Source organism: Borostomias antarcticus (genome assembly GCF_949987555.1).
Source record: "Borostomias antarcticus genome assembly, chromosome: 4".
Taxonomy (NCBI): domain Eukaryota; kingdom Metazoa; phylum Chordata; class Actinopteri; order Stomiiformes; family Stomiidae; genus Borostomias; species Borostomias antarcticus.
Genome location: NC_140237.1, coordinates 23,329,422 through 23,472,797, shown reverse-complemented (window position 1 = coordinate 23,472,797; position 143,376 = coordinate 23,329,422). Strand labels below are relative to the sequence as shown.

The following is a 143,376-nucleotide window of genomic DNA, read 5'->3' as shown; positions in this document are numbered from 1 at the left end:
AAACACTACAAAGGAGGGCAAATTAGTGCAATTCCTTTTCTTGGATAAAATTGTAATAACAAAACAAAATTCTGAACAAGAACAGTGAGGTCATCACAGACGTCATATTATTGGCTACCTTTTCCTGTCATTCTTAGCCAGGAGAAGAGGTGAACTGCTCAGGAATCTGTTCCTTTGATGGTGCTGCCAGCATGCACGTCCTCGGCTAATCTGAAGACGTCGGGGTGACGACGCGGAACTCAGAACCGAACAGAGGGGATAGGAGGTAGACTCAGGAGGCACTGTGTGCACCGATGCAAGCCTGCTAAAGACATCCCACCCCGAATACTACTTTGTATTATAATAGCTGAGCAAATCTATTGACATCAATGCTGGATGCCCTCTGGCTTGAGTGGCACAGATCCTCTCTCAGGCTGTGATTTGGCCTCTGCTATGTGGCAACGTAAGGTGGAGGTAAAGGGCTGTGCTTAACGGACAGAACACTGCTGTACGTTGGAGGTTAGTGACAACGAAGAGTCTGTTTAACAAAAAAAAAAAAAAAAAAAATACAACTACAAAACAATACTCTATATTCAGTTACCCATGAGTGGGTATTGGTAAGCAATAGTACTAAACGGAGAGATCAGTGTACAATGACTGCATCAGCCAACTTCTTAATGTATATACATTACAAACCCGCCCTACCCCTTAGTAGGTACACTTGGGACACTGAAGACCAGAATACTTCAGAGAGTTTACTGCATAGCACATGCTAGTAGGACTACCTGAAATGTTTTCAGGTATATTGTGTAACTATTGCTTATAGCGTAAAAACTGGTAGCGTGCTCATGTAATTACTGTGAGGAGCTCTTTTATGGCAGAATGTCGTCTTCTTTACTGTGTGAAATCATTCTAGCTCATATATGAATGGCGTTTGACCACAATCTTAGATGTTTGATTGAGAATGACGGGTTGGTCTTAATGACAGGAACAGAGGGAATCAGTGGACGGTGTGTCCAGCTCTGAGTGGACGTTCCTCTCCTGGTTTTGTCTTCTGTTCACCGTCACACGGGGTCTGTATCCTCAGTGAACTGCGAGTCCCTAGGGGCTCAGAACAGAACTGTTCTGGAGTGCAGGAGGGCTTGGGGGAGAGGGGGGCTATGAACTAGATTTGACACAGCTGTCTATATATAGAGTGGAAGTGGGACTCCTGTCCATCAGAAGACAGTGGACGTCAACACAATCATTCAGATTCCCCACAATATCCAGACAAGGGACAGGCCAGCGAACCAGAGAACCACTAATGTACATGCATACAGACCAGCACACACCCACACAGTATCAGTGAATATTAATGCTAGGACTGGTGATTGAGCACATTTTATGACACAGGTGATATAAAAACAAATACAAATGGTAGATGAGGACTACCAGTTCAGAGGTGACATTAAAAACAAGACAGAAGTGAAGTTACACATCTTGGTGACAGATTAACAGTAAAAAAATGAAACGCATAACAAAAAGGAAACTGAAACTTTGAGATATGTTACATAAAGGGAATGTCTGCTTTATGGAATGCCATCATCATCATTGTCGTAATGTCTGAGTGATATCTCTACATGTGGTGTAATTGCACTTAATCTTACTGTCAACCTTTTGAAGTTTCTCAGTGACTACAATTATGTCAGAAAAAGGAAACTGCAGCATTTGTCTTGGCTAATTTGTAAACAGTGTCAACCATGCATGTCAGTTTGTCTTTCGCTCTCCAAAAATACCTTAAGAATACTTCAAAGCTTAATCACTACAAAAACATATTCCCTTCATAAAAACTATCTGTGATTCCCATTTCAAGGTCAGTGTGAATCAACTGGTGAAGTTCTATGTGCAATACAAGACAATCTTAAGATCAACTGGAAAAGAAATATTGCCATTAAAATAATAATTAAGAATCCTACACTATACATTGATTAGGACACAAACAAAGCAAAGGACAGAACAGAAAACAATTAAGATGCTTACCAGTAATATGGCATCAAGCCTCTCTTGGAGAAACACTTGAATAAAACCATACATGGAAGCCATATCAAAATACTAGAACATCAGTGATTAGAAGAACCCAGACCTACTAGTCCACCGGAAGAGAGATCCCTTCCGTCTGAAATGAAATACACATGTTTTTTGGGGAGAAAAAAAAAGGCAAAAAAAAGGCATGCTTTGATTGTGAATCTGTAATAACCATGAAATAACCGTAACCAAGTAACAAACATCGATACCAAAACTGTGCATCACCTTTGAAAAGCAGGGAAGTGTCAGGCCAGGGTATTGAGAGGAGCAGGTTGTTGGGCCTGTCTGACACATAAGCTGTGTGTATATTCATATAAAACAACCACCAGACGAGCGAGAACCCCTGGCTGGAACGCTGCGCGAGGAGCGGGGGACAGAAGCCAGCCTTGTGCTCTGACGGAAACTATTGCTTTGATTTGGTAACTGAACGAGGACTGACTGAGCTCTGGGGCGTGTACACCTCCGTCCCTCCGAAGCACACAGACACCCGCCCCCCCCCGCCCCCATCCCCCGGCTGCTGCGCTGAGTAAGGGGGCCTGGGGGGCAGAGGGGGGGCATTACGGATGGCTCTTTGGAGGGGGGGGTCCGTTCTGGGGTTCCGCCTGAATAGGCCAGTTGCCAGCAGCCAGCCCCTGCTCCAATGCGGTGGTATGGAGGTTGGCTCTGTTCCCACAGGTGGCTTTGGGTGGAGACCGGCCAGCGCTTCCAGGACATAGACGCAGTGAGGACAGTGAACGCATAACGGCCGGGCTGGGGAAGGGTGCTCTGAGGTATAGCAGGCAGGCAGGCAGGCAGGCAGGGGTTCGAGACGTTCAGGAAAGTCCCTCTCTGGTACCAGAAAGTGACCTGCGTGAGGTGGACAATCACTGCGACGCTGGAATGCAATCTCAGAAAACACACATAAAACTGGTGGCAAAGACACAAGGTGGTCAGGGTGTAAACCAAAATGGGAGGGCGGGGGGGGCGTGGTTTGCTGACTGTCTGATTGGGTTTGGCAGACTGATCGATTGATTGATCAGAGTGCTGATTGTAAGACCTGGGGCGTCTCCCACGCTAGGCCTGAGGGGGAGCCCCCGTTCTCTGCGGTCGGGGGGGGGGGGGGCGGGGGGCGTCGGAATCACTAGCGTCACGGGAGCGGCGGGAGGAGAGCGGGAGGAGGCGCCGGCGAGCGCAAGCGACCCGGCGAAGGAAGAGAAGAGCGTGTCGAGTTGTATGTTTTTGGGAGAGAGCGTTTGTCAAGGTGACTAGGAGGGGTAAAAGGCATACAATATAGGATGGCTATGATGTGTACCAGACCCTAGGCCTAACACACACACATAAGCGCGCACGCACACACACACACGCGCACACACGCACACACCCAACGCACACAGGCATTATCGAGCATGTTCTTTCTCAGTCCCCAGGTGACGGAGGAGATGGGTTTGGTCTAAGAGAAGTGAGGGAGTCCTCTGGCCCTGGCGCCGACCTCTGACCTCTGGTATGGGAGGGAGGGAGGAACAGTGAGGAAGATGCAGTTTTGTGAGGGCTTTGGTACAGTTAGATGATCAGATCCACCCGCTGGCCGCGCATTCTCCAGACGTCTGCGGCTGCTGCATCTTCTTCCCATCCATCACCTCTCGCCTGGCGGGGAGAACACAGCACCGCGCCCCCGACCGATCACCCTCCCGTAACTGGCTGACCGTCTTACAGAGGAGAGACCCGACCGGCCGCCAGTCCAGGGTCCATCCGGCGAAAGAACAAAGATTCTTGTTAGGTGTGCAAAATCTCAAAAACATTCTGAGGCTACATTCTTCACTACTTCTCTCCTTTTCTCTCTCCCGTCATCTCTCTCGTTCTCTCTTTCTCTCCCTCTCTCTCTCTCTCCCTCCCTCTCTCCCTCTCTCTCGATGCTTCTGCTCTGTGGCGTGTACTGTCTGCCGCGGTCCCCGTCGGTGCTACTTCCCAGCGTTAGAGCGCCCCTCGATGGACAGTTTGACCTCCTGCGGGATGAAGGAGGGCCGGGACGCGCCGGGGGGGGCGCCCCCCATCTGTGGGTGGGCCCCCTCCTCCCCCTTCACGGCGTATCTTTGGAGGCCGGGGGCCGACCAGCGCCTCTGGGACGCGCTCGCCGTCGAGGGCGCCCCCCCCGGGTGGGGCCCTGCGCGGGCGGCGCCCTCCGTGTGCAAATAGTAGCCGCTCTGGCTCCTGGTGTGCTCCGCCGCTGCAGTCCTGTTCGGTCTGGCGGGCGCCTCGCCACCGCCGCCACCGTGCCCGGCATTCCCCGCCGCCTGCGCCGCCTCCTCCTTGTCCGCCCCCCGCTCCCGTTCCCGCTCCCGGTGGAGCCTGAAGTGGGGCGGCGCCCGGGGCTGCTGGGGGGCGGGGGGCCCCATGGGCTGGGGGGCCGGCCCGGGCGTGGAGTTGGCTTTGGTGGAAGTCCTGACTGGGGCCTGCTGCTGCTGCTGCTGGTGGTGATGATGATGGTGGTGCGGCGTCTGCTTCTGGGGCTGCTGGGAGGTGGGCGGCGCCGGCGGCGGCGGCTGCAGGGTGATGGACACGCACACGTCGCCCACCTGCAGGTGGTGGCAGGCCAGGCCGTAGAGCTGGGCCGTGCGATCAGGGCTACAGGACGACCAGCCCTGGCCGAACACGAAGAAGGGGTGCTCGGGCGGAACGTCGATAGCCACCTTGTTCTGCTGCTCGCCCACCGTGAAGTGCAGGGCGACCAGGCCCGGCCGCTGCTGGCTGGCGCGCACGTCCACCACCATGCTGGAGTCGATCTTCAGCCCGCCGCTGGCCTCGGCGCTGCGCACGAAGTCCTGCGTCTGCAGGTCCTCCACGCGCTTCAGCTCGCCCGTCGCCAGCTGGATGATGGCGCCCTTCATGAAGTGGGAGGGGTTGGAGGAGGCCGGGGCGGGGGCCGGGGTCACTGTGGCGGGGGCTGGAGGCTGCTGTGAGGAGGGGGGGTGTGGGTGTTGCTGCTGCTGCTGAGGTGTGGGCAGCTCCACCGTGGGCCGGTCCGGGAGGCACACTCTGGCGGGGGGGTCCGGGGCTTTAGTGTAGGGGGTCGGGGAGGTCATGGCGGCGCTGGGGGGGGCGTCGTTGGCCGGGCCGGGGTAGTGCTGCTGCTGATGGTGGGCGTGGGGGTGGTACTCCAGAGGGACCAGGACCGGCTGACCGTTGGCCAGTATGATGCTGCCCATCGGCTGCCCGGCGTGATGCTGCAGGGACGTCACCCGGGGGTCGGGGTAGCCAGCAGGGGCTGGGGGGTGGTGGTGCGCGGCATACGCGGTCCGCACGGAACACGTCAGCACCTCACCGTGGGTCTCCCTGCCCCTCTGGGAGCCCTGGGACAGGTTCAAGGGGGCGAAGGACACCTCTTTGCGGCTTCCACATCCGCCTTGGACCGGCGAGGCGAGGCGACCGACCACCTGCTGGACCTGGGTGATAAGAAAGACAGCTCGGGTCACTCCGAATTAAACCCATCAACCTCTTTTATGAGCTGTGTCACCGAGCGTTCACAAAATATGTTGTTTCTGAGGAAATTAGTGTTCCGAAAAGTACGGTTTCAACAGATTTTTTTCCTCTTGCTCTCTGGTGTTCTCAACCACCACTAGAAACCCTCAGAAATGAAGTGGGCGAAAACCACAAATCAAACTGCCCGTCGTTTGTTCAAGAAGCAGTGGCGTGCCTGGATGGAACCGGTTGCCCAATGATCTCCATATTCCCACCCAGAGCAATACAGGAAGTCAGAACGGTACAGGGAAATGGTGCAATTGAATTCTATCTACTCTGTCACAACATGATAAAAGTCAAAAGGAAAGGAAGTCAACAATGAATTATTAGTAGAAAAAAAAGCCAACATCCTCATCCTGTGTACATGAGAACTGAGTAATGATTAATACCTCCAGGCCATGGTCAAGCCCTACACCCCCTCCCGACTACCTCGGGGCGAGTGGTAGCCCCGTCACTCCGAGGCCCCTGCGGTCGATTGATACGGTCATGGCTCTTCTCTGTCCAGGCCCCGCATTGGCAGAATGAACTGCCCACTGACGTCAGGAGTCAGGACATCTTTCACCGCAGGCTCAAATCTCACTTCTTCAAGAAGTTATATCAACCCTTGTAAGCACCTATTGTATTTATATTTTGCTACTCTTGCTCTTTGGCTTTAGATTATGCTTAGCCCCTTGTTAGAAAAGAGATGTACTTGTGAGTTCTGGTGAGTAGTAGTACACTGACTTCCTACGTTAAATGCAATTATTGTAAGTCGCTTTGGATAAAATCGTCTGCTAAATAATAGTGTAATGTAATGTAAATAATAAATGTTTAGATAAGATACAAGCTTGGGGATATATGAGTGAGCTTTAACTGCAATATAAATATGAGTTTGTATCTAACTAACGAGACCGTGCAATTCGACACATGGCCCTTTTTTTATTTTTATTTTTTTTCAACAAATATTACAGGGTCCTACTAGCTAGCTTGTCTCTCCAGAGCCGGAGGATCCTCGTACCTCCAGGTCGGTGTCCGGGGTGCTGCGCTGCCCGGGCGACGCCCTCTCCTCCAGCCTGCGGCTCTTCAGGCTCCGGTCCTGTCCGTGCTCCAGCGGCGCCGAGCCGGACAGCGCCTGCAGCAGCCGCACACTCCTGGCGGCGTAGACCGAGTCCTGGAGCATCTCCCTGGCCCCTTGCTCCCTCTCCCCGCCGTTCACCTCCCTCTCCTCCTCCTGTTGCTGCTGCCTGCCGTGGGGGTCCCGGGCGCCGGCGGGCGCCGACCTCGCCCCCTGGGTAGGGTGGTAGAAGACCGGCACCCCCCGGGGACTGAGGTCGGCGGCGGAGGCGGGCAGGATGCCCAGGTGCTGCTGGGCCACCTGCTCCGAGGACAGCATCAGGGGGACGCCGCCCGCCGCCGCCACTTTGGCGTAGGCGTGGGCGGACACCTGGGCTTGGGGCGGCGGAGGAGGGGGGGACACCATGCCCTCCTGGATGACGGAGGGGTAGGGGACCAGGTGGGAGACGGAGTGGGACTGGGGGATGGCGCCCGAGGGCGAGATCAGGGAGCCCGGCACGAAGCCCGGCGGGACCGCGTAGGGGACGGCGGCATAGGGGGAGCTGACGAACTGCAAGGAGGAGTGGGGGATCTGGGCGTAGCCCAGCGGGGGGTAGGGGATACCCGGATGCTGCAGGAGGGAGGAGGGTACAGTGTATGCTGGAGAGATATGGCTCAAAACTGGGTGAAGGCTGGTCTGGGAGTAGGTGACGGAGGGGAGGGCCACTTTGTAGAGCATGCCGTACTGGTCGACGGGCACCCCTGGCATGCCGTCGGCGCCCTCCACGCTGTAGTGCAGGCCGGTTGGGGCGCGTAGCCAGTCGCTGGCCGCGCCTCCTCCCTGAGCGTCACCGACGGCCCCTGAGCTCTGTGTGGGCGCTACGTCATCACCTCCTAGCCCTCCTCCCCCACCAGTCACACTATTACTACCGCTGCTGCTGCTGCTATTGTTGTTATTGACTGGGAGATCCCTCTTCTTAGGAGGCAGGCACTCCTGGTTGCGTTCGTGGCCCGGCTTCATGGCGGCGGGTGTGGTCTGGGCGCGTTGAGGCGCAGTCTGGGCGTGTCTTCTACTGTGCTGCAGGCCAGGCAGTCGGCACCACAGGAACCAGCTCTGAGAACCTCCAGCTGACCTCGTCCACAGCCTCACCTGGAAACACAGAGGGGAATCATGATGACCGTTGGCTAACATGGAGGGACGGTTTACCAGTATAGAACACAGTGACCCTTTTATACACGGACCCATGTCACAGACCATTTATATATTGCCACTCTTGCACTTTGCCTTTAGCACTACATTATGCTATTAGTCAGTCATTTAGAAAGGATATACATTTGTGAGTTCTGGCGAGTAGTAGTACACTGACTATGTATGTTAAATGCAATTATTTTAAGTCACTTTGGATAAAAGTGGTTGCTAAATGACTGTAATTTAATGTAATAGACCAGACTCCCAGTGCTAAGATACTGGACAGAGATAACAGTATAAGGAATCTGTGTCACTTTAGTACAGCTGTAGAAGTAGTACAGCTCGGGAGGTAGAGCGGCCGGCTGGGGGTCGCAAAGTCCCCGGTTCGATCCCAGCTCTCGGCATTGTGCTGCAGTGTTCTTGAGCAAGACACTGAACCTCAAAATCGCATACTTGTGGCACGGTGTTGCAGTATCTACTACTGTAGCCCCACAGCAAGAAGGTCACTGGGCCTTTCTGTGCGGAGTTAGCATATTCTCCCCGCATTCGCAAGGTTTTCCTCCTCAAACAATCCAATACAAAAGACATGCAGAAGAACAGATGCTCTTCAGTCCGGTCCCTGACCAGAACCTCGATTGAGCACTTGGACTTGGTCCCATGAATGATGGGTGCCCCTGGATGAGGACAGCTTGGATGGGAGAAATGCAGGGAACAATTTCCACCAGTGAGCCCCGAAAATCTCATGTGTGTGTGCCATATCGCCGCTCACTATGTGTGCAATGTGTGTCACTGTGTGGCCGTTTAAAGACCCCCACCCTCAGGCCTAAATTATAATTATAAGATGCAGCTAACACTATAAGAGCAAACACAACACACCTATCTGATCATGAACAGTCAAAGGTGTCTAATAGTCTTCCATGAAATGAAATGAGCCAAACAATGTGCCATAACGTTTTTTTATTTTATTTAACCTTTATTTAACCAGGGAAAGTTCAGGCACACAGTCTTCGACTGAAGCTATTTTTATAGCCTGTATCATATTGCCTTCTCACCATGGCAGCATCTCCTCACTTGCTTACCTGTATGACACAGTGAGTCAAGAGACCACTGATAAGAGGGAGTGAGATATAGAAACCCAGAGCGAGGAAGGGACAGAGACAGCCACACAGAGACCAAATCCCTACACCTCAGCTAAAACCATAACTGCTTTTTGATAGAAATGCAGGGTCCTTTCATTCTTCGCTAATTAGATTGTCTTGACCCATGGCGCTCCAGTTACTACTCCTAGGGTGAACCGGACCAGGAAGAAGCCAGGTGAGAGAAACGTGACTAGGAGATATTTGGGACTGATGGGTCGACACCCACTCAGTCTACGCCCACAAACAAACAGTTACAATGACAGCTCAAAATGCTTCATAAACCATCTCATTTGTACGCATGTTGCGGTCCACATTCATGTCACATGGCACCTTTTCCACGTGCGGAACGAGTCTGACAGACGCGGTGCTCACTGTCGGTCAGTACAAGTATTCCATACAATCTAACCCGATGATAAATACTTATCTAGCGATGTATTAGTGTAGCGATCTCCAGTGGCTAAACTGTCCGTAGAACTGCGACTGACAAAGTCAGACAGTTAATCACAGCTGACGTGATATAATGTGCATGACATTTATTGACGAGTACCCAACCATGTAGCTAACATAATGGACCGAAAATTTGGCTTCAACAACCAAGCAAACATATTTTCGCAAACTCCCAAAAGACAAATTGACAAAATGCGCAACTTCGTCATTACAAACTATAGTCTATACTATAGTCACATTGCATTACCCCCAGATCGGAGTTAAGAGTCAAAGTAACGTTAGCTATGCTAGTTAGCTAGCAAGGGAGGTTCCTGTTGTGTCACTCACAAAATTTCCAATAGCTGACTTTTAGACAAAATGTCGTCTACGTTAGAATCTTAGTAATTGTTGGAACAAACTCCTTTCGTGTGCTGAAATAATGATATACGATAAGGCCAGGAAGCGTCATGATTTCTGTCTGGACAGGACATCACCATCACTAGCGATTACTATGCTAATAGCTAACATTGCCTAGCTGGCTAGCTCAGATAAGATAGCCTGTCCTCGCCTTGTATTCGCAGTCAGATATAGCTACATTTACACTCTACAGACGCCTCTGCTCACTCTCGTCTCGTTTACTTACCACCAATTGTCATTGTGCATAAGCCCCGCGTTGCTTACGCCTTCTGAAGAGTTGATATGCTCGGGGTAATTAGGTGAAATCAGGGCTGATGAGTCGAGCCCATCTCGGAGGCCAGCAGAGCAGACGAACACCCAGTGGCGCTCTCAAATGACGTCACTTCGAATATTATTTGATTTCCTGGATACATTTTGCTCCACAGTCAGTAGTCCGATTATATTTGTCATAATAATCATTATTTTCTGACAAAAACGCACAAAGGTCAGAAAAATATCTAAGCATTGCCAGATAGCATTATATATTCTTAGGTACTTGAATGAGAGCTTGCAGAATTGAGGGAATCCCCTAGTGCCTTGCGGTTGTTGACGCCGCGATGAATGGACAGACAGTATGCAGTTTATTAAAGTCCACAGTGTACATCGGAGATAGTGCCTCTTTAAACTGTAATGCATTCACATTACAATATTTGAACGACCATTATGCCAGCTTATATAATGTACATCTTTTTGCAAGGCGTCAAGTGGACAGCAGGTGGAGCTAGAGGTGTGATGTGGGACCACTCGTGGGTGTCGAGAGAAGTGAGTTAAGTGGGTAAATTAAGTGAACTTCCATTCTCTGCTTATGGGTATTGAAGAACTGGGTCACACTCTACAATAAGGGTCACAAAAAACTAACTGTTAACTAATGCTTATTTATGGTTAGGTTACTAATGTTAATTAATACCTTAGTTAAGGTTAGGGAAGTTAACCTTAGTTAACATAAATAACATTAATGGTTAATAGACATTAGTTAACTGTTACGTAATGCTTAATAATGCATTAACTAATGCTTATTAATGTACCCTTATTGTAAAGTGTTACCAAGAACTGTGTATAAATGGTTACTTAAGAATAAATCAGTTATACCTATCCAAAATGTTATTGGTAGTCAGGCCGCATGGACATAGCTGTCCACATACTAGTACAGAATACTGTCTGCATTTGATAATTAAACACACATTTATTCAAGGTTAAAATTTATTTTTTATTTTCTCTAAAATATTCCATATAGACATTTGGCCTTACAGCTTTGCACCCCTGTGTCCAGACTGTTCGTATAGTGCTTCTGAGGGAAGGGGTGAAACAAGTCTTCATTACTCCTCAGACCTTCTCAGCTGTGTACAGTCGTACAACAGGTGCTCTGCAGTTCACAACTACACCTCCAAACCTTACTTGATCTAGAAAGAAGACCCAGCCTCGATCACAAAGGCACAATGTATAGATCTGAGCGATTTTACATTTCCAGTCATTCCATATTGTGGTGCATAGATATAGAGGGGACTATGGGTTGTTTACACAAAAATAATAACCTAGAGAGTGACAGTCCACAGGGCACAAAGGCCTAACATTCATCACACAATCTGGCCTTACTCCATATCACTCCAATATGGCTTCCAGTTAAGCTTAGGAAACAATGAATATAGTAGTCTGTCACTCCTGAGTGGATGTACTGTAACAAGCAAGCATCGTAAAGTGAAAGAAGGAACACAAGTTAACAACCCCTTTCTCCTCTTGAAAAGGCACAGAGGATTCCCAATATCCCTGTTTGAAACCATTTGCATAACCTAATAAATACATGTGCTGTTTATCGATATAGTTATCAACATGTGAAACCTCATACAGCATAGAGTGCACCATTGGTCTGAAATAGTGGTATACTTACCCAACACGCAGCATACATGGTTGCGTACAAACTAAATGAAAGGGCTAAAAAGTATTAAGTACCATATTTTTTAATAGTAAAATAAGTAAACCTATAAAATTCAAGCCAAAGAATTAACAAACTGTACAATGTTTGCCAAGATTATTTCCAATAAGTCTACAAGAGAACCACCTTCACCTAGTTGTGTCAAATGAACTTAAGTGAGAGTGAAAGTACACAAGAGGTCACGTCCTAAACATACCCACATCTAAAACGCTCTATAACACCTATTTTCGCCAATGGATCAGCTGTCAGAACCTCAGTTCAGCTGTCCGATGTCAGTTGTTAGCGATGGCTCGGGCTCTGTGCGTTTACATGAGTGATGGGACAGGTATCCAGCCTGTCCCTCTAGCGTCCACAGCCCCGATGCCCACCTGTCCATCCATCTGACACCTGACCTTTCAGTGTCAACGCCACCCAGGGTAAAACATGATTGATGAATGTCCACAACCTTCTTGGCTCTTGTGGTGAAAACATTATCCAGTGCCAATTTACTGGCATTTTTATAGGCATGTTGCATTGATTGATTACCATACTCTCATTGGATTTGGAGTACACTTTCTCTGTCAGTATTTGGTTATTCATTTGAAAAATATTTAATGCAGTACCTTGCCAGAAGGTCTTTCTAAAACAAAACTAACCAATATCACGTGATAAACATGTCTACCACAGATTTAACTCATCATAGCTCCTATTTTCTCCTAAAAGTGATAATAGCACTAAATCAATGTCACTCAAAAAAATTTACATTTCCCCATGTTTCTACAATGCACTAGACGTAAAAATAGAATTTCAAATCACCGTTTCTACCGATAGAGATATACCCCAGCAACACCGTACAGAAAATGTGCGATCTGAGCAAAGATTCATAATCTTGTGCAAACACAAAACAACCGCAGTCACATTCAATGAAGTCAGCCTCAGTCAGCATATTGCGCTGCAGAGCAGGACGTCTCCAGCTGTCTCTCACCATGTTTATTCAGAGGCTGGGGTAGGGGTGGGGGGGCCTCAGCAGTGAAGCCTCAAAGAGTCTCGCTGACCAGGGTCTCGGTGGAGAGCCAGATCTTTGCTCCGTTCAGGAACTTACTGAGAGGAGTGCCCAGGATGCTGCGGCGACACAGGTTCCCCACCGGGGAGAAGGGGAAGGAGGAGCCGAGGTATTCTGGGGCTGACGGGGAATCGCCGGGGGACATGGCCCTAAAGTACATCCTGCTTTTGGTCGACGGAGGCGGGGGGCCGTTGGGGGTGGTGGCCGGCGTGGGCCCCTTGTACTGGCGGAGCTGGCTCTGCAGCATCTCGATCTCGTCGGCCAGCTGGGAGAGCTTGTGGTAGGCCGTGACGGGGCCTCCCCTGGGGATGCGGGCCTCGGGCACCCAGCGGAGGAAGTAGAGCCTCCACAGGGCCAGGTGCGAGGGCAGGAGCTGGGGGATGAGCAGGCCCTGCAGGTCGGCGGGCCGCGAGAACCAGTCCCGGAGGAAGCGCTCGGAGGGGCTCACCACGGCCTCCCGGAGCTGGCCGAAGTCGGGCTTGAGCCGCAAGACCAGGGAGTTCCGCCGCGTCAGCGTGTCGCTGTGACCCTCCGCCAGGCCGTTCCTCAGGGCCGACGGCATCCCTCGCAGCGTGGAGCTGTAGTTCTTCTGGTGAGAGACAGGAACACACACACATTTTATTTTATGTATTTTTATTTATTCATATCCATATAGCATGTACATAATCCATCTTATACTGTATAGAAAGAGTATCTATTGTGTAATTAGTGTAAATTTGTAAACTTGTCATTTTCGTAATTTGAATATTTGGAATAGAGTATTAGACTTTATCTGTATCAAGCATAATCTTAGAGCTGGTAGCAACATTTCACTGTGACTGCAATCCATACATTACATGTGACAAATAAAGGAATCTTGATCTTGACACAGATGATAGTTAACATTGACAAACAATTTGATTATATTGCTCCCACTTCCTCTTGGAGACCGTTATAATTTTGTCTGGCACCTGCAATTTGCCATTCATGCAAAAGCTAATCTTCACTAGTCACCCCACTCACCCCACCCCAAAAAAAGTCCATGCTGCATTAGCAAAGGATATATCTCTCTTTCAGTTTCACATTCTTAAACAGAGAGCAAACTGACCTTGGTGCGTTTGAAGGATTTCACTGCTCCGTTCTGCACACAGGGGGCGCCCTTGCCAACGTACATGGGGTTGTTGAAGAGGGCCTGGTCTTTGAGGGAGAACTGCTGAGACCAGTCCCAGACGGGAGGCAGGCGCAGGGCCTTCTCGTCCCCCAGGGGGAGGCTCTTACCCTTAGCAAAGTCCTGTAGGGGAGACGCGTGGTCACATATGCTGGCACGACTGCATCAGAAGTGGATTGACATTTTAGAGTACAACCTATCCAAAAATATGTGTGTGTGTGTGTGTGTCTCTCACCATGCTGTGCTCTGTGCGCTTCTGGGCACTGTTGAAGAGGAAGGTGCTGAAGACGGGGATCCACATGCTGTCACTCAGCACAGTCAGATAGGCCTCGGTGAACTCAAAGGCTGCTGGGTACTGGTTCATGATCTGCCACACGCAGTCCAGGAAGAGTAGGAAGAGAGGACACTGCAGGAAGAGGCGGGGGGAAGGGGCGCGGTTAGCTAAATGAAATATCTCTTCGGGAAAAAAAAAAGGATGGAATTTCCAGGGCCTCTGGAGTAGCTCCCGTATCAAAGTCTTCACAAATCCGGCCTACCTCCTCCTTGTCGCTCCTCTTCAAGTGGTTGCACCTGTCCAGGAAGCGATGGCCGGCCATCACCCACTCCTTCTGGACCAGGCCCTGGAAGCCGGACAGGCTGCGGAAGTGAGGGTCCAGCATGAGCTGCACCAGGGAGGCCACCACGCAGCTCAGGTCCCTGTCCTCCTCCTCTGTCCGGGGGGGGAGAGAGAGAGAGACGGGCAGGGTCAGACCCGGTCAGCAGAAACGCGCGGCGACAAGGGACAAGCCCCTCGGGGACGTGGACAGACGAGCGCAAACGATCCAGGGGACAACGGCACGTCTTTTCTCACCTTGCAGAATGACGGACGCATGCTTCCCGTCGAGCAAGTAGACGATCTCGGCCGAGTGTTTCAGGAAGGCCCTGGAGCCAGGAATGTGAAAGGGGTACATTTTACTTGACTGTGTATGTAGAAATATTTAACATCTACTCATACCGCAGCTACAACTAAAACCATTCAAGATGTTCTGTCAATATCATTGCTAATTAGCAGAGTGTAAATAAAAGGGCCAATCAATCCACCAGATGGCAGGGAGTGGACCGGCCGGCTGGAGCGTTCCTCAATGCCAGAACTTTTCTAAATTAAACTTCATGGAGGACCGCAGCGCTGCCAGTGCAAACTGGAGGAGCAGCCAACCTGCTGAGCCCCTGGCGTCTAAATATTTGTACATACCTGACATACTCCAGCCATCGCGAGCTTTCCATGGATGACAGCCACTTCTCCTCCGACTCCTCAAAGGGCTCTGCACACAAACAAACAAGTCAAAACCCCAGAAGAGCTTTTATACACACGATAAGATGCGTTTCACACGAGATTCATCCTGAAAGCTTTGGGATGCAAATCAAACGGACAACTATAAAAGTCACTGTTCCAAAAGTGCTGAATAAGATTGATTGATTGATTGATTGATTGATTGATTGATTGAACAAACCCAGATTGTTGGCAGGTGTGGCGAGGCTCACCTATGACACAGATCTGCCTGACTTTGACGAAGGCAGCCTGGATGTCCTGCACGCTGGGGAGGGTCTTATCCAGGTCGGCCCTCAGAACGTCACCGCGTTGTGGGTGGCTCTTTGTGACGGCACTGTTGATCCTAGCACACAGAGGGAGAGAGACCACTGCTGTCACAGAATAAGAAAGATCTTGAATATCGCCACTTTTACCGGGAGGAAGGTGATTTGCTTCTCTTCGGTCCTGAGAGAACACTTGAGTCTGTGTAGAATAGTTCGACAACTTTGCTTATCGGTCATGCCGACGGAATAAATCAAAATGATAATCACATATTGGACTGTAAATTGAAAACATGTCAATGAAGAACACAAAATATTAACACAACGTCAGGGAGGTCTATTATATAGACCATCTTTTATCTACATTGGAAATTATAGCACCAATGATCCAGAGAGAGAACTTCACTACTGCGTTTATGTTGAAAAAGGAAGTCTTATAATTCAACATAACATTTATAAATATCTACAGTACACATGGAGATTTGGGAAGAGGAAGTGGGTTTGTTCTCTATTCTGATTATACCTCTGGTCTAGCTTCCTCTGCTGCGCTGGGTCGCTAATGCTGGCCATGCGCACCAGGGCACTCCCATTGGGGTGATTCCAGCACCACAACTAGGGAGAGAGACACACACATTGACAAGACGCACAAAGGCAACACAAAAACATTGGATTCAGCAGTCACACGCGAACAGTCACTCACACTCACCCATTCACTCACACATGCACACACGCACACACACACACAAACACACACACACACAAACACACACAATACACATACCGTCATCTAAAAGCACTTAACATGTTTCATCATTAATATTTGATAGATGAAGTACACCAAGGGAACACAAAACCAGAGAAAAGGCTTTTATCAACCAATGTGAGTAGAGCCACGAGCGCTCAAACTAAACAGCGCTGACAGAGATGAGGCACTCACAGGGATTCGCTGAGCAGTGAAAAAACATAAGTACTGCTTTAGGTCCTGATCCGCCAGGGACACTGGGACTACAAAGTACTCTGGAAGACTGGGAGAAACAGAGAGAGAGAGGGGAGAGAGACATAAGCATTACAGTTGGGTCAAACGGTCATGCCATGGTGTCAGCAGACCAAAACTGGGTCAAGATGTCAAGTCTGCTTGCTAGCCACAGCAGATTTCTCTGAGTAAACCACAATACCAAAGGGTCACACAATAGGAAGAGTCTGAAATGATCCAACCATGTTCCGACTCTTGTGGTTTGATGGTTTAGACATTTGCCCCTCAAGTAAACGCAACCAGCGCCAAACCTCAGAATGTCAGAACCAAGCTGGTGCAGCAGTCACGCTTCTACATCAGACATGACAGAACTCTAGCGTATTAAAACTCAGCATAAGCTATTACACTGAGTGTGTTGCGTAAAATGCATGCCTGAATAAGGATTATGTGGATTTATGTTAATCATAATCCAAATCTGCTAATAATCCAGGATGAAATTCAGAAAATTGCACCCCTCACGCCCCCCCCCCCCCCCCCTTAACAGAAAGTGAGGCCCACCTCGGGGAGACGGCGTAGCCCTCGTTGATGGAACACACCCTCCACTCTGCCGCACGCGTCCTCTTGATCTCCCTGTCCCATTCAGACGGGCGGTCGAACAGGGGCGTCTGAAACCCTCCACCGGGATCGACGCCATTCACCCTCTCACCTGAGGACACAGAGCAGCGAGCCCATGATGCAAAGTACACACGCACGCCCACACAAAACAAACACGCAACACAAACACAACAGCTTTACTTTTTTCAGGTAAAAAAACAAAACAAAACACTGACACAATTGTATAACATTTACCATTTCAGTCATGTTCATGTTTGTTCATTCATTCATGCGTAAGTATGTTTCCCTGGGGTAGCTAACATGTAATGACATGTTGTGGGACTGGTTTTGATACAGTAGCTACAGTAACGGTTTGGCTAGGCCCTTGGCAGGGAACGAGGACTCAGGGTGTGGCGTGTCGGAGTCGGCGTGTTTACCTGAAGATCCGTGGTATCGCTTCCCAACGTACTCGAACCCGAACAGCAGCTGGGGATCGGCGGGGTGGGAGTAGTGAGCGATGGCCAAACACACCTGAGACGACAGCAAGGGGGAACCACATGAGACCACGAAGGCAGGAGGGCCGGTAGAGACGAAACACAAAACAAACGTTCCGCACGACAGCCACTTCCACACACAAAACGCAGGGGCGGAGCCAGGAGCCACTCATTATCGTGGACGGACGCCATCTTTTGTGACTCTAGAGGAAAGGGCTGTCCGTGCTTAATGAGCGGTGTCTGACGATCCGCTCCAAAATCCCAGTCCTGTCAGTCTCTGCCGAGTGACCAGAGCCGGTCTGGTCTTTCTGTTCACCTGTTTTAATGATTGTTTTTCATTCATCCTGAGGCGTTTTTATTGGCGGAAGTCTCAGGGCTCCTTGGAAACCTTCAATAACACTTCAAGCTGTGGCTGTCTTGGCTTTGAGAGGCCACGACCCTTCACTACAGAAATATCACCGTTAAAAGAGCAGAATGTATTATTTAGGCGAGACATTCTTAGCAGCTGAGACACTAAATCATCTTTTCTGCACCTTGACAGGTAGATATACACTCGCAGGCGTACAGGGATGAGTAAAACATTGATTGTCAAACTTGAGTGCGTCCGCAAATAAAAAGACAAGTAATGTGACCATATGTGCTTGTATTTCATTTTTAGTGCTGAGTGTCAGACTAAGAAAAACATTCATTCATGTCTCTGTGTTCCAGATTTTTTTTTAAACTGAAAGTTAAAAAGCAACGTACAAATGTACCTTGGGAATGGATAACTAACTTGTTCCAATGCTTCAGACTTAACCGTGGCAGGTTTTCGCTTTAGTAAAAGCTAGAAAAGCAAACTTTAGAAGAAAGCCTATTGCTCTTGGGACACAGGGTTCTATCTGGCGTGAAGCGCTCTGACAGTGGCAGCGTTACAGAAACACACAATGCTGCCCATTCAGTGGTGGGACTGAGAATAACACAGACCACGAAAGGAACCTTCCTGTGCATGTGTGTGTGCGTATGTGTGTGTGCGTGTGTGTGCATTTTACAGAGAATGCTGCTCCCAACTCTGTAATTTCCTCCAGCATAATAAGCTATTACGGATTGGCTCTGTTCCATATGTCACATAGAAAAACAAGGAGGCAGCCCTGGTTTAGCTCCACACAGTAATTAGACTGGGTCCTCATATAGAGACACGGCGAGCGATGGAAGCCAGTTAAGTCCCACCCTTTACCATTCCTCTCCTCGCAGCAGAAACACCCTTTCTGGAAGGGCTTGGACCGGGCCTGCCCCGCGGAGTCACCAGACGACTTGAAAACAGCTTCTAACCGTCACAATCGACAAGCCACTGCAGCTGTAATTGCGCTGTGGGTTTCTCAGCGGAGATCCTAGCGTCAATGTTGATAAGGGGAGGCTTAGGGCAGCAGTGCAGCGCTGAAGCTTACGTCTTAGCTCAATATCTTACAGGTGTGTGTTGAGGAGCTATAAGTCCTACCCAGCCCCTCCACCCTCCCTCCCTCCTGACAGAAATTGTTCCCATGTGGCCTGCACTGGCTGGAGATCTGAGGACTGACAGCGTACATAGGAGCAAACTGTCAGGGAGATCTATGGCGTTCGGCGGCCCAGTCGCGGCCAGGCTGACGACCCACAGAGCACTAGAGCTAAGAGGTCCCGTACCACACCGCCTTGCACATTACCATTCCCCGTAGGCCCTGGGCTTTCGCGGAGCTTTGGAACGGAACCCCGGAGCGCGGCAGCATCTGTGCTTGCGGGGTGATCAGAAAGCCGAGGACTCAATGGACGTTTTGTTCCCCCTGCTGCGCTGGAGTTTTTTTTTCACGCGGGGCCTCGCGTGTTCCCAGGGGCTGCCGGGTTCTGTCTAGGGGGGTGATACCTCGCCCGTCTGTCCAGTCAGTGGCCCTCTGTCTCAAACCTTTTCCCTCCATAGCCAAATCACATTTTCCAGGTTGATCTCAACCAGGAAATCCAGGTGAAGACTCTTTTAAACCACCGGGGAATAGGCCTACTGCTTATTCGGTTGGCTTAGCTGTCACGACAAGGGAAGCCGTACTTTACTCACCTAAAACAAAAACAAGGCTGGATGAAAAGAAACAGCCAACCCACCTACAGTGGGCGTAGCCCGCGACTAAAAGACGTTCTCTATATACTGGGCCCCTTTGAGCTGCTCAGTGCCTCACTCTGAGGAATGACACATCTGTGACTTTCATCTAGAGCTGCTCGGAGACATGAGTCACAGTCACAACGCTGGAATGTTCGTCTTACATAAGGCTGCTAGGCAACGAGAACTGTGATGACTCAAGACTGAGTCATCCTAAGTCCGTATCACCGTGGGACTGACTCATCTCGCTGACTATATTGTTTTTACTGGAGAAATACCGTTCCAGCGAGGGAAACCATGCCTTAAAAGGTATTATGCTAGAGCATTCCTAGAGAACAATCTTCCTCGCTATCTTTAATATCACGCTGGCGGGGGACGGCTCGTTGACGGGTGATCTACGAGTGGTGAGTAACGAGTGAGGCAGAAGAGGAGGGGGAGAGAGACGTCTTCTCCTCGTCGGCCGGAGCTAATTCCAGCCCAGTCTAGGCTGTGGGCCAGGCAGATGGGAAGGGAGGATGAAAGCAATACCGTCCGGGCAGACGGGCTCTAATCCCCCCAACACAGCTCAGCAGCACGGAGGACAGGAGAGAGGAGGGGAGGAGAAGGGAGTGGCCTGTTGGGAAAGAGAGAGAGACAGAATGGGAGAAGGGAGGGGGGGGGTGGTTAAGGGAGAGGTTACAGGAGAAGGAAGGGGGCGAGGAGGAGATATGTAAACGGAGGTACTGTATGGAGAGTAGAGAGGAGGGGTGGATGGAGAGAACAGTGGAGAGAAAAAAGTGGAGATGGGGTAGGGAACTAAGGAGGACAGTGGAGAAGAGAGGGGAGGATGACAGAGGGAGGCAAGAGAGTGGACATGGCATAGCAGATGGCTACTTAAAGGCTTGGCTGGCTGGGACAAGAGATGACGTGGCACAACACCCCCATCATTCCCGTCTACCCCAAACAGGGATTGACCCGTCTTGTGTCCAGCATGTTTGCCCTCATATGGATATAATGGGACTTTAATAAAGGGACCAAGTTTAGAATCCCGTAGTAAGAGATGCACTAAAACATCTTTAATCCGACAGTCACTGATTTAAGGGTAGCGGCACTGACAGAGTGAATTAGTGAATCCTCTTAGAAACTAATGCGGCATTCTGGTGAGCTACAGTTTGGGGATTAGCAAGCTAGATGGCTGTAGTTTAGCCCTGGGGGAAGGGTTGTGTCAAATGTTAACACCACACCCGTGATAAAGTGTTTATACATCGAATAGTCTCTCGATTTGGTCTGGAAACATCCTCCGGTCATCATCACGCACCTTCTTGGCGCTCTCGGGCCCGGCCTCGTCGAAGCGGAACCTGATGATGCGGAAGTCCTTGCAGTACAGGATGAGCTCGGTGGGATTAAACTTCAGCTTCTGATTCGACCCCAGGACCTTCTGCTTCCCTTTGGCATCGTTCACTATGGGGGGGAAAAACACAACACGAAGGCCAGAGGACGGTCAGATACGAGAGAGAGACCGGGCAGGCGGTCTTACAGGGATCCGTGTCTAGCCTAGAGAGACAAACAGGGCGGCAATGTTGTTGAGGAAACCACTACAGACCAGTAATTTCACCGTGAAACATTCATTCAGTATCAAAACTGGAAAGACACGTCCGCTATCGTGAAAAGATCGGCCTTCAAATGTTCAGGTTCCACAAACATAGGCCCGACATCTGCTAGGTGTGCTAGGAACCAGAGAGGGACAGCATGTAAATGCTTAATATATGTGAATCCAGCCACGACCTGAGAGCTAGAGTCTAGTGCACAGCTTCCCCACCACACTGGGCTAGTTGCCGGATAAGACCCGGAGAGATATGGCTCTTCTCCAAAAAGCCGGTATCGCGTGGCGCAGAGATGGTGGAACGTGACCTGGCTGGCGGGTGTTTTTTTCGGGTCAGGGCCTCTCACAAAGGGCCTTTGTTGGGCGAGAGCGTGCCAGCGCAGACAGAGGAAAACACCGCTTCATGCTCTATCAGCTCAGCACAACAGAGGCACACTCTGAGCCGCGTCAGCAGGGAGAGAGGGCGCGAGCTAACGCAAACAAGGCTAATCCTGACCGGCCTGCCGAGCCACGGCCCTACCGCCGCCTGCGCCGTGACCTCATCTCTGGACACGCTCACAACAGATCAGGGACCAGGAACGCAGCACGGCAGGCCAGCTGGCTGAAACGGGTCCTAGCTGGACAATGGTGACGTCTAGTGTCATCCGCACAAAGTACGGTCGGTCGAATCAGACATAAATGGGGAGACGGAGGTCAGATGGAAGGAATGTGATTGGATCTAGAGTAAAGACGCCTAAGAGCACAGCCTGACCAGTGCTTCGCATTCAAACACTGCGACCGTGTCCAATAATAGCAGGCCTTAGATCAGTGTAGAAGGCCTTGTAGAAACAGAGGCGGTTGTGGGGAAACACGTTTCATACGCCGGTTGTTTTACACTAGCCTCATGAGAAATCAGTCTGGATAACTCTCCGTAGAGATCCGTTTGTGCCAGATCAGAAAACGATCTAGCCAGTCAGCATTCTATGAGGAAACAAATCAAAACAGCTACACTGGGCGGGTTTAGGTGCGAGGACAGCGAGGAGCGGTTGGAGTTTGCGCGCGATAGATGGTGATAGAAAGACGATTAATCCAATCACCTGCCAAGTATTTGTGAAAGTGCCTGCCCTTTTCCAAACTGTTTCATAACAGAGAGTTGCCCAGATGGTGATGCGAAGCAAATCATCTGGCACGTCAGGTTAGTTTTACACTAGCTGTCCAAAACACCTGCCACTTGCCCAGAATCCTCTACTGAGCTGGGTTTCTGGATGAAGGGGGAGCTGCCAAGAGTATCGGGCCTGTTTGGAGGAGAGATTGCTGTATGTGTTTTAAGTGTGTTTGCCATCCTACACTCCACCGTAAATGTGGCTGGGGGGAGGGGGCGTTCTTACCTGTCACCACTTGCTCCACGCACGCCAAGGGAACGTCATGCTCTCCGAGCAGCCGGTTGGCAACCTGGAACCTCTGGGGGGAGGAGAGAGAGCGCACGGATCAACCAGGTGAACCGCGGAGCTCCCAGGGGTGAAGAGGTAATGTACACAGAGAGGAGGGAAGACAAACTTTCCATTGGCAGTTAGGTGTGATCGTGACAGTGAGGTGTGATCATTGAGTTGGGTGAAATCTAGTCTAATCATTAACATGTCCTTGTTAAAAAGACAACCTGTCAGACGATGTTCAGAGATCATTGACAGCTTTTAAAGGCAGTTGGGTCACAAACAATAGCCTAAATAGCTACCCCTCAGCAGAAGTGAAAAGCTGATCCACAGTTTTCAAGTCCAAAACGATGCAGGAGGCTACCAGGCTACCTGGACTACGCATTTCATGATTCACAAGAACAAAAACATCGCCAAGTAAACGGTGCTGGAATGCCTCACCTAACTGATTTAAAAGGCAAATGCATCAGAACAAGCTTGACGCAAAACAGGTGTCCTGCTAAAAGAACATTAGAAAAGAGCTAAGCATAAAAGCGGACACACCTCCACAGACCTTTTTTCGTGTTTAGGGGTATTTTACAAGCCCCACATGATGTGACCCACACCATAGTGAATAAACACGCTGCAATAAACACCAATAAATCCTCCTGTAAACATAGAGTTGCATTGTGATGTGATGGGGGGGAAGTTGAGGACTAGAAGAGCAGAAGACAAACGTTAGCCGTTTGTCCAACGTAACAAATGTCAAGTAGGCCGAGTTATAAAAATGAGGAGGACAGGAATAAACAGGAGGGCTACGGCGTTCCAAAGGCAGGTGAAGCCAAGTAGTGGGAAGGTGCTCTTTGGATAACGGGGAATATGAAAATCCACAAAAAAAGGCGAATCCAAGGCATTCTTCATTAGATTAAAAAGCTTTAATAAGCAGCCACGTCATCATGGAACGATTAAAAGCAGCCGACATGTTTCGGCCATTCAAGGCCTTCATCAGGGTGTATTGAGCCCAGAGCTGCAGTTATTTATATGGATGGTAAGTGGTAAATGGTAATGGAACTGCACTTATGCACTGTAGCGCTTTTATCCAAAGCGCTTTACAAGCCTGCCTAAGGCCTGGAGCAATAGAGCAGTTTGGGGTTCCGTGTCTCGCCACAGGAGGAGCCGGGATTCCAACCGCCGACCCTGCGGTTATTGGACGACCCGCTCTACCTCCTGAGCCACAGCCGCCCCGTTTATATGGGCTAGAGACATCGTATTCCTGGAGCACACAGATGATACTCTACCTGCTTTGGAAGAGCATCGTGGGTGATGAAGGAGACCTTGAAGTTGGTGCAGATCAACTTCCCCCACAGGTCGTCGTGGCTGCTGTCGGCGCCGATGCACTTCCTCACAAAGTTCACCTCGTTCACCACTATCTCCCCTGGCAACCAGAAAGAGGAAGCAACATGAGCCTTGATACAAAACCACTGGCACTGTGTCAAAGAACAGAGCACAGGAAGTGGATGAGATGACAAAAAAGGAACATTCAGTGGAAGGAACAGTTTACTTTATAAGGATCAGTCATCATGCGAGTGCCATGCCAAAAGTCCCCCTCAGGAGTCGACACAAACTAGAGGACTCCAACACACTAGTAAGCACCCATTCTCATGTGACAGACTGCATGGAAGCAAAACATGAGGCTGAACAACGCGCCACGGATTTAAGTTCTGAACAAAACTAGAGTGAGTGAAATGAGGGGTGAACGAGCGGAGCGAGTGCACACAGCAAGATGGTTATCTGCCAAGCGCCGGAGCCTGGCGGTTATCCGTAAGGCCAGGTCTCCTTATTGTATCCGTGTATCCGGACTAAGGCATCCTGTTGCTGTGCTGGAGAGTGATCTGTGCATTCCTCCCCTCGGGCGGACAGGCTAACGATCATCCCCACATTCCAGACCCCTCGGCCTGGGGCTCTCTGGGCCTTGGAAACATCCGAGAGCGGAGTTTGGCCTCGTCATCGCTGGCGGAGGTGAACAGCGCTGACCGCATACCTGTCCTGACCCCCCCCACCCCACCCTTGTAGCAGCTTCTGCGGTTCTCGGGACCGAAGGATCTCTGACAGCAGCGCTTCCTGTTCCTGTGTGAACAGAGAGGAGGGTTCCCTCCGTTCATAGGGCTTCCCTCCCCTCCCGAAACACACGGCTTTAATTACCCACTGTGCCTACGGTTCTGAGCACTATTTCTTCTACGTACATAAACCCAATCTATGAGTCACACTGACATGGCTGTTTGTTTCTGCGCCAGGATCCCTCTCTCTCTCTCTCTTTCTCTGCTCTATCTGTTTCTCTGAGCCAGGCAGCGCGAGTTCACACTCCCAGCCCCTGGACTACTACAGGCTTGCCAGGGAAACCCCATGGGTCACGATCTGAGAATAGGAATCAGATGGGGGCGTCAACCTCCGGGGAAAATGATCTGCTATTAGGCTAAGAGAAATAACCTGTTGTGCGGAGTAGGCCCACGGAGAGTAAACCTTTAACTGAGCCCAGGCTTGAACAGACAGAGACATAGTAGACACTGTGAGAAAGTATGCACTGGAGGCCAAATCAGTCTGAATTTACTTGAACTTTATCCTCTGCCGTTTTACAGCCCCCCACATCAAAGACAGGTATAGCCAGTCTTAAACTCCTAAAAAGCCATAACTTTCGAGACTGAACTATTCATGTTGTTTTTATGGATGTTCCCATTTCCTGTGTGAGTAGACAGGGAGGCCTGACTGCAACCTGAGTAGACTGGGAGGCTTGACTGCAACGAGACCTGGACCTTGCTTCGAACATGGACAACTCGTACTGAAGGAGATCAAACTGACGGCCAATTTGATGGTGTCTCACCTGTCACTTGCATGCCCGGCTATATACAGTATTCCACACAGTACAACAGTCTCTGCTGTCTTCTAGGGATGTGCGCAGGTAGTCGTTTATACGACTATACAGCGCAGCTTGCGCTAGTCGTTCTGGAAATACTAGTCGGCTAAACTAAATATAGGCTACTGTCATTTGATTAAAAAGAAAAGATTTTGGGTTGCCCTGGTGGCTGTTTGGTTTAGGCGCGTACCACATGAAGGCAAGACCTTCTCGCAGCGGCCCGGGTTAGAATCCGGCCTGGTACCTGTGCTGCATGTCCTGTGCTGCATGTTCTCCCCTCTCTCTCTCACCTTTCCTGTTTACACTGTCCTATATAATAATAAAGCAGAAATGCCGCCCCCCGCCCCCAAAAAAATAAATAAATTTATAATTATAAAAAGATTTACATAATTAAAGTCACCTCACTCACAGTTCCATTACCCCTCAATTAGACAGATCACTTTATTGCAAACACACATCCATATAAAAATAAAACAATACAATACGAGTTAGACTAGTCATACAGTCGGTTACAAACCCATTGTCTAGTCGTCTGTGAAAATAGTCGCTGCGCACATCCCTACTGTCTTCCTTGTAGGTAAGACAAGCACCAGAGAATCTCATCAGGTAACAGCCTACATTCATGATATGAAAGTGATATTTAATATGAAAGTGACAGTATTCCCTGCCTCGGTCATAAATGAATGAATACAGCCAGGAGGTGCTTCCTTCCGGTTGTCTCTAGTGGTTGTAAGACTGGTTGTGAAGTGACAGCGCCGGAAGGGGAGAGCCACGGACCAGCCCGCCCACGACAGCTGGAGCTGCTTTGGCGAGGGTTACCGAAGGGAAGGTCGCAGCCGCAAAGAACCAGCCCAGAGCAGAGACGAGCTACAAACAAGATCCTCACGTGTCCCACTGACAGTTTCTGTATGAGTCAGCAAGAGTTTAACCCCTTTTTTTTTACTTGATTTTAGTAATTCAAGTAATTTACCTCTGTACTGTGTCTACCACACAGTGGTGAATCGGAACTAACAGTGAAGTCCATATGGCATAAAAGCCTACAGCATTGTTTACAAGGCACAATGTGACCCTTGTCTCATGATCACAAGACATTTGATGTACTGAATGTAGCAATAAAAGTATATAGCCTCCACGTTTTTTAGAAGCTGGAGGGTGGGAGTGATTTGAAGCTGGAGGGTGGGGGTGATTTGTGATAGGGTGAAGTCCTACTGTAAGACCTCACCTCAGACATGAACGGGAGAGACGGAGGAGAGAGACCGTGGAGAGAGAGACTGTGGAGGTAAACGCACGGTAGTGTCGGTTGAACGCGGGTTGTTCCTGCTTTGGGGAAGAATCCACGGTCGACCGACGCTACTGTGAGTTAACCTCCACAGTTGGCCATCGCCTCCACAGACAGAGGGGGTAATCCCCGACTTTATTGTGGAGGGAGGATGCTGACGAGAGCGACACAGGAGCGGGTCACATGTCAGCCTGGTCCTGCTAGGTACGCTACAGTAGCTCTCTGGTTTACTACAGCGACTCACACACGGACCCACATTCAGCATGTCATCAACCGCTCAAGTCACTATACACTCGCTATGTTTCAAGGCCTATATATTGATACTGCAACTAGCTCTACTCTTGGTGACTATTCCGAGACATGTCAGTATTCTGAGGAGGGTTGTTCAACGTGTGGCCAATAATAACGGGGATCTAATCTAGTCGGTCACACGGCATGTGTGATCAGCTGTCTATTCCTGGATGTAAACACCTTGGGGGTAAACACTCTGAGCACTTCCAAGTCCACAGACACAAACACAACCTTCAAGCGAAGCGAGGATAGTCCATAGCGGCTGCCACCTGACTAACCACAACCTGGCTTTGCTTCCTGTGCTTTTCTTTCCTTCAAAGAGGGGCACCTGTGCTTGCTCAGAGCCCCTACAATACCGTACAGCAGAGTCCCAAATCACAGTTTGGACAGCTGGGGTCCGTGGGCTCTGTTCCATATGGGGCAACTGATGATACAAACAGGAGTAGCTTGACCACAGGAAAGCTGTCCAGTTCCTAACTTCCTAGAGTAGGATGTAAGGCCAAAGCTGCAAAATAGCCAGTTGGCGAGCATGAGGCACAGTGCGAGGTAATACTACAGAGTGGAGACTTGCTAGTACAGCAACAACGGCAGGGATATGCAGGCCAAAGACGTGAGTGACTGCTGGGCCAGTCAGGTCAATGACAGTGTGTTTTGGAGCACAAGGGAGCAGCGCCCCGGCCCTAAAGAGCTCCGTCTCATGCAGACATCTCTGCCAGGCTCCTTTTTCCACAGCCTGGTGGAAGAGGCCTCTGCTCACATTCTCCCACTACGAAAACAACTGTGGAAAAATCTATTACAGCACCTGTCCAGCAATCATAACAGACGCCTCCAGCTCGTAGGAATGTGACAAATAAAGGTGGCAGTGTCAAGAGACTGAACACACACACGCCAGTGTTGCTCATGTCAACATGATGGCCGGCAATACGTTTTCCCAAAGAAGGAGAGACACGGAATTAGAGGAAAGGGGAGAAGGAGAGCTTAGAAGAGGAGAGACAGAAAAAACATTCAGAGACAGACGGGAGAAGGAAAGCAAAGACTGACAGTCCATAACATCCAGGCCTAATTAGAGGAAGACTGGGAGACATCCAGACAGAGTAGCAGGGAGCCTGAAGGCAGGAGCACAGAGAGACAAACCGCAGGAGAGACCAGATAGAGAGACTACATAAATGAGAGGAGGAGGACAGCTGAGCTGATTTGTTGAGACAAGTCAGTCCCAGTGTGGCCCTCTGTATGGTCAGTGAACTGTGAGCCTGAATGGGCCATTCAATCATGGACCACTCTGAATGGGACGCAGACGTGTACCATTCAAGTCACGTACCAGTACCACCACTGTGGAGAGACAGTGAGAGCCTCAACACAAAGACGAAGTCTCTCCATTCGGGGCTCCTTCCATCACGCACACTGGCACCGCACGGGGTACAGCACTGAGGAAGGAGACAGGGAAGTCTAACCTGACATTCAATGTTAGCTTGTTGTGTACGTCGAGATGGTGAAGAAGGAGAATAGTAACTACAGGTTGTAAGCTGGGCCTAAATCATTTTCCCAATGGTAACTACTCCTGTAGCATAATAATTGATGGACAGTACAATTAGGCCACAAATAACTAAGACTAAAATTGTCAAAATACAAAAAAAAACTGTGGTCAGTATTTCCATACTACCATTACAGCAGAGGGAAAGGCAAAGGTAGAAGGAAGGTTTTGTTTTAATTTCAGCCACATGGTCAAACACATGCCAGGCGCCTCTATTTTGGAGGGAGGGAGGAAGCTCCATCCTCTCCTCTGCTGCTGAATTAAGGAGACCAAATCAAAAAAAGCCAATGGTTCCACTAGGCCCAGAGTACGGTACAAACTCCCTCTCTGGGTTGAGCACGGATGTCATGGGAGGCTACTTTAAATAGTCTGGTGTGTCTGTCAGGATAAAATAGGCTTGAATCCCCACTCCTAACTACGACAAACCACAATATGTTTTATGTGACACAACTTACAAGCGTTTACAGAGGGAACACGAATTAGCAGGGAGGATCCTGGCCACTCCCTGTACACTTCAGCAAGTCGTAATTAAGACCCACCGGCCGGTAGGCTTAACACTAATGAGTGCATCAATGTAAAATGTCAGTCAGTACAAGTCACCACAGTCAGTAAAGCCATTCAGTCTGTCTTCAGATTTTTACTCAGTAGGCTACAGAACAACAAAACACAAAGATGTCTTAAAAAATCAGAATGTTCTGCAGTGTAGACTACAATAGAAGCTCAGCCAACAGAGAGGCTGTGAACTCTTTTTACGATGGCAAAAGTATAAATGAGGCAGGCTAGGCTTAACTAGGGCAGACCTGAGAAATGCATTTCAAGACCAGCCACACATTCACAATTCTAAATGGCACAAACACAGGAACTTCTATTGTTACGTATATCTCTTTGTCCTATCATGAAAGCCAAAAAGGCTATCGCTGTGCTATGAGCACAACATTTGAGTCAGGCTATTAAATCATGTAATTTGTTGCAATGGTGCAAAGGCACTGACCTGCCACGATGACTGGCAGAGTCTTGATAAAATATCCCACTTGGATGGTTGAGAAATTCTGTGATTAACTGATTCAAAACAGTGCGTGTTTTGCAAATGAATCTTAGAACTTACCTGGAAGTAACTTGGCTTCCAACTTCTTGATAGGTGGCTGAGGATTTTTCTTCACGTCAGTCTGCGTTGAGTGAATAGAAATGTGAACAGTTTTATAATGGTTCAATTAATCCACACGAACGTAAAGGTGAACAACACAATAAATACTCACCTGTAGGGGAGGAAGGTAGGATTTAAACGTTGGTTTCGGGGGCTTCACAGAAAACATTTTTGGCTACAAAACTTCCGAGCCGAAAAGCAACCACTGGCTGGCTGCTCCTCCGTTCATCAGAAAAAAATCTGTCAAAATTAGCCTATAACCTGGCTAAACAGTTGGCTCCGGAGAACAGGGCCCGATTAAAGAATTCCCCATTTGAACCAAGTTGAGATGGCTCGCCGGCAAGTGTCAATTATCAGAAAAAAGATTATTTGCGCTTGAAGCTGCAAGCCAGCGAGTTGTATCTGGTCAGCGAGACAAGCTAGCTAGCTATCCAGCTAGCAGCAACAGTAACGTTAGCTGGCAGCTAGCTAGGTGACTAGAAAGACGCCTGACATGTCTTTAGACTAGTTTAGCTAGCTAGCGGCGCAAGCTATCCATCCACTTAATTTTACAAATATCTGATTGTATTAATGGTCCATACTGTGAACGAAATATTATGCCCCTCAAGCGTTTATTGACTTCAAATGTCTAGTTACAGTTCTGTAATTCCAACCTCGCCACCTGTTATCAAATAGAAGTAGCTACGAGCTGACCAAGCAGTCGGTGGCTAGTGGGCTAGCCTAGCCTACACAACCATGTTTACTCTAGGAGGAGAGTCCATGAGACAGACAGGGAGGAGTTATGGCGAAGCGGCGTTGTAGGACAGACCTGGGACCAGTTGAGAGTCCAGTTGTACATTTTGTAGCTGCTAGTTGAATGTAATCAAGAAAAACTAAAATGATTCCAAATGTGACTAGGAGAAACAAGTTTAGAAAATATTTTTTGTAATGTGATTTGACGGAAGACGTTTTGTGACTGATTTTATTGCATTTAATTGGGACAAATAGGCCTAATGAAAGTTTAAAATGATTACCGTAAATTAAATTTAATGAGAGTTTGACATAATTTACCGGTAACAGGTAGATTACATGCAAAAAATAAGAAGCATAACTTGGCCCACAACGTGAACTATAGCACCATCCAGCGACCACTTGCACGAGCAAAACATACAGTGTTAAAACAACAACATTTCTCTCGTTCATTTAGGCTATTCAATTCTACTCTATTAACAGCTCTGTCCTGCGGTGGGGGTGCTGTCTGAGTGTGCATTGTAGATGCCTCATATAAAGTGTTGTCGACCATGACAGGGAGCTCAGCAGGCTGCTGTGCAGCGGCAACAGGCGCTCTCCCTTCAGGAAGCTTTGCAAGTGAGTAGATGGCCTCACCTCCACTACCCACAGCATACGGGGAGCCTACACGCAGGAAGGGGAAGAAGTAATGGTGTAAATTTGTTTTTGTGCGTGGCTGTAAGCCAGCGCACCAAAGGTCGTAAATGTCCGGTTGTCACTCCTTCCCTCTTTCCCTCCCTTCCTCTGTTGTGTTGTTGACCTGCAGTTCTATGTTGCTACCACAAGAGGCAGTGGTCCCAGAACCTGCAGTTCTATGTTGCTACCACAAAAGGCAGTGGTCCCAGAACCTGCAGTTCTATGTTGCTACCACAAAAGGCAATGGTCCCAGAACCTGCAGTTCTATGTTGCTACCACAAGAGGCAGTGGTCCCAGAACATCAAAACAAAAACACTATGGCCGTGTCCGAAATGCATACTACCTGCTACTTGCTATATAGTAGGCACTATATAGTATGCATACTGCATACTATATAGTACCTACTGTTCCACAAAACGCGTGTAGTATGCGAGAAAATACAGCATGCTACTCGAGTCATCCAGCGGAAGTGACGGGATACGATACTGTTTACTCCCGTGAAGCTGTGGTACAATTATCCGTGTTTTCTGTGATCATTTTGTGTATTATCCACAAAAATGTAGCCTGGCATGGGATGTGCGGCTGCTGCTGCCGCCAGGAGAAGACGTGTTAACGCTGCAAGGAGAAGAGCCGTCATGAGATCTTCTCGACATGCTTGTAGTTGAGGTAAATATTGAACGTTAGCTTGCTAGCTACGCTAGTTAGCTAGGTTAGTTGATAGCCCCGCATGTGCTGGCTTGGGGCTAGCTATACTGTTACATTTGTTCCAGGGATGTTATATTAAATAGATTCTGAGAGACAGGTAAGCAAAACAATAAAACTCAACTCATTTTAAAGAGGTGGGTAAACTGAGTTTACCTGGGTTTACTCATCACTACACGCCTGCTTTGTAATGTTACATTTTAGATCTACAGATAATGACATCTATCTATTATCATATTGTAAAGACAAGTATATGCCATACGCACAAATGAGTTAAAGTTTGCCCTAATAATATTCCCCCTGTAGGCTCACATGGAAGACAGAGGTCCTCACCAAGTCAACCTCCACGTCCCTGCTGAGGACCTATTTTGACAGCGCGGACACAAGGAGGGACTTCAGATTGTCAAAATCGACACAGAGGAACCTTGGTGATGGTCAGGAGGATGGGACAAGACCATGGAGGTGCTAATAATAGCAATAACAATAATAATAATAATTCATTGCATTTAGAGCTTTTCTCAGTACTCACCCTTTACAATGGTCTTGTCATTCACACACAGGTGCTAGTCTTTGGAGGTAGCATTACATCAGTCATTTAGCAGACACTTTTGTCCAGCATTACCTTAGTAATTTATTTAGCAGACACTTTTGTGTGTCTGCTAAGCGACTTACAGTAGGCCTAATTGCATTTAACCATTTAAAGGTTGAAGACCTTGATGGTGGCCATGGTCCTGCTGCTGCAGATCATCCCAACCCTGGAGATGGCCTCAGAAAGTGTCTCGCAGCATCAGCACCAGCACAAGCTGCCTGGATCGCAGCTCTTGGTGAGCACGACTACCCCCATCCTGCCATAAGTAGTCAGTCTATCAGTTCATGAGTGTGCTTTGCCTTGTTCCTTATAGACAGCCTTGAGGCTTTAAACACCGATCAGTTGGTTATAGGCAGCCTTGAGGCATTTGTTTAAATGTATTTGTATTTAAATTTATGTGTAACACTGTACATAGTAATCAGTTTAAGTATTTTAGGGGGAGACAACAGATCAGCGTTATCCTGTCAGTACCTTTTGCAAGGAAAGCTAATGATCTGACCAAATATAAACAAGTCAAAAGTATATTTGAAGACCATTGTGTAATAAAAATATCCAAGAAATGTTTATGGTTGTGTTTCTTCCATTATACATGTAAAGGTTACTTCTTGATGTATTAACATTTCAACAAAGTGTAATATCTACACATCAGACACATTGTCTTGATATGTCTACAGGTCATGTACAGTAACTTGGAAGGTCTTAACACAACACGCAGAGCGCTTTGGACATGTAACTCCCTTATCAAGTAGTCGTTAGTCAGACACATTAAACAGTGAAGCTTTCATAACCGTCTCTGAATAATTCCAATGAAGCATTGTGAACCAACATGTGTGTTCCGTCTTTTATGCCTAATTGCAAACTACAATGTCCATTAGGAATGTTCTTTTACTCTAATGACTGGTTTTAGGTATAGTGACATTTGTTCTTTGATTGGGAATACATTACAAGGAATGACACACAAACACCAATTTAATTCAAGAAAATACATTTAATAAAAAATAACAAAAACAATAATGGAACAAGATAAAACAGTTTTTTTTGACTGAGGCTTCTAGAAGCAACATCAGCCGGTCCTCCCTCTCCTTAAACAACCCCCTTTCCTCCCTCCACTCAGCCTTCATCTCTGCCTTCTCTCTCCCCCATTCAACATCAGCCGGTCCTCCCTCTGGAGGACGGCCAACTCTTCCCTGTTTACGGGGAAGAGAAACACCACGCTGAAAGGCTTGGAGTAAGTTAACTAACGTATGCATTGTTGTTCAGAAGCAATCCAGCGGTCTTTTTACTTTGAATATTGATTTATGTAGGACCTACATCTTAGAAGCTGGGCTGCAGGGGACGACGGAGACAGCCTGGATAAAGCACACAGAGAACCTTGTAGCCATGTACAAGGTGATTTTGATCTACAGGCTACATGATAGCAAATATATTGATAGGGACTCACAGTTTGTATGACACTAGAAAACTGTTATCTAACCTCATAGGACCTAAAGAGCCCCAGAACTGGGGTCAGCACAGAGGGAGGGGAGGCCACAGCCGCTTCGTGGAAGTGGTACGGGGTCTTGGAAGAGGCGATGGGGGCCACCCATGCAGCCGTCCTCCAGAGGATCATCGTCCCTGGTGTGGTCGTCAGTCCCTGTAATACATCCAGAAGTATTATGGGACAATGAATACTAATATATGAACATAATGATATATGAACAGTTGAACTCGTTTAAATCACGGAATGAACAGACAATTGTTTAAACAACGTCAAGTAACGTTAGGCTCGGTGGCTTAGGTTAGCCATTTAACAACTCATCACAATTTCGACATTTCTTATACATTTCTTAAGCAATCATGGTCATATTACATGGAAATGTTACTCTGTTTGTCTTGATTCTAGCTATAATAACATTTAAGCTATGACATTAATACGTTTTGAGCAAGAGCCGTCTGAACACCTGTAACGTTAGCAGCCTATTAACGTTAGCTGGGCTAGCTAGCTAACGTAACGTCCACCACAGAGATCAATGCAAGCAGCTAGCTATCATGACGTTCTTTTTCGAAATGTCATTTCTACCCCACCTATATACACAAAACTGCATTTGTAGCTCTGTGTCGTTATAACTAAGATATCTGTCCGAAAAAATAATTTTTCCATCGACAAATTAAGTCAATACTTACATTTGAAAACTCCCGCTGCGGTCCCGGAGATCTCTTCGTTCGCCATCTTTTTTTATTTTTCTCACTGCCCAGTGACGTCTCACGTCTCGACTTCCGGAACAGTATGCTCTGGACTATGCTACATTTTCGCCCATTTTTTCGCCGATTTCGCCTACTATATAGTACCTACTATATAGTAGGCGAAATACAGTATGCACAGTTTTGATGCAGCATGCTGCATCTCGCCTACTATATAGCAAGTAGTATGCAATTCGGACACGGCCTATGACACTGCACATTTTCCAGATCCTTGGTGGTCTAGTAGATAGGGTGTCTTCCTCCCATGCCGAAGGTCACCGGTTCAAGCCTCAGTGTGGATGATGTTTTGTCACAGAATGTTATAGAAGCTATGTAAAAATACGTCCTGTTGTCCAAGTATGATTTTGTTCACGTTCTTTGCATGCAACGTGTATTACCGGTGATAGACTGCATTTACCATTTTCGGCCACGGGAGGGCAGCAACAGGCTTAGATAGACTGTGTTCCTTGTTCAGTTTCAGCAATTCAATGAGTATTTGAGTTAGGGTATTTAGTTTATTTGTGTAAGTATTTCTGTTAGTTATACATTGTTTCTTTATTATTATTCAGAGACCACACACTCACTGTGTTTATGTAAGTGAAGAGAATTGAAAGGTCAAATTGAGCATTTGAAATACTCCTGTTTTGAAATTATACCTACAGTATAGGTGTCTCAGTAATTACTCATTATATATTAGGCTATACTTTGCATGTATTTATTTACCAGGTAAATGTTTAGTAATTGGGGGACTATGAAAGGAAGGGTTATCCAAAACATGTTCAGAGTAAGTTAATTTAGATAATTTAATCTAATAATTTAGACAATAGAAATCAATAAGCCTAGGGCCAATGGGCCTAGGATATAGACAATAAACTATCGGTTGAATGGTGGTGGAGCAATAGCGGGAGCATTTCGGATTACTAGCGGACCGCTGTCCCTGACGCTAATAATCCGCCAGAGGTCTGCTTGCCATTTGATGTGCAAATGGCCAGGAACCCACCAGCGGATTCGGCCGGAGGTCCGCCAGCGGATTCGGTTGCAGGTCCCCCAGCTCGTCCATCGGGGACCCGCTGTAGGTCCACTAGCCTTGTGTTATCTGGGTTTATCCCTTACCTTTGTCCAGAAACAGAAGTTGAACCAATTGCAGCAAAATTACTAACGTTACAGGAAGGATGAGGATGAGCTAACTGACTATCCTGCTCTTATTGTGCTGGATTAGTATTGGAAGCATTGGAACTGATGTGTCCAGGCGACAAGACCTATTTTAATTTATCAGACATTATTTCATGTCATTTCAATTCACAGCTATTTCAGTGGCATGACTAGCTTCCGTCCTACCAGTCCTGAACAGAAACAAGCCAGCCACGCACATAAGACAGGTGGACCTGGCCTGGTTAACTTGCTGCCTGCATGCTACCTTGTTAGCTTTTGCTGTATTCTACCTTAACCACACAGGTGCACAGATCACCTGCAAATGCACAAATGGTGCAAAGTAACTTACATTCTGAATCAAGCGTCTCTTCTCCATCTTGGTCTCTGTAACAAAGTGTGCAACTTGTCTTGATCCTCATTTCAGAAGTCATGTTTAGGACAGTTGTATTTCACTGTACAGGTTAGAAACATTGAAATAGGCCTACTTTTTTTATCATCTGGATTTGAGATTCTGCAATAAGGGGAAAACAATGTTTGGCTACTGTATGTCCCGTGCATTGTTGCATTGAGTATGATATTGAAGAACATACACAATTAGCCTAGTGCATGTTCCTAAATCTGAAAAACAGAACTCACCCTGGGAAATGTTGGTCTTCATCCTCACCAGAATGACAATGACAATGACAGCACCAAGGAGACAGAGGAGCAGCAGGGCGCTCACTACATAGACTGGAATGAGAGGGTCCCCAACTAACACAAAAATAAAACATTCCAGATGAAGAGAAATAAGGCAATTATCAATTATCAATGTTGGTATAGCTGAGGTATGTGACTCATCTGATTTACCTGTCATTGGAGTTGTGTCTGATTAGAGTTGTCAACACTCACTGTGATATTAGTGATTACATTCCAGAGCCCTTTTTTCTCACCTTTAAACACCTGTAAGGCACACACATACTGTCCACTATCTACGACTGTGAGATTGCTGATTGTAAGATGATGAAAGAATGGCTTTTCGTTTGGTTTAGATTAGTAAATTGATCGTCTTTTTGTGAAGTTGCTCATCAATGAGACGGTGATGGTCAAATACTTCCCCGTCAACGTTGTCAAAAGAATATGAATAAAGACATGAGCTTCTTCTCATACTGGTCTTGATCCAGAACACATTGAATTTAAAATATATATATATATAGAAGACATTTTGTGTCTGATTTTATTGCATTCAATTGGGACAAATACAGACACTGTTTTACAATCAAAGATAATTTAACCACAACAGATTAACATATTTTTTTCAAATGACAGGTAGATTACATTACATTGCAAATTATTACTTCCATATTAGATTCAAGACATAAACACATACACATCACAAAATTAACGAGAAAGCAACATACAAAGCATGCAACATTACATGTACATGACAGACTGACCACTATCACCAGTAAAGTTATTACCCATGAGCAAAACATATTCAGTGTAAAAAAAAGTTGAGTGAGTAGATGGCCTCATCTCCCCTACCCACAGCATACGGGGAGCCTACACACAGGAAGGAGTGAAAATATGTTGTGAACTTTTGCTGTATTCTACCTTAACCACACAAATACACAGATGACTTACAAATTCACAAAATGGTGCAAATAACTTACATTATGAATCAAGCGTCTCTTCTCCATCTTGGTCTCTGTAACATACAGTAGTTTGCCACTTGTCTTGATCCTCTTCAGAAGTCATTTTTAGGACTTGTATTTCATTATACAGGTTAGAAACATTGAAATAGGCCTACCTTTTTATCATCTGGATTTGAGATACTACAATAAGGGGAAAACAATGTTTGGCTACTGTATGTCCCATGCATTGTTGCATTGAGTATCATATTGAAGAACATACATAATTAGCCTAGTAGTGCATGTTTCTAAATCTGAGAAACAGAACTCACCTTGGGAAATGTTGGTCTTCATCCTCACCACAATGACAATGACAATGACAGCACCAAGGAGACCGAGGAGCAGCAGGGCACGCACTACACAGACTGGAATGAGAGGGTCCCCAACACAAAAATAAAACATTCCAGATGAAGGGAAAATTAGAATTATCAATCATCAATTCATCACATGTTCATACTGTAAGTGACTCACCTAATTTACCTGAAACTGGAGTTTCATCTGATGTTGGGTCGTCATTCTTCGTCACACTCACTGTGATATTAGTGATTACCTTCCAGAGCCCTTTTTCTGCAAATTTAAGCACCTGTAAGGCACACACATACTGTCCACTATCCATGACTGTGAGATTGCTGATTGTAAGATGATGAAAGGATGGCTTTTCATTTGGTTTAGATGAATCATTTGATCGTCTTTTGTGAAGTTGCTCATCAATGAGACAGTGATGGTCAAATACTTCCCCGTCAACGTTGTCAAAAGAATATGAATAAAGACATGAGCTTCTTCTCATACTGGTCTTGATCCAGAACACATTGAATTTAAAATTTGTATAATTTTCAGATTTTGTGAAACCACAGGTCAGGTTTACTGGCTCTCCAGTTAGTTTGGTAACAGATTGTTCAGTTGCCACTTCAGGTGAAGATGTCACTGAGGGCACAAAAAATACATTAGTTATTTTCACAAACATCTTGTCAGGAAATGACACAGATATATGTTTACTCTAGGCTGTACTGTATATACTCACGCTTTGGTTCAGCAAGAGCCACAATGAAGGAATCTATCTGGTTACTTGATGGTTTAAAGGGAAATAGGTTTGAAAATTCTTCTTTTAAACTTGCATTTTGAACACATGCAAAGAATCCACTCTTTTCCTTGAATTTTATCTGACATGATTCTGTAATTAATTCATAGCAGAAATCCTCACATTCATCACTTTGTAAGTAATCTTCACAGTTCTCCTTATTGGCAGTACTGCAGCTGAAGTAACAATCAATTATGTTATCTTCATTTAAGTCAATTTGCCAACCATCTCCTTCACATGGCAGTGAGACTTCCTCCTCCTCTCTCTCTTGATACTTCAGAAAGGAGTTTCCTTTGAAGAGAAAATAAGCAGTTTTCAAACCTGAATTATATAATAGTAGACTCAAAACTATTTCTGATAAAGTTTTGACGTACCTTTGCATGTACCGAACAAAGATATTAAAGTGATAATACACAGCATATCCATAGTTGATCAGTCTTTCTTTCACGATTCACAGAGATGAGGAAATGGTGACAGACCACAGAATATCACAGGAAGACTGAACAAAAGCTTCTTCTGGTGTAGCGTGCTGAGTGTACTACTGATAGGGTTTAAAAAACAGTGGGCTATTTTGGTTACTTTTGCATTTTGTTGAACAAGAAACTTGCAGCAATATAGAAGGGCTCTCATGCTGTTGAAATCTCAGAGTTCTGCTCACCCTACTGCAGTTATGAGAAAACATCTACATTCATCTAGATTCACATATTAGGAGGTTTACACTTTTCAAGATAAGGATGATAATTGCATATTTTAATGCCCATCTTAATCATTTCCATGGAAGTTCCAGCAAGGTGTGGTGTCTTGTCGCACAGCCATTGTAGACATTTGTTGCACTCCAGATGGAAGAATTTAGCTTATTTTGTGCACTGAACAACTTTCAAATACCCAAATGAATACACATAAGTGTTGGATGCAAACCTAAACATAGGCCCCACCCCTACATATTCCCGAGGGAAGCAAAAAATACAGTTTCACCCGGGGGTCAGATAAGTGAGCTGTAAAAATTCTTCCCTGACCTCTGTAAACGAGACAATCGAGCAAGCTCCAAAAAATGTCTATTGGCTAAGAACATTTACAGAGCAATAAACATGGGCTAAATACTTCATAAGAGAGACATGACTAACAGTAGAGTGCACAAATATTTACAGAGATGTTGGCTACATTGTAGGCCATTATGTGTTAGCTATCCCTGTAGTCGATGATATGATATTTAAGTGAATCATATAACAAAGCACAGTAAGCACTTAGCAGAACAGGCTCATAGAGAATGCCGCAAAGCAGGGGTGGGGAGACAGAAAGCAGCGAGCCGAGAGTAAAAAAGGGGTGGGCTTGGCTGGTTTGGGACAGCTGACGACCCAGAGTAGGAAGGAGCTGGAGACCAGGAAAGCAGGGGGTCTCTCCAGGAGCCATGAGGAGCCACTTGGAGGACCTTGGCCGAGGACGGGGGGGTTCACCGGGACCTGATACAGGGTGGCCTGCAGGAGACAGGGAGATGTCCACAGGACCTGTTTAGGGTATGAGAGGGAGAGACACTAGGGAGGAGGGAGGAAGACAGGGTTAGTGGCTGTACTGGACATCCACAGCAGACACGGGGGTTTCTATTGGACTCAGGGTGGTCTGCAGGTGACAGTGGGACATCCACTGGACCTGGTAAGAAGGTAGGAGGGAGAGACACGAAAGAGATCAGAGGCAGAAAAGGGCTAGTAGTATTCAAGACCTGAATGATTTAATAGTACATTCAAACCTATTTCTGATCAAGTTTTAACATATCTTTGCATGTTCCTAACAAACATATTAAAGTTATAATACAGAGCATATACATGGTTGATCAGTCTTTCACTCACAATTCTCAGAATGAGGAAACTGACAGATCACCGAATATCACAGGGCGACTGAACAGAAGCTTTTTGTGGTGTAGAGTGCTGAGTGTACTACTGGTACAGTTACTTTTGTTAGTTCTGCATAGAGGTGGCTGTGGCTCAGGAGGTAGAGCAGGTTGTTCAATGACTGCAGGGTCTGCGGTTCGAATCCTGGCCCTCTCTCCACATGTTGAAGTGTCCTTGGGCAAGACACTAAGCCCCAGATTGCTCCCAATGAGCATGAGAATGTGTGCGTCTGTCAGACAGAGAACAATGTAAAAACAAACATCCTAGTTAAAGTGACCGTCTTTGAAATGCGATTGACAACACAGTGAGTGCTCTGCAGGGGGGGGCGGAAATGTACCTGTATTTGTATTCCAGAAACACATTAAACACTTATCTATATGTTCTGTAATGAACTGAGTAGAGAAACACATTTTATTTGATAAAATAAGGACAAATTCACACTTCTACAATCCAAACAGCTGACCATTAATTTCTGTTAAATCACAGTTCAGTTCAATATGGTGGCGACTTATTAATTCCATGCTCATACTGTTAATCGATTCACAATTATGCAAACATACACAACACAAAACCAATTCAAAACCACTGTACCATGCAGTATCCTGGGCCTCTGCAGTACAAACAGGAAGGAAGCAGTGGTGTGAAAATGACTAACGTTTTTGCAGCATTCACTCTGCACATATTGAGAAATGGACACATTGAGTGCAAGACAACAGGAATGGACTGATAAAAGAGGGTCTCCTCTGTGAGGTGTGTGTCGTTGTAGCGGCCAGGGGGCTCTGCCTGTGTGTGTAATGACTTGTAAAGATCATGGACTTGCACAGAGGCTGAATGTCTCTTGGAGTGTTGTTCTGTGTTTCCTGTCTTGAGCTGCCCATGTTGCTCTCTACCCTGGTCAGTCTAGTAGCCTCTGTAAGGTAGTGTAGTATCTACTCCGGGCCATGCAGACAATGTATATGTATGTAGACAAGAGCCAAGGTGGGGACCCCAGATGGCAACAGTGAGGAGTTTGACATCATGGCTGGGATGGTGCAAGGGGACACCGCTGCCCCCTTCCTCTTCATCATAGTCCTGGACTACATACTTAGGCAGGCCATCCGTGGTCGGGAGCAGGGACTCTGCTTCACTATTACAGCTATGAGATTAAGACGACACCCTGCTGTAGTCTTAACGGACCTGGACTATGTGGATGACATCAGCCTGCTCTCCGACCACGTGGAGCAGACACAGGAGCTCCTGAGCAGAGTGGAGACAGAGTGTCCCAAGCAGGGCCAGCTCAAGGTTTTTGGGGGCCCTAAACAAAAAAGTCCATATGGGGCTCTCTGTTTGTGTCGAAAACAATGTTGGGGATTATGTGCTCCTGTCAACATTTCTTGGGGCACACAAATTTTGTGTTATCCTATGCAGGCCCCACATTTCTGTGAACACCTAGCTACTGCTTACAGTGGACAGATACTAACCTCTCCTGACAGTCCATGGCAAAGCAGTATTTTCCCCACTTTTGTTTTAGGCTGCGGAGGACATATTAAGTGTGGGGATCTGGGCTGGGGAACCTCCCCCAAGAACTTTTGAGCGTCAAACAATTTCCTACATTCTGGTGAATTTTTATGCACCAATTTGTGCTGGATGAGCTTTTCTGCTCTCAGCTAGCTGTAATTAGCTAACTTGAATGCCAATGCCATTTTAGAACTCTGTCCACAGCACATCAAAATAAGAATCAGTTTTATTAGCCCAGTTGTTTTTACACATACTAGGAATTTGCTTTGGTCAGGGTGTAAAGACAGGCCAGTGCAACATAGTAGTCACTAACATCAGAAAACAGACTAAAAACTGTAATTACATAACTTATGTAGTTATAGAAGTTCCCATTATGACACGCCCAGGGCCAGGCCTGCTCCTAAAGGTGCTAGTACCCCCCTGCACCCTCCCACTGGCACCCAGTTTCAGTTAGATTTTTTTTTTTTTTTTTAAATAATGGTATTATTTTACTGTTAAATTAAAAATACTAACTGTATATTCAGTACAAACGAAGACATTAAAAAGAGAAACAATTATGTTTTTTATTTGACTGGACTACAGTATGTTATGTGAGCAACAGCTTCTGGCTGGAGGTGGCCACAGTTCTGAAAAAGGAAGTACGCCACTGGTTACCAGTGCACTGCTGACTGTTCTCACAGCTCTAACTTTGGGGACATCTACCGCATCGTGTGAAACCTCCTTCTCAACACTTAAAAGCTTTTTCTCAGATCATTGTGTGTGTGTCAGCTCTCGCCGTGTTTTATATTTATTTTTTTTATTTAAATGTGGTCGGCTGTTTTGCGCTTCAGATGTTCTAGTTAAATGTTGTTTTTGGTGTTAAACATAACCAGTGGCGGAACTAGAGTTTTATACATGGGATGTCCAAGGAAAAGCAGGGGGGTCCCCACATTTTAGGGGGTGGGGCATATTTTATTAGAACTACACATCAACAGTAAAGACGCCAGGATGGCAACAAGCAAAAAGCGACAGTCTCGTCTTTCATTTCTCTTCTGTTGAACAAGACTTACTGCAATGTTAGCATTTAGACACAGCCAAGCTGCCTCGGGAAGATTTACTAAGGCTAGACTCTATGATCCTACTGTTTGTTATTGATTGGCAACAAAAAGGGAGGGAGGGGACTCCGAAATGGCAGGGCCCTAAACAAATGTTTACTTAGTTGGCATGTCCAAATATCTTTGTTTCCCTATCTTGCTCACATGCACCACTTTTGTCACGTGAGCAAAGGGGGGAAAGTAGCTGCTTGTTCAAGGAGCTGGTGGATACACACACACACACACACACACACACACACACACACACACACACACACACACACACACACAAAACAGTCACTCACGTGCAGCTTGTCCTTCCAACCCCTCATGTGCAGATGCAGGTCATGTGCACATTTGCAATGAGGTTATTTGACCACCCCAAATGTAGAGCATAACCAGTGCTGGCTTTTGGTATTTTTCTTAATGATGTTTCTTTGTATGTTGGTCTGCGTTCTGTTTTTTGAGTTCAATAAAGAAATGCAGCTAAAACCACGGTTTTGTCTGATCTTCTTGCAATGAAGAATTCACTCCAACACGGGACTGAGGCGGCGATGAACACAGGTTTATTGAACAATTTGAGCATACAGAGGTTAACAGACACTTGCTCTCTGTCTATCCCTCGCTGCCTGCCTGCCACGTCGGATGCCTGCCAAAAATCATCTTCAAGGCCAGAATGCGCTCCTTAACATAATTCCCTTCAAATGACAGGTACATTACATTGCATTGCAAAATTCAATATATACATACAGTGCAGATCACAAGAAATCAAGAAAGCAAAATAAGAATCATGCAGTAAAATGTGAGAGATTGATCACTACAATACCACCATCCAGTCAGTGAGCACTTAGCATATGTATTAAGTTATTAACCATGAGCAAAACATATTACATGTAAAAAATAAAAATAAAAATAAAAAATCACAAAAAAGATTCCTCTTTGATTTATTTAATTCTGTTTCTTTTATCAACAGTTCTGTCCTGCGGTGGGGGTGCTGTCTGAGTGTGCATTGTAGAGGCCTCATATAAAGTGTTGTCGATCATGACAGGGAGCTCAGCAGGCTGTTGATCCTCACCCTGTGCAGCGACAACAGGTGCTCTCCCTTCAGGAAGCTTTGCAAGTGAGTAGATGGCCTCATCTCCCCTACCCACAGCATACGGGGAGCCTACACGCAGGAAGGAGTGAAAATATGTTGTTAGCTTTTGCTGCATTCACACAAATACACAAATGAATTACAAATTCACAAAATGGTGCAAAGTAACTTACACTCTGAATCAAGGGTCTCTTCTCCATCTTGGTCTCTGTAACATAGTTTGCAACTTGTCTTGATTCTCATCTCAGAAGTAATGTTTAGGACAGTTGTATTTCATTATACAGGCTAGAAACATAGAAATAGGCCTACCTTTTTATCATCTGGATTTGAGATACTGCAATAAGGGGAAAACAATGTTTGGCTACTGTATGTCCCGTGCATTGTTGCATTGAGTATCATATTGGAGTACAACATACACATTTAGCCTAGTGCATGTTTCTAAATCTGAGAAACAGAACTCACCTTGGGAAATGTTGGCCTTCTTCCTCACCAGAATGACAATGACAATGACAATGACAGCACCAAGGAGACCGAGGAGCAGCAGGGCACTCACTACACAGACTGGAATGAGAGGATCCCCATCGAACACAAAAATAAAACATTCCAGATGAAGGGAAAAGGATAATTATCAATCGTCAATTCATCACATGTTGATACTGTTAGTGACTCACCTAATTTACCTGAAACTGGAGTTTCATCTGATGTTGGGTTGTCATTCTTCGTCACACTCACTGTGATATTAGTGATTATCTTCCAGGACCCTTTTTTTGCAAATTTAAGCACCTGTAAGGCACACACATACTGTCCACTATCCATGACTGTGAGATTGCTGATTGTAAGATGATGAAAGGATGGCTTTTCATTTGGTTTAGATGAATCATTTGATCGTCTTTTGTGAAGTTGCTCATCAATGAGACAGTGATAGTCAAACACTTCCCCGTCAACGATGTCAAAAGAATATGAATAAAGACATGAGCTTCTTCTCATACTGGTCTTGATCCAGATCACATTGAATTTAGAATTTGTATAATTTTCAGATTTTATGAAACCACAGGTCAGGTTTACTGGCTCTCCAGTTAGTTTGGTAACAGATTGTTCAGTTGCCACTTCAGGTGAAGATGTCACTGAGGGCACAAAAAATACATTAGTTATTTTCACAAACATCTTGTCAGGAAATGACACAGATATATGTTTACTCTAGGCTGTACTGTATATACTCACGCTTTGGTTCAGCAAGAGCCACAATGAAGGAATCTATCTGGTTACTTGATGGTTTAAAAGGAAATAGGTTTGAAAATTCTTCTTTTAAACTTGCATTTTGAACACATGCAAAGAATCCACTCTTTTCCTTGAATTTTATCTGACATGATTCACAGCAGAAATCCTCACATTTATCACTTTGTAAGTAATCTTCACAGTTCTCCTTATTGGCAGTACTGCAGTTGAAGTAACAATCAATTATGTTATCTTCATTTAAGTCAATTTGCCAACCATCTCCTTCACATGGCAGTGAGACTTCCTCCTCCTCTCTCTCTTGATACTTCAGAAAGGAGTTTCCTTTGAAGAGAAAATAAGCAGTTTTCATACCTGAATTATATAATAGTAGACTCAAACCTATTTCTGATAAAGTTTTAACGTACCTTTGCATGTACCGAACAAAGATATTAAAGTGATAATACACAGCATATCCATCAGTCTTTCACTCACGATTCACAGAATGAGGAAACGGTGACAGACCACAGAATATCACAGGAAGACTGAACAGAAGCTACTTCTGAAAAACTGGACTCATTACTTCTGCATTTTGTTCAACAGAAAGTGAAATTAAAGGGGGGATTTTGTTTGTTTATGGATTTTATTTGGTGATACTGATTTAGTTACTTGTCGTTCCTGTGTTGCTGTCTTTAGGTTAGGAATAAACTTTTTTTTTTGTTGCATATGTCTTGTGTCCTTGCCTCCTCATTCACCTCGCATTGCCTTATGTTGCGCCCCAGTCCTCCAAACCACCAGGGGGCGTAACACATCATGATTTGCAATTTCGCTGAGCAACTATGAAAAGCCTAACATTACAGAAATAAATTCTGTACATACACAATTTTAGAAATGCAATTGAAACAATGGAATAGCCTACATTTGATGAAGCAACTGACACCAAGAGACCAATCTAAAAACAAACCAATTAAAGTGGTAATCTTTGAGGTGTGATTAACAACACAGTGAGTGACAGGTGTTCTGTAGACAGTGGTAAGGAAATTTGTATAACCACAATATGTTAAACACTTATCTATAATTTGTATTAATTTATAGTAGAGAATAATTTTAGACAAATATATTGAATTAATGTGGACAAATTCAGATATTGCCTCCGACAGCCCAAACAGCTGACCATTCATTCCTGTCAAATGAATGTTCAATTCAGTATGGTGGCTGCAGTACTTATTAATTCCACGCTTATACAATGTTAATTGAATCACTATGCAAGCATAAATCATAACACAACAGAACCCTACCATGCAATATCCTGGGTCTCTGCAGTACAAGTGAATACTAGCACCATCCAGTGAGCACTCTTGGTAGTGAACCTTACCGTACATCTGTAGAAACTCAGCATCCACACCACTGGGGCCATAGTAGCCCTGTAAGTCTGAAAAGACTAAATGTACTTGTTAATGTATTTTTACTATGATAAAAACACAGTAGGCTTGCCTGTTTAATTTCTTCAAATTAAACATGCTGGGTTTCCATGCTGATGACGTCTCATGATGTTGTTATGTTACTACTGTATGGCTATAGGTTCAGTAGAGAAGCCTACTTTATTTTCCACTAGGAACTTATTTTGTGGAGTGGAAGACATAATACAACACATGATACAGCACATACAGAATCTAACACTAATATCTACTGTATTACACAATTTACAGATTCAAATATAACGCTATGGATAAATTAATAATAGTGCATACAGTGCATAGTGCTTGTGTGTGTGTGTGTGTGTGTGTGTGTGTGTGTGTGTGTGTGTGTGTTTGTATGTGCATGTATGTGTGTGCATACTGTAAATGTGTGCATGTGACAGTGCTGTCCAGTAATGGCGGAGGCATATTAGCCAGCAAGAGGTTGTATTAGGTATGGAGGGTGTGTGTGGCGTCCTCAGCTATTTGTGAGCCCTTCTTCACCGTCTGTCTCTCATGGATGCTGCTAGTGGCTCCAGTTCCTGCCTGATGATCTTACTGCTGATCTTTACAGTCCTGTTCAGGGGGTTCAGGTTAACAGCGCTCATCACTCCGAACCATGCCGAGATGTTGAAGGCTAATATGGATTCCACAAAGGCTTTGTAGAAAGCATGTCAGACAGATGGCTGGATACGGAGCTTCCTCATCTCACCTGAGGAAGGACGGGCGTTATTGGCGCTTGGAGAGTATCAGCTCACCATCGGTCTTAAAGATGAGCTTGTGATCGATGGTAGCAGAGGAACCATAAGGAAGGGGAAATTTAGGATGATTCAGGGGCTCCATAAACCACTATTATTATTATAATTATTAATATGTATTTATTTATTTATTATTTATTTTACCTAAGGTCTAGGTTTGGGGGGGGGGGGGCAAATTACTAAAGGGTGCCCCTGGATGGTAGTACCAGGATATTTCCTCACTTTGTGCCATTACCTTATGTTCAACCACTGTTGATTCACTTTTAGTCCGTCCGTCATGATTCAGAGACGGAGGAAAGAGAAATGCAGATTTATAACAGGAAAAATATAACAGAAGATGCTTCTGACAGACATTTTGAACTGTGAACTATGTAGGCTACAAGGTTAATTCTATATTTCATAGAATACTTTTGTTGCAAGGAAATATAAAGGGATTCATGCTTTAGTAAACATAAATTTCAGTCATGACATGGTACATCATGCTTAATCACGGTCCGAGAGGAAAACATGGGAGGACATTACTGTTCTTAGCCTACATTGTAATGCTGTGGCTCCCCTGCAGGTGGCGCACATTACCTTATTTTGACAGAAGCGATATAACGCAGTTTCACTGAACCACTTTGAATAGCCTGCGAAGATGAAAACACACACAAGCTCGTAAACTCTTTCTCTTTCTCTCTCTCACACACACACACACACACACACACACACACACACACACACACACACACACACACACACACACAACGAGTGTGCCCAGGTTACACTTGTCGTACAGGTTACACCAAGAGAGAGATGCTCCACCACACCTCTGTCTGTCTGTCACTTCTGGTCCACACCTCACCTCACTCGGGCCAATCTAATGCAGGGAGCCCTTCATGGTGTAATATATATGTATATAGCCTATACCTTCTGGCAAATTGTCCTCCACATTCATTCATTCATTCATTCAAGATGGAAGGCGTTTAATTATCTAACATGACAGATAAAGAAAATAAACCAAAGTTTTCGTGGAGATCTGTTTGTATTTTTTTCTACATCCGTGAGAGTTCAGATTCAACTTTATGTGCTATCCGTCATGTTATTATTTGAGACAGCACTTTCACTCGATGCATACGCCTAATTCACACATCAAGTAGGATAGGAAGGCAAATCCAAATTTGACTGCGAAGAATCGATAGTGTAGTCAAAAAACAGGGTTTCGGAAGCATAGGCTACATGCTTATAAAATCTAGTGTCAGAAATTGCGCGGCCCTTGTCCTGCGTGGATCTGTCTTCTTCCTAAATGTGTCTGGTGGGATTCCCTCCGGAGTGACGCGTTGTAGACGCGGCTCCTATTGGCTGCGGGCTAAAGACGAATTTTCCATTTATGGATTGTTTGGTCAGGCTGCTCCGTCTGCTCGCTTAACTTTCCCGTCCAGACATACAGCAGCGTTCATTCGGTGCTTGATTCTAGTTCGTGCGCCAATGCATGTTTGGACTTAGGTGGTGGCAGTATGGACAGAGGCAGCTGGTCCTGAGGAGAATCTCTGCGTTCTGGAGCGCATCTGAGACCCTGCTGTGTATTCGGCCTCGTCTGATTTCCTAGACGCCGTCCAGTTTCATATTCAAACACATTCTGCCAATAAGTTTGATACAATTCTTGTTCAAGACGGAATACAGTAGATAAAGGATACTATAACGGTCTTTGGAAAGAGAGAATGGTAAGATCACTTTTCTTTGTTTTTCTATTTTACTATTTTTGGTCTTCTAACATTGGTTGTCCGAAAATAAGTTTGAAATGCCCATATTCCCTTTATGCCACATCCTCACTAGAGATTTTCATCACTTTGGAGTTTGTATGATTTGTGCGGTGTGTAGGCTATGGTTCAAGTTCAGACGGCAAAATAACACGCAAGGGAATCTGCATGTTTCTGGAATGAATGTGTGAGCGCCTATTGTTATGACTGCTAGGCTTAGGACCCATCTTTCTCGTCTTCAATCCAATCTAACATGTGATATGTTGATATAAATATACTTGTATTATAGAATTGTACCTCTCCAGTTTATACCTCTCTCCATGTACCTTTGACCCCCCCCCCCCCCCCCCGTCCCTCTCTCTCACTCGGACTTTGGCTGTAAACCATTGAACCAGACCAAACCTCTCGGGTGGTAACAGCTAGCCCCTGTTTGTTTTCAAACCTTGTTTGTCCACTCTACACACAATCTCACTGCCACGGCTCACGGGATGAAAAATATTAGGCCACTTCTTAAATGTTCTATCTTTAGTAATCTGACAGAGCATGCGATAAAGGAAAGGTCGCACTCAGATACAGTCACTATAGCAACCCTGACGGTCACACGGCTCCCACTTCCTAGTTTGGAGCTAGGTGCAGCCCTCATTTGAATAAAACAGGTTGGTCACACTGTGTGTGTGTGTGTGTGTGTGTGTGTGTGTGTGTGAGTGTGTGAGTGCGCGTGTGTGTAGGCTATGTACTCCACATGGAGACTGGTTTCTCCTGGTTACTGAATGTCATGCCTACAGTTTTAGCACACCACCCAGTGAGAGTTATAGGGAAGGATGCGTCCTGGACTGGTTGTGTGGCCTCTTCCTTTGTGTTTTGACAACAGCTCCGGAGGCCCTTGCTATAGTGGCAGAATTCGCACCGTGTGTATCATCTTAACAGTATTTCAGCTGAATCCAGCATAGTATCTGAGGAATTTCATTGTAAAACTTTCTTTGATGAACTTCGAAGAACTGACTGTTATCAACTAACTCAACAAATTCACATTTTCTAAGATAGTGTGACATATATTTTTAATGGAAAAATTGCCTTTATTACATCTTGCTTTATTGCATGCAGCTGAATGACACATCAACTATTCATTGGGAAAGACCATCCCCTGTAGGGTACATCAGACGGGGTCTAAGTATCTGCGGAATGATTGACATCATGTTTGTTTTTACCACTGCTGACCCTGCCCCGCTCAGCGCACAGTGCATTCTGCCTCTAGAACAGGTCAACCCTGTTGTGCAGTCTGTCAGTGGATTCCCAGCCCACAGAGTATGGAGCCTGTAGATCTGGTTTCCAACAATGGAACTTAAAGAACAAAGGTTTACCTTGACAGCCAAACAGAGAATGTGAAGTATTTTCAACAGTACAGTATATCTGAGGGGTAGTGCATTCTTTGAACTTGAAATTTGCTTCTGCAAATATATGAGGAAAGATGCAGATACTCCACACCTGATGAATATTGTAGCTCTATAAGTAAACTATGCAGAAAAATCTCTCTCTCTCTCGAAGAAGAAGAATATAAGCCATAAGACACAGAGCTCTCTGAAGAGGTGCAGTATCAAAATGAACTCGATATGTACGTAGATGTGCTGAAGTGAGACATATTCTTATTTTGACCACAGCTTTTTGTGGCCGTTGCCCTGACTTGGGTGACTAATTTCATGCTGAGCAACCAGGAGGAAATTGAGTGGTTTGCTTCTTGTGAGGTCACTGTAATATGATGGATGATATACTGTACAGTATACAGTAGGCTATATATATATACACATATATTATATATGTGTGTGTGTGTGTGTGTGTGTGTGTGTGTGTGTGTGTGTGTGTGTGTGTGTGTGTGTGTGTGTCAGAGATCGATTTACTATATTGATGAAGCAGGCACACTGATCAGAATTACATTTCACACATCTACACTTGTTTATTTTGGTGGGAACAGTCGAGAACTAGAGACCAATTTATGTTTCAACAGAACATTTTTGCTGGTTCTGCAAGGGAGTCTGCCCACTCCAGCCAGTTATGAAGCAGTTGTTTTTAAGAGAATTTAAGGGGACTGCTAATATGCAGGATTATAGGATTACTGTACATTTTTTCTCAAGAGTCAGAATCTAGGTTTACAGCCTGTCATCCTACAAACTGAAAGTGACAAAAGTTATCCTGGCTGTCTCTGCTTTTCTCTTGGATGACGTCAAGGAGAGAGAATGAACATAATTCACCAGTGGAAAACACAGTGTAGTTACCTCAGGACATAACTCTCTTTCTCAGCGAGGTTTTTGGGGGGGCACATCGAGAGAGCCAGTGTTTGGCTAGTGTGGAAAAGAGCAGTCTGTCACTCAGACTGTCTGGAGTACCAGACAGTAGCATCGCTCATAGGCCCGCTCTCCGCCAGATGCTGAATACTAGGTCAGTATGACAGCATATGGTTTGCATTAGTCTCTCCTGTAGGGAGGTGCATGCTCAGTAACATCCCCCCATTTCAAAGCCTGCGCTCCATTTTCGACCCTGCGCTGCTGAATAGATTTTCGGCGGAATTCAAGCCCTCTCTAAAAACAGAACAAAACCCCTTCCACGGAACTGGGGAACTCATTAAGCTTTTGGTCACCGTGGTCCAGTAAACCCTCACTCTCCCCCTTTATCAATCCCACACGACTTGGTCTTTGTTACAAAGCTAGCTCTCCATGTTCATGGTGTTTCCGTAAGCCATCACAGAGGCTCCACTGTCTACCAGACTGGATCTCAGGTCTGCTAGTGGACCGTGGATGGTTTAAAGTTGTCCATGGATGTTAGATTTTGCTCTGAGATGTGTCTGTTAGTGTCATAACATTCTCACAAAGTTATCCTGGATCATATTTACCTATTAGTCTTAATCCCCTGGGGTTTGTTTGTGCAAATGAAAAGTTAACAGGATGAAAGAAAATTCAAAGGCTGAAGTGAGCTTTACTTTTGCTTCTGTGAATGTGCTGCTGTTGACCTTTCCACACGGAGATCTATTTTATGATGTGTCAGATCCTGCCATGTTGGGAGCTGCCCCACATTAGAGCATCTCGTTTCATGATGATCAAGCTATATGCCAATAAACACAGTAACTTCTCCTGGTTTTGGCGTTTATTCAACCCCCTGGACCTGATCATGGTAACGTAGCCTTTTTTCTCCCCCAAAACCACAGGCCATTGTTCTTTGCTAAAAACATACAAATGTATACCACCTGTTCCTCTTGTGGACCAAGGGGCCTTAGAGAATTTGGCTTGGTTTTATTGATGAAAGGTCAAACAAATCATTCCTTCATTTTCATCTTTCCTCAGTCAGTTCAATGATGGCACTGTGATCATAAAGCTCTTTGATATTCTTTGAACTTTGAAACGCGTCCCTCAGCTAACTGAGTCCTGGATGTGGTGATGAGGGGAGGGCCAGCCAGCTGTCCTCCCTCTGTAACCTGTAACCTGGGCCTGAGGGCTGCTGTGTCCAGCTGACTGTCAGCCATTCTCCCCTGTCCTCTCCTGGCTCACCACAGTTTCCTGCGTCTCTGCCCTGGGTACACACTGTGCTTGTGAGACTCCGCCTGGCTCCTCCACACTCAGCACCATTGCCTACAGGAGCACTACTGGCTCTGTTGAACGGAGAGCACAGACTATTCCACAATCTCCTCCCCCAGGGAACCTTACCCAGAGAGGGACAAGAGAGAGAACCAGGCTGGTTCTCTGATCCCCAAGTGTTGTCCCGGCAACATCTGATACGACTTTAAGAGTCTGATGTGTGTGTGTGTGTGTGTGTGTGTGTGTGTGTGTGTGTGTGTGTGTGTGTGTGTGTGTGTGTGTGTATTCTCCCCACACGGACAAAACAGACCTGTTCCTGTCTGGGCAATTATTGAACGGCTGGAATGTTTTATGGAGGTATAATGTGTAGTAAATGGAATCTTACACTTTTACTTGAAATACATAGTGCCTTTAATTTCAGTTACTACTGTATATTACAGAGAATCTTATTTGCCTGACTTTTTTTCACTTTGGTGTCACAGGACATCCTTACTGTAAGGTGGTAGCACTATTCAATACAGTTATACAGTTATTATCATTATACAGGGTTTATACATGTATTGTAATTATTTTATTGGCTGTTAATCTAGATTTTGAGATACTGTATGGATGATTGATAAACCATTCAGAGAGGTTAGTTTATTCGATTAAGGGGAACAGCATGATTCATTTGTCTGTGGCTGAACTGTAGTGCACTGTAATGCTGTTTTGTCACGCTGAACTGCACAGGTATGTTGTGATTGCTCACCTAGCATACAGACAACAAACATGCCCTGAGTTCCAAGGGTGGTGATCACTGCATTCCAGTACGAGCTGGTTAATCAGCCAGATGTCTTCATCTCTCGCCTGGATGAATAGATTAATCTCCAGTGACATGTTAGGGTCGCTGTCACCTCAGTAGTACAAACATGTCATTAGACTTGGTGATTTAGTTGCAAATTAAGGTAGAACTATTCTTAGATAGATCAAGTCTTTATTTAGACAGGGAAGGACATACTGAGACCAGGTCTCTTTTATAGACCTGCCCTGCTTACAAACAACATAGTAATACAGTAGCAGAGACAACGTGCGGACAGCAATGACAATGTACAACTTACAGTCAACGAATACAGTAGCAGAGTAGATCAGTAGATCGCAGAGGCTATGCTCAAGCCATTCAAAAGAAAGGCCATAAAAAAAGTAACTTGATGATGCGCATTGAAGTTGCTTGTGCAGATGAGCCCAAATGAGCAACTTTTGCCTCCTTCTACTTTGTAGATTGTGACCGTTTTGTACTGTAGTTTAGCTGAGTATTTTAATGATTTAATCATGTGTGGGTGGATTTCATCATTGTTTAGGCTTGTATGTGTAGCTGCTACAACTCATTTTATAAAATCTATTTTGTACCAGGGTAAAGAGGGCTCATAGTAGCCTAGCAAAATCAATCAGAAACTCAAAAAAGTCAGGTGCTAGTCATCAGAATGTATTGTGCTGTGTGATTGAGTCATTTAAGAAGGCTAAATACACTCTGACAACTAGCTTACTTTTACCTGTTAAGATTGTGCAAGGCATATATAAAACAAAGTTAACGTTCCACTTCCACTGTGAAATAATTAGTAGCTTGATTAATAAATGTATTCTTCGATTTTGAAACAGTAGCTTGTTATTTCGGTTGTATGTTATTCTTTATGGGTTTTCAGCAATAAGATATGACTTTAATGATATGTGAATTAAAACCTAGCCAATGTAAAGTGACAAGGGACAGAAGGGTGGGGGTTCCTGGGGCGTGGGGTGGGGGACCGGTCATTTTAACAGTAGCTCACAAGCCAAAAAGGTGTGGGCACCCCTGGTCTACCTCATGCTGCTGAGTTGTTGAACATGTTTGCTTTACAGCCTGCTCAGAGTTCAACAGGTAAACAGTCCTCTTCCAAAGCCTTCTATCTGCTAGCTTGTGTTCTCACCAACCAGAGACAGCTGTGGACAGGACGATCTGTTTCATTGGCCATGTATATGGTACACACATACTAGGAATTTGACTAGGGTTAAGGCATACGCTGATGAGGACGACATAGGACGGGGTGCAGGAGAGGACAGAAACAAATGTCACACTCCATAGCTGAACTCCGCTTACCTGGCCAGCTTGTTTCCACTGTTCCATTATATCAGGAGATTGGAAGCCTCTGTCAGCGCTTGCCTTCTCCCAACAGACTCTTTTATCAGGCCGTCTCAGTCACTGTGACACAGGTAACCATTGTTTTCACCCTGCATAATTCACAAGTGTAACAACACAGGTGGTCATTCTGCCTCTTTTACAGAGCTGTTTTGCTGTAAATTACAAGTACTGTAGTAGCTTGGCATTTGCAGTGTTGGCCAACAACTTGAATGTGCATGTTATGGTAAATGGACTGCACTTATATAGCACTTTTATCCAAAGCGGTTTACAATGGCCTCTCATTCAACCATTCACACACACATTCACACACCAATGGCGGCAGCTGCCATGCAAGGCGCCAGCCTGCTCATTGGGAGCAATTTGGGGTTCAGGTCTTGCCCAAGGACACTTTGACATGTGGACAGAAGGAGCCGTCGACCCTGCGGTTATTGGACGACCCGCTCTACCTCCTGAGCCACAGAATCCCCTTGAACATCCTTCAAATGTGCATGTTACCGACCCCAACAGCCACTACACAGTGTGTAGTGATATTTTCACTCACATTAAAAATGCTCCTTTAGCTTCTAGCTTGAGTGCCGTGATGGAGAGTGACCATCTTATTGATGTCAAAAACATGATATCAAGACAGCTGGAGATAATTGAAAGAGCTCTATATTACACTCTGCCCTTTAAGTGGGAGTGCACAAAGACACAGCTGATACTTTTATCATCTTTACTCGTTCTTCTTACATTTTTACTGCGCCTGCCAAACCCTTTGAAGGGAATTTTATTTGAAAAATGTGTCCAAAAGATTAGTCAGGTCGGAGGAATTTGCAGTGTGACAGTGAGGGCGGTGTGATTCCTTAAGTTAAAGGCTAGTCATAAGTGAATGTAAATGTTTGCAGTGAATACATACATGGAAAACCAGGCTATACTGTATGGAGTTTGTGGTTCCCTGTGTGACACCTGCAGTACTGTTGGGTAGTGACTGAGTCTGGGAAGTGACTTAGTCAGAGTTTTTTTTAAATATCTGGTCAGCAGTTTAGGCTTCTCAGACAGGCATGAACTGATTCACTGGAAACAGAAACTGCTCCAAAATAGGTGTTTTATATTAAACCTTTCTGGGCACTTTGTCTGAGAATAGCATCATATGCAGACAGCTGGAGCGTGTGGATCATGTGAAGGTTTCTGACTGAGGTACTGACTGGCTGTGTGTTTGTACTTGATTGAAGGCTTTTCTAAGAAGGGAGCGGTTGCTGCTGATGTCTGACTGAGTGTTTATCGTCATCTCAGATGGAGTTGTACTGCTCCTGGTTGCTAGCCAGCACCCCGATTCCCATAGCCTGTGAGTAGGATGCTCTGACTGGCATTGTTACTCAGCACTGCCTATGCAGAGCAATGCCAGCTTTAGCATTACAGTATGTTGTTAAATGTCCATGATGCGTGAATGTGACACACAGCATAACTTCGTTTTATTTTATTTTATTTTTTTTGCGAGGGGAACATTTTGTTAACCCTCTCTGTTTTAATTCAGTCCAAAAATAGATGAAGTACAGAGTCTCAGCTCTTGCGAGTGTTTAATCAAGCTCCCACAGATGTCTGGCTTTGATTAACGTCTCAGTTATGCCTCTCTTTTGTGGGCTGCTAATATCTCTTAAAAGCTGTTGTATATCTGTACAAATCTGTAAAACTTTGCTTAGGCAGGGCAGTTTTATGGGCAGTAGTAATTTATACACTCCAAGTGACTAACAGTACAGTTTGCGCCTTGTGTGTGGATCACTGTATGTGTACAGTAACAAGCAGGCCCACAAACAAATATTGACTTGTCTAGAAGTCACACAGTGTTCACTTGCCTCTGTTGAATAGCCTAGCTGATATCAATTGATAGAGCCGGTCCATTTGTCTGTCCTCTCTTGGAAAGAAACACGCTTTCTGCTCTTGTGGCTTGTGCATTTTGTCGTGAATCTTTTTGCCCCTGAAAGGGTCAGTTCATAAGTAGAGGGAGTGAACTCAGAGACACCAAAGTAACGAAATGAGCCGTACAGAACATCTACTCATAGGCCTACAAGGGCTGCTTCTTCCTTTACAACACGAACAAGGCATGCTACACACCTATTCACACCTCTTAGGACAAGTTGCCGTCTGCATATGATTCTATTTGTGGTACATAGCCCCCAAACCCCCACCTCTCATAGTAATATTGCTGAGATATCTCTCCCAGTCTCCACTGCGGCTATAAAAACTCAGGCGCTGAAAGCACTTAACGTGTCTCAGAGAAAAGACATCCGCCTCTTTGCTCCAGGCATACCGTTTGTCTGACCTTCAGCGAACTGTCCGACGATTACTTGGCTCTCTGCTCATGTCGACTTCCCTGTGCCAGAGTGGCACCGAACCCCCACGGACCCGGACAGTTCTGGTATACAGTAGGCTAGTACAAACATCTCCTGCAGCCTTGCTATGTTTTCCAGTGCCCTCCTCCTGTGTTCTGTTCAGGAGCTGTCCTGCCCAGGCCTGGGAGGTCTTGTTTTCATATATCTGTCTAAATGAGCCAATTAGTTCAGACCATAACCCCAGGACCGCTGCTGGGATAAAGCCTGGCTCATTCACAGTAGGCTAGCTGTGGAGAACTCGGCCGTTTAATGGCAATGGAGCCTTCCTCCTCCTGGCAACTGCCTCATTAAAAGAGGACTTCGTTTCTTTTTGGTGCTATGATCCTAGGCTCTTACATGAAGGTATACTCTAGATGTGGAGGGTTTTTCATACAGTATCACATTCAGTGTGACAATCTCTCTGCAGTTAACAGTAGCTGTAGCGGTGAAAACAGGCTCTTGAAAATGTGTCTGATTTGAATCTTTCAGTTGCATAAAAAATAATTTAGAGGAAATTCATGCTAGCTGAAAACAGCTTTCCAACTGGCAGATCTGTGTTGTAGCTTGAGGTTTTATTCAAATAATGACTTCCGTTGAGTGTGCTGCCCCATATCCCTCATGAATGTGGGTGAATGACAGACCACCCAGATGTACTCTTCCTGGTCCAAAGAAAAGAGCTGGTGATTCCAGAATGACCAGCGTGACTTGTTCTATGGGTGGGTATCGCTGGTGACTCACACTATGGCTCTGGCTCAGAGGCAATGTTTACCCACACTACCTGTTTGGATCTAGCTGTGTTCAGAAAGGGAGATTACATGGTTGTTGCCTCAGGGATGTAAAAGCCATGTCATGGGACCCACTTAGGGTATCCAGTAAAGGGAGTTGAACGTGTGTGTGTGCGCCTCAGAAAAAAACCTGACAATGTATTAGAGGCTGTAAAAATGGAGGAAAGGTTCTTCCCCATAGAGATGGACAAGTACCACATGAAAACAAGCTTTTACTTGAGTACAGTGCACAAACAGATCATTTTGCATACGTTCACAGCCTAGAGAGGGTGGAACCTAGTTGGGTCTGTGTGACCGAAACCTAAGACTGGAGAAACAGCAGGAGTTCCTGTGGTGCAGCGAATCATTGCTATGAATGAGCACCCGCTGCAAATGGTTTGTTTACCTTTAGCCAGCAAGAAAAATACTGAGGCTGCTCTTAAAATGAGTATCCATGGTGACGTATCCCCTCTCTAGGTTTTCTGAGGAGGTCCACCCTATACCTCACAGCCTTTGATAATATACTTCATTAGTCTTTTTAAGTGCAGGTTTCAACATAGACGTCATTTATTTCAGGGACGTTGTCTCTTGAATTGTGATATTTCGCGAGTTTCCAAAGAATTCAAATTCTAAAGTATTCTAAAATGGGGGAATTGCTGCTGTATTTAGCACATATTTTCCAAACGTGGTCTCGAGACATGAAAAACCCCTCCTATATCAGCTTTCACGTGCTGAGCACCACCTCCATTCTCCCTCCACGTCTCCCCCCGACCCTGCCCAGCCGTGACTGTCCTGCCCAGGCCCGAGGCCTCGACGCTCTCCACATCACACCAGGGTCAGCTACTGCGCAGGACTGAGTAGCGCACTGAAACGTAACTAAATCTGTGGAAAAGTAGGACCCCTCTTTTCACTTGTCTTACATAAAAGAACTAAGGAACCTGTATGTCAGCCATGGCCCAGATACATTTCAGTATTAGGGTGAAAGACTTGGACAAGGGTAACAGGCCGAGTCAGGACGCCCGCTACTCTGCATTATTGATGCCGGTGTTCCTTTCCTGAACAGGTGAACATAGACAAGGTGTAAGTTGCACAGCAGATTGAGTGGAATGCCGCAGAGCAGCCTGGGTCCCAATGAAAACTGTCACTGCAACACCAGCACCAAATGAGCTTTACAGACAGGATGGCGCGTGCGGAGGTGATAATGGCTCTCAGATAAACACAGGAAGACTCTGATTGGTGTTATTCATATTGCCTGTGAGTCTGGGTAGCTACAGTACAGTAGGATTTTTTTCCCACTGGCTCGGGCATTAGGCCTATGCATTAATGGAAGGAGTTACTACTGCCTGGGTCAGAAATGTTTTGACTGACTGTGCCGGGGGACGATTATTACCCCGGAGAAAACTCTGGCTCGGCGAGGGCCAGCGATCCCCCTGGCGTTAGGAAGGGGCAGGGTACCTCAGAGGCGGTGCCGTCGGCTCCCCGTTGGCCCGCCGCGGCGGTCTGTGCCCTGAGCACGGCTGCCCCTCAGACAGCAGGGCCTGCCGCAGCGACCACGGTCGAGTCTGTAGTCCAGTAGTTCCATCTGGAGGTTCCAGCATCGCCTCGGAGGAAGAGGCCGGTGGGTGTCTGAGGTGCTCTGTGAAACCTATAATGATTATCCCATCTCTGAGGCTGTAGCAGCTTCGCACTGTGGCTCATTGTTCCTCCTTCCCCCTCTCCGTCTCTCTCTCTCTCTCTCTCTCTCTCTCTCTCTCTCTATCTCTCTCTCTATCTCTCTCTCCCCCTCCCCTCTCTCCCTCTGGGACAGTTGTGTCTGAGTCATGCTCTGCGGTCGTCCTTTCTGATGCCTGTTTTGTTTGGTTCTTTTCCTGCCATTGAGAGGTTTCGTTCTCCCAGTCAGCACTCTTTGCCTCTGGTTCCCCACCACAGTAAGCGGTCGGCAGACATTGGCGACTCAGCGGCTAATCCACGGCAGTGATAGAGTCCAGGTGGAAGCTCTGTTTACAGCGGGATCCCTCCTTAGTGCGCTCCGCAAAGTTTACGTCACACTTCACGGGGCCTATCTGCCAGACCTAGTAGACCGTAACGAGGGAGAAACTGTGTGTTCAGAGGCTGTAAGATGATCGGGGCCGTGACGTGATGATGGGTTGTTAATACAGACGTTCTTCTCCGGACTGGGGTGAAAGGTCACAGCTGATGTATGGCTGTGTGACCCGTCGGTGACCAGGGTGGTGGAGACAGGATGTACTAACTGACAGCATTTCCTCCAGGAACAGACATATGGGTGGCCCGGCAGAAGGAGGGTGGGGGGGGGGGGTCAAAGCCTTTGGGTGAATAGGTTTGAGGTAGGGGGTCGTTTTATTTTTGGGTTTTCAATCAACAAAATTGTGGAACTTGCTTCTGTAAGCATATGTGCATTCGGCACAAAGCTTTGCTAAAATATTTCCAGATTACATTAATCTATCTTGGAAGGACGGCGCCTTCTAAAGCGGGATTCAGAAAACCAGGTCAAGTCAACTGCTACATGGTAGCAGGACACATGTATGCACTTATCCAGCACTGGGCAGAGAACAAAAGGCATTTGTACTGTAGCCTATTCCTGGCCAAATCCCAAGCAATATCCGCCGAGATGCCAATGTTTTAGAATACCTACACTAGCCCATTAGGCATTTCTGTGTAGCTACAGCACCGAGCCTACAAATCTGGTTTGGGATCCTTCGCACTGGGTTATATGTCTGCCAGGTTTAGCCTTAAGATGCATTTGCAGTCTACACTTTAATCAAACCCCAGACGTTCGGACTAACTTATTTCTCCTGTAGTTGGGATCAGCACCTCATTATGAATCCTAGTCTGTTGAAAACAGCCCAGAGTCTCCGCTGGGTCCGGAGCCAAACCGCGACCTGCCGCCTCGCCTGCAGTGTAGACGACGGTGGCTACACACACGACTACAGTACATTCCTATCTTATCATTGTAGAAGTATGATATCAAAGGCATGATCTTCCGTATCTTTTCAGCAGACCGAGACTATGAAACACTGACTGAACCAATGTCTCAAAACAACCCCCCCCCCCCAACCCCACCCACCCACCATATGACTAAAACAGTACGGTTGCCGTCATCTGTGTAATCTAAAACAACCTGGGTTGTCCAATTGGGTTTCATTGAATTATAGACTGTGGCGCTACTCCTCTTGTTAAGAGTGGAGGGGAGTGTTCCTTCTGCTGGGCTTAGATCCGGCCTTGCGGTGGAGGCACAGCCCTGAGACGTAGCCTTAACACATGGTGGGTTGTCAGGCCCAGCGCTGGAACAGGAGAACGGGGTACGAGAGGGGGGTGGATGGGGGGGGCTGCCGCCTGTGATACTGAATCAAACCCAGCCATTTCCTGTGCCCTGTGCCTCAGCTCCGCACTCGGCACTCGCCATATATGGCAATGGTATTTTGCATGAAGAAAAGCTGGCCTTATGGATCTGGTGCTGGGGCAGAGATTCCTCAAATGTTGCCGGATTAACTTGAGGGGGGAAAGAGAAGGGTGAGGGAGCTGATTGTTTTTTCAGAGGGAGAATGAGAGCAAGACATACATCAGTTAAATCATAGTTCTGCTTTGACACAGGTCAGAATCGTACTTCCTGTGGTCCACCTTTATTTTGACATATCTAAACATGTAATTTATGTGAATGAAAGTGTACATACAACATTTTCTATTGTATAACTGATACCATGAAGTATGCTGCTACTAAGGAGGACTGTGCGTGTGCGTGTGTGTGAGTGTGAGTGGAGTGTGAGTGTGTGTCTGTTTGTGTACGCGTGTATGCCTATGTGTGTATGCCTGTGTGCCTGTGTGTGTGTGAGTGTGTGTGTGTGTGTGTGTGTGTGTGTATGCGTGTATGCCTATGTGTGTATGCCTGTGTGTGCGTGTGTGTGTGTATGCCTGTGTGTGCGTGTGCGTGTGTGCATCTGTGTGTGTTAAGGTAGTTAAGCTGTTCTCGGGGGGGGTGGGGGGTGTGCAGGTTCCATGGTGATGTTATTGTTGCTCGCTAGCTAACGGCCCCTGGATGCCCCCCCTGTTGGGCTGTGTGCTGTCAGACCTCCAACACACACCTTCCTCCTACAGTACCTCAGCTTTTCCGCCAGCCTGGGGAATCACTTACCGCACAGCACAATACTCCCTCACCTCTCGCCTGGGACACACTGGACTCCAACCACACACAGCCGCCCATGTATTGATGTGCTTATGATGTCACCATATCTGGAGAGTATTTAACTTTGTTTTCAATTTCTACTCATGATAGTAAATAAGGAATTTAGAAAAAGCCTTTTCTGTTTCACCAAAGAGTTGACTACTTGACCTTTTGCCTCAAGTGTTTCCTGCTTATGAACTCTCTCTCTCTTAAAACAGGACATCATCATCCCTAACAACAACAACAAGATAAATATAGCCTCCTTAAAATGCTGGCTCAGCGCTCTTGTATCCGGTGGTTGGTCTAGTGTGGTACTTAATTTTTAGATCGAGGGTTTAGTCCTACACAACATGAATGTTGTTGGCTATAATAGAGTTTGCCTGGAGTTGAATCTAGCTATTGTGTGTGTGTGTGTGTGTGTGTGTGTGTGTGTGTGTGTGTGTGTGTGTGTGTGTGTGTGAGTGTGAGTGTGAGTGTGAGTGTGAGTGTGAGTGTGAGTGTGAGTGTGAGTGTGAGTGTGAGTGTGTGTGTATACCCAGCAAACGTATTGTTGTCTTCATTAGCACATCCTCTGCGAGGAGAAGGTGTTTACGAGGTCGCCGGCTATGACATCACCTGCCGTGCTCCCTGCTCAGGCAGCCAATCAGAGAGGAGAAAGCTACCTTTTCTTCTTTTGCTTAAAAAAGTTGTAAAACATGATAATAGATACCGTCTGGGACAATTAATCCAGCGGTAATTACGTCGTACCTCCTGAGTAAAAATGCACATAGACTGAGAAGTTATTAGCATTCCTCCCTGTGTCCCATGCTAAGACCGTAACAGTCTGTAAAGAGCTGTATTTATTTTGTTGGTGGAAGAAAACCTAGACGCCCTTGAGATCATTCAGGGGTTCATTTGTGTAATTGCTCTCCTCGACTTTGTGCAGTTCAATTACTAAGGGTTACCACGGCTTTCCATTGGTCAATTATCTGCTATGGTGTCCCTTTATTTTTCTCTTAAGTTCCCCATGGTTTTACTCAGTGTTGTTTCGGTATGGCGAGTTGGATCAGGTTGGAGAACAGTGTGTTTCTCTTCTCATATTCTTTAAATTGCGTGTTACCATGTGCCAACAGTTCACAGTTCAAGCTATCTCAGCCCATGGATCTGTCTGATCCAGGTACAAGCCTGTGTCTAATCCCAATCACTTCACAAGCAGAATCAAAGCATTCCAACGGGGGAAAACATCACAGGAGTACAGAAGTTCAAAGCTTGCGCTGTTTGTTATCAATAAAAGGCCGACTGTGCACCCTCCCCCTTTCCCCTCCTCTCCATATGAACGGGATTTGGTGGTAAAGAGTTAAAATGGCAGAGGATGATGTGTCCAGAGTTGACTAATGCTCTGGATCCGTTCTGACCCCTTTCATTGGCTCTCCGTCCAGGGGAAAGAGACTCACTCCTCACAGCGTATTGTGATCCTCTTCCACAGTAGCCAGATGACACTGACTCATAGCACATGATGGATGACCTCAGCCTTCTGGAGACCCATTCCGCAGTGAGGAGAGGAAGGGAGAGAGAGAGAAGGGGGGGTGGTGGTGTGTGTGTGTGTGTGTGTTGGGCGAGGGGGTGGGGGGGGGTGCTGGACAGGAGTCAGGTCACAGGCATTTGGCCCACAGAGAGCACTTTTGGGAATCCTGACCTTGCACCTATTTCAAAGTTAAAAGAAACAAGGCTTAACATCTGTGCGGTGACTGAAACACGCGGATGTGAAGCTTTCTGTGTGAAAATAACATGTTACTCATGTGGAAGCTCCAGTTCATGTGAGTTATTGGGCAGTTTTCTCCCTGACTGAATGTTTGGCTGTTGATGTAGTAGTCGCACCAAATTAAATTCTATTACTCAGTCTTCAAATCTTCAAATATAATAACAGGAAGGGAGGAAAGGAAAACTTCTGCTGATTCAATTGTACTGAGAGTAATCTCAAAGTTTATGGGTCCTTGTTTTTCATGTAACCATAGTACTATTTCTATGAAAGGGAAGTTATACTTCCGTGTATATACAGTACTGTGTGTGTGTGCGTGTGCGTGTGCGTGCGTGCGTGCACATTGTAAAAATTCTGTTCGATGTCTGTGATAATTGGCAGTCGCCATATACTGTACTAGTACGGAGGAGACGCTGCTTGCAACTTGTGTCGTTGAGATTCCCAAAGATTGTGCATCAGTCTATATTATTGTTTGTGTTCAATGATTTCTTGTCATAATGTGAACTCAAATAAAGTTTTTAAAACATGTGTGTGTGTCTGTGTGTGTGTGTGTTGCAGGGGAGCCGGGGCCACTACCGGTATCACTGGCAGAGCCACAATGTCAAGCAGAGTGGCGTGGACGACATGGTGCTGCTCACCAAGATCAATGAGGACGCCATTGTGGACAACCTCAAGAAGAGATACATGGACGACTACATCTTTGTATCCTTCATATTCACTGCTGCTCACACTTAGGCGAAGAACAACGAACGACACACACACACATCACACACACACACACACACACACACACACACACACACACACACACACACACACACACACACACACAACATACACACAGTTCCCAGAATAGCTGAATCATTATTCACAGTGCTCTAGTAACTCTGAGTAATGGGCCTAGTGTTTGTGCCTCCAGACCAGAGGGTGCCTCCCTGCTCAACCCCCCTACAGCCAGAGCTGGGGGAGAGGCCTCTCCGAACCCCCGCCGGACTCCAGCTCCACTGGGCAGGGATGCATCTTAATCAGGTTTACTCTGGTTAGATCTGACCGTGCAGCCATGCTATATGGACTGTGAAGGGGTCAGTGGGGAGAGAGTGGAGGGAGAAGAGTTATGGAGAAATCTACTGTACAGAATGTCTAGTACACAGTGAATATGGGAGCAACTACTTTCCCACAACAACAGTCATGGTTTTGATTAAACCAGTATGTGTCTGTACTGAGAGCATGCAGGGGCCAAATACTTAAAGTGCCACAGGCCCCGAAGGCCTGTGTGAATCCTGACATTATAATCCAGAGTATTCTGGCCTATTGTTTTACGGGGGGTTTAAGAGCATTTATTTGAGATTTACCAGTTTAGTCCGCCCTACAGGACATGATATATAGATATTGCAGTTACACCATGGGGTCTGTGTGAACGGGCCCTTTTTTGAAGTGATGTCGAAAGTTCTCGAAGGAGCTCAATACTCACTACTACAACCTCATCTGTGCTCGACCCTCGAGCGGTATTTTGAATTATGGAACGGGTGATGGCCCTTTAAAAAAAAAAAAAAAAAACTATGAGTCAATCCTCTGATTGTGGTCAAAAAATAGCAACAACACTTGAGTGTTCCAGTCAGTACCGTTCTGGGACAGGGTCACTGCAGCCAAGCCACCCTCAATGCCAGCTTTATTTGCCTTATAAGCAGCTTTGAGCTGAGGGGCCAAAACCTTGCATGGCCACACTGGGCGGGCTGTTCGCTGTGATATGTGAACACTGGGCCTTCACAAGGCTCCGGCTCCTATCCTCAAACACTCTGCTGATGATACCACACACACTGACGCAAGTTGCCCTGACGTCATGGGCCCAATTACTGAGTTTGGCTCACTCCTCACCCTCCACTGCAAGTGACTACTGTCAAGATTTATTAATATCTGAATCATTGCGTAAGGGGTCAGAGGAGTAGAGGGCTTTTCTCAATGGTGCTCAATGGGAGGTTCAGGACTTTGATGACACACTGTATGAGTCAGCTGGGCCAGAAAAAAATGCTGATACAGTATATTGACTCACCTTTTTGTTGTCAGTGTGTGATCCTTAACCCTTAACCTTCCCAGACTTATATCGGTCCAGTGCTCATCTCTATCAACCCCTTCAAGCAGATGCCATACTTCGGGGACAAGGAAGTGGAGATGTACCAGGGCGCGGTAAGTCGACGCTTCTCTGTGACACTGAGCTGTGGTAGCCATGGTACCTGGCCCAACCGTTCCATGTTCTTTCTGTTTACAAAACAATTCAGCAAGAATGTTTTCAACTTGTATCATAATTGCTTATGCTGCATCAGCTCCTAGCCAACTGCTTTGAGGTGGTATTGTCATTGTGGGAGGAATTATTTTTATGATAATGTTAACAGTTTGAAGAACAAAGGACTTGAAATGAACTGAGGTGAGGTGTGGTGCAATTTTTTTTTTCCAGCAGCACCCTTAGCTGGCGCAAATGTTGCTGGAGCCTTAGCCATAGCAAAGACTTGGCACTGCATTCGCAGAACAGTCTGTTCAAATCTGTATGCTTTAAACTGTTCTTGGCCAGCTTACTGAGAGAGGCCTTGGCTCACTAATCTGACATTTCATGAACTCCTAATGCTTGATAAAACGGTTAGCCCACTGACGTTACTACTTAATTACATAAAATACTCCTAATTCTTTTTTTTACAGTCTTTACAGTTAGTCCCCCCACTTAGAATTTAGCAAATGGACCCACCCAGTTTTACAATGAAATTCTCAAGTAATTATCCCCCCCTTCTTTAGGCCCAGTATGAAAACCCCCCACACATCTACGCCTTGGCAGACAACATGTACCGGAACATGATGATCGACAGGGAGAACCAGTGTGTCATCATCAGGTAAGAGTCTGAATCCCAGTGAGTCTCCTCCTAAAGGGGGCGGAAGAGGTGGCAAAAACCATTAACGACAGAGCTGGTATGTGAGATATGCTTGGCTGAATGAGGTTATAGACAGACAGACAGACGGAGAGAGAAGAGAGAGAGAGAGAGAGAGAGAGAGCGAGCTCAGATGATTATCAGTGTGTTGTTGACGCAGGTGGAGCTGTGCTGATGCACTGTTGAGCGTAACGATGATGGGTACAAGGGAACAGACCCAACAGGTTCCACCACCGCCGTAGGTAGAGAGCGCTGCTGGATAACTTGACAGTGAATACTCAATCCAATCATATTATATCACATTCCATCTTTGAATGGGAAAAAAATATTTGCCCCGAAGTCCTTAAACCCTGCTCTCGACGCTGGTGGCAGCTGGTTTGTTTTAGGCATATTGTACCCTCTCATCAGGATGTGGACTGAGGACCAAGCACAGGGTCTATTTATGTTCTTGCTTCCTGCTCTCACAAAACAGGAAGTGCACCTGCAGGGTCCTCCGCACCGGACCCTCTCACTGTAAGGACGGGAGGAAGGGAAGGAACGGCTCCCCCACTGCCACTGCTAGTGTAGAAAGGCTAGTAGTTCGGGGGGAATTTCACTGTTCTCCTTCTATGGTCAAAAGCTGTTGACTTTTCTACCAGCTGAACTGACTCACTGGCCTTGCATAGTTATCATAGGCCCTGCCCAACTTCCTCCCCTTGCCTCCCGTCTCCTTTCTGGTCTCTTTTAAACTAGCAAGGATCGTAAAGTAACAAATGCACCGTGTGAAAAGTGACTATTAAAGTATTCTGCCAGGGCCCGAGCTCGGTTCCTGGAAGCGCCTAGCAGACTAGAGTGTTCTGGGGCCCTAGGCACAATCAGAGGAGACCGCCAGTGGGGGCGGGGGGTTGTCTCATGGTTGGGGCTTTATCCTGTGGGCCAGTCACCTGGGCGCGGGCGGTTACCGTAGTGCTTACCTCATGGCGAATGGCCCCTGGTTCAGCACTTTCCCCCCGTTGTGCGCTCAGTGAGCAGCTGCCAGTACAGTTTCCCCACATAAAGGAATGGACGTGGATTTGTGATGGGACAGATCAACAAACAAAGGCCTCCGTGAAATCGCTGTCCAGGCAGAGCCGTCAGACCTGTGCCGTGTCAGACCCGCGCCGTATCAGACCCGCTACTCTCCCACTCATTAAAAACATGTGCAGTCCGACATGACATGAGTCACTTCAGCTGGTTGAGCTGTGTGAACTCAACCAGATGAAACCTCTGTGAACACCTGACTAGGTCCTTTTTTCTGCACTCCCAAATCCTTTTCGAGAGGTGATTTATATCCAAAGAACCAAGGAAATAATATGTTTTTGTAGATTTTGATGACACTACAAGCCTAAAACACACAAATGATGCCATTGCAAATTGTGCAGGGGAAGGGTTTGTTCTTTACTGTAAGTTTGTCTGTCTTTTTGGACTGTTTTTGTGGTCCATTTTAACCAGTGCTCTGCCCAGTGATTCCATAGCTCTATCCCCAGAAAGGAAAGTTCTAATACGCTGAACTTTCTTTTTTTAGTGGATTTCCCCTTCTGCTCATAAAGTTTTTTTTTTTACACTTATTTGACTCTTCTGCACTGTTGTTTCTTGGGTCCAGTACTGAGCTGATGTATCGTTTTTCATTCTTAGTGATATCAAACATTGAGTCATGGGTCATTGTTTCATGGAAACTGAGAATCCATCTTTCACTCTTAATGGATAAAGCCACATTTGGAGGAAATATAGATTATGCAATGTGACAGAAACAATGAAAGCCCGGAGAGCTCAACCATGGCTCAGTCACACATCATCATCTGTGTGTGTGTGTGTGTGTGTGTGTGTGTGTGTGTGTGTGTGTGTGTGTGTGTGTGTGTGTGTGTGTGTGTGTGTGTGTGTGTGTATGTATGTATGTATGTATGTGTGTGTGTGTGTGTGTGCATGCGTGTGTGTGTGCGTGCTCCACACTATACTTTCTTGGGAACACAATGTGCCCCTTAAGATCAGAACTGGCATGGTGCTGACTGCCCTGTCATTTGTTCTGGTCGTGTCAGCTTAAATATTGTATTCTTAATTTAGGTTTGTGCCTCTGACAGTATTACTCTCCTTCTCTTCGTGCGTCAACTGTCCCTTCGTGACTCCTGTTATTATTTCCAAGTTGATAACTATTAACTAGGCTATATCCATTAAGATATGCCTACTACAGGCTATAGCGCAAACTCCTAAATCACCTGTTTGATTTTTATAATGTGAAGTGAGCACAGTGTAGGCCTAATTTTTCAAAAGCCTCCGGATCTGCCTATTACACTAGAACGCAGCTCCGGACTGATGACTGGTACTGTAGTTGGAGTTCATGTTCAGCATGCATATTTTTCAAAGCCAATGTCAGTAATGATGAATGATGAAAACCATTGTTAGTCCATCAAGCTGAACCATATATGACGTCAGAGAGCACATGGCTGGCTGGGGGCGGTAGTTTACACTAAGCCCGCCGTACAGTGAATGACACGTCTCTCCTTCTGTCCATTTTTGGCCAATAAATGTGAGAGGAAGTCAACAATGTCTTTAGCATCTGAGAGCCATGTAATTACAACAATGGGGCACACGCCTTTAGCAGGGTAAAAATACAATCTGAAGTCCAACTCCAGACCCGGCGGGGAAGAAAGAGGGATTCCTGAGGACAATAACACCACAGTGACAGGATAGGCTGTAGTTACTGACAGAGCTCAGAGGCCTTCTGAGAGGTTAGAGGTCGTCTTGATGCCTAGAGTGTCTGACCCAGGATCACCTCTAATCATTCTGTTGCATGGTCTGTGTGTGTATGTGTGTGTGTGCGCGCGCGTGTGCACGTGTGTGTGTGTGTGTGTGCGCGCGTGTGTGTGTTTGTATGTGCGTGCGTGTGTGCATAAGTACGCGCTTGTATATGTGTGTGTGTGTGTGTGTGTGTGTGTGTGTGTGTGTTACCTACTAGCCGGAACCGTACACTGGAGCGGGGGCTATAGTGTCGCCGTAAGTGAGATGAATAAGCACCTAGGGTTACTGGTGCTGGGGCGTAACGGGAGTGGCGCTCCGGACGAGTGGCTTCCGTGACTTCCTCCAGCTCCTCCGAAGCTCTGCTGCAGCTGGGCCACCTCAGAAGGGCACTGCTGACACGACCACCCCCGCCAGAGAATGGAATAGAAAACAGTCTGCTCTGTCATCTGCTGCCAAAACACATATGTCAAAATAAGCATGACCCTGGCGGGGTCCAGGAGAGGGGGGGCCGGGAGAGGGGGGACTGGGAGAGGGGGGACTGGGAAAGGGGGGTCCGGGAGAGGGGGGTCCGGGAGAGGGGGGGCCGGTAGAGGGGGGGCCGGGAGAGGGGGGTCCGGGAGAGGGGGGTCCGGGAGGAAAGACACAAGGAGAAGGAGAGTAAAGAAATGGAGGAAAAGAAAGAAGAAGAAAAAACGAGTAAATGTGACAACGCCGGATTAGTGTCACTAGTTTTCCCTCCCTCCCATCACCTTGATTGATGAGCTTTGTGCGTGAGCCGACGGTGATCCTGATATACGTTTACGCGCAGGGAGAGCAGTCTCCGTGGAGAGGAAGTCAGAATGCGGTGTTCCACAAATCAGCTTGTTCAGGAAGTTTGAAGCGAGTCGCTTGTTCCAGGTCACCGTTGTTGCGAGGTGAAGGGTTTGTCTCGGCCGGGATAATGACAGGAAGTCCATTTTGACTGGCAGCCAAACTGCTGTTCTGCTAATACACACACACAAACACACACTCACACGCCTGCAAGCACGCACACACACACACAGACACACACAGACACACACAGACAGACACACACAGACACAGACAGACACACACACACACACACACACACACACACAGAGGGAGACAGAGATAACCAGTATCTATCTTGCGTGACAAAGCCTTGAGTGTTGAATGAATGGGCGTCCCAAAAGAGTGGGCAAGACTTGTCTCGATTATGGATAAGAAGATAAGAGACCATGAATAAGCATTTTGGTAAAAACCCTCTTACCCTTATAAAGCACGCTTAAATGGGATTTATTTAACCCTTTGGAGCTTGGTACCCTAAATGTTCAACTGATTTTTCTGTATTTGTACGTTTTGGAAGTTCTAGAAAAAGTGAATTCACTGGCTACTCTTTCGCCCTCGTACGCGCATACTATTTCCACGGTTGTATCGTAGCAACTGTTCTAAGCAGAACACCCTATTGAATAACAGGGCTGGGTAACCCTCAAGGTAATTATACTATCTGGTTCTCCACAGCCTCATGACCGCTCGCTGGCACTTTTGAAAACAATTTAGGCATACTTGAACCGTTCATTGTTCCTGAGAAGCATTGTGTTATCAGGTCCTCTGAGACAGAGATCAATGTTATCTGAGTGGAGGGACAGTATGATTAGCTTTTGGGGTGCACATGCAGGGAATTAAGGTTTTACTTCAAGTCGTAGAGACCAGTTTCCAAGTTTTTGGATAATGAGTTTAGTCTGGTTTATAGTCTGGTTTGATATATCTTGGATGAAATCTTGATTATTGTGTTTAGTCTACGAAAAAAAAACTTCTGAAAACTCTCTCTCTCTCTTTCTCTCTCTTCTCTCCGTTTGTTCCACAGCGGAGAGAGTGGTGCAGGGAAGACGGTTGCAGCCAAGTACATCATGAGCTACATCTCCAGGGTATCGGGGGGAGGCCCCAAAGTGCAGGTGAGTCCAGGAGGACCATCCATGTCTGTGTCGGTCAGGTGAAGGCATCAGTAAGGCAGCCTCCTAACCACATGTGTTCCAACATCCCTCTAATGTCCATCACCCAGCCTCAGCTCAAATCTCTATATCCCTCAATATCAGTACCTCAGCAGATCCCGTCACCCACTACACCAACCCCCCAGTAGCCATCTGGCTCCCTCACAGCTCAGCAGATGTCCTGTCCCCTAGCCTCCCCTCTCCACAGACCCCCCCACCAACACCACCATCCCTCCCCGTCCTGGTATTATGACGGGCCCACCGCACTCTGGAGTTCTTGGTTTTTCCAGTCAGAACGACGCTGGATCATGAGACGCTTCCTCTCAGACTCTGCAGCGCGCCTTAGTCATCGTTTCGGTCTGATTACAGATCTTTCCACCCTTTCCAGTTCAAAGTTGATGGCAGTTGTCTCAAATTAGTCTCTTACAGACAGAGGAACAGTATGCATCACTATTGACTGTCATCTCCTTTCCACCAACTATAGACGTCGTGAGCTTATGCTGAAAGTCTAATGCGCATTTCCTCTTCAAATCATTTTAATAACTTGAGTATTATCGTTCTTAATGTGGGCGGTATCTGTGTTGTTTATGTTTGAGCCATGCAGTATGTTATAAAATGAACCCTGGAATCTCTGTTGTTTTATTGAATAAAGGCGGCCATTGTTAAAGGAAGCCCCCTGCCTCTCTCACTCCCCTTGCTGCTCCACTCAGCCTGGTCAGGTCCCTCTGATGTCCCCATATCTCATTCCCATGGCCTCCCCCTCTCCTGTGTGCTGGAATAATATGTGTGTGTGTGTGTGTGTGTGTGTGTGTGTGTGTGTGTGTGTGTGTGTGTGTGTGTGTGTGTGTGTGTGTGTGTGTGTGTGTGTGTGTGTGTGTGTGTGTGTATGCGTGCGCGCGCACGCACGCACGCATGTGCATGCATGCCTGTGTGTGTGTGTATGTATATGTATGTATATATATATATATATATATATATATGTATGTGGTGTGTGTCTGTTGTTTATGTATATGTCCATGCAGTGTGGTGTATGTATACATACTCATGCAGCGTGAATCGCTGCAGTTCTATGTCACATTTCTTGTCACCATGAGTCATTGTCCTTGAAAATAATCTTACATCTCCGGTGTGGAATCACACGTCTAAACAAATGTATGTGCCAGAGACTGTGTAATTTTATGTAGCCGTGAATACCAAATGCGTTTTTAAAACTCTCTGGGTGCTGTCTCACAGAATGTTATGATTAGATGTGTGAATCTATGCTGTGTTTAGGTTTCCTGGGTCCTGGGGAATGTACTGTAGTATAAAAGCTGTTGAACTTGAACCTCCAACTGCCACTAATGTTTTTTTCACGGAGGACAACAGTTCAGGGACGTAAAAGATTCCAAGAAATGCTACCACTCAACTCCTGCCTACATTAACAGAGGGCTTGAATAGCTCTGTCTCACTGATCTAAAACTCATGCGCTTCTGATATGCAGATGGCTCATGGGAAAAGATAATGTACTCCAGACGTGTGTGTGTGTGTGTGTGTGTGTGTGTGTGTGTGTGTGTGTGTGTGTGTGTGTGTGTGTGTGTGTGTGTGTGTGTGTGTGTGTGTGTGTGTGTGTGTGTGTGTGTGTGTGTGTGTGTGTGTGTGTGCGCGCCTGTGGAAAGTTCCACAGAGAGTTCACGTCGACCAGGCAGTGGGGGTGTGGAGGGCTGTAGAGTGTAGTGTCTCCTTACCCGCTGTCTGTCTGCCCTGTGCTATACCGTACCTGCCAGTCACTGACACAGCCTGTCTGGTTTGGGTCTGGTCTGATGTGGGTGTGGTCTGGGTCTGGTTTGGGTCTGAGTCTGAGTCTGGGTTTTAATCTGGGTCTGGGTCTGGTTTGGGTCTGAGTCTTGTCTGTTTGTGTCCCCTCAGCACGTCAAAGACATCATCCTGCAGTCCAATCCTCTCCTGGAGGCCTTTGGCAATGCCAAGACCGTGAGGAACAACAACTCCAGCAGATTCGTAAGGCTTCCACGTCTATATTGAACCTCGGCTGTTTTCATTGCTGAACGGGGGCGCCTAACATCATGTTGCCGGCACATGTCTGTTGCCCTTGACTTGATTTGAATGTGCTCCTTGGTCTCAACTGGAACCAAAGAAAACATACGGATGTCCAGTTCAAACAGAGTAAAGACAAGAGGAGAAGGGGAAAAAAAAGAGATAGTGAATTACCCGGTATGCTCCTCGTTTTTATAAGGCGTGCTCCAGCCTCCTCCTGACCCCTCTTGGCTTGGACTGCTAGCCTCAAGTGTGGCCTGGTTAACCAGCACTATGGGGACACACTGCACAGCGAGAGCGAGTCGCTGACTCCAAAGCCACTGATGCACATACTGTTAGTATGCAAGAGACAGATAGCTTGGAAAGTGTATACTTTCAAAAGCACTTTTTCAAACTTTAAAAACAGAGCTTCAGTGGGAAGTATTGTAGTCATGGCTAACAGAGACAGCAGCATTGTCTCTGTTCTGTTTTTCTTGGTCTAGTTTGCAGAGAGTAAATTAGATTTGACATAAATGGCCTGAGAACACTGCTTTTAAGGAAGTCTCTGCGTGGATGAATGGTGTCTCAGTGCCTTGGTGCACTCCAGGGCTTGGCCTTCAACCGGACTGGGAATGGGATAGACATTACATTACAGACCTGTCTGGAGACACACATGCACGCCCACACACACACACACACACACACACAGGCAAACACACACACACACACACACACACACACACACACACACACACACACACACACACCAGTGGTCTGCAGGTGTGCACCCTGAACTCAGCCTGATCCAGAGTGTTATTTCCTCCTCTGAGAGCTCTGTGTTTCAGCTTTAGCACAGCTCTCTCTGATACTAAAGCGCCGCGCTCTCATCCTTCAGGGGAAATACTTTGAGATCCAGTTCAGTTCCGGCGGCGAGCCAGACGGGGGGAAAATCTCCAACTTCCTGTTGGAGAAATCGCGCGTCGTCATGAGGAATCCTGGAGAGAGGAGTTTCCACATATTCTATCAGGTGAGTGGGTTGAGGTAGCAAGGGCTGGTGTTGAGCGTGTCTCTTTCAGAGTGTTCATGCACATTTCAGGGCTGAGGGAAAAAACAGATTTAAAATGGCTCACACCACAGCGGCTGTGAGTGAAATTCAGGACACACAGGAACGAGTGCCATTTGGCGGCTGAAAGCAGGTCGAGCTGTTCTCACTGGGTAACGCTTGAAGTCAATACAAGAGAAGGGGGCGGTTTAGCCATCCCATATTGCAATTTCCTTCACACATGAAAGCTGAATATAGAATTGTATTATTAGACTGGAAAGTATGAAACATGAATGGTGCTAATTTGTGAGAGAGACACTTGAGAGCCCTTAGTAAGACAAGGGCATAGTAGGAGACTGGCTGGGAGCCCCTGTAGACGTCTGTCTGGAGTTGCTGTAGAGCAATCTACACTAAGTCCAGAAGTTGTAGAGTTGAGAGTTGTCTAACACTCAATTCATAAAATTCGAATCCCCTGTGGTGTTTCCACAGTTGATAGAAGGAGCCGGAGGAGAGCAGAAGAGCAGCCTGGGAATCACCAGCCTTGATTACTACAGTTACCTCAACCAGTCTGGATCCTACAAGGTGGATGACATCAACGACAAGAGTGACTTCCAGGAGACTATGGTATGTGACGCTTGTCCCAGCATTGTTCTGTTCGACCATATCAATCACACAACGTGTGAACATACTCTCTACGACTCTATTGCTGTCGTACTACCGTTCCCTCTTTCTTTTCTGTCGGTCTTCGACCTTTCCTCTCCTCCCGTGTTTCCAGTTCCTCCTCCTTCACCTGTTTCTGTTTATCTGTCCCAACCACAACAGCAGTAATTAGAGAGCATGGTGGAGGTACCACAGCAGTAAGTGAACATCCATTACAGCCCCGGGTGAACGTGCTCATTCTCTCTCTCTCTCTCTCTCTCGTCTCCTCTCCCAGCATGCCATGGACGTGATCGGCATCTCAGGACAGGACCGCGCCCTGGTCCTGCAGATCGTGGCTGGGGTGCTGCACCTTGGGAACATCAACTTCAAGGAGGCAGGGAACTACGCCGCCGTGGAGAGTGAAGAGTGTACGTAGCCTCGGTCTGCACTCCTCTAGGGCTAGCAGGTGGCTAGCCGGACGAAGATGCTAACCTTAACCCTCAGTCAGAGGTAGCAAGTGTCTAGCTGGAGGAAGACGCTAATTTTAACCCTCAGTCAGAGGTAGCAAGTGTCTAGCTGGAGGAAGACGCTAACTTTAACCCTCAGTCAGAGGTAGCAAGTGTCTAGCTGGAGGAAGACGCTAACCTTAACCCTCAGTCAGAGGTGGCAGGTGGCTAGTGGGAGGAAGATGCTAACCCTTAACCAACCTCAGTCAGCACCTCTAGGGTAGCAGGCAGCTACACTGCTCAGACTCATACCAGACCGGTGCTGTCATGACTGTGAGAGGAGTCACGAGATGGGAGCACCAGGGTAAGCAACGAGTGTTGAGAGGGAAATTAAGTTAGCCTCTCCGTCTGTGTAGCCTAGTGTCTACGTCGGCCTCTTTGTGAGGGCCGCTGTCCTGGGCTGCCCTGCATGGGGAGTTCAGGGAGCGCACGTCTCCACTGGCGTAGTGTGTTACTCCCCCAAAGCTTGATTGTGTTAATGCAGGGCTGCGGCCAAGCGCCAGGCCACGCCAAATTACCCTGGGAAATAAAACACCACTTTCAATGTCTGGGCGTATTACATCACAAACTAAAATTACTCTGAGGAACGCAACTCTTCCTGTCCCTCTTTCCCTCTCCCCTCCCTCCCTCTCTCCCCTCCTTCTCCTCCGCCAGCTCTAAGCCTCCCCAACCCCCCCCCACCCCCACCCCCCCCACACACACACACACCCCTCTGGGCTGGACGAGGCAACGTAGCCCCTCTGGTTGCCAGGGTACAAAGCCGCGTTCTGTTCCGTGCAGGCGGAGCAACAGCGCTCCCTAATCTCTGCGTTTCCTCACCCCCCCCCCCTCCCCCTTCCACCCTTTCCCCCAGTCTGACTTCCTGTCTGCTCTGCCTGGTGCTGCACTGCAATGTGTTTCACATATCATCAAGACCATGGTGCCCTGCATGAAACCACACCAAAGTCCACGTAAACATCTACTCGCGCTCAGCCAAACGAATCCATGCTTTAGATCCACTTGGAAGAGGTAGAAAGGCGATTTCCTTATACACATAAACTCCAGAATATCTGGACTGGTTGTGATAGTTATTTTGGGGTCAGGAAGAGATGTAGGGCTTAGTGATAGTGTCGGTGAAGATGGAAAGAGAGAGAGAGATGGAGAGAGAAATTGGGGCATCTCCAGACCTCAGCAGATGTGATGATGATAACCCTGGCCCGCGGTGTGTGTCCAGGCCTGCTCTGCTGTCAGCCTGCTGATCGTTCGCACACTAATAGGATGATATTTTAGCCCCTGACGCATTCTCAGACACTGTCATACTGCAGGCCTTAGAGCTGTTTCCTTCTAGGGGAAGTGAGTCACGGTAATGGGGCGGGGAGGGGCCCTCTGGGGATGGAGAGAGGGCCAGGTTAAGACTGCTCTGCACAGGCCTCTAGGAGGTGCAGCTCAATTGTTGTGGCTGTTGAGGGGAGGACAGGAACGGAATTGCATTCTATTGTCACAGTATCTCCCTCATTCCCTCTCTCTTTCTCCCTCCTTCCTTCACTTTCTCTCCCTGCATCCCTCTCTCTGTCTTTCTCCCTCCTCCCCCCCCCCCCTCTCTGTCCCTGCAGTCCTGGCCTTCCCTGCATTCCTGCTGGGGATCGACCAGAAGCGTCTGAAAGAGAAGCTGACCAGCAGGAAGATGGACAGCAAGTGGGGCAATGCCCTGGAGTCCATCGACGTGACACTGAACGTGGAACAGGCCTGTTACACACGTGACGCCCTGTCCAAGGCTCTGCACTCACGGGTGTTTGACTTCCTGGTGGAGGTGTGAATGGACACTCGACATGACGTGCTATTCATCTTGCCCTTCTCATTACGATTAGAAAGTCACATAACACACTGTTCTCTTTCATTACAGTCCATCAACAAAGCCATGGTGAAGGATCACCAGGAGCTGAATATCGGAGTATTGGACATTTACGGATTTGAAATATTCCAGGTGAGTTGGTAATGGACTGCACTTTATATAGCGCTTTTATCCAAAGTGCTTTACAATGGCCTCTCATTCAGCCATTCACACACACATTCACACACCAATGGCGGCAGCTGCCATGCAAGGTGCTAGCCTGCTCATTCGGTGTAATTTGGGGTTCAGTGTCTTGCCCAAGGACACTCCGACATGTGGACAGGAGGAGGCGGGATTCAAAGTACAATTGGATGACCTGTTCTACCACTGAGCCACAGCCACCCAGAGTTCTCTGTCTTAGGCCTGATTCATACTCTACACACTATGCTGACGCGGCTGTGAATGCGGGCTCTACGCAAGTATTTTGGTACACTCTGAGCACGCGAGGGCGCTGCCTTGTGTCAGTGCCCCTATTGGTTTGTCAGTGCCCCTATTGGTTTGTGAAATGCCACTTGCGCTCGCGTAAGGTTAATATTTTTGGCATGACACACATTTCTACGCAAGGACACGTCAACGTCACCTTGCGTAGCTCGCGCTAGTGTAGCTTGCGTAGAGTATGAATGGGCCCTTAGTGTGCCTGCATGCTGCCCCAACCAACCCAACCAACTCCCAACATTCTAAAATTGGCAGTTGCTGTTAGAATGTTAGAAGTTTAAAATTCAGCTGCAAAATCCATCCAATCGACGGCAACAGTCACCAACAAACATGGCACGCCAATCCGGCGTTGATGGTTGGTTGGCGTTGGTTGGCATTGGCTGGGGCAGTGTGCAGGCTGCTTAAGAGCACCTAGAGACAGCCACCTCATCCGTACATTAGATTAACGATGGTAACAGCTTTGAGGCTAAGGATCAGACTGGGGGAGATTAAGACCAGTCTCCTGATTGAGACAACGGCCTCTAATGCACGATTCTAATCTGATTATCTGTTTCCTTTGCATAGTGAGGGGTCTTAGGGGTGCCCCCTAGGGTGGGTGATAGGACTGGGCTTGATTACATAATGAGATGAAGCCAGCATTACAGTAGGTCACAGTAACGTACTGTATGAGAGCCCTGACACAGCACCTTACGAGGGTGTTTAGATGAGAACGTCGACCGGTCCGTTCGGGTGAGGTCCGGTTTCTGTCCACAGTCTCTATCTTGATACACACAGGGCTATTATAAATAAAGCCTATGGAGAAAATACACCCCCTCTGTATGTTAGTATGGAGAGGCCCTGAATTGTGGGTTTCTTCAGATAAGGTCCCAGGTTTACGGTGGGTTGCTGTGTTTGTACACTATGGTTTCTTTAGATAAAGGCGTAAGGTCCTAGATTTACAGAGGGCTGCTGTGTGTCGTCTGGTATGGTTTCCTCCCTCAGAGTAAGGTGGACATAGGCAGATAACGTGGCCTCCATAAACACGGCCTGTTCAGGAAACCCATAGGATATCCCCCCCAACCTCTGTTGTGGTCTCGAGGCTGACATAACTCTGTCTGCGGGATAATGCTCTGATCTCAGTGTCTCTTTCTTCTTCTCTGTTTGTAGAAAAACGGCTTCGAGCAGTTCTGCATCAACTTCGTCAATGAGAAACTGCAGCAGATTTTCATTGAGCTGACACTAAAAGCCGAACAGGTAACGTCAGTTGTCTTCTGGACAAGGACAATAAGGGGAGAAATGCAGTTCCTTCTCTGGGAGGTATATCACCTAACTGCTCTCTCTCTCTCTCTCTGTATCTCTCCCCCCACCCCCCCATAGGAGGAGTACGTACAAGAGGGCATCAGGTGGACTCCCATTGAATACTTCAACAACAAGATCGTCTGTGATCTCATCGAGAGCAAAGTGGTAAGCCACCGCGGCCTTACTCAACTGATCCGCCAGCGTTCTCCTTGGGAGGAACAGGATCCGAATGACGTCCCGCCTCCGATCTCTAATCCGTTCTGCCTGTCGCCTTTGTGCCCCGAACAAGAGAGCAAACGGTGGCTAAGCTGAGTTACAGCCGGGGCCGCGCAAGTCTCCGTCACCCGCTCTTCCCATGACGGGCGGTCCTAACATCCTCAAACGTGCCGACAGACCGCCTAATTTGATTTATCCGTCCCGCCGAGGGGACTAATCCATGAAATCTACAACAAGGGCTGCCCTCACAGACGAGTGGACATCCAGCTAAGGCTGCGCAGAGCGACGGAGCGGAGGGGGCCGGGGAAGGGCTGGGGGGTGTCTGTCTGTGTCACTATCTGACTGTTCTGGGCTTCAGACCGGCTGCCAGTTGGTTGGCCAAGGTCGTGGCAGGCTAACGGGCAACTGTGTCACCGTTTAGTGACAAACCTGTGTTGTCTGAATGCACCATGGCTGCAGGGAGCCGCAGACACTGCTGCTGTTGTCGTACCGCCGGGGATGCCCGCTGGCCCTGTGGACACTGTAGCCTGCGGACCGGGGCGGGCAGATGGACAGCAGCTGTGTGTTTTTTTGCGATGACATCACTCTGTGTGTGGGTGTGTGTGTGGGTGTGCAATGATCTTGAGAGGCAATGTGGTAGCTGATTCTCAATCGGCTCCGCCGCGGTGTGTGTGTGTGTGTGTGTGTGTGTGCGCGTGTGCGTGTGCGTGTGTGTGTGTGTGTGTGTGTGTGTGTGTGTGTGTGTGGCTGTTCCAAGTGCACAACCAGTCGATTCACGCTTCTTATGTGATGCCATGCTATGAATTAATCGTGTGCTGCGTCACCTGGAATGAATGAAGACTTCATAGAGAGACAGTTGGCATCTCCACTTGCATATCCGTATGGTGGACTACATGAAACTGGCTTCTGAATGCTGTAACTTTGTTTATAACTGATGTCATATTTACTGTAACACTAATGATCTCTTTCACCCTTGTTTTCCCAGAATCCCCCTGGCATCATGAGTATCCTGGATGATGTGTGCGCCACCATGCACGCCGTGGGTGAGGGCGCGGACCAGACCATGCTACAAAAGCTGCGGGTGCAAATCAACTCCCACGAACACTTCAACAGCTGGAACCAGGGATTCATCATCCACCACTACGCCGGCAAGGTCTGTAGACTGCAGCGTGCGTTCCACCTGCTCTCTCTAGCCTGGGTTACCCTCCTAAACAGACGCGTTCGCGGACAGGGCGGACGCGTAGGGGTTCTGTTTATACTACTTCTGTTGTCCGATTGGAGGACACAGTAGAAAATTACGTCACACGGACCCTCGCGCACTAGCGGACGCGAAAAGTATAACCAGGCCTCCTCTCTCTCTCTCTCTGCATCTCTCTCTCTATCTACCACGATCATTTTTTTTTCTCTCTCCCTGTCGCTTTCTCTTGTCGTTCTCACGGCCTGTGCTACGTTCGTCCCGTGTCACAGTCCAGATTTGCTCTGGTCTCTGGTAGGTCTCCGGCTGGTGTCAGGCTGGTTCCTGGCTGGTACACCCTGCATGCCCCAGGCCTAATGAGCCATTCCATAAAGCCTTGGAGGGCTTCCAAGCAATGGCTTAGAACATTCCACCCAGGTCATCATAGCACAGTAGAGTGTGGGAGCCGTAACACCGGTCAATGCCCTTCACAAACATCTGCTGTAGACTCCAGAGCTACTATATATGGATCTTAGTAAGACAAACTGTTATTAATCAGAAAACCTTGTATCAATCAGTACTTTTTGACAACAAAAAGACCTCTTTTGTCGGTGAACTCTGTGTGCTTCTCACGGTCCACTCCTCCAGAGCACCTGTGTTGAGGCGAGACCGAGCGGTAAGTTAGCCACGTGAAGGCGCCAACTGTCCGTTCGCGGTCTTTAATCCCCCCCCCCCCCATCTCTCTCCCACAGGTGTCCTACGACGCCGAAGGCTTCTGCGAGAGGAACCGAGACGTTCTCTTCACCGACCTCATCGAGCTGATGCAGAGCAGCGAGATGTAAGTATACCGGCTCGTTCATGGCCACCATGGCGTCATGTGGCGGAGGCAGCTGACCGAGCCTTGTGTTCACCATTCGCACAACGGACATCTTCTGTTCTGATGTACGTGAATGTATCCGAATGGGAATTGCAGACGAGCAGTGCAGCTGGAAGCAGACGGGACACAATAGAAGTGTGCAGGGCTGGGGGGCGTCTTACATCTGTCCACCCCTCCCCCCTTCCCCCAGGGCAGTGCTCTGGAGGTCTGCTCAGGACTTTTCAGGTCTGGAGGGGGCTCCGTCCCCCTAGAGACAAGCATTGAGGAAGAGGAGGGGTCTCTCTTGTTCATTCTTGGGCCTTCTTTTAGCCGCAGTGACCATCTGTGCAAACAGCCCCTCAGCCCCCCCAGCCCCCTCCCTCCCCACAACCACCCCCCCTCCTTTGTGGAGCTTTTGTGGGGCCTGCAGGTGGGGGTCACGCTGAGGCCCCTTTCAGACACGCGCTCTCAGACGTATTCATATAAACGCACACAGTCTACACACATGGCTGGACACGCACACATAAACGTGTACGTATACGAAGATAAACGAAAACTCCTGGTCATTGTGGTCATTCACACATTCAAGCATGCATGTATACTTGTACAGAGGATCCACACACACACACACACGCGCCGACCCAAACACAATAGAAGTGTGTAGGGGAGAAGAAGCCTCATTCCTCAGAACAGCAGGTCTTCTCTGAGAAGAAAGGAAAGATCATTATAGTCAGCTGGACATTGTTAACGGTCCCCGGGTCCATGTGCACAGCGCACACACAAAGCCCCACTGATCCTCCTCCGTATCCCCATGGCCTTCATTACCAAGTTGAAGTCTAGACAGACAGCCATACTGGGAAAGATGCACTCCAGAAAATGACTATTTATCTCATGCTCATGCTCAAACACTGGTGTCTAACTTGTAAACAAGTGACAGCATAAGTGACAATCTGCAAGCTCTTGTATTTATTTCAGCTTGAATTGTATGCTTGCTAATTATAAAGAATGATGTATCTTCAATGCATTGCCATAGGTCCCCATTTTCTTCAACTTGGACTTTGGAAATAATTAATGTTTGTTGAACGTGGACTTTTTCTGAGTGGCTGTTTTAAAGCACATTACGTGATAAACTGAGAAAAGCGCCTTTTCCTTTTGAGAATATCCTGAGGTTCTGGAATGCTCGCAAGTATGTGCTACATTCTGACCAGCACAGATCCATCATGGTTTGAAGAGCTTGTTGTGACTGGGGGAAACACTGCATCGTGATTGAAAGGAAAGGAACCCAGAATACCACCATACTCGCTGGTAGAAACTTTCCACCAGCGCAATAAAAAAAAGGCACCATTTCAAGGAAGTGAATGTCACAGTTTGGCTTGAGATCAGCTGAAAACCACAGTTATTCCTGCTCCAGCTCTGTCCCCTTCCAACTCGACAACAATACTGGGCGGTCGGTGCACTGGCGTCCAGCTCTGAGATTTCAGAGACCAGGGAGTTAACTGCTGAGAGAACCCAGTGAAAAACAACCCTAGACGTTCAGCTCCGGCCCCTTAACGCTGCTAGTCAATTCTGTTCAGGCCTAACTCTGTGTTGTGTCTCTTCTGCAGCGGTTTCATCAGGGCCCTGTTTCCAGAGAACCTCAATGCGGAGAAGAAAGGCCGTCCTACGACCGCGGGCAGTAAGATCAAGGTGTGTTGAGCCGCACGTGGCGCGTCTGTCTATGGACTATACGCCAGTGACGTGTTTGTATCTATAGGCCAGACGGCCACCTGTGACCCTCTCCCTCTCTCACTGGCCGGTGAGAGCCAGGGGATATGAAAAGCTCATTCACTCCTGTGTTGTTTTAGCCTGGTTTCTGTGTTGTTTCAAACATGACACTGCTAATCATGGATGAGGTTGCCAGGTTTTCACTCGGACACAGTGTCTCAGTGTATCTTGGATGAGGTTGCTAGGTTTTCAGTGTCTCGTGTATCTCAGTGTCTCCAGACGAGATATAGGCGATATCTCGTTAATCAGGGTGTGGTTTTCAGCCTACACCTCCCTGGGCTGTCCTGCGTGGGCAACAGACAGGACTCCCAACACGCCTCAATGTCAAAAACAAAGTTCTTTGGAAACGGGAAACTCTTTATCTGTCTCTCCCTCTAGCCTCCATCATTATTTATTTTTTCTGCTGTCCTCAGAAACAAGCCAATGACCTGGTGAGCACACTGATGAAGTGCACCCCTCACTACATCCGCTGCATCAAACCCAACGAGACCAAGAAGCCCAAGGACTGGGAGGAGAGCCGGTCAGTCTGTTCACCTTGTACTCTCCATATGTTTGTGTCACAAGATCCTTCAAGATTCAACATCCGTTTTATTGGCAATGTATATGGTTCACACATACTAGGGATTTGACTAGGGTTGAGGCATACACTGTTGCACACAACATAGGACAGGCTGGACGACATGGTGGACAGGGTGGGACAAAACACCGGGGCTGCCATAGTGGCGCCTGTGCGATCTGTCACGCTGGTAATACTCACATTCGAAAGTCTCTACATGCCTTTTGACTAGCGACCTCTTGCTTCATATATATATATATATATATATATATATATATATATATATATATATATATATATATATTATTTTATTTATTTTTTTTATGTAAAAAAAAAAAAAGGACAGATTTTATCCTGTTTTCACCCCATTTGGTAGCCAATCACACCCAACCAATTGTCCAGTTGTCCCCTGACCCTGCTGTGGAGGGTTGGTCACACAACCCTGCGGTCGGTGATCCAGAAGAGAGAGCCAGCTGGCTCTGTCAAGCCTGTGACTCTGACTCCAAACCGGGTCGCTGTTGAGCGGCAGACCCTCAAGCCGAAATCAAACTAACCACCAACCCAATATGCTAGTCCCCGGCCCAGTATGCTAGTCCCCTGTGGGATCCGGCCATATTCTGACCTGGCGAGACCAGGGCTCGGACCCCTGGGCCCCGGTGGTCAGCTGCACCCGGAACCCAATGTTTAGAACGCTACACCACCGCTGACCACCTTGCTTCATGTCTAACGTAAGCTAACCCCAGGCCCAGTGTAAACAGCATTTTCTGTAGGAGGGTCATCTACACTACAGAAGATGGTAGAGTTTTAGATTTCCCCTCCCGTTTGTCATTTGAGCAGGAGGAGATGACTGTACTGCTACACTAAGTGTCATGTCTGCCGACTGATGTATTTTTGTATTGTGTCACTTCCTCGCTTCTCCAGCACAGCCTCTAGAACATGTGACTGAGGAAGCCTCTGATTCACTCTCTGGTTTTGCTCCCCGCTCTTTCTCTCTGGACGGAGGGGGTGTGTGTGTGTGTACTAGATGTACTGAAGCAGGGAGCTGCTGCATTGTTCGGGGCCTAATGGTCTTCCTGTTGTGACCAGAGGGGAGCTGGGCTCTGTTTGGCTTCGTTAATTAGCACCGGAACCTCAGCTCGCACAGGAAGGCTGGGGAAACGCCAGGGAGACTGTTTGTTAAATATAATAATGACAGCATACCATAGAATTCATTTTGATTTGTACTATGGGTTAGAAAGAACCTACAGATTTTTTCGTTTAGTCGCGGTGACGTATCTGTGCCCAAAACAATTTCAGCTGATTTGTTTCCCCCACCATCTTCTCAGGGTGAAGCACCAGGTGGAGTACCTGGGTCTGAAGGAGAACATCAGGGTGAGGCGTGCTGGCTACGCCTACCGCAGGATCTTCAGGAAGTTCCTCAACAGGTGGGAGTCGCCCGTGGGAGAGGGCGGGGCAGGCAGGCGTCGGCCATGGCACATGTACTCACCTGCTATGGTCATTGTAGCACCCTGCAGAATGGTGTCTGCTGTAGCCTCTCAGAACAGGGACAGGGGCTGCTTTTGTAGGCCCTCTGTCAAAATCAGTGAGGCAGGGTGGGTTATGTGTGCGTCTCGCCTTCTCTCTCTCTCTCTCTCTCTCTCTCTCTCTCTCTCTCTCTCTCCCTCTCCCTCTCTCTCCCTCTCACTCTCACTCTCTCTCAGGGAGAGGACAGGGTCAGCATTTGGAGGCAATCAGGAAGTGCTCACTTTGCTAATGTTGGTGTTGGCAAAGCAGATGGAACAGGCTGTGCGCAGGGCCTGCTGAGAACCACTGGTACTCAGACACACACACTGGGGTCCAGGCTACTGTCATACTATGGCCTGAGCTGCGACAGCATCACACGTACATACAATATATATATATATATATACATGTATGTATGAGACTGGCTGTGATGAAGCACTGCTGAAGTTAGGGTTTGGTTGTTGTGTTGTGCCAGACCTGTAGTGAGTGTATTAATGCAGTCCAGGCCTCCTTCACCTCCTCCTCCTTGCATCTCAGAGGGCAGGGACAGGAATGTGCAGCACATCCTCTAGGCCTCACCAGGGTCCCCGCACTGCTCACCGTGTGTCTCTCTACGCCCCAAAAGTGTCCCAACATGCCAAAAAAGAGAGAGAAGTGGATTTATCTCTCCGTAATGTCCTACAGTAGTTAGTCGGTCTCTAATTCCCTCTCTTGTGTGTCTTCCTCAGGTACGCTATCCTGACTAAAGAGTCCTGGCCAACGTGGCGAGGGGACGAGAAGCAGGGCGTCCTTCACCTCCTGAAGTCCGTCAACATGGACCACGACCAGTTCCAGCTCGGACGCACCAAAATCTTCATCAAAGCCCCCGAGTCGGTACGACCCCCCTGACCTCTATCCACATAACTGCCCTCTTCCAGGAAATATACCGCTCCGCCGGACGGCTTTCCAGGAAAATATACCACAAGCCTGTTAACTTCCAGAAAAAACAACAACTAAACTATCAACTAAAACTACCTGACTGCCCTCTCATATGGGAGGCTACAGTACAGGTCGTAGAATTAGAGTGACAGGCCAGGTTGCCGTGATACTGTTGCCTTGGTTGTTGGCAGGCTGTAGTTCTGCCTACTGTACTCAGGTCGTTGTTTTTTTTAAGCACAATGAGAACTTTTTTATATATTCAATATTCACCTTTACTTGCTATTAGCTTATAAATTGGCTTTAGTAAGACCCCAACATTTTTTGTGACATGAGACTGCATGAGACCCTGTGAATTTATTATTTTAGAATTTCAGTGAACTGGCTAGTACACTGGCGGGAAATCTTGTGGTGGAAGCAGAAGTAACGCATTTTGCGTGTCACAATATCTGAAAGACAACAAACACTTTGCCCCGCGAATTTATCTACATGCACATAAAAGAAAGAAGACCGGTATTTTCCTGCATTGAAGCCATCCTTCCAGAAAGTCCATTGAAGTAGCTACAATCTTCCAATCCAGTCTGCTCCACTCAGGTTTATCATATTTTTTTCCCATCATTACAGCGAGTGAGTGGGGAATTGTGGGAAGTGTGGTTCTTAAAATGCAGTGCAGGTTTTATCTCGGCCAAAGGGGCCGCCAAAGTGTAGAGATATATCATGTAGCTTTAAATCCAAGACTTTTTAAGTTGAACACCATAAAAAGGCATTAGTGTTGATGTGTGTATCTGTGATATGGGGGAGGAGGGAGAGGGAAGTTAGGCCCAGCCCTGCCAGTGCCTACGTCAACTCTGTTGACTCAAGTGCACTCTGGAGCTGGAGCACAAGTGTGGTGCTGTGGTCATGGAGGTGGCGAGACGTTGGAAGGGGTTCGCTTTTTCCATCGTCACTGCAGTTCTTTTTCATGGTTCCCATGAATGCTGTGTTTGTGGCTAGTCTGTGAGCTCACATTTGCGCATACATTCATTCACGCAAATACAAGAATGTGTGCACGCACACACACACACACACACACACACAAGCATGCTTGTATGCCATGGTTGCACACACACACACACACACACACACACACACACCTGAGTCTTGAATCAAGCCTTGTAGCTGGGCTTGAATGTTCTGAGTTATTCCAGAGTGTGTGATTGCAGCGGTGGGCAACCAATCCCTCCTCCCTCCCTCCCTCCCATCTGGGCCCATGTGACTCTGAGGTGTGTTTATGAAACACAAATATCACACGGGAGCAGCTTCTGAGATTACTCCCCAGGCTTCTCCAAACAAGCCTCCCTCTCTGATAAGGTGCTGACACAAAGTAATTAGTTTAGGCCTAAGAAAGGTTTTTTTTCCTCAGCATGCAATTAAATGCACTGGTTTGACTCCCGGCCAGCTCTCCGAGCCGAGTCTCTCTGTCTGTGATGACTGATGGATGGCGGGGCTTGTAGCGGAGTATCAGTCAGCGACAGGTGGTGCTTGGCGGCGGGGAGACTGCCAAAACACCGGCTGGTACTGCAGTTCAGCTGCATTTTTTATACCTTTGTATTGATCCACATTACAGGTGTCTACACACTGTAGCATACCGAGGTGGCATACCTAGATGTAGCATGCATGCATATAGCATGTGCTTTGTTAATAAAATTGGATCTGAACACAAAGTGATAGCAACAACGGAGATGGGACAGGGCAGGGTCTCTGTGGCCGGTTACAGTTGTGTCGTGTGTGTGTGTGTGTGTGTGCGCGTGTGTGCGTGTGTGCGTGCGTGCGTGCGTGCGTGCGCGTGTGCCAGGCTTGCGCCAGTCGCTAGGGTGAGTGAGGCAGGATGTTTAGTCTGTTGGAGGGCAGGAGAGAGCAGGCTGCAGGTCCACAAGCTCACCAGGAAATGACAGGGAGGCCAGAGAAGTGAGAGAGATCATTCAGACGCGGCCAGGGTGGCCTCAGGACAGGGCACACCCACCCGCGGCACAGCCTCCGTTTCTATATGGTGCCGCTGCTACACTTCATATTTCTGTGTGGAAAAATAATGGTTTACCTCATGTGCTGTTGATATGTGCAATGAAAGATGCCGCTGGAGGCAGGTATGTACAGTATGTCTGTGCAGACATCCCTTTTATTGTATTTAGGCGTGTTCTGAACACTGAGGTATGCCCAGTATGTTCAGCTGACACAGGTTGGTCAGGTATGGCTGAATGACTCCGTATCTCTCTCTCTCTCTGTCTCTCTCGCTCTCTCTCTCTCTTTCTCTCTCTCTAGCTCTTCCTACTGGAGGAGATGAGGGATCGCAAGTTTGACGGCTACGCCAGGGCCATCCAGAGAGCCTGGCGCAAGCATGTGGCCCGTAAGAAGTATGTCCAGATGAGGGAGGAAGGTGAGTGGTCGTCTAACTAACTCTGACTGACACAAGCACTTCTCCAGTGGCGGCACGAGTCAGAGTAGGGCTGGAGATCTGTTGTTGTCCTTGTCCCCCTCTGATTGGCTTCTTGTCCATGTGCCCCCTCCCTCCCCAGCCTCTGATTTGCTGCTGAACAGGAAGGAGAGACGGAGACACAGCCTCAACAGGAACTTCGTGGGGGATTATCTGGGCATGGACGACAGGCCCGAGCTCCGGCAGTTCCTGGCCAAGAGGGAGAAGATCGACTTTGCTGACAAAGTGACCAAATATGACCGTCGCTTCAAGGTGAGCCTGCCTAGTTGATCAAGCCGTCACTCTGAATATTCTCTGCTGGATGTAATACCCGTACGTCCAACTGAAAATAAAGACTGACCTGAGAGGTACCGGTATTTCTCATCTCCCTGTCTGTCCGCATGTCCAGGGTATCAAGAGGGACTTGATCCTGACGCCGAAGTCGGTGTACCTGATTGGACGAGAGAAGGTGAAGCAGGGCCCAGAGAAGGGTCAGGTGACGGAGGTGTTGAAGAGACGGATGGAGGTGGAGAAGATCCTGGCTGTCTCTCTAAGGTCAGTCTGGAATCAAGCGCCGCAAAACACGGGCAGAGGGGCGGAGCCAGCGCATTAGCCTACCTTACAAACCCAGTTGCATTTGAACATTATTTCATTAGGAGCGTATAGTCGGGACTAAATGAAAAACTAATTTAGGTACAGTAATACACTTTGCCGTTTGTGTAATAAAAACAAAGTGAAGTGAGAGTTTACGTAGAAGAAAGTCAATCGCACCTTGTGTGCCAGATATACTACTGACAGCTTTCTGGAGTACAGGACTCGTTAGCAATACTTGAAAAGTGGAAAATCAGCAGTCAGTGACCAATCAGAGTCCAAAACAGCACCTCCGCACCGCCCACTACCTGCGGGAGCCAATCAGAATACGGTTGAAAATCCCGATCGGATTCTCATTGGTGTCCACAAATATCATAGCTTGTTCCCAGAGGTAGCCATAGCGAGAGCTTCTGGGTACTCAAAATAGCTTGGTCCCACCCAGAGGGGTGTTTACACCCCTTCATCACACACTGCCTGACCTGCAGACCCAAGGTCACTAGCTAGTTAAACTGTGACCTTTTCACCAACCATTGGAACTGACACAGCTAAGACAATCTGAGTTGTTGTTGATTGAAAAGTGGAAAAGTTACTAGTTATTAAAAAAAAAAAAACATACACACACACATAACAGAGACAGACTAGGCAGAGACAGACCCACCATGTTAAACTATATCCATCTGCAGAAATGCAAGAAGCCTTAATCCTGAATCCTGAAGCCTGAAGCCTGAATTTTATTTATCAAGTCCCCGTGTTCCTTTAAATGTCACACATGGAGTATTACAAACATACGGAACTGATTTAAAGCTCCTCTGCATGTATAGTGAGACTGTTCCTTTGTGTGTGGAGGCTGTGTGAAAAACAAAAGCAGTGGGATGGTTACAGCCCAGACTATGCTAATGAAGGTGTGTGCAGTACTTTTCAACGTCAGCCATTCAAAGGCCGGTTAGTACAGCTTGTTGTCCTGCTCATACAGCGTGTGCCAGAATGCATCACATGCATTGCAGGGGAGGAGCTACAGTCTATGGGGACATTGCAGAAGGCTTTGTGGAGGTACAGGCATGTGGCTTTTGAGTCGGTGTGAGTGGGGGGTTGTGGGTAATATGAACCAGGTGCTGCTGAGAGGGAAAGCAGGCGTTGTAAAAAGCTGGCTGGAGAGGTCCTGGGTTCATTGGGGGGAACAGTGCATCGCTGTGTGTGTCACAGAGACAGGTATTCCTTCCTGCTGGCCTGCATGTTCTAAAGCTAGATGCAAATGAGAGACCGGAGGAACCGGTCAGTCACAGTGGAGAAATTTGCCTGACAACTGATATAGCTTGCGCATGGAAGTCATTCATTCATACATATTCAAAATGTTGACACGAATGTATAAAGCTTTCTTAGTTGTCTCCTCTGAGATGGTCTGACTCAACGGATGTAGGTTTTGTGGATAAGCCGTGTCATTAGCTGTCACTGCCCAATCAGTGGCGACGGATCTGAATCTTGGCCCAATCAGATCCAATCCAGACTACGAGAAACGACAACCTAGCAACCGCCCCACCGAAGACGATTGACATTGGTTTAAAGTGCCCCCCCTTCCCCATCCCCGAATGGTAATGAGTCCAGCCAGACCTTTCTCCAGCCGCTTGCACAGTGTAAACAAAGTGTGGAGATAGGAAATCTGCTCAAACTTGTACCACAGGTACATTACATTTGAGCCAGCTGCTCCTCTTTGACGGCCTGTCCCTCCTCCTCCTCCTCCTCCTCCTCCTCAGCACCATGCAGGACGACCTCCTGATCCTTCACGAGCAGGAGTACGACAGCCTGCTGGAGTGCACCTTCAAGACCGAGTTCCTCAGCCTGCTGGCGCGCCGGTTCGAGGAGAGGACCCAGAGGAAACTCCCGCTCAAGTTCGCCACCACGTACGTTAACGCAGATGAATGACGCGGTTTCACTTCAGCGATGCTCCTTCGGGCCTAGCGTTAGAGTGAGGTAGTAAGTCAAAGGTCAAATGTCTTGGCTGTCCCCCCAGGCTGGAGCTGAAGCTGAAGAAGGAGAGCTGGGGCTTCCTGAGTGGGGGGGGCTCCCGACAGGTCCAGTTTGTCCAGGGCCAGGGGGACGTGGCCATGCTCAAGCCTTCCAGTAAGACCCTGCAGGTCAGCATCGGGCCCGGCATGCCCAAGAACACACGTGAGTATTACAGAACCAGGGAACCAGGAGCCCACCATCCACACACCTACTATGTGTGAGGCTGATTATAATCTATAGAGTCTCTAGCCTCTCAGGGGGAAATGGATATCATTGTGATGGCGTTAGGTTAAATGGCGTCATAACTTTCACCGAGCGATCCATTTGGGTGTCTTGCTGACTGTAAGTCCTGTCTGCAGGTCCCACCAAGAAGAGCTTTACTCAGGGTCGCACCAACATGTCCAGAACCCACCAGAACATTCCCTCACGGGCTGCACCCGGGCCCCCAGGTACAGTACAACTTCAACCAACGGTTTCGTGATTACGTCTAGCCTCTCTGTATGCTGACTCTGAGGGTTAGAGTCAGATGACTCGCACAGCTGTTCCATCCACCTATCTCCCTCCCTCCTCTCCTCTCCAGTCGCCCACCAGAACGGCGGCCTGAAGAACACCAACCATGTCGCCAATCAGAGGAACTCCTCGCAACACTCCAATCAGAGGCCCCCGTCGTCAGGCGACGCGTCAGCCCGTCCCTTCCTGCCTACCGGCGCCAATCAGCTGAAGCCGCGGAGTAACGGCCGCCCGCAAGCCAACCTGGACTGTCTGAGGGTTCCGGACCAGGGGGCGGCCGGGTGAGCACTCTGCCCCATCACGCTCAGGGCCACAGGGCCTGGCCATGAGTTATTACACATTCAGTACTCCACACAAGGCCTGGGCATGAGTTATTACACATTCAGTACTCCACACAGGGCCGGATTATGAGTTATTACACATTCAGTACTCCACACAGGGCCTGGTCATGACCTATTACACACTCAGTTCTCCACACAGGGCCTGATAATGAGTTATTACACATTCAGTACTCCACACAGGGCCTGATAATGAGTTATTACACATTCAGTACTCCACAATGGGCCTGGTCATGAGTTATTACACATTCAGTACTCCACAATGGGCCTGGTCATGAGTTATTACACATTCAGTACTCCACACAGGGCCTGGTCATGAGTTATTACACATACAGTAGACATGGCTAGACACATTCACGCTGTGGATAAAGGTTTGAACCATAATCCATCCCAAAACAAAGAATATCATTCAGGGATATATTCCATATATTCTGTATATATATTTTTGAAGAACTGACACCCGTTGTATCTAAGGTGTGTATGAGGTGTCACAAAATAATAATCAGTTTATTAGGCTTATCAATATTGTTGGTGAGTGGGGCAGTAAGTGATGTATGTGAGGGTATCTCTGAGTAAATAAGGTACACACACTCTATCACGCACGCGCGCACACGCACACACACTGTCTTGCTGTAACATGGCTGATGTATTCCTTTATAGTAACGGAGGCGGTCGGACAGCTTCAAATGGAGGAATGTGAGTCTGAATGTTTCTGGTGTGTTGGGTCGTGGTGGTTCAGCTCACTGGCATGACGTGTAGTACATCTCTCCTGTAGTTAGCCGCTTCTCTCTCTCGCTTGTAGGTCTCTCTGCTGATGGTGGGATCAGAAGCTTATGCCTATTGTCTGATTTGTGGATATTACCATCTGTCATATTCATATTCATAACCTCACATCATGAGGGACATAAGAATGTTTAGAGCCCAGTAACATGCTTCCAGTCGCTATGCAAGAAGAGGCTTGTCACATGCATAATTACTAGGGATGCACGATATTATCGGCATGGTATCTGTATCGGCCGATATCGGCATTAAAATGCAAGATGGGAGATCGGCCAACGCGCCGATATCCGCCGAACCCATCCCCTCCCATCTTATTTTGCACCAAGAATGAATATTACATCATGTTAAGCTTCATTTGCATTTGCTGGTGGGCCAACACGATAAGAATATGCATAATAATACTGTAGGCCCTATGTTAATTCCACTACAGAAGAGATTTTATGATCTCTGCAATTAGGTGTAGGGATCGGTATCGGTAGATGTTATCGGCCGAATGAGTTGGAACAGATCGGCGGATCGGATATCGGCCGAAAATCCAGTATCGTGCATCCCTAATAATTACTGACTGATCTGAGTTCACCAAAAAAATTAAGTGCATTTTGTAATTTGTGTTTTTGATTGCACGTTACACGTCCAAACTCTTATACCCTCACCCATGTATATATCTCATTGAAGATATATATCATTCGAGATATTCTGAATTCATAACAGAGAACCAAAATCTGGCTTCTCACTGGTGTTTCCTCTCCGGATGTGTGTGTTGGTTTACTTTGTGGAAGGTCCTGTTTCTGTCTCATCCCCAGACCTCTGTAGTAAATAAATACATTTATTTATTATATACAAATACATATTGTGGAATACCTAGTGTTCTGATCTCTTCAATATGCCCTTCCAATGTTGAAACACCCTATCAATTTATAGGATTGCTTGCCATCTAGTGGTTGGATTGTGAATCACAGGAGGAAAAATATAGGGCAGACATGTGCAATGCAATCATAACTACCACACAAGCTCTCACATTGATACAGCGTATCTCTAACTTCACAGCCCTTGCTGAAGCCACACCATCACCAGAGGCTTTCTTAACAGCCTACTGCTGTAGCAAAGCCCAGTAGAATAGCTTCAAACTATTGAACAGGTATGAAACTCCAAGCTAACTGTCCTGTTGTCTCTCTCTGTCTCCCTCCCTCCCTCCCTCCCTCCCTCCCTCCCGTTGGTCTTCAGTGCCCACAGACAGACCGTCAGCAGGCCACCGCCAGGAGGGGGGCGGCCCAAACCTGCACCCAAACCCAAGCCCCAGGTGCCCCAGTGCAAAGCACTGTATGCCTACGACGCCCAAGACACTGACGAGCTCAGCTTCAATGCCGACGACGTCATCGACATCATCAAGGAAGGTAAGGAGGTCCCCAGGAGGTATAAACTCCCCTCCACCATTGTCACAAAGGCATAAGGACAACGTTGTAAGACTGATGATGACCATGTGTTATTCAGATGCCTCCGGATGGTGGACAGGGAGACTCCGAGGAAAGCAGGGTCTATTCCCCAACAACTATGTCAGCAAGATCTAACCGCTGTCCGGGGGAACTGCCCGAAAAACAGCTGGAGGAAAGCACTCGCCCCTACCGCCTCTCCAGAGGGGGAAGATCGAGCTGTACCAAACAAACAGAAAAAGGGATTATGAGAAAGAAGGAGAGACAGGGAGAAAAACTGATATATTTTCGCCACTCCTGCTTGGTAGACTGCAGCTGGGTGTGATTGAGATCCAATTCTCCCAGACAGTAAAGGAGAGCGCCAGGCTTGCAATGGAGTTGTGTTTTAAATAAGAGGATAACACGACAAGACTTTCTCTCCGGGGACAAGTGACGACACAATCCCTGTGAGCACTGAACAAATCTATTTATTGTATTTATAGCTCCCTACAAACTATATTCTTCCTCTCATTGTCTCTGTTTTACCTGGCTAAGGTTTGAAGGTGAGCCTCTTGATCCGTTAAGATTAAATATGTTGATCTGTGGGACAAGGTTGTAATTTTATCACATTTCTCATTTTGGAAGTGAAGTTGTTGTATTTTTTAAACATGAATCCAGGGTGGATGCCAAGTCACTGTCTCATTGTTTTTAAATCAAGTTTTAAATTGCCTGTCATGTTGTTCAATATTTCAGTTGGGATTTGTGCTGCTAAAATGAATGGTCAGATAGTATTTACTCTGAATATATATTTTGACAGCAAAACATGTGGACATTTGATAGTTCATTGCACTGTGATTTTAGACACTTTGTCAATGTACTGAATTAGAAAAACAACACTTTTTCAAAAAGAAGTGTTCAAATGATGCCAATTTGAAGGATAAACATGCAATCAATCACTCATGATAAAAGAAAATATGAGATGTTTCAACAAGGTTTTCCCTCTTCCAAAACGTTTTTGTATTAGAAAAGCATCAGAAATCCCAGAACGACCACCATGTACTGTAGTCTGAGTGTATGGTCTGTGGTTTCGAAGCACTTTATCAGTACAGGTACTAACTTGGACACAGACTGGTAACTCCCTGCCCCAACCAGTTATCCACAAAACTTCAAGGATAGGTTGCCAAACTAGTGATTGACCTAGTTACTGAAGAGAACCATTTGTTTACATAGAATTATGTTATAGGCATTTAGATCTGGTTTCTAATCTATGTACATGTCCTTTTTTAGATTTAGGAAGTTTATCTGTGCCGTTTGTTACAATTTAAATTATGTGTAGTATATTTCTCCAAAAGATCTTTTGGTTTTCCTTTTTTTTTCTCAGATTTTGATACTTTGGGTGTTTTCAATTCTTTGTATGTTGATTTTATAGAGCACAGTATAGATTTTCCAGACTATAGTGAATGGATTTTCTCATACCAAGCAGTCACACGTTTTTCATGGCACTATGAAGGATTTCTCTTTTTTCCATTTGTTTTCTCTCATGTATCCACTAAACATTTTGCACAGCGTTACTCACACATTCCTTCCCCTTCATCTAACAGTTTTGTATTAGATGCATTGTTTAGCCTAATGTTCAGAACTGCTGGGGCTTCTTTCAGACAATGAACTGCAGTGCATCATCAAAGATTGTTTGGTCCTGAATGGTTGAAAAGACATCCTTGTGCAATATCAAAAAATAGCAGATGAAAGTCTTGTTAATAAAGCATGTATGTACTGTCATGATATTGCTTTCCATGCTTTTTCCCAAGAGTTGAATGAAATGTTTGTGACTTTGCATATTCGGAAATCTTAATTCCATTCAGGTTAACCTCATTCTATGACATATCACTCCTTGTCCCTGACCTTTAGGGGCTTGTGTTCCAGCAACAGCAATAACAGCTGTCCAGAGTTGTCTATCAACCAACAAGATTATTTTACCAATAGACCAGATTAGAAATGACCAATTTAGCAAAGATTATAGTGAGGTTAGCACACAGGTACTGGATGGATTGTCAAGTGCCTCTATGAATGGTTATGGCTGGCCCATACATAAAATTTGGTTAACCTCATGTTATTTTTCTTGCTGTACAAAAAAACAGAACTATATTCATGATGCATAAATTAATGCATTATACAGTGCTTCCGCCAGGCGTTTGAGACTTGGTATTTGGACTACAGTTGTGATGCTGTACCCTTTGATACTATATTTAGGAAAAATAAAAGTGAAAAATAAAACAGGAGTGGTTTATTTGGACTTGCAACATTTATAATTGGCATACTTAAGATACAGAACAAGATCTGCATGGCTTTTTCTACCAGTCTAACTTGCACTTCAGCATACACAAGACATGAAATATCTTTGGGGAAAGTAAATCAGTCATACAGTAAAAGTAGTTTTTCCACCATGCCTTGCAAATCGCCATAACGATCACCGTTGTAAAAATCATACAAAAATCTTTGGATTTAAAATGTTTGCAACATGACAGCTCTCAGATTACCAGCATCCAACTTCGGCAAGAAACAAATTTAGATACTACAAAGCATTCAAGTAACCCCCCAAAACATCCAATTGAACATGGTGTAGTTTTAAAACCGCTACAGTTTATTCGTACAAGTGATGAAATATTTACATGACGGACTGAGCAGCAGGCCAACTGGCCAAGTTGGTGTCTACATATGAAAGAATAAAAAAATAAAATAAAGTGCAAATTAAAGTCACTGATCATCCCAAGGTGATAACATCAGTGATTGTCGAGCAGAGCGGCAGCCATGTTCTTGATGATTGAAGACTTGAGTTGTGGGATGAGACTAATCCTCATGAGCCTGCTGCTGGAGTACTTGTTCTTTACAGTCTGGAGAAAGAGCACACCAGACTAAGATGGCATTCTTTAAACCGCACTAGGACAGATCCATCACACATCCATCCCGCTGACAGTAAAGCGGCAGTTAGAAATCTTACCTGGAGCTTGGACTTCCCTTCATTGACAGTCATCAGGTTCTTAGCCATGTGCTGCATGATTGGCTTGAGGTGTTCCTCGTCGTAGGCAGAGTAGTGTTGCTGCATTGGAGTCTTCAAAAATGGATGGGCAACAAGACAATTTTGCATTAAAGCCAATTTAATAAGTAACATTTTTTAAAGTATTTTGAATATTTAGTACACATCTTACCCATGTGGTCCCATTCAGCAGCAGCTGGGAGAGGCACAGGGCAGCAGCAGCGACCTCAGAGGGGTGGTAGTGCACCATGTCGTAGTCCAAGAGGGTCAGCTCCATCAGGTACTTGGCCAGCGTGTGCTGCCCAGCGTCAGCCTGGAAGACAAACACATCCACTCAAAGCTAGCCGAGCAGTCAGAATGTGATAGATGGCGCCTTCAGGCATAAGAGGAATATAGATTCTGGAACAGCACCAAGCGTCTCAAAATGCTTACATTCCCAGCTTTGGAAGCTCTCCTGAGGAAGTGGAGGGGCAGAGGGCGTCCAAGTTCAAAGTTCAGACACCTCAGAATCACCCCCTCCATCTCCAGGATCTGGACCTTACTGAAGGCGTTGTCTGTAATGTATGAAAAGTCACCCACTTCCGGGCAGAACATCTCCTCGTACTTGGAGGCCACCAACATGGCCGTCACGCCAACCAGCTGCAGCTTCTTGCAGGAGACTGGTTGCACCTGAGGAAGGGAAATGTAGTTTTATGTCTGATGCAGAACAGGCGTAAAAATAAGTCCTGTATGCCTTCATTAAAAGCCCCTTTTACCTGAAGGAAGCGATCCAGCACAGCTACGGTAAGATACAGAGTCTCCTGCAGCAGTTGGAACCTGGAGTGTACCTGAATCAGCCAGTCGATGAGGATACCGCGCATGCGTGCATTTATTTCATAGCCCTGCATGTATTTGGGCTTGACAGACTGCTGAACCTGTGAGGGGATGACAACGTGACAGAACTTGAGGGGGAAGACACAATGAGAAGTCTAGGCCATGTCTCAAAGGGCCTTATTATGCTCCTTATCAACATTATCTGGGGTCCCCAAAACATGGATGAATACCCCCGTTTCATTCAGTCCTGTTCTGGACTCACCGTTCCTGTAGCTTGCAAATGCAAACTGCTGCTCCCCACCCCCACTGTCTGTGCTTCCAGAAGCAAACAATGCAAATGAAGCAGGACATTTCTGAATGGCTTGCTAAACATTTCAACTTTGAGACGTCAGAAGCCCAGGCAAATCTGAACAGCTTGTTGAATCAAGTTTCAGAATTTGCCTGCCCACAAAAAAAAATATTTTTTTATTTTGTGTTAGTAGGCCCATCAGACCCAAATATATGTGCACAAACACAAGGTGAGCTTTTCATAGGTCCCGTTAAACTGACTGTCTTATTCTTAATTATTCTCTTATTCTACTTCAATGTAGTTCACCTAGTCCCATTGTGATCCGGTGGAACAGAAATTACCTCAAGTGTCCGCAGATAAGCATAGATATCCTTGACGTATTCAGAGCACAGCTGGGGCTGATCAGAATCGTCCTCATCAATGTCCACTACAGTGAGGATTGCTTCCGAGAAGGCCTGGCACAATTCCTCCTCTTCCTTTATAGAGACATTGGCAGAGTCCTCAGGCACGGGAACAAGGGGTACTGGTATAACTTGAGACACCGGTGCAGGTTTGGGCCTAACCGCTGCTGGCTCGGCTTTCTGGTTTAGAGGAAGAAGTTCGGTTTTCACTTTCGCAGGACAAGCCTTCTGTAGAGAAATCACACCCAAGGGAAGTAAAGTTAAGCGGTGCAGATTTATGATCAATCTTGAATCTACTGGCCCCAGCTGGTGTTCAACGGTAATGGTCTGAATCTCATGCAACGAACGAACACACGGATGGACAGACAAGACACGCACACAATCACATAACAGAAGCGACTGCCGCTACACCACTTAAATTCATTCCGAGTAAAAACTTGGCAAACAGACCCAATAATGGATCACAACTCAGTGGTAGCTAAAGTTACCATGCCATACATTACCTGGGATTGGACCGCTTTGTTTGAAACGTTGGAGATTTCTCCAAGGACAGCTCTTCTCGAGCCGCCGACAATGGCTTTGCCCATTCGTGTTCGGTTTTCTGCGTTCCTGAACTGTTTGGGAAACAAAGAAAGACTGAGAATTACATTTAAAGGACGGCTATTATGCATAGTGACTGTTTATGCAGTTGTATGGCTCGATAACTATCGAGTTAACAAACCAAAGAACAAAATAGTTTAGCAGCGAGTGCTAACAGCGTCGAACGGCAAAGCATTTACATGTACAAAACCAGCTACTGCAGTTAAATCAATTCTGTTTTGTAACTTACCGTAGCGCGAACTTCCAAAGAGGACATCTTTAAAATGTTAATGTAAAAACAGTAGCTCTTTAAAAAATTGCCAGGGGTGTCGGTAATTAGTCAGAAATAGGCTACTAGGGCCCCCAAATAAACACAAACACTGACGCAGAAGAGAAGGATCTCAGCCGTTCAAATACCGCTCCACTGCGTTTCATTGGATACGGCTTCGTAGAATGCATCTATTTCATTGGTTGGCAAAGAGGTCAAGGGCGAATTGAGGCTCACATGTTTTGTCTGCCGGGGCAACCCGCCAACGACTGGGTGGGTGAATCCTATCTCAAATGAATACCGTCAGACTTTCGATGCCAGACTTCGAGGTCTCCGCCTCGATAGTTTACAGTTTTAGAGACGGATTCGTGAGTATTGTTAAATGCATACCATACATAAAGTCTTTAAACTGACCTCCTTCGATACTTTTATTAATCAGAAGCTACGTTTTTCTTCAATCGAGCAGCACCTGGAGGTGTTTGACCACTGTCATCACTAGAATAGCCCCACATTTACAGCTGGTATTAGTAGGCCATCTATATGCACATTGCATTCAGATAGTGACTTTATCCACATAGCTGTGAAAATGCACGCAATTGAAATAAGAATAAAGTCAGATGGGCCATTCCACCTCCTAAGGTAGTTGCAGCTAGCCTGGCTCCAGCCCCTGGTTCTGAATGTCAGGATTGCAGCAGCTTTGCCCATGAAAATTCATTGAAAGTGTAGACTATCCAGATACGCAAAGATGGGATTTAAATACCAGGTGTGAATGCACGGGCGCATAATTTATGTGTATTATTGGCAACATGTGTAGCTATTTATAGAGTAGCCATGGAATTCTGTAGTATATTCCTCTGCAGTGGTGAGATATAAAGCACTGATGTGTACATTGTCGCTGTACAAAGAAACAATCAAATTAACCAATTAAATCCTCAAAGTATTTAAAGACAACACAAAGAACAGGGACACAGGGACGAGTTTTCTAACTTTATTATATCATTATTTTAAAACTAATATAAATCCCATGGAATATCATCCTGGTGCCATTAAGTCTATGAATGCATGGATACCTGCCATATAAGTACTGCATTCCAACACTCCATTCAAAAGTATTAGTTGTTTATTTTTTCTCTTTAAAAGACATACCTGTGTGGAAGCATGATGGTGTAGTGGTAACACGCCCAGCTGTTTAATCACAAAAGCCTTCCCTCTGCATCTCCCACTGTCTCCCTCCACCCCACTTCAACGCTGTCTTGTCCTGTCTGTAAAATGTATGAAAATACTGAGGGGCAAAGGCGTTATTTTTCCTTTTTAAAAATAACGCCAGGAATCAGAGTGGAAATTCATGGTATCAGAACACTATCGTATTGACTTTACTCCTGACCTGTGCAAGGATTTGCCATTTTTTAAGAATAATATTAGTGTTATATTTTCCAGGAGAGCACAAATATAGATGTGACAGGGCTGCAGAGGAGTATAACCCCCCCCCCCTTCTTTATCCTGAACTAACTGTGTATTTCCATCTGAACAAACAGGGAGAAATTCAAAAGCCAGGATAAACCAATATCATTCTCAGCTTCCAAACAACAGGTATTTCCGGGTTGCAGGTTCATGTGAAACTGGTTGCATCTATGGGGCCTGAGATCCCCTTCTAGAACCCAGCTGACCACCGTGGGCCCGTATGAGGGGGGTAAGTCCAAACACAACACAGAGACTGGATTCTCAGCAGACTGCAACAATCATTCAATTAAAAAAGAATAGTCGAGAGAGACAGACAGAGATATGACATTCATTTTCTTTTTCTCTAAAAGTACATTAGATGACGTGCGAATGTGTTTAGTCAAATTAAGGTTCATAGGGGGAGGTGTGATGGCAGAAAAGCATGTGCATGTTCTGGGCAGTGAGGTGAACATTGGAGTTTATTCCCACTCTAAAAAATACTGGGTGAACACTAATACAGCAGCTGATCTGTTAACATGATATTTTCCTAATTCAGGAATGTCTTGATTTACTTAAAAAACGTTTTTCACTAGCAAACCACGTTTTCTAAACATGAACTAATCAATACAATGATCGGTAAGATGAATCCTGCAATGTTTTAAAATGAAGGTTGACATTCTATTCCAGTAAAGCAAGGCATTAGGTATATATAAATGCTTCTTTACTAGAGCAGCTATTCTCACCTGCAAGTTGTTAGGTCTATGAGAAGACCACATTATATGTGCAAAGAAATGCATTGTGAGGAACCATGCAAAAAAAAAAAAAAAAAGAGAAAAAAAATGACACTTGAGGAAACAGCTACATAAAAGCTTTATAAATACAATAAATCTTTAAATCCTTAATGGAGATGTCAATTCTAGCCGTATTGTACTGTGGTAGCTGGCACTCTAGGCTCAATGCTTTTATTTTTGTCAGATGTTTTTTGTTTTTTTCTCCTCATATGGGATCTGCGTGGGTAATTCATGCCATCTTTGGTTGACTGCAGTACTGAAGAAAAGTTTAAAACAATAAACAACAAATAAAAGAAAATTCCAACAAAATTGGTTGTTAGAAAACAGCATCAACTCTCGGCAGACAACTGTGCCTCGATGTCCACTCTACAGATGGGGCACTTCTTATTGGTGAGGAGCCACTGGTCCACACACAGCTGATGGAAGAGGTGCATACAAGGTAGGCGTCTGTAAAGAAGCCCGCAGAGAAAAGAACAGAAGAAACGATGAGTAATGATGATTACACCAAGATCCAGGAACTCCCAAGACGAACCTTACAACTGCTTTCTTTAAACATAACCTGTATTTCACACGTTACACCAACAGAGGGCAGAAAACCCCCGAAATCCCATTTTTTGATCACATGGGCACATAGTGTGTGTTGAGACATCGTCTGAGGCCAGTCATTTCCAGGCACTCTGAGGACTGGATTTCCTGTTGATTGCTATACTTTGGGGTTTTGAGAAAATCTCTAGCGAGTATCAACTGAAGATGTGAAAAAGGAACAAAAATGGCAGCTCCCACGGCTACGCCACATGCAAACAGGCCTGCTCTCACACCTGTGGATGGAAGTCTGTGTGGACAGACATACAAACTGACGTTTACCTGACATCCTCCCCTTCCTCCAGTATAGACAGACAGATGGTGCACTTCTCCTCTGTGTCTTCATCTGCGCCCTCATCTTCATCTTGCTTATCGTGCAGCTTTCTCTGTTCAACAAAACATCGGGAAACACCGTTTTACATATGCAGCGTGAAAAAGGGTTTCTTCAGGACACACACACACGTTATTTACATTGTAAAGATGTATAAAGCATGGGAAAGGCAGGAATATTTTAGGCCATTTTACAAATGATAGTGTTGGCATTACATGTAAGGCCTAAATATCAGGCATTAATGCTATTCATTATAACTGATATAATTACTGTGTACAAAGCAAGCATAATAACATGAACACACACAAGTTTATTCCTATGAGGACAGAGAGAATGGTCATTTTGTACAAGCAACAGAATGTTTCTAGCTGTCATCCCTAAGGATAAAGGTATTGATCAGAACAAATATCAACCGTTAACCCCCCTGTTTGCTAGTACCGAATCCCCTGCCCCCCATTCCAACACTAACACTACAGCTACTATATATGTGAGCAGAGACATGTTTCCAAATTGATTTGTTCATTTTTTGTTCTCACCGAGTCTGAGGTTGCGTGCATATTTTTCCCAATAGATGCCCATGCTTCAGGGGTTAACTGTTCGTCAATGTCTCTCTCCAACACCTTCTGTATTGGGCGGCAGGGTGTTAGATCGCTTATTACATTTAGAAAACTACGTATTATCTTTCCCTACAATGTTATCTAAGGCTGAACCTTTTGGTGAAAGGGACAATAAATTATCTACTGCACAAAAGACCGACGTGTGCACTCTGTCCCAGAATCAAATCTAATGCATACATGCACAAATATTATCTCGGCAAACAGCATGGAACATCACACATTCACACACTCAGAACCATGTTTCTCTCTCCCTCTCTCACACGCACTCTTCCATCCAGTTCCAGGTCCGCTCTCACCTTTTTGTACTTTTTGTTTTTTTCTCTCCCTCTCACACGCGCACACACTTCACACACGCACATGCGCTCTTCCATCCAGTTCGTCTCACCTTTTTGTACTTGTGTGGATAAGTGCACCTCTCTATGGTTCCCTGAGAGGCCCCTCGGTTCACCGTCCCCAACCGCTCCTCCAGATGCAGCAGGTCCTGAGGGCACAGGGACAGGCAGGACAGCCGGCCGGTCGTGAGACCCAGCTCTACTCACAGCTCACCACACTCAGCATTAAATACGGGGGGGGTTGATAACACAAGCCAGGGGCCCAGAGGTTTTCCTGAGCACCTGAACAGAGAACAATTTCGACGGGGTTTGTGGTGGAAAACCTCCAATGACGACGATGACACTTGAAAAGGTACCTCATAAGTTCGTCCAAATCCAGTCATTCTAGATGAGATGTACCGAATGTGTGGGTAGGTCACTTCAGACATGCCAGTGTGCTGTGAAAGAGGGGGTGAGAGATTCACATTCAGACACACGTAGTACACCAGTATAATGCAACCAGCTCGACCTGCTGCAGCTTCAGGATATAATGAAGAGAAGTCAGTTCTTGACCACATACTTTGGCTTCACCACAAATTACCAAACATATTCTCCACGGGGGTCTCTCCACTGACTCCTGGCATCTGGATTTGTCGAACACGCACTTGAAATGCCTGATGGGCCGTCATTAATTACTCATGCATTATTCATTAGGCCCAAACCATCCCTGAAATAACAGATGTTCTAAACAGAGTTCCCAACATCATTCATCTACACCACAGTTTGAGTAAAAGCATTTCTTTTTCATTTATGCTAATGTGTGCGTGCGTGCTTGGAGCTGCTCTGTGTGGTCTCACCATGAAGGGGATGGGGAAGTGGTGCAGTCTGGGGGGTGGATGGTAGTGGGGGAGGTGGGGGTGCAGGTGCCCCGAAGGGTACGGCGCCACCGTCACACCCGCCTCGATGCCCAGCTCCCTGCAGAAAGACAACACAAGTCGGTCAATGTCACACGATCGCGGACGTGGGCGCCCACATGCAAACGCCAAAACCACCTTGACGGAGAGCGATACCGTAGACGTTAAACCGGCCTGGACGGGATGTCAGGAGGCCTTGTAAGCCGTCCGCCCCCCCTCCCCCCGTGGTCGTGCTGGGTACTGACCATGCGGTCCTCTGCTCGGGCTGCCGCGGGTGGGAGGACATAGTCTGGGGCACGTGGATGTGGTGCCCATGGCCGTAGTTGGGGTGCATCCTGTGGGGGTGAGGGGGCGGACGCTCGTGTGCTCGTCTGGGGGAGGAGGAGGAGGGGGGGTTTAGCAAAGAGCAAAACAAGAACTTGTATTTACACCGTCGTCCGAGCTCCTCAACGGCGGGAGATGAGGGGGGGGGGGGGGCGGTGAACTCACGTCGGGTGCTGCATCATCCGGCGTCTCTGGACCTCCATCCTCAGCATCTCGTGCTGGTGCAGCCGCTGCACCGTGGGCGGGGCCAGGGCTGGGATGTGGTGCGCCAGGGCCTGGTGCTCGGCCTGCAGGTGCTGGGGCAGTGGGGCCCCAGGGCCCGACAGGTGGTGGTGGGGCGGGGGCAGGGCCGGCTGGGGCGCAGGGGCCACCGCCGGCGCGTGGGAGGACAGGGGCGCGTGGAAGGGGTGGACCGGGTGGGGGATGACGTAGTCGCCCTGCGGCGGCGGTGGCGGCTGGGGCGGGGGCGGGGGGTTGCCGTGCGAGTGAGGGCAGGAGGACGAGGGCTGGTGGTGCAGCGAGCGCGCCAGGGGGCCGTCTGGAGAAAACAGAGAGAGAGAGAGAGAGAGAGGGAGAGAGAGGGAGAGAGAGGGAGAGAGAGAGGGAGAGAGAGAGGGAGGGGGGAGAGAGAAGTTAGCAAACCCATTCTGGGTCTCAGCTCCCAGCCGGCCCGCCACATCCGTCTCTCCAACCTCAGCAGGAGGGGAGGACCGAGTTGACGAGAGCGCAGGCAGGTGCTGGAACCCGGGCAAATTACCCCTCTAAATAACACGTACACACACCAGGGTGCTCCTCCTCCTCCACCACCATCCCTCCCCGCCTCACCTCCACACACCCAGCCATTCCAAGGAGAATCAACAATTAGCTGCTTTTGGAGCAGAACCGCAGTGCTTAGCACATTAAACATCAGGTGTTTCTCTTAATGACTATTAGTACAGGGTCTCAAATGAGTGCGGGTGTCTGTATAATTTTCCCGGTGCACTGGTGGCATGCAGGCAGTTACGGTTAAATAGAAAGGCTCTGGTGTATTTGCAGGTCCTATGAGCCCCCCCCCCCCCCCCCCCCCCCCCACCCCCCGGTGAGTTGAGGGCTGCTACTCACAGGAGGGGTGTATGTAGTGCCTGCAGGAGGAGAGCTGGGGCTGGGGCTGGGCCTGGGCAACCATGGCGGAGCTGAACGAGTCCACCACGCCGGGCTGGCTGGGCCCAGGGGCAGCCTGGGAACTGTAGGTCGGGGGCCGCGAGGTGGAGCCCGGGCAGCAGGGGTCAAAGGCCGAGGTGCCGTGGAAGCCGGCGCCACTTCCCCCGCCGCCGCCCCGCACGCCACTGTTACTGAGGTCAACAGGCAGAGTCTGCTGGAGGGAGAGAGAGAGAGGGAGAGAGAGAGAGAGAGAGAGAAAGGGAGGGAGGGAGAGAGAGAGGGATGGAGAGAGAGAGGGATGGAGAGAGAGAGAGAGAGGAGGGAGAAAGAGGGATAGAGAGGGAGGGAGGGAGTGAGAGGAAGAGAGAGAGAGAGGGAAGGGTGTGAGAGAGGACAACGTGTAGGGCACAGAGAGATGTTACGGTCCAGTTCATTCTGTGTAAGAGGCTCATTTTTCTTCGTAAAAGTTCTTTGGATACCGTTTTACAAAGGCATTATTAAGTCCAATGTGGGACGAAACACATAGGCCTAAGCATACTAATTCACCGTGCTAGCGGTACCGTAGCCAGCTGCACCAGCCGTGTTCTATCGTAGCATGTGTGTTTTTGTCAGGCTTTTCGAGCAACCTTAGTGAAGTCTCTTTTTTTTATTATGGTAATTACATTTGTGCAGTTTCCCACCACTCCAGGGATCAATAAAGTGCCTACTGCTATTATTAGTACTAAGCTCTTTGAAAGGGAAAGGGCCCGACACGAAAGCAGACCACCATCTGCTTGTGGAGCCACTGTCTGACTTTGATCTCTGCGGTGACTCTGTATGCACACGCCATAGCCCTACAAGCACAAAGCACAGGATAACAATAACACTGGGCTTTAACTCTCCAGCCTGCAGTTAACTAGGCCTCTATAGAACATCTGGTGAGGGAGGCTCCGGGTGTTTAAAAACCATAGTAGCGGCTCTGTAATTAATCTCCTCTTAGACACTTTGATGCATAAAACATAACTTGTTCACCTAATCCAGGCAATATTGTAACCCGCTTTCTCTTGAGCCATGACTGAGCACGTATAGCGCCCTCACTTCAAAGGGCACGGCGATTTGCCTGGCGAAGCACACGCAATAAATGAACAACTTCCTTGTTCACGCCAGGAACCCGACGGCCCAGTTTCAGAATGCCCCAACCCCCCATGAATAATAGAGGACTGGGTGTATTTAGACAAAAAGAGAGGGGCTATGCACACAGCCCCCCTCACCGCCCCCCAAACTTGACCTGTAGGCGCAGTCCCCTGTTCCTCCAGCTGGATGACCTACACTCATCATGCTTTATCCTCTGCACAGGCTTTGATGGTGAATAATACAATGTGGCAGCTCAACAATTAGCAGAATTTGAATTATTCAGAGCTAGATCTGGCTTCAGCAGGACCGTACTGTAGCACTGTTTGCAGTGCTTCGCTGTATTAGTCCTCAGTATTAGTCTGCCATTTTCCCCCACCTTATTTTTCATCACCTTGAACATCAGCAGTGTAGAGCTGTAGGCTGCGATAGCTGGCCTGCTTTGTTAAGAAACACAAAGACCTTGTCAAAGACACAATTTGAATGACACGGTGCCCTTTAATGATTGCTACTATATTGCTACAACTATTGCATACGGTGTTTATCTCTGGCCATCTGCTCTGGGAGAGCATGGTTTGCATTGTTAACAGTCCCAGGGCATGTATGTGCAGGCTTCTGACTTCTCTCTAAATCTTCTCTCTCTTCTCTCTAATACCAGACAGAAGGCTGTAGCAGAGAGGGAATAAAACAAAACGTTTTCAATATCTATAAACCCAATCTCTGGAAACAAACAAATGTATAAAAATAGATGTCCCAGTTCTGATGACCATAGCAGGTATCATTTCTGTTCTGCTGGCAGGTACACGATGAATCAGGGAGACCAAATACAGGAAGCAGAAGAGGAGCAGATGAAACACATCAAGGGGATGTTGGGCGTTGGTCTTGAACGTCAGCTAGAACATCCAGAACAACTGCCGCTGCGTTCATCCCCATCGAGCAAGGTTCCTGCACCACACCCACTTCTGAAGAAGCCCTTTGATCTCTCGACCAAGCTCGCATACTGTACAACCCCGATGACGGCAGCTCGCACCCGTACCGACAGCTCAGGAAGTGTGTTACGGTTGGACGGAGTGCTAGGCAGGGAAGGGAAGGGGCGGGTGCTACCTAGATCTCCGCCTCCGAAAGCCGAGACATCTCCATTGAAAATCGTCGCTAGAACAGCGTCTAAAACGGACTATGCCAATCAGAGCCACTGCCTACATTTCCAACAGGGCCCGCCTTACCGGAGATTATGTCCTCCAAACAAGCGGGAGTTGAGAATCAAAACAAAACATTCACCGCCCCATTAGGAAGGACCGCCCTAAAGATGTTGGATTGGTTCTGCAATGCATTTTGTTTTTTCAAATCCCAGTTTTAGCGACGAAATCTGGACGAATGTCTCTGGTCTGTAGCGTTTAGAGACTGACTGGTGAGTCTAGGTCCTACCTGGTCGTGGTATTGGGTGGCGCTGCTGCCGCTGCTGCTGCTGACCCCGCCGCACGGCGCAGGTAGGGGGGTGGGCCTCTCCAGGGGGCAGCCAGGCTCGGGGAAGGGCAGGCTGGGAGGCGGCGGCGGCGGGGGGTGGTGGTGGTGGTGGTGGAAGTGGTGGGCGTGGCCGTGCTGGGAGCCCTGCTGCTGGCCGGACGAGGTCTGCAGGCAGCCGGAGTGGGAGTGGCCGAGGGCCAGGTGGCCCGGGCTGGGTCCGCCGCAGGGCGAGTGCTGGGGGCAGCAGGAGGGCAGCCTGGGCATGGCCGTGCCACCCCCGTTGTCTCCCGTCGCCAGGCCCGACGCGCCCCTCCTGCTCTCGTCTGGAAGAGGGGGGGACGGACGAACAAAACAAGCTGTATAAGATCTCCTCGGCTTGTGTGTGTGAAATGGAATCGCTACGGAAAAAAAAAGACGTACGGTTGTCCGTGTGCCAAAGGCTGTTTTAGTGAAGAAGTCTATCTACTAAGCGTCCACACACACACGCACACGCACTCACACACACACACACACACACACACACACACACACACACACACACGGCCGTCACACCCCGGTGTCCCGGGCCAGTCTTACCCTCTCCGGCAGCGCCGGACGATCCGGCGTGGCCGTGAGCCTGCGTGCTGTCGGGGGCCGGACCGGGGCAGCTGGAGGAGGGGCCAGGGGCGTCGTGGGGCTCTGAGGTAGAGGCATGGTGGGACAATGACGAGGAGGAGCTGACGGTCTGAGCATGAACACCGTCAGAGGTGGTTGGCACAACTGAGAGATCTGAGACAGGAGATGGGATAGGAAAGGCATTTAAGGGTGCGTGAGCAGCGATCCGACGGAGTGTTGGGATGCGTTGTTCAGGAATGTGCGTCTCTGGGGATCTGTGTGCGTGTGTGTGTGTGTCTGTGAGTGTGAATGTGTGTGTGTGTGTGTGTGTGAGAGAGAGTGTGTGTGCGCATGCTCTCAGACTGGCTGCAGTGGCTTGGTAGCCAGGGATAAGACGAGACCTCATCAGTATTCCAGTGTGCGCTCCATGCTTTTCATACTCACAAATTAATTTCTTCTCCTCCTAAGAAATGCAAATGTCCTCATATCTCCCACTGCTCTGCTACTCTGCTATCTGTCTGGGGCTTCAGACGAAGAGAATGCACCAAATTGGACTTTTAATTCACATTAAGGATTTGGTCTGGTGGTCGCTATAATAGCACCCATGTTTTAAGAGGCCAAACCCTTTAATGTCTCCCGGAGAGAGGGGGTCAATGGGATGCATGCATTTAAATACAGATAACCAGAGGAGTGAACTGTGAAGGATTTTTATCCTTATTTTAGTTAGATTGTCAAAGAACACGCTGAGTGGTCGATCAAGCTGGTTTTAAACAAAGTACAATAGTTTATTCTATGTTACGATTCTGCAGAAGCGGACCCTCGCACCGGAAGTGATTCCAGGCAAGAGTGAGAGTCAGGAGGAGGGGTCGGGGTTAATCATCAGAAGAGGAAGTCACAGTTTCAGGGGGAAGGCAGGGAAGTGATGTCACACAGGGAGGGATTTGTAGTTCTAACAGACTGATCTATGAGAACGAACTACAAAGTTAAGATTACAGTCTAAATGGGAAAACGGAACACTTTGTTGAGACTTGAAATTCATTCACAGAACGCAATGTAAAGTACTGTTCTGTGTGAACGGTGGCCGAGCATCGCTGTAAGTCATATGTACCCTGAACAGAATGGGACTACATATAATATACACGGTAGCCTTCTACATCATCTAGAGCAAAGTCTATGTGAAAAGCGCCATATGATTTTCCATCACCCACTGTGCATACACAGCCTATTCACAGAGCGGAGCACACTCTGTATGCCCGGGCCGCTTTTGTACTGACTTGCGGTGCTGTGGTGATTAATTCTATCACCGACTAAAAAGGGACTACAAAGCAGCGCGTGTAGCAGCGCCACACATCAGAGATGTATTGAGGCTGTAGCGTTCTGTAAAAGTCAACCAATGAAACAGCAGAGGCTATGGGGGCCAGCGGCTATTAATATCCCTCAGTCGGATGAAAAGATATAGATTAATCATTATAAAACGGCGCTCGCCAACGAGAACATTTCTCCATCGAGTTGCGACGACAGTTGGGCTCTTTATCCCCACATCCACACGCTCTCAGAACTCTGCAGATGTATGTGGCTGAGGTAATCCTGTTAATCAACAGCATGTAACCTGATGACATGTAATTTTTCCCAACCCCCACTACGCAGTGTTGGAACGGATCATCTAACAAAGCTCAGCTCATTTGCATCCAGGGGACACCTACATTCATACGCAATGTGACCAGGGGCCAGTTATCTTACGGGGACGTCTATATATAAATAAATTAAAAAAGCCCCTCCCTCAAAGTAATTGATTTCACACATATAATCACCAGATCAATTTTCTCTGAGCAAGAGAGAGGACCTGGCCTCGCACACCGCCAGCTAATGTCATCTATCTCCCGTGTTCCTGGGGGTCTGTGTCCGTCATTAATCTCAGTGTGGGGTGGTGTGTCACTGTGTGTAACCCCAGTCTATGTGGCACCCTGTGTAGTTTCGGCGTGGCGATCTAGGCGCGGTTTTTGCCGCCTTCCTCACCGTCCTCGTCCACGGTGAGGTCCACCACCTCGCCCGCGCTCTGCCGCAGCGGCTGGATGACGGTGGAGAGGCGGTGGCGTCCACGCGCCTCTTGGCCGGCCCGGTTCTGGGAGCAGCTGGGGCCCCAGTGCATCCTGCCATGACCCCCGACCGAACGAGGCCTAGTGTGAGAGAGAGAGAGAGAGAGAGAGAGAGAGCACAGAGAGAGACCGTCAGCCGAGCCAGGCATCATCGGGCAGGCTTCCTCGTCTGCGTGGTGAGGAAGACCGTGCCGATAGCGGCGCCGGGGTCGTGTGGCGCCGACCTGCCAGTATCATCATAGCGCGGCCGTTAAGACACAAAGCTAAGATCAACAACAGAAAGCGTTGGACGGAACAGTGACCTTGGTCATTTAAAGCCAGAATGCTGCTTTCATCAACAACTGATGAGACTGTTCTGAAAACAACCAACACTGGGCTCATCGGGTTGTATTCCGATAGGATGATTTGTCACATAGTAGCGAGTGAGCGAGAGGGAGGGTGGGAGGGCTGGTGGCGTTGGGGGGGGGGGGGGGGGGGGGCTCGTCCACACAGCTCTTTCTGTGGAGTGAGCACAAATCAGGCTCACTTTGGGAGCTGCTGGAACGCTCGGCTGGAATGTAAATAAGAGCCAGCTGACATGAGAGCTGCCGCTGCAACTAATTCATAGAGACAGACAGACACGCGCGCGCACACAAAATTCATACAAAAACAGCACATCATATCATGCCCAAGTACGCCAAGGTTCAATTCACCACACTCACAAAAAAACGTTTCGTCAAACCACACGTATGGTACACAGACCTATTGCACTGTCCTTGTCTACTATTCATACACAATAACAGCTACATTCAACAATAGTGTTTTTCAGGATCAAACCCGGGATATATTTCAATAGCGCTATGTAAACCCACCACCTGGTATACAGACATGCTTGTGAAACCAGGGACATCCTGTTCTCTCTCTGAGCTGCTATCACTGAACCACTAGGCTCTGCACCGTGGTGCCCTCTTTCCGTTCTCTCTCTCCCTCTCTCCTCCTCTTAATGCTCGTTCTTTCTCGGTTTGTCTCTCTTGTTCTCCTTCTCCCTTACACACTCCTGTCCCCCTCCCTCCCTCCCCTCATTCTCTGTCGTGAGAGTCCGAGGAATAGTTTACCCTCACAGTGCCATAAAGCAGGATGACCAGGGAGATAAGCCCAGGGGATAATGTTTGCGTGTGTGTGTGTTTGTGTGCGTGTGTTTGTGTGCATGTCGTAAAGCAGGATGCCATGGTGAAAGGTGGCTGGGGAGTAGCGGTGTTTATCCCAGAGAGCAGTGCAGAGGAACAGGGAGAGAAGCAGGGGGAGGAAGGGAGGACTGGAAGAGCCAAACTCCTACATCTCAACACAGAGCCTCCACTGCAGGTCCTACATCTCAACACAGAGCCTCCACTGCAGGTCCTACATCTCAACACAGAGTCGGGCTAGGAGCCCTGGCTGATGATAATCCACTGAGACGAGAGTGGTGTGTGTGTGTGTTTGAGTGGTGGGGTGAACGAGTGCAAATGTGTGTGTGTCTGAGTGGTGGGGTGAACGAGTGCAAATATGTGTGTGTGTACACACAATGTAACCTCATGTTACAGTAACCAATATGCCTTTATATCCCAAATGAGAGGATCTCCTCACCAGACAAAACTTGAAATCAAGAACTCTTTAAACATGAAGGCTTATTTATGCACATATGCACACGCCAGAGATGAGAACGTTATCTCTATGCTCACGTCCACCCAGAGTCACACTGAAGCAGGCTGCAGGCCTATATTAGTCGCTAGCAGGCCTATATTAATCACTAACAGGCTGTAGGTCTATATTAATCACTAACAGGCTGCAAGTCTATATTATTCACAAGCAGGCTGTAGGCCTATATTAGTCACTAGCAGGCTGCAAGCCTATATCAATCAGTGCTGCTGTCAGTGTCTCTACTCTCTTCACACTATTCAGAACAGGAAACGCCATTCTCATGGCTGTTGCCAAGGGCTGCTTCTTGGGGGGGGGGGGTACCCATTAGCTCATACTGCAGCCCATTCAACTTCCTGTCACACGGACAAGCCGCACAACAAATAGAAAGGAACGGAACGGAAGGGAGAATGATTATGTGGGCTGCCAAGGGCGTCCACATCGTAATATCTTCTTTATTATTCTCCTCAGAAAGTTGCTGGCTATCTAGTTTGTCATTCTTTGCATATGATCAGGAGAAGACACACTGCTCAACAGAATGTTGAAAAAGACCATTTCCTTCATGCACTCACTAAACAGTTTGTAGACTTTGTAGACAGTGCAGGATACAACAACGAGTTGTATCTCTTTGTGGGTAACGCGTGTTCTCATTGCAAAGAATTGCAAGCGGGTTGAGACCACCCTCTCTAGGTGTCTAGGCTGTGTTCACATGCCCAAACGACCGGATCTACGGGGGAAGTGCTCCTGGTGTGGGAATAACAAGCTAGGCCTGAATGCACAAGTCTCTCGGCCCAATCGGCAACGAAAAGCGCGTCTACAAGGTGTTGCAGGTGTTGACATTTCAAAAGTACTCTCAGTTGCCCGAGGGTTTCGGGAACATAAGTGGTGGGTTTTGAAAACTCAGTGTTGCCTAATAATTTTTTTTTTATTTTTGATTTAGAGCAGCCAGTCAGTAGTAGTCAGTAAGTTAGTCAGTTGTTTCCGGCAGCTCCTTTCCTGTTGTGCACACCACCCCTATAGAAAACCAGAAGTGAGCTCACAAGAACGTCCATAGGGGCGTTCTTGAACGTCCATGTCTTATGCAGCTCCCCCATCTGGAATGAGCACTACATGTGGTCAAGGTTGATACAATGTGAATAAAACATTACATACTAAGCCAATATTTTAGTGGTGAAACACAAAAACACACAAAGACAGCTCTTTTGGGGGAGCTGCGTGAAACATACTGTTAATAAGTGTATAATAAAGGATTTATTAACCTTAATAATGCATTGTCTCGCTTTAGATCCACTACTGCAAAATTGCATAAGTGCATAATTAACTGCTAATAAATGCATAATAAGTTTATTTATATAGTAATAAGTACATAATAGCAGTCTATAAACAGTTAACAAGCTTCTTAAGTGCTTATAAATGTCTTATAATCTAACAATAAATGTGTTTATTATGCTATTATTAAACACTTGTAGTCTTATTTACGCATAATGTCATAAGCATGTTATACTGATTTATAAGGTCCTTATTACCTATTAATTAACACTTATAATCTATCAATAAGCGTGTTTATTATGCTATTAAACATTAATATAGTCTTAACACATAATAATGTCTTATAAGCATCTTAAGGACTTATAAGGTCCTTATTACCTATTAATTAACGCTTATAATCTATCAATAAGCGTGCTTATTATGCTATTATTAAACATGAATATAGTCTTATTAACACAAGTCTTATAAGCATCTTATAAGGACTTATGAGGTCCTTATAACCCATTAATTAACGCTTATTAAGGATGGTTACTATAAAGCGCTTCCCTGAAGGGTATATTATATATATAATATTGAAAATCTAGTTCCTACATCATGTTCCTACACATTGACTCACTAGGGTGTCCAACCTGCAATATGCTCTTTAACTGGGGGACAGAGGCTCAGGCTGGGGAGAGAGGCCGTCCACATTACATTTTCTTCAGGATATGTAATATATTAAATGTAATTTAATGTAATTTATTGCTTTATAAATGTTCTTAGCTGGTAGACAAACATACTCCAGGAGCTTGCTCGATCGCCTTGTTGAGAGGGGTCAGGGAAGAGTTTTTACAGCTCACTCATCTGACCCCCGGGTGATACTGTTTTTTTGCTTCCCTCTGGAATATGTAGGGGTGGGTCGTATACCCACCTCCCTTGTTCTCTGTAAAGCGCATTGTGTTGCCTCTGGGTATGAAATGCGCTATACAAATAAAGCTTTGATTGATTGATTGATTGATTGATTGATTTGTACAAGATTTCTTAATTTCTCACACGTAACGTAAGTGTACAGTCACCGACTCCATTCTATTTACCAATTCTATTTACTAATGCAACTTCCCAAGTTACCACATGCAGAAAAGTTGAAGACATAGCCCACATCCAAAACAGAATGTCCTGTAGACCATCTACACAAACGCACGGAAACACGAAGACACTGTGAGGGAGGTACAATAGACAAACAGAGAGAGAACCAAGAGAGCAGGCAAGCCGACTACAGAGGGTCTGTGCTGCACTGTAATTGGCTCCAACCTCCCACCTCAGTTCCTGGTGGCGGCCCAGGGAGCAGGCCTGCCCACCAGGGAGGGGCTCCTAATTACCCACAAGTAGACCTGGGATTATTGTGTAAATACCTGTTTACCACCACGACCCTCTGAGGGGAAAACACAACACAGTAAACATGAACACTGTGGGAACCGGAGTGGGGGAAGGGTGGGGTTTGGCAAGGCTGGGGCTTCTGCCTGCTCGACAAATGCCTGGGGGGTCAAAGGGGGCTGGCAATGTTGGGGGGGGGGGGCAGGGCAATGTGGGGCGAACTGTGGGGACTGGGGCTGTGGACTCTGTGAGGGCTGCAGCCTGCATGATTATGACAAAAATGAATAATTGCGATTCATTGCCTGATATTGTAATTGTGATTATTAAGTGCAATTAATGTTTCTCTTTTTAAATACATTTTCTGTGATGCCACCTCCATATATAAATATGTTTTATTTTATTTTATTGTGCAGCTGTACTACAACAGCATACTAGGACTGGGGTGCACTATATAATACTGTACTACAACAGCATACTAGGACTGGGGTGCGCTATATAATACTGCTGCTTAGATGCAGAAGAGAAAGAGAGAGAGGGAGAGAGAGAGAGAGAGAGGAGAGAGATATTAAGATGCCTTCACCATGATCCAATAGATAAACTAGCCTTTGCCAGTGGATGACTCACAACGATTTCCAGCAAATGCGAATAGCCTAATCATATAGCCTCAAAACAACCCCAACTATTACATACCATGTAACGCAGGCATGCAGCACACACACGCACGCACGCACACACACACACGCACACACACGCACACTCTCTCTCTCTCTCTCTGGCCTCTCTGCACTGTAAACAAACGGCCTCTCGAGTCGGAAGAAAACCTTCATTGCTCATCCAGCTGACCTTTAACCCCCCCCCCCACACACACACACACACACACACACACACACACACCAGGAAGGCCCATCTTAGCATTCTGCAGCAGGCCAGGGCAGCTCAGGCAGATGATTTGATAGAGAGTCTCCACTAAGCTCACTCACTTCCTGGACATTTTTAAAAAAGCAGGGGGAAGAGTGAGAGAGAGACCCTACAGGAATAGAAAAGGCCACATAAAGTGTGGAATGGGGAATGGAGGTAGAGAACGAGGTACATTGAGAAAGAGAGAGAGAGAGAGGGAGAGGGAGAGAGATAGCCAGGGATATACTGTAGTTGAGAGAGCGAGAGATAGAAATGCTTATGTAAACCCATCTGTATCACACTCTAAATATTTAGTTCTTCTGAGAAAGAGACAGCGTTACTATTTCTTAGAAGATCCCATCTTTTACTTTTAACCTTTGGGTTTGTACTAGAAAATTAAACAACAACTTTATATCAGGCCTGGTCTAAGTGTTTCATTAGATCACCCCACATTAACATTCTATGATCGAATCCCTGAATCCTTGGCACCGAGTCCGTAGAAACCGTAAAAACAAAAGGTGTCAATCTGTGATTTTTTTTCTATGGCTAAATTATCGTGTTGTTGTGTATCTTCTCACATTACAGGATCTTAAGACGTGGCTTCACAGCTAAAAACAACCAGGCATGTGGCTGGGGCTCCTCTCCTCTGAGTCTGCAGAGGGATGGGCACCCTAGACCCCTACTAACCCCCACTGAATCCACCCCCCACCCCCTTGTTCCCCACCCTGGACCCCTACTAACCACCGCTGGAACCCGCCCTTGTTTCTCACCTGCTCTCTGGCTGTTCATTCTGCTGCCCCCACTTCTCAGTTCTAGTAATCAACAGTCTGTTATTACTCTATTTGCTGTGCTGGCTTCCCCCTCACATGGAGTCATTCACTCACGCACAAACAGCAAGTCAACACACGCCCACACGTACAACACACACACACACGATCGCATTCCCACACATACAACACACATACAACCCACACACATGCACGCACACACACGCACACGCACGCACACACACGCACACTCACACAATCACAAACTGGAGGGGGAAATGAGCCCAGCCACCGACCTTGGATACAGGTCATCCATTTTCTGAGATGTGAGGACTTGCCATTAACCCAACCCTCCTTCCCCTCCCCTCCCCTCCATTCCCTCCCCCAGCTCAGAAAAACCCTGCTTCCCCGACTCACTGCACTCCACTCAAAGTCTAGCATACAGCACAGAACAGAGCACACAGCACACAGATAGAGAGAGAGAGAGAGAGAGAGAGAACATGGGTATGAGTCACATCAATAGTCCCTGCCTGAGAGAGAGAGAGAGAGAGAGAGAGAGAGAGAGAGAGAGACACAGACACAGACACACAACAACTGACCTTAGGTTTCACACAAAGGGCCCCATTCTAGGAAGAGCGGAAGAGAGCCACAAGTACCCAAACACTGCTCTACATACAAAAAAAAAAAAAAGACACATTCAACTTGCTTCAGCTAGCGAAGCCTAGCTCAGATCACAACAAACAACGCATACTTGGCGGTCGCTGAGGACATGGGGTGACAGCTGACTGATCTGTACAGCATCATGTTATGCCTGCACAGTGTGTGGCCCGGGGGGGGGGCTCCTCTCACGCTGAGGAGAACGGGGAGCCATGCCCACACGACCGGTCACGCCAGAGACACCGACTGAGTTCTCCGCAGCAGGCGTGTTTAAACACACCGACAATTGAGTGGGAGGAGGACTTGTCCAGGCGCAACCCTGGGCAGACGGGGGAGGCCAGATCGGGCCGATTAGCTTTCTGAAAGCATAATAGCGGCTATTGATGCTACGGTACGGATTAGCAAAGAACATAATTATACTAAGTGGATTAACGCCTTGATGAAAGCGATCTCTCGCTGAAGCGTCGAACTGAATGACAGGATTGCATTCATGCGGCCGCGTACTTGGGGTACCGAATCCAGCAGGGCCTCCTCGAACCAGGGCCGGGCAGCTGTGAGGGTCACTGGGGATGAGGCCCCTTCTCTTGCCAGCCACCACAGCCAGTTATCCATTTCCTTAATCATCGGGCCCGCGGTGCCTGCCACCCCTAAACATCTGCGTGCCTTCGGATCAAACGGGAGAATGTTCCAAGTTCACACGGGCCCCACCCCCGGTTCAGCTGTGTAGCTAGCTACTGACCGGATGACCGTTTCAGCGCTTCCTAGGTCACCGGGGACGTGCCACAGACGGAGACAGAGAAGTCCGTTCGGACTGACAAAGTGACTTTGCTGTTGGCAGGAGAGGAATTCGCCGGCCGCACTATTTCTGGCAGCGGCAGGGAGTGGGATAATGGAATCAGGCTGGTGGAAATGATTTTCAGCGCCAGGCACCAAGGCACCTCAATAACAATTAAGCAGGGGATGGAGGATGTGTGAGAATATGAGGAGACACCGCCAGGCTTACAGTAAACAGCTGTCTCTCTCTCTCTCTCTTTCTTATATCTCTTTCTCTCTCTTGCTCTGATGGTGGAGGTGCAATCAGAGCAGTCTGATGAGAATGCCCCACGGGGTGGTGTAGGGGTGGGGGAGGCGGGGCCTGGGTCGCTTGGCTGAGGAGAACCGTGGTGGAGAGGGCTTCACTCCATTACTAGTCGGGAGGCTCGCCCTTGAAGAAGGCAGCTACAGCAGCAGCTGGAGCGGTTGCGGAGATGCCAGCGAAACGCGTTCGGCCCGCCAGCTCGCGGACGTGCGATATCGGTCCTGCCGCGGACGCCAGCAGCCTCCCCCACAGGGGCCCCGCGCACAGACAGACAGATGGCCAACACCGCGGTTCTGACAGGGCCCTGGGAATACAGAAACCCAGCCCCGAAGCACCTGGAAATGTCCCGCAACTTCACGGGACGCCAGGACACTCATCGTCCCTCTCTGTAAGATGCGATGCAGTTGTTGACTGTGATTATGCCAAGGCGGAGAGTCACGATAAAGCATCAATATTGTCTCAGGACAATCCAGACAGCTGGCGTTTGTTACATTGCGTTCCCAACAGCCGAGGCAGGGAACAGATTACCGCAGGTGACTTTCTTCCGACACCTTACCATATTTCCTACGGGCAATAAACATCCGGAACGAACAAAGGTGACCTCCTGCTCAGCGAGAGAGAGAGAGAGAGAGAGAGAGAGAGAGAGAGCGAGAGAGAGAGAGAGAGAGAGAGAGAGGTGGGGGTACTCACCTGAAGCCGTCTCCCACGGTGACTATCTCCACCTCGCTGTCGGTGGAGGTGACGTTGATCTCCTCGCTGGCAGGGACAGGGGGGGCCGGGGGGGTCGCCTCGATCACCACCACATCCTCGTCCAGGACACCTGAGATACATGGAGTTAGTCACAGGGCCACATTCTTTCATATAGACCCCTTCCCCCTCCCCCCACACACACACCTCATATTCCTCCTCTCAACATTTTAATTGTTCTAAGGAATCCCCCCCAACCTTACCCCACCCCCCCTTTCATCCGCTAAATAAAATAAAATAACTAATAATTAATTCATATTGGGCACAGTGCCATATTCTGAGATAATATCTGCATTGTGTTAGTGTGAGGGTAAGCATAGTTCGAACCACTGTTGATATTTTGACCAATTAGAATCAGATTTATTTAGGTAGGTTTTTATTTAGAGCAATTAAAAGTAAAAAGTAAAAATGTGCATGTATCTGCTCCACCCATGCACTGAACCAGCTGATTCTAATTAGCACAGCTCTTCAGCCAGGTAGGGGAACTAATTAGTGAAATCAGCTGGTTCAGTGCATGGGTGGAGCTATATGTGATTAGTATTTCTACTTAGCATTTTACACCTCTAATTATGAGCATATAAGATAATTTGTGGGGGACCTAGGACTGATGAGGATGGATGAGGTACCTAATAAATGATATAAGATACTCATTAATTACAGCTTCAATGAACAGGAGCGTGTGTTTCAGGGTGAGAGGTAATCTACGGTTTTGTAGCTATTGCCAGTGAGGTAAAGCTCCTCTATCAAATGTGTGCTACAGTCTACACAGCTGTTCAAACAACCTCCACCTGCATCAATGGTGTGCCGTGGTGGAGAAAGACACGTAGCACAGGGAGAGCTATCGGCTCTCTTCCATTGACCTGCTTTCATTTCTCCTCTCCTCCTTCTCCTCATAACCCCTTCCCTGAGCTCCTTTCTCCTCTCTTGGTGGCTCAGATGGAAGTCTACCCAGAGCTGAGAGAGGAGGTCCTTAAATGAATGGGCCCAATCCCAATGACCCCCCCTAACCCCTCAAGCCCTGGACCCTCACAGACTTATTGATGTCAACCTATTAAGTGGTTGAGTGCGAGAGGCTGCAAGGGCTCAAAATGGTATAAAAATGGGACAGCACATTGCGACATCACATTACGTTGACTCCAAAACATATTTCTTACTATTGTGGGTTTGGGACATTATTTTATGTTTTGATTTTACGTTTTTATTGTAGGCCTACAAATGCTTGGCTTGTTCTAGACGTTCCTTGTACTCGGACTCAGTTCGACAAAACTGCCTTTTCATTTGCTGCTCCTCACTCCTGGAACCTACTGCAAAACACTTAAGTTAGACTATCTCCCATCCATTAATTGTTTTAAGGTCATGAGAAAGGGCCATTTTGTTTCTATTTGTAATTGCTTTGCTTGATGAAATGTGTGCAGTGTTTTATTATCCTATTTAATTTTTTGTGCATGTATTTTATGTTTTATTCTTGTAAACTCGGCTCTGCTGAAAATGAGGGTCTCCCCCGAGTGGAAATAAAGGTTTAAAATGAAATTAAACATGAAATTAATTTTGGGTTGAGTCAAATCCCTTTACAGTATCACAAACCTTTATATTACCCTCAAGACATTTCTGTTCAACTTGTTGAAATCATTTGATTTTGTGGTCATAAGCTAACTACATTACTGCCTATGATTCTAGTTTGTAATGAATCCAAAAGTATTTAACTCTAGAATGACAACACACATTTCTGCATAAATACCTCACAACTCTTTCCATATTCATGTTGGAAATTTCAATTCAAAGAACACTGCACCAAGATGGATGATTAAATGGCATGCAGCTTGTAACTGTGGAATCATATGATTTATGGCAACAGAAATCTATAATTAATAACCAAAGCCTACATACTGTATTTTTAAACAAATCAAATTATACAAACCCATAGGGTTGATAAACTATATGTCAAAATATTGAAACCAAAATAATAAGGCTACTTGTTCAGCAAGTTCAGCTAAAAACATGGAAACATTTTGTTGTTTTGTAACGTGAACGTATAGGTTTGGTTGATCATTCTGTGCTTGTTTATTGGCAGTTCTTCACGTAACCCTGTGTTTCACGTCTCAACGATATGAACCGTGGGTAATTCCCTTAGGCAACGTCTGCAGAAGTGCAGAATTACGGAGAGGGGGCATAAAGGCCTGAAAATGTCTGCCAGAGAGCCCTTGTGCACTTGACGATTTGACGAAGCGACAGCACTAAGCCCTCACGCACTTAGCAGGAACGCGCCTCAAAGTCTGCCAGTCCGTAAGGGTGGACATTGGGACTGGGCCATGGTCTTTAAATGTCCATGCGCACTGTGCAGGCATACAGTGTGTTTTGGGCACCAGCTAGAATGTAGGTCAGCAAATACTGCTCTCCCATATTTGCAGCCCCATTGGTTTCCTTTTTTTTCTCCCTTTCCCAGTGCGATTTGTGGATCCGTCCTCTGATTGGTTGTCCATTCAGAGCTCCAGCCCTGATTCCAGCCACGCCTGGATGAGAAGGGGGGGTGGGGGTGTGTTCAATAAGCTCAACGCTTCCCGAAAATTTCAGCCAGGAGGGGAGAAGGCGGGTCCCTTTTCTCACACCACCTCAAACAGTTCTTAATATGACTCCTATATTAGTTTGCTCTTACAAGTCTGTCTGATCTGATGCTTATGAAGAGGGACAGACAGTGATTCTGTAAAACTACTCTTTATATCGTGGGTACTCGGTCCAAATCACTGTGCAATACACAGGTGGAGTTGTCTCATGTAGATGGTGTAATAATGTGTTGTTTGTGTCTATGCAGTCACTGTGCAGTCAGCAGTGGCTTGTTGTTCTGGTGAACAGTGCAAAGCCCCCCTGGGTGATTTCTATTCCAGAAGTCTACTGGGTCCTGCTGCTTAGCACCCTGTCCTAGCCTAGCTAACTCTCCCCCTCCAAAGCCTGACTGCTGACACACAAACAACTTGGCCTTTACGACGTGTATAAGGACGCACTGCCAGGCTATATGTGGCCAATTTAAACTGGTAGGTTCGGAGAAGAGCAACGGGCTGTCGTGAAAGGGTGTAAGAGTAGCGAACACACCAAGTCATTTGAGGTTAAACATGCAAATAAAACAACACTGGAGCATATTTGAGATGCATTCCTTCTTTTCGTATTCATGAGTACATGCTATTCTTTCTGTTCATTGACTTTGGTCAAGAGGGATGGGACTGGAGAAACATTTTTCCATTCTGCACTTTGAAGAAGCCAGACTGAGCCCTCCAGGGCTTTCTGTATGTACACAATACACGGTCAGCCTGAAATGTAACGCATTATAAGAATGGTCGTGGCCGTCACTTAACTTGCATTGTAACAGTACAAAAGCTTGGTAACTCGCGTCCCACCACTATGCTGTAACAGTGTCCTAATCTTCCTAATCAGAACAGATGTATCTAGTAGGACGAACAGAAATACACTTCAGCCGGCTGCATGTCTTCACTGGGCTACGGACTCGGTGACTTTGCTCTGCGGTCGGGTCTCTCTCTCTCTCTCTCGTGTCCCGTCACATTCAGGCGCGCCTCTTCTCCCGGCCAGCGAGAGCTGCTGGCCTAGGCAGCTGCCTCGCTCCTCCTCCTCCTCGGCTGTAAACAAAGGCATAGCTTTCCCTCGGAGAGACTCCGTTTCCACGCAGGCTGCAGTGGAGCTTAGAGCGGCTCATCTCTCCACCCACCTACTTCCCATGGCAAAGGCTGAGCAGCAGCCTCTCCCCTCTCTTGACCCCCCCCTCTACGGCCGCCCCCCACCCCTCTCCCCAGGCTACGGCAGTCGAGGAGGGGGGGTGTACTACAGCTATATGAAGACATCTAGCCAAGAGCAGAGGGGGAAGAGGGTGGTGTTACAGCAGGAACGGAAAAGCATCGGTTCTTTGAAACGCGGCGCCCGCTCTCACGCGAGGGGTAGCGGTGGTGGCTCGGGGAGAAGTGGTCGGTCGTCGGGGCGTTGCGTTGCATCGCCGGGGTCTCCTGCGTTGCTGGGGCCTGTGTGTGTGTGGCGGGGGGGGGGTGCGGGCTGACCCAGCTAGCTGGGTGAAGAAGAGAAACCCAGACATGTCCAGCTCAGGTGGACTTCTGAGGCAGACGCAGAGGTATGGGTCCTACTCTGCTTTAGACTGCCAGATCAGGAGCTCCAGGGTTCAGAGTGTGTTGTTCTGGTGAAGGGTATTGCTAGTTAAGATGAGGCGAAGTATCGGCTAGGTCGAGTATATCAGCCTTGCAGTGTATCTAGAGGGTCGGGCGAAGCATGAAACACAGAAAGTGTCTGATTGATATTATTTTTGTGTAAGACATGTCATACAACACCCTGTCTTACAAAAGATAAATTGGCCTTTAGCCTCTTTCCCACAGGTAGGCCAGGCTGAGTCAGAGAGGTGTGAGAGAGAGCAGCTCTGGCAAGTAACCTTGGGGAAACAAAGGCAATGTTCCACAGAGAGCCGTGGAGACATTATGTAGGAGATATGTTGCAATGAATACATGTAGGAGACATATGTTGCCGTTCTTGCTTCCCAGGGACTTCAAATTTAAATAAACATACAGAATTTAACTTTATATGTGCATGTGAGGACATTTCTACGGTGCCTTTTTTAAGCAGGCAAGCAACCCTCATTAGTATGTCAGAGCACATACATTAGCAGGCCATCAAAGCATGCATATTCATGGTTAAACGCTGGAGAGCCAGCCTCAGACATTCATAAAAGAGGCGTATGAAGAAGAGAAGGAGAAATTAATGTGTCTCTTCAACAGAGCCTTCTTTGTTTCAGGCATTTTCAGCCTATGTACGCTTATAAAAATCCTAACAGGCTTGGCCATGGATTCCAGCCCACCAGAGTCTAAGTCAGCAGCCCCTCCGACGTAGACTGTGAAGAGGGAGGGGGCTGTGTGTGTGTGTGTGTGTGCGCGCGCGTGTGTGTGTGCCACATGCTGGACCTGCCATGATAAGTTTCATGATCATCATAGCAAATCCATTTTCACCTCTCATTCAACAACATTTATTTATCTTTCTTTCTTTATGAATAAAGCGTGGGTTGTTGGTGCACGAAGAACAGATGTGTTATTTTAACACATCCATGTGTTACGTTGACGACAATAACGTGTTGTCGTTGACACATCTGTTCTAAGAGTGTGGAGCTGCGGTGTTTGACATCAGAGCCAGTTCAAAATACTATTTGATATTCTTTCAATTAGTTTAGCGTTTGCTCGAATCTGCCTGGAGAGTCAGATGGGCCGTTCACATTTTAGTTCCATTGTGCCAGACAAGAACAATCAACCACAGATAAGTAAATAATATGATTTTCGACCCAGGTCTGCTTGCCATGAGGACTGATGGTCACTGCCAGGCTCACGGCTTTCTAACTGGGACAGATGGAGATGGTAAAACAAATGGTGATCTTAGGAAATAGAGGTTGTGCCCTATGTATGTGGAGGCCACCTAAGGACGGCCAAGGTTATTTGAATAAACCTGGTTTGTATTTGTTCATATGTGTGAACCAGAGTATTTTCACACGTTAACTTTTTTTTTTTTATATGGAAGGTTTTTTTTTTTTATATGGAAAATTATGGTGAATTAGGAATGTACCTGTAAAACTTCCATTAAATGCAGTCTCCCAACAAATGCATGCCTGTGTCTTAAAATCGTCAGTCTCTAAGGCCTTGTTCGAACTGCAGCCAAAAGTAGCCCAAATCCGATTAAAACAATTTCAAAAAAATGTTTTGCTCAGGTTGATTTCTTTCATGACAGTGTGAACAGCATAATTCACATGGAATCTGATATTTTTCAATCAGATTTGCGCCACTTTCACGTGGTCCTAAATGAGATACATGTCAGACGTCTTGCAATGCGACTTCAGTGTGAACAGGAGAACAAAACAAATCGGATCCGAGCAATACATCTGAATTGAGCATGAAGGCTTGCAGTGTGAACACAGCATAAGAGAGGCTAGGTCTAAAATGTCATTCCAGTCTCACACAGCTGGAAGCATTACTGGCAACGTTTCGCAATTAACAAGCCACACATCTCATTTCCTCATTTCAGTTCAGATAGGAACCCCACCCCCTCTCCTTCCCCACCCCCGCCCAAAAGTGAAGATATTCGAACAGTGATTTGATAAAAAATGCCTGTCCCTCCCTACCACAGACTGAAGGTGGGGTTTACCTGTGGCGGCCGCCGCGCTGCTGGGCTGACTGCTGCTGCTGCTCACATCCACATACAGCTCGTCCTCCGCCTCCGTGGAGGAGGGCGAGGACGACTCGCTGCTCAGCTCCTCGCTGGAGCTGCTGGTGCTGTGCAGTAGCGCGTACTTGCGGCGGGCGATCACCTCCCGCTTCTTCCTCTGCAGTAGGAGGCGCTCCTTCTGCTTCTGAGTCCGCTGGGCGGCGCCACCTCCGCCGCCGCCCGGCACCGCCTTCACAAAGCGCTTCCGGTGCAGCGGACGCCGCCCGCTCAGGCACGGCCGCTTCAGCAGCACTGGCTCTGCCTCCGACGGCGCCCATCTGTGGGAGCGGCTCCCCCGAGTGCGACCCGGAGCCGGGCGCAGCCCCGCCCCTCCCCCGCCGCCCGTCGGCGGGGCGGGAGTCTTGTGCTGCGGGTGCGTCTGCTGGCCCCCCGCCGCTCCCGCCTCCCCCTCCTCCTCCTCGGAGGTGAGGGTGTCCGAGTCCCCGAAGCGCAGGCTGGACGGTGAGGAGGCGCAGTCACTGAAGGAGGACTCGGGGTTGCGTTCGTCCTCGCTGTGGCGTTCCTGGAGCTCTGCCCTGTGCCGCTGAGGGGCCAGAGACTCCTCGCTCACTCGGCCCTCCTTCAGGGAGCAGTCCGAGGGCCCCGCCTGTTGTCTCTTGCGGCTCTTGCGCCCGGCGAGGCCCTTGTCAGAGTCCCTACGCGCGCCCGCCTCTCGCAGAGGCCTGTGCCTGGCCTCTGCGCACAGTGGTGCAAACTCGCTACCTGCCTTGCCGATGACCTCCATGTTGGCGGGGAAGCTCTTGGCCGCCTCCATGGGCTCAGGGTTGGCCAGAGGCCCCTTCAGGTGCTCCTGTCTGCCTGGAGCCTCTGATGGCACCTCACTCTTCATCGTGGCTGGTCCGCACAGACACAACGCCAAGAAGACTCGTGCCTCTGTTCCTAGGGGGCCATCTGCAGCTCCTCAACTTACAACTGAGAGGAGGGGAGGGGAAGGGAGAGGAGATGAACATTAGTCTTCAGGCAAAGAGTCTGCACAAAGGCAATCATTATTTTTCAAAAGAAAATAAAGAGATAGCTTAATCCGCCAGCATGAAGATAGGCCTAAACACATTATTGTATTCACAGTCAGCTACCCATTCTCTGTGTGTGCACTAAATAACTAAAATCGTCCATCCAGTCTTTTATTGTGAGAGCTAACGAATAGGGGCCCTGGGCTAAGATGGTTGTGTAGCATTTGTTTTATTATCCATTCCGGGCAGTGCATGATTCAGACTGGATAGTAGTAAGCTGGGCCTCAGTATAGTCGCATGTGCTGTAATAACAGCAGGGAAATTATGAATACATTAAGGTCATTACTGACAAAAAAACAAACATACACACTACCACAGCATCTATTTCACCAGAAGATGGCCTACATATTCAGCCTAATATTCATCAATGCATAGGAATAGATGGACGCCATGAAATGGATCTGCTTCGAGACCATGGACCATGGATTTTACAACCCACCTTTAGTCTAATATTTAACATAACATAGGCTACTTCCTCAACCGCCCCCACACACACAGCCCTGAACCATGCATCGCCTTCCCTCGATGCCTAAATGATCCGTTTTAATCACACTCTTCCCTGCTTCTCCTTCATAATATAGGAGAACAGAGAAGAATATTTTATGCTTCAGTGCAGTCACCTCAAATCCATTCCTTTGAATTATGAAAGCAGCCATCTGTTTAAAAAGGCACATTGGCTCTGTTCATTAGCCTACTTCTTGGTGTGGTGGAGTGGAATTACATAGGTCTGTTGCACACACAGCTGCTCCCAAGTGGTGTTTGCCTATACTTGAGCCACCAGAGAACCCTTAAACTAAGATGAATAAAAGGCCAAATGGGTCTATAAGTAACCATCTCAGACAGAGATAAGCAAAGCTCTCTAACCCTGCTGTTACCAATACGATTAGCCTATATAAACTAAGAAGACCTTTCAGGTTTCAGCCAAACCAAGCACAGCTCGTGTGAAGCTGGCTGATTCGGTCTGCTCTAAAATCCGGCAGGTCTGCCTGGAATCTGGACTAACAAGTTCCCAAAACCATTTCTACACAGTACCTCAAAAAAGATGGAGCAATCCCGATCTGAACAAAAACACACACCAGACAACACAAAAGACAGTACCTCAAAAGACAGAGCAATCCTGAGCTGACCAAAAACACACCACAACACAAACCACTCTGCAACAAAAGTAATCTTACCATAAGAGATCAGCAAATGGCCAAAATATCAAGCATCAACTGGAATGGGATAGCCTTACGTGTCCACGGAAGTCAAGAAGACACATCTATGGTGAACGGATACATGGATACACTCAGCAGGTCTATGCTTCAATCACATGAGCAGAAATAGGATGCTGCAGGTGGTGACTTCAGGGAACTGGGGCTTAGGGGTGTGAGGGTGGGGGGTTCTGAGATGTTCTCCCCAGGTGAGGAGGATGTGGAACTGCTACCAGTGAGCTCCAACCCACACTCCAGAGAGACTGTACCTTCGAGCTACTGATGGCCCTCTGTGCCACCGCGCCAGAGGCTTCATGAACACATAGACACAGTAGCCTCAGGGGGCGGACACAGTGGCAATTCCCCCTATAGCACCGAGGTGGATACTGATTTCTAAAGGGAAGAGGATGCTTTAATGTGGTGAACTAAAGCTACATACAGCAACCCAGTCACTGTTTCAGAGTGACAGCAGAAGAATATGAAATACCAGACATGCAAATATGTGTTTCAGCATAATCCCAAATAACAGGTTTACAGTGGTTCTATGTGCCTTTTCTGATTACCAATTTGACTAGAATCATCTGTCGTATATAGCCAGGTAGTTTAAACTACCCATAAAACATCGAAGTGACCAGGATTCATATCTTAATAATAGCAACCTAAACCAATAAGTCAGCCAACATCAAAACTGCACAAAATGAGAAACGTACCCACACCAATTGAATGCAAACATCATTATATGTGGCTGGCTGGACGGGTAACATTAAACGTTTGACTAAAATGTTTTTTTATGCATGGCTGTAAGCCAGCACCATAGATAGCGTTTGTCGGGTTGTCACTCCCTCCCTCCCTCCAGTCAATGTTGACCTGCATTTCTCTGTTGGCACCATAAGAGGCAGTAGTCCCAGCACACCAAAATAAAGGAGGACACCAAAATCAACCCGCCGATCTCCACTGCAGAAGTAGAGTAGCGGTGAAAGTATTGGGAGTCCCAACGGGGTTCAAGGGGATGATTTTATGGGACTATACCCCAAACCTCCACTTGTTCATCCTTTCACTCCAACCTTTTCCCAGATAGCACACAGGTATCGGTCCTCCATTGGAATCAGAACGACAATCCGCTCTGTTTCTACAGGGGGGTGTCTAGAGGGGCACCGTTGTTAAACAGCTGGAGAATTTCTGCTGGCGAGACGGTAGCGGTCTCTGAGAGGAATTCCACTCGCATTCGCTGACGCCCTGCCCTGTCGCTTTTCTGATGGTAAAACTCATGTGGACCTCTGTTGGAATACCGTCGGAATTCTGCTTGCATGGCACACCCTCCCCTGTCCCTTTTCCCATGGTGGAACTCGGTTGGGATACCGTCAAAATTCCACTTGCAACCATCACTGGAGGGTAGTCTTGAACAACCTAGTCACTGACGACCAGCTCAACACGACACCCTGGACAGGTCAGGTAAATTCTGGTTCAAAATGTAAAGCTGTATACAAACATAACGTAACGTTAGCCTAACCACCAGCTACTGTATTGTAGCTCTTTAGTTGTCTTTTATTAGTATAGAGATAGATAACAGTGTGAGGGATAATTATATTTGAACAACGTGATGAAAGTGTACTGGTTCAATCCCTTAATGGTGAGATTCTACCTCGCTGTTTTATCATTGCTTAGAAATGCCCGGTAGATTAGTGTTAGCACTATGTTGCTAGCTATATTAGCGTTAGCCCTATGTTGCTAGCTATGGCTTCAGTAGGGATTTTGATAGCTTCTTCATACTATTATCATGTAATCTCTGGTTATAGGCTATTGGTAGCTAAGAGTAACTGTACTTTGTTTGATTTTTATGTTCATTACGTTCTGTTGACCAAGTATGATTTAGTCCATGTTCTTGTTAGTTGGCTACAATCTGCAGTTACCGTTTTCGGCCGCAGGAGGGCACCACCAGGCTTAGATAGACTTCCTTGTTCAGTTTCAGCAGTTCAATGAGTGTTTGAGTTAGGCTATCTAATGTGCAGTAATTGAACATTTGAAATACTCCTGTTTTGAAATTATACCTACAGTATAGGTGTCTCAGTAATTAACCATTATATATTAGGCTATACTTTGCATGTATTTACCAGGTAAATGTAATTGGAGGACTATGAAGAGATAGTGACAGACGTTTCCGCTGGTAAGGTTTTGCTGTGGCGCACCGCCACGGCAAGATCCTTGCCGACACACCAAACATTTGATACAAAAAACAATAATACAAATTGGGCTATATATATATATGTCTTAAATTAAACATCTTAAACTTAAATATTTCTGCCTAAAAAACACCTTTCTGCCTTTCAAAACCACTGTCGCGCCCACATTAGGACTATATTTTCAATAAGACTCTATCAAGAGCCTATAGGCCGCACGCTGTGCCGCTTCATAGCCTACTGCTCCTTTCTGAGGTGATCGGAACACTCGGCGCGTGAAGGGATTTTTTCTTCAGTGAGCGGAATGATGTTACAACGAAAGATAGGCAGGCTATTGACGCTCAAATATTACCATAGTGTTAACCAGTGTTTGAATTTGGCCAAACAGTGGTGCTGGCACCTACAGTAGGCCTACTCCTCAAAATGCCTAGCCTACTGTCTAAAATACATTTATGTTAGTAATCTAAGTGCAGTTATAGCTAGGCCTACAGTTAGACGTGCGGACAGCTCCATTGGGGACCCGCTTTATGTCCGCTAGCCTTGTGTTATATTCCGCCGGAGGTCCGCCAACTCGTCCAACGGAGACCCGCTGTAGGTCCGCTAGCCTTGTGTTATCTGGGTTTATCCCATACCTTTGCCCAGAAACAGAAGTTGAACCAATTGCAGCAAAATAGTTAACGTTACAGGAATCATCAGTGTAACTGCTTTAGCCACTGACCGTTATGGAAGTTGCTGCTAGTTGTTGTGAGCTCATGAGCTAGCTGGCTATCCCGCTCTTATTGTGCTGGATTAGCATTGGAAGCATTGTAACTGATATGTCCAGGCAACAAGACCTCTTAATTTCTCAGACATTATTTCATGTCATTTCAATTCACAACTATTTCAGTGGCATGACTAGCTTCCGTCCTACCAGTCCTGAACAGAATCAAGCCAGCCATGCACATAAGCCAGGCTGGACCTGGCCTGGTTTACTAACGTGAACTACATATTTTGCGTGTAAATGCAAATCTCAAAACAATGGATTTAGCGAGGGTAACGCTAGGCGACTAACATTCTTGTGATGACAGACAAGTAATTTAATGATTCCCATAGGGATCATCTGATGCGCTGTCTAGTCTCTTTGTATCTTTGTATCGGATAGTTGTCCGATTGTAGAATATTATTTAACAATAATTACGACACCAAGATGTCAGATTAGTCAAGCGAGAAGCTATCGTTAGTGCTGCTACTACTACTAGCATGATAGCTGTGTAACTAGGCCCAGGTGCTAGCTAGCAAAGGCTGTTCTCACACAGGCCACTGTTGCAGTTTTGAGACTGAGATTCATAACTAGTAAACGTTAACGTTACTAAGTTAGCTGACTGGACGTTAGTGCTAGTTAGCTTCATAATAACCCTTGCCATTTAAAGTGCCTGAAGCTCACCATTCAAAAACGAGTTTGTCACCGTCATCAATCTCAAATGCCTCACTACCCAGAGAAGCTGTCGTAGTTATACAAACCTGACTGGTAACTTACAAACATCAAAGCTAAGCTAGCTAAGTTAGCTAGTCAGAATGAGTTAACGTTAGCTAGCTAGCTACTTACATTAGCTAACTACGTTAACGTTAGGTTGATATCGTAATCGGGTTAGCTAAGCGTATTTGTGTTATAGCTAAAGAGAAAGCGACAACAAAGGCAACAAAATTGAGACAAAACATACCTGCGTTAAGAAATGTGCTCCAGGTTTATTTCCGTGATTCCCTTAATCTTGCATGTAAGCACGGGTTCCGATTAAAAGAGGGCAAAAGTAGATATCATAACTATATTCGCGAGCGAACGGCCCAGTAACCGGGTTGTGAGGCTGACAAACACGAACAAGATCGAAGAGGGCCCTCGGCTATCTGAATTAGCTCACTAGCAAGCTAGCTAGCTAGGTTAGTCGTTAGCAAGCTAGCTTGCTGTCAACGTCTAGGTAGCTGAAGATCCGACGGCAATTATCATTTCTTCTGATTTTCGGGGGGATATTGCCACGATTACAATACACGAGGACGAGACTATGATAAAATAACAATTACCCTCGATGCCAGTGCCCTCGATGAAATTCCCATTCCTGCCTCCTTGAGGCACCTAACTACTGTTGTTTACTCAGGTCGTCTACTCTCGCTGGCGATCATAAGGCAACATGGTTTAAACCTCCTGCGCGCCCGCCGGGGTGCCGTCTAACTGCTGATTGCACTATGGCCAGAAATTACCATTCGGTTTTTAGCAGAGGAAGCACTCCGCATTTACCGGCGTTGGCCTGACATGTGATGTGTATAACCCATGTTACACAAAACAAAAGACATACATTTCGCGACACTTCACGACATTACTAAATTCCCGACATTGAACACTTCACGACATTACTAACTAAATATCCTACATCGAAACGCAGATTCATTACTCGAGTTAAGTAGATTTCACCCGGACCATATATAAATCGATAAAAAAAATAAAAAAAAATGTTGCATATCAATCATAGCCTTTTAGTTTTAGTTAGTGTTAATGACAACATCGTCCTCAAATGGTCCTGCTGGTATGGCATGTGTGACGGGCGCCCCCTAGCGGCTCCTTCAGTGTCCATGATAATCTACACCTGCCCTCTGCACTGGTCTACTAGGCTACACATGGTAAACATGGATCTTGCCAATAAGAAGATAATATATACTTTAATAATGGTGGAAATTTGGGCTTTCAGCAGTGGAAAAGGTACAGTAGCAGTGGGAAATGTACAGCGGAATAAATAGATAGATAATATACATCATGAAGGATGGGTCATGACCGAAAGAACGAGATCACGGATACAAGCGGCCGAAATGAGTTTTCTCCGGAGGGTGGCTGGGGTCTCCCTGAGAGATCGGGTGAGAAGTTCAGTCATCCGGGAGAGACTCGGAGTAGAGCCGCTGCTCCTTTGCGTCGAAAGGAGCCAGTTGAGGTGGTTCGGGCATCTAGTGAGGATGCCTCCTGGGCGCCTCCCTAGGGAGGTGTTCCAGGCGTGTCCGGCTGGGAGGAGGCCGCGGGGTAGACCCAGGACTAGATGGGAGGAGGCCGCGGGGTAGACCCAGGACTAGGTGGCGGGACTACATCTCCGCACTGGCCTGTGAGCGGCTAAAGATTCCCCAGGCAGAGCTGGTTGATGCTGCTAGGGAAAGGGATGTCTGGGGCCACCTGCTGGAGCTGCTGCCTCCGCGACCCGACCCTGGATAAGCGGATGAAGATGATGATGATAATATACATAATAGATCAAATTAAATTACCAGAGAAATTACAAGAAGAAGCGAAAAAGATATATATGTACACAGTAGGCTATTCTGAGGTATCGGATACATATACAAACATATACATACAGTATGTGTAGACATATGTATAGCCTAATAATACTCAAACATAAGCTATATAGATACATAGATACGTACATAGGTACATACATACATACACGCACACATTCACAGCATTCAGGAACACACAGGAATACATATTACACTGCACTCACTCTAACATTGCCACTCGCATGGCCTCCGACAATTCACACCCCAGTATCTATCTATCTATCTATCTATCTATCTATCTAGGCAGGCTATCTGTGTGTGTGTGTGTGTGTGTGTGTGTGTGTGTGTGTCTGTCTGTCTGTCTGTCTGTCTGTCTATCCATCTACAGTATATCACTGATGTGCATAGTCATGATGACATTTTTGGTATGGGTAAAAGGAAGCTATTTGCATAATGGTAGAAGCCTTAAACAACAACTACAACAACCTATTACATAGGCCTAATGCAAGCGTTCATATTGAACAGATTTTTTTTCTTTAGTCCAATAACATGATGATGCATTGACTTTATGTCCTACGATACAGTGTTACTGTTAGCATACCTACTCAACCAATCAACATCGGGACCTCTGAGGAAAGCAGCTCTGGAGAAATAAAAAGAAAATACCACTATATGGTAGACCTATACTTACGGAAGAGCATTAGGGCCAACAACTGAGTTTATTATTTTTTTAAGCTTCTGAGTTTAAAGTCAGAATTTCTGACTTTAAAGTCAATTTCTGAGAAAAAAGTCAGAAATAATTTCTTAGATTAAAGTCAGAATTTCTGAGAAAAAAACTCGGAATTTCTGAGAAAAAAAGTCAAATATCTTCTGAGAAAAAAGTCAGAATTTCTGAAACTCAGAAGCTTAAAAAAACAGACTCTAAAGCTTGAGGTACTTCCTTCAATCGCAGAGTTTAAATCCATGGCTTTTGACATTATAGAGTACATTTTTTCAGCAGCTTTTGTTGTAGGAGGCCTCTGATTGCGGACGTGGTCCTATATACATGCCCAAACCTGTTAATTAGCAGGAGTTAGTGGAGAATGTAGTAGGCCTACTCGTGCTTGTGATGATTCAATTTACAGTTCTCATCTGGTGAAAAAATGTGCTAAATTAATATATATTAGGGTTGGGTATCGATTCGAATTTCAAGAATCAATTCGATTCCGATTCACAAGGTTCAGAATCGATTATCACGATTCAATTCCATTCGATTCAATATCGATTCGGTTAGTGTTTTTTTTGCTGTAACCTTAATTACATGACTGCCAAGTTATGCAACACATCAACAGGCCTACTACGGCTGGGTATCGATACTGATTTCCAAAAATGAATGAATGAATGAATCATTGAATGACGAACTATTAATTCCTTCATTAAATAAAATATATATTTTGGGATTCATTAATCGATTCTGAATCATTTGATATTTTTTTAACCCAGCCCTAATATATATATATATACACACAGCATTTTTTCAAGAATGTGCTAAATTAATATATATACACACACAAACACACACACACATTTAACACATTTTCTCACCAGATATATATAATATGGGCTTTACAGGGTTATTATAAACTGCTGTAGGCTATTATGCTTTCAATGTAATATACACAAAAAATTGGCCTAAACATTGTTATACACATTATGTTGATGTACAAGGCCAAGTAAAGCTGAAAGAGGCATGATAATCAGAATCAGAGACCAAAGTGCGTCAGCCAAGAGCTTCTGTAAAAACTAGGCATAGGAAAACTCTAGAGCAGATTCTACTGCCATTTATCTTTTTTTTTTATTTTTTATTTATCACCGGATCTTTCACAGAAATCTGATGCAAACCGAGTTTATCAATGATGCCAGGCTAGTGGCTAGTTTCCATAAACGCAGAGACCAGTCAAACCCTAACACCTGACAACCGCTCACCTTTTTCCTTCGGAGGGCAAGGGCATATGACTGAATGGTTTGTCCAAGACAAAACAGATATAGGTAAAGAAATGTAAAAATGCCTGTTGTGCTGGACCACGCTCTGAATGGGAATAAAATGAACAGTCTTGATTAGCCTGCATCACACTCCAAAACTACCAGTCATTTATTGGTTATAGGCCCTGAAATGTTTGCATTCATTATTCACATGACATACACGGAAAATGTATTTGCATCAGCAACATATTTGTAGCCCAGGTGTATCATCAAACTTGGGAGTTAAGATGTTATGCCAAAATGTGGTAAAAATGTGAAATGTAGGTTTACTGTACAATATTCTACTTATTCATACCATTTTCAGATAAGTTGTCCTGTGTTCATACATTAAAACGCTTTTAGTCTATGTCCTCTGATGTTAGTAACTATGCAGCTATGTGTTGTGGACAGAGTTCTAAAATAGCATTGGCATTCAAGTTAGCCAACTAGCTAAGATAGCAGACAAGATAATCCAGCATAAATTGATTCATAACAATTCACCAGAATGCAGGAAATTACACCAGAATGCAGGAAATTAAGTTAACGCTCAACATTTCCTGGGGGAGAACCTCCACAACCCCCGCTTAATATGTCCCCCCTAGGTGTGTAATACCAAGCCTGAAAAAAGTTGTAGGGGGAATTATTGTGTAGCTATTATTAGCTGTCCAGGTGGCCAGAACCAGGTCAAATATTAACAGTATTAAACAATATTTCTGAAAAAAAGGCATTCAGAGGATAAGAACCCATTTCAAAATTCCATATCACAGTTTGAAAATTGTTCATGACATGGGGTTCCATTATACAAACGAGAGAAACTATATAAAAGCACTGGTCCTCGACCCTGACGTTAAACCTGAGTTACAATCTTTGATCTCAAAAGGTCCTGTTCCCTTTAGGTCTGCTAACAGGTGATTCAATTCCACCAGTACGCATCCTCGGGAACGACAAATGCTGCACTCTGCCTTGTGGTAGCAATGGCCGGTTACGTTCATGGAGATGGAATAAGAACGTCTACATGTCCATCATGGTTCCGTCTCTATTGGCGTAAGAGTATGGTAGATCCGTCTGCGCTAGCCTTGGAGTCTTCCCTCTCCTCCTCAGTCAGGGCCCACGTCTGACCGTTCCAGTTGGGCGGTTGGTTGATCTAAGGGCAGTTAGAATCGTCGCGGTGCTCCTTTGAAGGGCTTGAAACTACCCACACTACCGCCGGACATGGAGTTGTTGGTGATCTGGACGATTCTATTCATGCCAGATGAGTGGCTGAAAGGAAAGACAAAAAAGCAAACAGTTTGAGATGCATATCTATCTAATTAAATGACAGGAGGTTTATATTCTAGTTCTGTTCCCAGTGGAGTGCTCAAAGCAAAGCCATGGTCCGTACCTGGAGTGAGGAGCCATCATGCTCCCACGGTTGTCCCCCATCCTGCGGTTGTCAGTGAAGCCCCCACGCTGGGGGCCCGCCCCGCTGTGCCACTCCTTCCTGGGGCCCTGGTCCCTACCATGGCGTTCCACCACCACCTGGCGTGCAGAGCCAAACTGCTGGGGGGCAGAGGGGGAGAAGGATCAGATTAGAACCAGAACACCAGGAGACATTGACATCCATCAAACCAGGAGACTGATCTCTGTGTACTCTACTATTTATCAGTTGACTTTTCTTTCCAAGATTTAAAGCACTAAAAAAAATGTTGAAGAGCAGTATCTGGATGTGATGAGGAATAGATGTGTGTGGTGCTGACCTGGTCTCCTCCCATCACCATGGGTCGGCCTCCTCCATCCCGGCCCCCAAAGCTGCTCCTCCCACGGCCGGCAGTGGAGCCTCCTCGGAGGCCTGGCCCCGGGCCCTCTCTTCCTGGGCGCTCTGGACGCATTCGCACAGCTCCGCTACAGAACAGAAACGCCGCCACAGGCACACAGGGTTACACAGGCAGTTAACACAACACACTCCCCACTCACATGCAGACAGTTCTGGAAACAAAGTCCAGTGTTCACCTACTGAACACAGACCCCCAAGAGGGTGCAAGGCACTGACTGTGACATCCCCGATCACTGAGAACCCTCTCAGGGCCTCCTGCTCTCACCGCATGTCTCCTTTGTTGGCAGCCATGCCGCCGTCAGTCTTCCAGCCTCCTCCGTGTCCGGTGTCTCTGGGGGACCGGGTGTGGGACATGCTGGGCATGGGCGCTCTCCCGCCAGCCGGGCGCTCGGGCATGGGCACTCTCCCGCCAGCCGGGCGCTCGGGCATGGGCACTCTCCCGCCAGCCGGGCGCTCGGGCATGGGCACTCTCCCGCCAGCCTGGCGCTCGGGCATGGGCACCACTCGCCGCTCGTCCCGGTCGCCTCGGCGGTCCGTGTCGCGGATGTCGGCGCGTTGAGGCGGAGGCGGGGCGGCCCTGCGGACCGTGTCAAAGTTCTTGGGGAAGCGCTCGAACCCAGAGCCGTCCCGATGAGTCGCTGGACGAGCCTTCTTCGCCTCGGGCTCGCCATCGAAACGGTTACGTCTGGCAGAAAGAATATAAAGACAGGACTGAATTAGTCAAGAGTGCTCGGTACGGACGGAGGTACGGACCACCAGAGCGGGGGTGGGGGGGGCTTACCTGTCGAAGGTATTGGGCGGCATGGTGGCAGCCTCAGGGAAGCGGCCCCTCTCACGGGGGCTGAAGTCAGAGAAGCGGTTCTGCTGCCCCCGGTTGTAGTCAGAGCCCTGGCTGAGACGGCCCTCTGACTCAGGCTGGACTTTCTTGTTGCCGTTCCAATAGGGGTCATCCCTCCGGCTGAAACACAGGAACAGGTCTGTATGCTTGTACAAATACTGCTGCACATGGATAACAGGAGCATGCAGCTCAGTGTAAGATGTAGAGCACTCTGTCACATCGCTGCCACTGTGGGATGCAGACCGGCACAGTAGGTAACAGGTTTCTATGTGCAGGGGGAACGACAGAGCAACGCAGCACAACCTGCTCTGCAACTTCACCATCATCTTCTTACATCCGGGCACAAGAACTGAAGCTCATACTAGATGGATAGTGGGGTGGACATAGGGGTGTGTGTGTGTGTGTGTATGTGCCCGTGAGTGCGTATGTGAGTGTTTGAGAGTGTGTTTGTGTATGCGTGTGTGTTATGTGCATGTGTTAGTGTGTGTGCGTATGTGAGTGTGTTTGAGTGTGTGAGTGCGTATGCGAGTGTGTTTGAGTGTGCGTATGTGAGCGTGTTTGAGTGCGAGTGTGTTTGTGTGTGTGTGCGTGCGTACCTGTGGTCCACTTCACGGCCTCTTTTCAGGTTGTTTCTCTTCTCCTGCTCATAACGGAGCTGCTCCTGCTGTCTCCTCAGCTCCTCCCGCTCACGGACCAAACGCTCCGCCTCTTTACGCCGCTCCTGAGAGAGAGGGAGAGGGAGAGAGGGGGAGAGAGAGAGAGGGAGAGGGAGAGAGAGAGAGAAAGAGGGGGAGGGAGAGAGACAGAGAGAAAGAGAGGGGGAGGGAGAGAGACAGAGAGGGGGAGAGAGAGACAGGGAGGGGGAGAGAGAGAGAGAGAAGAGAGAGAGAGACAGGGAGGGAGGGGGAGAGACAGAGAAGAGAAGAGAGAGAGAGGAATCATCAGACGGACACACTGGAAGGGCGTGTTCAACCACTCATCGATTCACACAAGCCAAGGCTCATTACACGGCTAGCCGAATCCAGCCTTGCTGTCTGAACACGTTTGCCAACTGAGGCTCTCTCTTGGGGCTTTTCCATTGGCCAGCACGGCACAGTACAGGATGGCAAACATTTGCATCTCACCCGTGCCGTGTGGCCTGAGACGCTTCTCCATTACACAACAGACCTGGGAACTGAGTCGGAATGGTAGGGGGAGTAAAGCGTCATATGTGGATATGGTGGTGACTAGGGATGTGCACGGTTAACCGATTTCTCGAGTACCCGAGTAGGCAATCTGCTAGTCGGAAAATAAATACTACTCGGTTAATCTAAAGGCTATACAATATGGCATGTTTGGCCGTGAAAGCGCGCATTTCTGAGCGCCTGTGCCCTTTTTCAATTGTTACCAAAGAGGATAGAGCATTGGCGGCTGCCTGGAGAAAAGCGCTGTATACGGAGCGCTCAGGCGTTTTGAAAACATTGCCATCTCAACTTTTCAGAAAGGTGCTGCCAACGTCACTGCGGCTCTTTCAGGCAACCAATGATCAGATATTAGATAGGGCATGACTCGTCAGCTGTCTGGGGATCCCGGGGGAACCCCCTGATCAGATATTAGGTAGGGCATGACTCGTCAGCTGTCTGGGAATCCCGGGGGAACCCCTGCCTGGCTATTAAACGGAATATCTGAAAGTGCACCGATCGTAAAAATAATAAATGCAGCCAGTTGTCAGGGGCAGTGATGACTGATTACTAGTTGATTACTGTCTAGCCAGCTAACTGGTTACGTTTTAAAAGCTATATTTATTTACATGGACACAGTTCTTGGGTGCAAAGTTACGTGGTCACAAAAACTAGCAATAATTAGCCCATGGGCTTGCTAATGCTAGATGTCCATGGTTCGGTTTTCCATACTGTTAAGCATTTTCGGATCAAACTACACCGTGGTTTTGCATAGTGTTAAAGCATTTTATGGATCGAGCCTCGGACTTTCAAACCTGTTACAGCGTAGGTAGCCTATGAGAGAACTATAGACTTAAGCCTATATACAGTATATGCCACTTCATTTGTTTTGTTTTGACAATCAAACGCTGGTACCGGGTCTCTGGTTTTGTTTATCTGTATAGGCTACTGTGCATAGTAGGCAGTGGTGTGAGTGGACTTTGTACTCTGGCTCCAGGCAGCACTCCCATCATTTAGCGGTAGTCTAATCATGTTGGTAATGAGCCCTGAGGTGGTGCTGAAAAAGACAGCGAGTACCAGCACAGGTCCATGTGCGTATAGCCTACTCCTATAGTTTTCCAGCCTGCTATACATACATATTGAATGAATAGGCCTGTTGTTCAATAAATCTATTTAGTTTTGCATGGACATTTCTCTAATGAAGGCTTGACGCCAAAACATCCATTATTGTCCAATAAATTGGAAATAGGCAGTGAGTGCCGCGGTGCTTTTTAGATAACGCTAAAAATTAATTCACTTGTTATCCGGCATCGGCAGTAAAGGCTTGGTTTAATACTTAATTTATATTAGTAAATTGGTTGCATATTGTAGGCTTAGAGTTTTCAGAGTAGCCTAACGATAGGCTTAATAGGCTATGAGCTGGGCAGTGCATCCACATTAAAAGGCTGCGTTTTTCGATTCCGATAGCTTCATGAAAACCTATGGGTTATTCAATCTGATGATAAGTAATGCATCCAACCACACATCAGCTTTTAAATATGTTTATTTGCAAGGGCATGGACGAGACATGAAAGCACCGCCACGGTAATAACGGCGGAAAAAAACGTATTCCCCTCCGAGGGGGCCGGGGTTAAATGCGCTCTGTCTGGACGGTATCTTTTTTTGAGTAATCTTTTTTTTTGAGTAATCGGTTACTCGAGTAGGATCAGGTTAGGTTACTCGGTTTTAAAATTAGTCGAAATTCCCATCCCTAGTGGTGACGTATAGGCACCTTACCTCTAACCCATAAAAGAGGAGTTTGGTATTAAGCACCATAAGCCTTGTTAAAAGGTTAATGATCATATACAACCACAGTCCATTTTTGACAAATTTGTGCACTCTTGAGATATTATTGCCCAATGAGATCCATTATATGGTTAGCTGTGACATGAGAAATGAGCACTAATAATAATAATAATAATAATAATAATAATCTGGATATAAAAAGTGCTTTTCCCAAAATCAAGCATGCAGTATAGAACATGACATAGTAATAGTAATAGATCAGAGTACTAGGACTAACAATGAGGTTGCTGTGAAAAAACACAAAAAAACGGAAATAGGTAATGTTTAAAAACTGAAATAAGTAAAGTTGAGTCTAACAGGTACATGGCTGGGGAAAACGACCGCACAATGTAGTGAGCAAACGTTGGAAAAGTGAAGGAAAAAAAAAATCGACCACAGGCAACTATCTGTGCATACCTGTTCTATGCGGATCCTCTCCCTCTCCAGCCTCTCTCTCTCCATGCGTTCTCTCTCCAGTTTCTGTCTCTCCATCTCCAGCCTTTGCCGTTCCCGCAGCAGGTTCTCCCTCTCCTCGCGTTCCCGGAGCAGGCGGATACGCTCTCGCTCGCGCCTCTCATGCTCTGCTATTTCACGCCGGCTAAGACAAGTAAAAAAATAAAATAAAAAAATATATATATGCTCCCATTCACACATCAGCATCACCAATATGTGCAGAGGCTGATGGGAGTCCAGGCCTACCCGCGCAGCTCCATGGCCCTGCGCATGCGCTCCAGACGCTCACGCATCTTCTGCTCCTTCATCTTCTCAAAAGGGAGGAAGTCTTTGCCGTCCCCCTTGTTGGGAAAATACATCTGGATAAAACACAAATCACAGTGAGGTTGACAGGAACAGAGGGGGAGAATGGTCAATGACAGATGTTAGAATAATGACCGTCTGACCTCCTCAGGAGGTATAAACCATCTGGGTCTCCGCTGCATCGGGTTGGGAAATCCAGGCTTGGAAAGAGCAGAAGAGGTACATTCAAAATCCTGTTCTGAGAGACCAAAACCCCTCTAGAGCCATACTTATTGAGAGCAAGTCCCACAATGTCAATGAACCTTGTCAAAGAATCTTCCTCCTCTCCGGAATGGGGGTCTCATTTTGTTGAGGTTGGGGTCTTCTTTAGCATGGTCCACTGCCCCCATTTTTCCTGGGCTCTTGTTTCCTGTACAACAAAAGGAGAAAACTTTACACTCCCCATGCAACACAATAGAGTGAAGTGAGCCTGAGAGAGGGGCAGCAGAGATACGTCCATGCTTCTTCTCGTCTTTCTTGGATGAATCTTGACCGGAGCTGGATGATGCTGTCTCAGACTTAGTACCTTTGGACTCCTGTTTCTTGGGAGAATCCTTGACGTCTTTGACCAATGGCTTATGAGACTTCTCCTCTTGTTTAGAAGATGGCTGGGTTCTATGGTAAAAAGCAAGAAAATTGGAAATTAAAATCTCTTTCCAACAACCGCTCTGTGGGGAGATTGGATATTTTCTTACTTCCTCACTCACTTGCTGGTGGTTTTTGCTCCTGTAGTACTTCGTTTGTCAGTTGATGACTTGCTGAAGCTGATTTTGTCCTCTGCTTCCTTCTTTGAAGGCTCCTTTTTAAATGGATCGCCTTTAACCTGGAAAAAGGCATAACATCACAAAGATTCATTTTCCATCTAGTGCAAAACAAAAGGCCCCAAACCACTTTCCTCCTTATAATTTATATGAAGGAACACATGGCACAGCCAATACTATTCTCTGAATTAAGA

The 143,376-nt window shown here is 47.0% G+C and overlaps 6 protein-coding genes across 11 annotated transcripts in view; 1 reads left to right on the top strand and 5 right to left on the bottom strand.

The window, feature by feature from the left end:
• Positions 1-3,980: 3,980 nt before the first annotated feature.
• atxn1l (ataxin 1-like) lies at positions 3,981-10,075 on the bottom strand (the record flags this gene model as incomplete). Its single annotated transcript, XM_084436931.1, has 3 exons — positions 9,968-10,075; positions 6,536-7,720; positions 3,981-5,462 (listed from the first exon to the last, which is right to left on the bottom strand). The coding sequence occupies exons 2-3, from the start codon at positions 7,589-7,591 to the stop codon at positions 3,981-3,983; spliced, it is 2,538 nt and encodes an 845-aa protein (XP_084293057.1). The 5' UTR covers positions 7,592-7,720; positions 9,968-10,075.
• A 968-nt stretch (positions 10,076-11,043) lies between these two features.
• Positions 11,044-30,400, bottom strand: mtmr10 (myotubularin related protein 10). The gene is made up of 16 exons (XM_084436933.1): positions 29,866-30,400; positions 29,715-29,775; positions 23,896-24,032; positions 22,577-22,649; positions 20,925-21,067; positions 17,473-17,566; positions 17,000-17,147; positions 16,406-16,493; positions 15,992-16,080; positions 15,421-15,551; positions 15,131-15,200; positions 14,750-14,820; positions 14,436-14,608; positions 14,135-14,305; positions 13,840-14,022; positions 11,044-13,341 (listed from the first exon to the last, which is right to left on the bottom strand). The coding sequence occupies exons 1-16, from the start codon at positions 29,920-29,922 to the stop codon at positions 12,727-12,729; spliced, it is 2,304 nt and encodes a 767-aa protein (XP_084293059.1). The 5' UTR covers positions 29,923-30,400; the 3' UTR covers positions 11,044-12,726.
• An 18,645-nt stretch (positions 30,401-49,045) lies between these two features.
• Positions 49,046-96,736, top strand: myo1ea (myosin IEa). 2 transcript variants are annotated; one of them, XM_084436918.1, is made up of 29 exons: positions 49,046-49,244; positions 64,584-64,727; positions 66,120-66,209; positions 66,810-66,904; positions 71,562-71,649; positions 73,591-73,680; positions 74,591-74,722; positions 75,227-75,361; positions 75,672-75,804; positions 77,475-77,671; positions 77,765-77,845; positions 79,334-79,420; positions 79,544-79,630; positions 80,667-80,834; positions 81,608-81,693; positions 83,316-83,397; positions 83,889-83,995; positions 85,357-85,455; positions 86,263-86,407; positions 88,748-88,862; positions 89,002-89,171; positions 89,308-89,453; positions 91,241-91,387; positions 91,498-91,655; positions 91,853-91,942; positions 92,074-92,284; positions 93,002-93,037; positions 94,346-94,515; positions 94,613-96,736. In XM_084436918.1, exons 1-29 carry the CDS (start codon positions 49,242-49,244, stop codon positions 94,687-94,689), a joined length of 3,369 nt encoding a protein of 1,122 aa, XP_084293044.1. In that variant the 5' UTR covers positions 49,046-49,241; the 3' UTR covers positions 94,690-96,736. The 2 variants fall into 2 exon arrangements, with proteins under 2 accessions (XP_084293044.1, XP_084293045.1); XM_084436919.1 differs by lacking the exon at positions 93,002-93,037.
• A 574-nt stretch (positions 96,737-97,310) lies between these two features.
• ccnb2 (cyclin B2) lies at positions 97,311-100,013 on the bottom strand (the record flags this gene model as incomplete). Its single annotated transcript, XM_084437393.1, has 8 exons — positions 99,897-100,013; positions 99,571-99,681; positions 99,008-99,295; positions 98,320-98,478; positions 97,997-98,233; positions 97,737-97,877; positions 97,529-97,639; positions 97,311-97,421 (listed from the first exon to the last, which is right to left on the bottom strand). The coding sequence occupies exons 1-8, from the start codon at positions 99,921-99,923 to the stop codon at positions 97,311-97,313; spliced, it is 1,185 nt and encodes a 394-aa protein (XP_084293519.1). The 5' UTR covers positions 99,924-100,013.
• Positions 100,014-102,162: 2,149 nt separating this feature from the next.
• rnf111 (ring finger protein 111) lies at positions 102,163-132,794 on the bottom strand. Of its 4 annotated transcripts, none has more exons than XM_084436927.1 (15): positions 132,403-132,794; positions 126,242-127,234; positions 119,993-120,122; positions 111,549-111,709; positions 109,515-109,706; positions 108,900-109,261; positions 106,326-106,578; positions 105,390-105,762; positions 105,146-105,271; positions 104,844-104,961; positions 104,364-104,444; positions 104,061-104,156; positions 103,595-103,681; positions 103,010-103,113; positions 102,163-102,592 (listed from the first exon to the last, which is right to left on the bottom strand). In XM_084436927.1, the coding sequence occupies exons 2-15, from the start codon at positions 127,149-127,151 to the stop codon at positions 102,475-102,477; spliced, it is 3,111 nt and encodes a 1,036-aa protein (XP_084293053.1). In that variant the 5' UTR covers positions 127,152-127,234; positions 132,403-132,794; the 3' UTR covers positions 102,163-102,474. The 4 variants fall into 4 exon arrangements, with proteins under 4 accessions (XP_084293053.1, XP_084293054.1, XP_084293055.1 ...); XM_084436928.1 differs by having other exon boundaries at positions 106,326-106,575; XM_084436929.1 differs by lacking the exon at positions 103,595-103,681.
• Positions 132,795-136,097: 3,303 nt separating this feature from the next.
• LOC311308007 (SAFB-like transcription modulator) overlaps positions 136,098-143,376 on the bottom strand; it is a gene marked incomplete at its 5' end in the record, with an annotated part of 15,775 nt that continues 8,496 nt past the window's right edge. The window contains 12 exons of one of the 2 annotated variants that reach the window (XM_084436925.1): positions 136,098-137,251; positions 137,373-137,530; positions 137,728-137,872; positions 138,070-138,489; positions 138,586-138,762; positions 139,239-139,363; positions 142,044-142,224; positions 142,326-142,438; positions 142,526-142,582; positions 142,685-142,791; positions 142,948-143,036; positions 143,129-143,244. In XM_084436925.1, coding sequence (XP_084293051.1) covers positions 137,146-137,251; positions 137,373-137,530; positions 137,728-137,872; positions 138,070-138,489; positions 138,586-138,762; positions 139,239-139,363; positions 142,044-142,224; positions 142,326-142,438; positions 142,526-142,582; positions 142,685-142,791; positions 142,948-143,036; positions 143,129-143,244 — 1,794 coding nt within the window. In that variant the 3' untranslated portion in view covers positions 136,098-137,145. The remainder of the gene's footprint in view (positions 137,252-137,372; positions 137,531-137,727; positions 137,873-138,069; positions 138,490-138,585; positions 138,763-139,238; positions 139,364-142,043; positions 142,225-142,325; positions 142,439-142,525; positions 142,583-142,684; positions 142,792-142,947; positions 143,037-143,128; positions 143,245-143,376) is intronic. The other variant, XM_084436924.1, reaches the window with a different exon arrangement.

Excerpts from the sequence above, each read along its gene's own strand:
- mtmr10 (XM_084436933.1), bottom strand. The coding sequence starts at position 29,922 with ATGTTTTCTGTGAAGCCCCCGAAACCAACGTTTAAATCCTACCTTCCT. Across the intron at positions 29,776-29,865 it reads CCTACCTTCCTCCCCTACAG|ACTGACGTGAAGAAAAATCC; the intron begins GTGAGTATTTAT and ends CACTCAACGCAG. Across the intron at positions 17,148-17,472 it reads GCGATACCACGGATCTTCAG|GTGAGAGGGTGAATGGCGTC; the intron begins GTAAACACGCCG and ends CTGTGTCCTCAG.
- myo1ea (XM_084436918.1), top strand. Across the intron at positions 73,681-74,590 it reads ACAACAACTCCAGCAGATTC|GGGAAATACTTTGAGATCCA; the intron begins GTAAGGCTTCCA and ends CTCATCCTTCAG. Across the intron at positions 77,672-77,764 it reads TGTTTGACTTCCTGGTGGAG|TCCATCAACAAAGCCATGGT; the intron begins GTGTGAATGGAC and ends CTTTCATTACAG.
- rnf111 (XM_084436927.1), bottom strand. The coding sequence starts at position 127,151 with ATGAAGAGTGAGGTGCCATCAGAGGCTCCAGGCAGACAGGAGCACCTG. Across the intron at positions 105,272-105,389 it reads CGGATGATGCAGCACCCGAC|ACGAGCACACGAGCGTCCGC; the intron begins GTGAGTTCACCG and ends CTCCTCCCCCAG. Across the intron at positions 104,157-104,363 it reads GATTTGGACGAACTTATGAG|GACCTGCTGCATCTGGAGGA; the intron begins GTACCTTTTCAA and ends CTGTGCCCTCAG.